At 37.1% G+C, this 144,179-nt stretch overlaps 6 protein-coding genes across 13 annotated transcripts in view; 4 read left to right on the top strand and 2 right to left on the bottom strand.

The window, feature by feature from the left end:
- Positions 1 to 4,529: 4,529 nt before the first annotated feature.
- On the bottom strand, positions 4,530 to 35,352 carry atp6v1h (ATPase H+ transporting V1 subunit H). Of its 2 annotated transcripts, XM_033982329.2 has the most exons (13): positions 35,216 to 35,352; positions 34,677 to 34,776; positions 34,486 to 34,575; positions 34,129 to 34,242; positions 31,690 to 31,794; positions 31,179 to 31,238; positions 29,134 to 29,231; positions 27,679 to 27,871; positions 23,977 to 24,155; positions 22,960 to 23,085; positions 19,060 to 19,161; positions 17,083 to 17,196; positions 4,530 to 4,884 (listed from the first exon to the last, which is right to left on the bottom strand). In XM_033982329.2, the coding sequence occupies exons 1-13, from the start codon at positions 35,317 to 35,319 to the stop codon at positions 4,815 to 4,817; spliced, it is 1,455 nt and encodes a 484-aa protein (XP_033838220.1). In that variant the 5' UTR covers positions 35,320 to 35,352; the 3' UTR covers positions 4,530 to 4,814. The 2 variants fall into 2 exon arrangements, with proteins under 2 accessions (XP_033838220.1, XP_033838221.1); XM_033982330.2 differs by lacking the exon at positions 31,179 to 31,238.
- A 4,416-nt stretch (positions 35,353 to 39,768) lies between these two features.
- On the top strand, positions 39,769 to 52,934 carry rgs20 (regulator of G protein signaling 20). 3 transcript variants are annotated; one of them, XM_033982332.2, is made up of 5 exons: positions 39,769 to 39,957; positions 48,338 to 48,525; positions 49,237 to 49,311; positions 50,455 to 50,689; positions 52,077 to 52,934. In XM_033982332.2, exons 1-5 carry the CDS (start codon positions 39,769 to 39,771, stop codon positions 52,263 to 52,265), a joined length of 876 nt encoding a protein of 291 aa, XP_033838223.1. In that variant the 3' UTR covers positions 52,266 to 52,934. The 3 variants fall into 3 exon arrangements, with proteins under 3 accessions (XP_033838223.1, XP_055084368.1, XP_033838222.1); XM_055228393.1 differs by lacking the exon at positions 39,769 to 39,957 and adding an exon at positions 45,475 to 45,776 and having other exon boundaries at positions 48,275 to 48,525; XM_033982331.2 differs by lacking the exon at positions 39,769 to 39,957 and adding an exon at positions 45,475 to 45,776.
- A 2,755-nt stretch (positions 52,935 to 55,689) lies between these two features.
- Positions 55,690 to 60,942, bottom strand: tcea1 (transcription elongation factor A (SII), 1). The gene is made up of 10 exons (XM_033982158.2): positions 60,724 to 60,942; positions 59,260 to 59,322; positions 59,075 to 59,180; positions 58,883 to 58,982; positions 58,646 to 58,794; positions 58,500 to 58,556; positions 58,143 to 58,297; positions 57,178 to 57,324; positions 56,202 to 56,273; positions 55,690 to 56,080 (listed from the first exon to the last, which is right to left on the bottom strand). The coding sequence occupies exons 1-10, from the start codon at positions 60,796 to 60,798 to the stop codon at positions 56,072 to 56,074; spliced, it is 933 nt and encodes a 310-aa protein (XP_033838049.1). The 5' UTR covers positions 60,799 to 60,942; the 3' UTR covers positions 55,690 to 56,071.
- On the top strand, positions 60,913 to 69,085 carry LOC117384767 (oxygen-regulated protein 1). The gene is made up of 5 exons (XM_033981919.2): positions 60,913 to 61,025; positions 61,141 to 61,216; positions 63,194 to 63,833; positions 64,182 to 64,341; positions 64,517 to 69,085. Exons 3-5 carry the CDS (start codon positions 63,204 to 63,206, stop codon positions 69,067 to 69,069), a joined length of 5,343 nt encoding a protein of 1,780 aa, XP_033837810.1. The 5' UTR covers positions 60,913 to 61,025; positions 61,141 to 61,216; positions 63,194 to 63,203; the 3' UTR covers positions 69,070 to 69,085.
- Positions 69,086 to 74,194: 5,109 nt separating this feature from the next.
- Positions 74,195 to 81,906, top strand: LOC117384967 (vimentin A2-like). The gene is made up of 9 exons (XM_033982157.2): positions 74,195 to 74,829; positions 75,011 to 75,071; positions 78,476 to 78,571; positions 79,277 to 79,438; positions 79,573 to 79,698; positions 80,191 to 80,411; positions 81,250 to 81,293; positions 81,374 to 81,459; positions 81,533 to 81,906. The coding sequence occupies exons 1-9, from the start codon at positions 74,294 to 74,296 to the stop codon at positions 81,572 to 81,574; spliced, it is 1,374 nt and encodes a 457-aa protein (XP_033838048.1). The 5' UTR covers positions 74,195 to 74,293; the 3' UTR covers positions 81,575 to 81,906.
- Positions 81,907 to 82,763: 857 nt separating this feature from the next.
- Positions 82,764 to 144,179, top strand: part of pde1cb (phosphodiesterase 1C, calmodulin-dependent b) — a 150,610-nt gene continuing 89,194 nt past the window's right edge. For 2 of the 5 annotated variants that reach the window (XM_033982953.2, XM_055228413.1), the window contains exon 1: positions 139,988 to 140,510. In XM_033982953.2, coding sequence (XP_033838844.1) covers positions 140,410 to 140,510 — 101 coding nt within the window. In that variant the 5' untranslated portion in view covers positions 139,988 to 140,409. Of the gene's footprint in view, positions 83,082 to 102,899; positions 103,064 to 116,932; positions 116,984 to 118,786; positions 118,953 to 139,987; positions 140,511 to 144,179 lie in introns of those variants that run through there. The other 3 variants (XM_055228414.1, XM_055228411.1, XM_055228412.1) reach the window with 3 other exon arrangements.

Raw genomic sequence — 144,179 nt, forward strand, 5'->3', positions numbered from 1 at the left:
CCCCTTCTTTAAAATGCATTGCACTTCGTCTTCCAAATACATCAATTACTCTAAAATTCACTGACAGACGTTTTTGATGATCAGATTTATCTTGTGCATGTAAACACACACCAGAAATCAGAACTATTGGGTTATCTCATGATCATTGTTATTATTGTTTTTACTGTCCCTGCAAATGTACATTGTTGCAGTCTATCTGTAATAGCACTTATGGACTGTTTGTGGAGACTATAACATAATAATGTATTCTGCTCGTGTCCTGTATTTCCTTATTGAGTGGAAACGTGTCTCATTTTAATGCAACTGTCCCTGGACTTTGTTGCTTCTGTAAAAACTAATGACACTATATATAACATGTGCAGCAGGCAGTGTAAACAAAAAACTGTCCTCAAAGCTTAATGTATAAAGACATAACAACAACATAAGTACAAGGAAATATAAAACTGTGAATTATTCAACAACAGATAAACTAGTGCCAATGACTTGAATTTAAGCATTTATACAGATAGTAAAGGGTCTTGCTTGTATGAAGGGGCTGCATTCTGCCCTATAGAACTGACATACTGGTACATTACTAAATAAATAAATAAATAAATACATACATTTTAAAAATCCCCAAATCTCACCAATAATAATGCATACGTTACTTCTCCTACTTCTTAACTAACAGTCAGTAACTCCCCACGTTCAAACCCGGTGAAGTGTCTTGCCAAAACACAACATCTGCGATTAAACGACGACTTTACAGTTTATGGGTTATCGCTCACATGCTCAAAAACACCGTCTTTGTCGCAATTATTGCATTTCGTCAGGTAAAACAGCTTGATTACAAATGCCTGCTTTTCTTCTGTGATAGGGCTGTTTGAAGTTTTAAATAGTTAATTACTATAGCAACGGGTGTCATTTTTCACAATTCTGAAACTCATGGATTGGGTCCCAAATTAAGTGTAACCAAAACATATGTAGAGTGAGTGACATGGATCTGATTAGTGATACGTCATATATGTATACAAGATTTTGGGTGTTAAATACAGGCTTGCTCAACTTCCATCCATTTTCTTTCGTTTTATCCGGAGCCGGGTCGTGGAGGCAGCAGTTTCAGCAGGGAAGCCCAGGCTTCCCTCTCCACACACACTTCCTCCAGCTCTTCCGGGAGAATCCTGAGGCATTTCCAGGCCAGCTGAGAGACATAGTCCCTCCAGCGTGTCCTGGGTCTTCCCCAGGACCTACTCCCAGTGGGACGTGCCCGGAACACCTCCCTAGGTAGGCATCCATGAGGCATCCGGAATAGATGCCTGAGCCACTTCAACTGGCTCCTCTCGACGTGGAGGAGCAGTGGCTCTACTCCGAGCTCCTCCCGTGTGACCGAGCTCCTCACCCTATCTCTAAGGGTGCGCCCAACCACCCTTCGGAGGAAACCCATTTCAGCTGCTTGTATCCACGATCTTGTCCTTTCGGTCATTACCCAGAGCTCATGACCATAGGTGAGGGTAGGAACATAGATTGACCGGTAAATCGAGAGCTTTGCCTTCCGTCTCAGCTCCTTCTTTACCACAACGGACCGATACAGCGACCACATCACTGCAGACACTGCACCGATCTGCCTGTCAATCTCACGCTCCATCCTTCCCTCACTCGTGAACAAGACCCCGAGATACTTGAACTCCTCCACTTGGGGCAGAGACTCTCCACCCACCCAGAGAGGGCAAGCCACCTTTTTCCGGTCGAGAACCATGGCCTCGGATTTGGAGGTGCTGATTTTCATCCCAGCCACTTCACACTCGGCTGCAAACTGCCCCAGTGCCTAGTGCAGGTCCTGGTTCGATGAAGCCATCAGGACAACATCATCCGCAAACAGCAGAGATGAAATCCTGTGGTTCCCGAACCAGACCCCCTCCGGCCCCTGGCTGCGCCTAGAAATTCTGTCCATAAATATAATGAACAGAACCGGTGACAAAGGGCAGCCCTGGCGGAGTCCAACATGCACTGCGAACAGGTCTGACTTACTGCCGGCAATGAGAACACAGCTCCTGCTCCGGTCATACAGGACCGGAGCAGCCCTTAGCAAAGAGCCCTGGACCCCATACTCCCGGAGCACCCCCCCAAAGGACACCACGAGGGACACGGTCGAATGCCTTCTCCAGATCCACAAAACACTGGTTGGGCATACTCCCATGAACCTTCGAGGACCCGATGGAGAGTATAGAGCTGGTCCAGTGTTCCACAACTGGGACGAAAACCACACTGCTCCTCCTGAATCCGAGGTTCGACTATGCTCAACTTGCTTATTTAAATTTCTTATAGTATGCGTTTTGGTGTGCTTAGATATCTCGGTATCCCTAATTGTGGCTCTTGGGAAATATTTCTGCAAGCTTTGGGTGGACTAAGGGGTGGGACATACAAAATATGATAAAATATTAATAGCACATTTTAAATCTAGGTCATGATTTCAAATTTTACCAGTATTCATGTACAGTATACCACAACTCATTTATATATCTATAGTTTTAAAGGTGCTGTCCCTGAGTTTTACAGATCTAAATGGTTTGCAGTGGCCCAAAGTTATTCCTCACTTACCTTATATATTCTGAGCATCCGCCAAGTTTATAAGCACTTTTCACAGCTTTTAGAGGCCAGAGAAGAATTTTGCCATCAAGGTAATGCTAACAACAACTAGCATTCCGACCACGCTATTGCAAATAAAATGCTTGATAATTATATGCAGACAGCACACAACAGACTTATTTTGACTTCAAGAGCTACTTATATAATATATGTCAAATACATGAAAAAAATGGGTATAGTCCCTTTAAACTGCCTTTAAAATGTTAAAACATCACTGTAATAGGTTGAATAATAAAGGAGGATACTAAAGTTTTGTGTCTTTGTTTTATTTTCCCTGTCGCTGCACTGTACAGACTGCAGCAGGGAGCTCTTCTTAGCTAAACCACTGAATAGTTAATTACAGGGTTAGCATCAATCTACTCCATTCATTCACTGTTTAATCAGCTCATTCACCGTTATATTGCATGTGGACTGATATTTCATGATTATATATACATCGCTGTGACATATTTTGGTCCTAATGATTCTCAAGGTGATGAAAAACAGTTTATACTGACAGGATGGATAATTTATGTAAGCACTTTATTACATACAGCCCTGTGTAAAGAACAAAAGCAATAACATAAGAACAACGTGTCCACTAATGACCATTTATCATACTGAAGAAAGAACAGGGACAATTATGCAAACATGGCAAGGCTCAAGGGTGCAATCAGAGAAAAAGCAAAGCACAAAGGGATTTATTATAGAAATCTGACCTCTGATTTTTAGACCAAGGGTCTCCAACCTGAAGCTCCAGAGCTACCAGAACCTCTCCACCCCTTTCCAAGTAGCTCACCAAGGGATTTATGAACTATACATATAGTGAATAACTCAAATTTGATGAATTATCATTGTAAAAGTATCATTTTGATGTCTAACTTTGTGCACTAATAAATGGATGATGGTTTATGTTTTATAGGCATCTAACTGTCCCCATCTAAGCCCATCTTACATATACTACTAGTTTCTTATGACCACTAAAATACGTAGCTCTCTGGCATTTTTGTTTTTATAAAAGTAGCTCCCTGGAGGAAAACGGTTGATGACCCCTGCTTTAGACTTAAGTGCCCGAGGTAATGAGTGGTGTAAACAAATGCAATGTGAAATCTTTAAATGTTCTACTACCAATCAGTGTAGCTCAGTAAACCTGAAAGCCAAGATAGTAATTCACAATGAAATACAATCCAAAACATATGCTTTGTTTTTTACAATCTGTAAGAAAGATATACTGTACAGTTTTAAATAACCTTCACTTCAAATCCCATGTAACAGGTGTCTCCAAGCGAAGTCTGGTTTCCTGGAATGGACCTGTGCACCCTCTGCTTTGTGTCATGCAATTTAGAGGAAGTGAAAAGCTTTCACTTAAAAAGCTCCTCACATGAAGCAGTGAAAGTGCCAATTCTTCAAAGAGGGGACTGTGCTTGAATGTTAAATATAAAACATCTCAATCGAAAATATTCCAAGGTTTGGCTTTAACTTTCTGTCTCCATGGCATCAAGTAGATGGTGTCAGTCTTCAGAAATGTTACACAGTGATGCTGCACTGATTTTTGCAAGAAACAGTTGTTCATATTATTTAATAAAGTCAACGAACATTTTGGCCCAAAAGATGTGGGAAGAGTAACCAAAACTTTTACTCAAGTATGGGCTTCATTACCTCATATTAAATATTAATCCTGAAGTAAACGTATGGTATTATTATTACTAGGACTACTGTTATTATGCTGTTGCTACTTACTATTTATCATTCTTTAATTATGAATTTTATTACCACTTATTTCTGTAATCTTTGTTATATTGTAATGCGTCCACACCTTGTAGATCAATATAGTTTCTGCAATCATTTACTGATCCTATGTAATAAACTGCAGGAATCATATCTGAAAACATTTGACATTGTAATTAAATGAAACGCTGCAAGGGTCACATGATAACATCTTTATTATTAGTTCACCAGTGTTTTACAGTTAAATATCTCTCAATTTTATACACATCACATACTTAAAGCGCGACTCAAAATCACCACATGTTTTAGCACAGAACACAAAAAATAGTTACATCGTCAAGGGAAGATCACCGTGGACATTGCCGTGGAGAAGGAGAGGAATGACTACACGAGAATGTAAACAAAGAGTTTTGAAATGGTGACAGTACTGTACACAACACACTTCAGTTCACATACATATTGCTTGATGACAAACACGTAATTTACGTCCTAGCAGCCACAGCGGGAGCCTGTTGTTGATCTGTGGACTGCAGCTGACGGCCCAAGTACTCCCTATGAAAAGACGAGAAACAGAGGGTTAGACATGTAAAAAAAAAAAAAACCCAAACAAAAACAATATAGCAGTGTGTTCAACCCTTGAGTGACTGGAACAGCTTTCACAGATTTTGAGAATAGGCTATACATTGGTTCCAATATCAGTATCATGATAAGGGACGATATTTTTGCTACAGGTTTAATTCTTTTTTGAATAGAAAAAGAAATCGAATAGAAGAAAGAAGCTAAACAGCTGACCGATAATAGAAAAACAAATTATATTCGAGAAAATACATTTAAGTAAATCTGGCATATTCATTTTAGTATGTTAAAATATTAGATAAATAATGGTTATATGGAGAAAACTGCTACACAAAAATATGATTTAAAGGTGTATTCTGTAACTTTTCTGTTTGAGGGTTCACCACCTGCTCGTCCTCACGATGCAAGTGTTTTGCTTTAAATGTTACACAGTATGTCACTAAAGTTGTGAATCTCCATGGAGACGAGGAGCGGACACACTAGATCAGGTTCCAGGTCTGATTTATGGAGAGCCAGAGTCGACTCACGGTAAAAATGTTTTAAGAAATGTTATAAAAAGATGTGTACTTGGATAAATAAGTTGAATACCATACTGTGCAACATTTTGGGCAAAGCAATAGCATCTCCATGGAAACAAGTAGCGTACCCGTTTGCAAACTTATATAGTGCATCTTTTAGTTTTTACAATGTATGCAAGGTTTGAACAAGGTTGACTTGTTTTTGACTTTCATAAATGAGCAGTAAAAAAAAGCTGTAAAAAAAGTAAACCTGCAAACCTCAAAAGATTACTCTTTAACCCCACTACATCAAGTCTCTTCATAACCCATCATCTTTTAAAAATATCAGACAACTTCTATTATGACCTAAAAAACAAGATGAAACACCATTTAGGTCAGCGCAGATTTTCTACATCTTTTCTGATTCAGAGTGCTTCTAAAGACCCTCAAAATGGCCACACGTATTAAGAGAAAAACAGTGAAAATGGCGCACTAAAAGAGAACATGTCAAAAACACATTAGGTAACACACTAAAAGCAGGGCTAAAATTGGATGCATTTTTTTTGTCCATGTACAGTTCGCTCCGTAGACTTTCATAGTACGCTTTGGCCTGACTTTGGGGGATGTGAGGCGTTTAAGGTCATGGGAAAAAAAAAATTGGAGGAAGTTGCGCTGTTAAAATTTTAATTATGGCGACCTTTCAAAAACGAGGAGATGAATCGCTGTATCAACCACAGAGAAGGGAGGGACGGTCGATCGCTCATTTTAAACTGTTTAGAGCCGTTTAGTGAGGAATTATAAAGCTGCACAATACAAGCGCGGGGAATATGACGATCTAATTTGAATATCAAAAGCATTCAGTATGATTTTGGACTGCACTGTGTAACTTTACTGGTGAAGGGTCTGCCACGTTCTCGTCTTGGTGGAGATTAATGACTTTGCCTGGAGTGTTCCGCAGTATGGCATTAAACTTATCCATTACTCATCTATCTGTGTGCGACAAGCAGTTGATGCCACTACGCCAGGTTACAAGTAAGTTCTCTGGAGATGCAAGCAGATTCATAGAATGTATGTACACCTGTAATTTAATAAAGGCAAGTTTGATAAGAGCAATATTTATAATGTGGAATGTAACAAGCAAAAACATCTCCATAGATACAAGTAGGTAGCAGATTCTCCACTAGAAAAGTTACATAGTGCACTTTTAAGTAGGCATCAGGTGTCAAAGCTGTGCAAATGTCTGAAACATGCTTATAATTAATGTAAGAGAAGAATAAGCTGAAGATTTGGGATAGCAGCGAACACAAATTCCCTGTTTACAACGTTTGAAAATGGGAAAAATGTGGTAATGCCACTTTTAAATGGACCCTGTGTTTGTAGAAATGCTTAATTAATAATGATTTTTTGTAATTATGTGTCTTACTAAAAAAAGACAAACCAGGAAAGTGATGTACTGGAGTTTCTCATAGCTGAATACCACGCATTACCAAAAGCCAATTAAATCATGTTTTGTCTTTGGAGTCTTTCTGTCTGCTACTCCAAACTGCATGTGTTATCACAGGAAACACATGGGAGTACATGTCATCACGCTTGCACACACACACTACATCAAAACTGGGACTAAACCTAGACTAAACCAAAACTAGAACAGGACCAAACCAAGTCTACATTAGGATTACACTATAGGCTGAAACTAGGAACAAGAGTGAACAAATACGAGCCTGAAGTAAATCATATAAAGGTCCTATATTCCACAAAATTTACTCGTTACCTCATCAAAAACATACTTATCAGTCTGTTTACATCTCTTCAAAATGCTCTGTTCCATCTTGTGAAGTCATGAAGTGGTAGTTTTCCAAGTTAACAGCTGCCTTTTACATTTTAGTTCAACAGAGTTTGGCAATTCCAGAGCTGAAATGATCCAAATGATTCTAGTGAAGGTGTATGGAGTTTAAAAACACAGTGGAGCACTTCCTGTATTAGCACATGACATCACAAGGTGGAACAGAGTGTTTTCTGTTCGAGAGCACAGCCTAAATATGCAGGGTTTGTGTGTTAATGATGAGTTAATGTGTGAATGAAACAAATCACAACTCCAGATATGTTTTTGATGAGGAAACATTATAACATAGATCAGCAAATAGTGTAATATGAGCCCTTTAACATGCAGAAAAATACCATTCGAATGTTATTTCTGTTTTTATTTGACTTAAATTTAACCAGTAAGGAATCGAATGGCCTTTGGGCATTGGTCATAAATATTATTTGGATGGCAGGTACACTGGGAAATCTAGACACATTTCGAAAATCAAACCGTGGCCTTGCTCAAATATATGTCCGGTAAAATGCAATCTAAACTGGCTATTACTTTCACCGTGAGGCTATCTCCACAATATTGAAGTTTAGAGGTGGTTCAAATACGGGACATGCAACCTGGATGTTCCCATTTGCGCAATCAAACTACAATATATGATTTAGTTTGAAACCATTATATATAATTTGCATTTTATGCAATGACATTCTGGACGAGCTGCTGCACAGTGGGGACAGTGGCTCATAATGAACTAATGGGGTGAGAATACAGCACTGGTGATACTATAAATCTCCTAGAAATAAAATTGGTGCTGGGCATGGAATGCAATCGAAATCGCAGTTTGAAAATAAATCTTAAAGGCTGCAACTTTGGAAAGTAGGGTAGCACCACAAACAACAAAATAGCCTATCTAAAATCTGCTAACCCTGTAGTTTAGATCTGTACAAACATGCTCTGAAATGTGATTTTTTATTAGTTTGTCAGTTCATATTTCAATCTTTTGGTCAATTCTTCTGTAGGCATTTAAAATATAAACTTCAAACAAAATCCTATTATAAAAACATAAATTGCAAATCAAGTTGCAATCGTAATGCTTGTCACGAAAAAACAACAAAAAAACAACACAATTTGATATTTTTCCCAGATCGTTCAGTCCCAGTGCTAAGGGGAAAAAAAACAAACAAAACTATCGAGCTCATACCTGCTGTGAAGGAAGATGTTATATTATGCTAAATCAATTTTTACCAATTAGTATGCCTCCATTAGTTGTCAAAAGTATCAAAAATCTGATGCTAATCGATATTAAAACTAGCACTGAAACAAGAAACTCATTTGAATAAGTATTGATCACACAAAAATCACATTCACAGGACAGAAATGAACCTTTCCTGAATCACTTTAGAATAATCTTGAGCTGTATCTGAACAAGTATTATACCACATAAACTAGTTTACGCCTACCTCCTGAGGGATTACACAGATATATAACCACATGGTAATATAAAAGAAAGTACAATTATTTAACATTCTATTGTCTAAATAAAGAATGTTTTTATTCTCATCATGGTATCGGAATCAGTATTGCGTATCGAGTCTTTTCCTTAGTGTCAAAATCGGGTTTGAAATGCTAGCATCACGAAGACACTAGTCTCCATTAAATCTAGATCATAGGTCGATATTTTGGATGGACACGTGATTAATTAACACGTGATAATTAGTGCAATCAATCAATAAGAGCACACTGCTCCAATGTAATTACACTGCTCAGGACACGGGGCTGTGGATGTCTACAGGACGATTCAGTTAGTTGTTGATTACTATACTTTTCCCTATGTAAAGAAGCGCGCATATACATACATATATTAGCTAGCGAGTTTACAGCGATTTCATAGATTTCATAGAATATAAGTTAGTGAAAAAGAAACCGCGTTGGCCTTGACAAAAAAAAAAAAAAACCTCAGTCAATCCATTGTGTGTGATGTACTGAAATTGAGGCATTAATAAACAGAGTGAAGTAAGAGTGATGTGTCATTTCAATAGTTCACAAAAATGAGGAAAAACATCATATTTATATTGTTGACTTGATTCTGTGGCTTCGTGTTATGCAAATGTGCAGTCTAAAATATGGGATGGCGTTTTAGTGTTGCATAAAACTTTGCTTGTGTCTTAAAAATTTTAACTTTCTGTCAAACTAAATGCGCTGGAATACTGAGATTTACACGGTTGGAATCTGTCCATTCAAATGCTACAGTAAAATGTCCCCCTAGATACAAATAGATAGTAGAAAATAATATAGACAATAAACGACAATACTGAAACTGATTAATGCCACTGACAACAACCCACGAGCAGATTTGAACCACAAAAAAACTGCTACATCCACAATATTGTTACAAAAAATCAATAAATAAACAGCAGAATGAAACACTTTAGTTGTTAGTTTGCATCTGTATAACTGAAACGCAATTATACAAATGGACGGACACAGCTCGGAAGCTCCGCAGAGGAAATGTGTTGTACTTATCCAACAGGTGAATGGGTTGAAGGAACAGATGAGCAATTTGTGGATTTTAAGATGTTTTTTTGTTTTTTTTTTTTTGAAGAGGTTTTTAGGTAGAAATACAAAGCTCAAATTAATGACATATTATGAAATGTCAGGCCCAGACATCTGTGCCACATCTTAAAAGTGAGAAAAAGGGAATAGCGTTTTTAACAGAGTGATTTAAAGGCACTCTAGCTGTATTTTACTGTCTGTGTGATGTGAAAAACAGTTTATAATTGCATGCAGACCACACACAGCGGACTTATTTTGGCCTTAAGAGCTGCTCATGCAATATATCTGACTTGGGGAATTTATGAGACAGTAAAAGAAGCACTAGTTTTTTGGACTGTAGTCAAAAACTTTTTATTAGTTGACTATATAGGTTATGTGTTAAAATGATGGAATACAGCAGAAAGGAGGGATTGGGCTGAGTTAGTTTGAGATATGGGAGGGAACTGTGACTTAAATCTGCATATCTACAGACAAATACAGTGTTTAATACACGTCCTGTGATCTTGTGCACTGGTCTTATCATAGAGATTTCTTTAGTGAATGAAAGTCCTACTAGTTTTCTGCACAGTAAACTCAGATGTCCGATATCCAAAACCTTTTTATGTTGAGATTATGTTTCTGTAAAAAGTCTTCATCATATATATTTTTTCTTTTTTTATTTCTCTGGACCACAACAAAACAAACTCTCTTCATGTAATAAAAAAAAAAAAAAAATGCACCAAAGTCAAGCATCTGATAGGACAGTCGCACTGATAACAGCCAGAGTAAACAAATATATACATTATTACTGAATGATCACATGACTGAAACGTGCTGCATGTGGTATTGGGAAAAAACTGGCATCTTAGGGAAAATTTATTTATGGTAATGTATGGAATCAATCTGCCAATGGAAAGAACCAAAAAATATGAATCTCTGACCATTTTAAGCAGACTGGGTATCATTATTTTCGGAGAAAAAACGAATGGATAATATGGATGACAATGGACGCAGTTAAAACTTTACAACCTTGCGAGAGCTGAGTAATAAAATAGTCTTCAAATTATTTAAATTATTGTCTGTTGCCATGGTGATGTTGCCGTGGTGATGTTTTGTGGTTATGATATGACAGAGCAGCTCAGAGTCGCACTGACACCACAAACACGAGGAGCTTAAAAATCGCATATGAAGATCCAAAGTCAGGTCACGCCTCCTGAAGCCAAAATCTCCAGTGGTGTGTGACGGGCTTAAGGGATAAATAAATTATGGAAAATTATAATCTGAATATAACTTATACTTAGTTATTTTGAAGAGAACCTCTACACAGTTTTTTTTTTTTAATCATTGAAAAATATTAATGTTTGAGGCACAAGAGTTAAGAGATTTTTTTTCCCAGTGGCCTTCTGCTGCAATCAAATCAGTGGGGGCGTTGAATACTTGTGATGCAACAACCTTCAAATATAATGGAGGTAAACGAACCAACTCAGAATAAAAGCAGAACTGACACAGGCTGAAAATATGTTATCCTCATTTTCTCTTTCTCTCAAGTTTTATCCTTCAACATCAAAACAAATAACACTTCAGAGAGCCACAGGAGGGGGACAAAAAGAAATGAATAAAATATGAAATACAAAAAAAAAAAAAAAGATAAAGTTTATAGTTAAAAAGGACCGTGCAAGGATTGGTAAAGTTATCATTTAGTCAACACAAATTATTTTTCACAAGGAAGGAAAACAAGTCTTCAGCAAAAGTATGTTCGAAGTGGCTTCTCACTCGTTTGTGTGCTTTGTTTTGGTTACTTTTTGTACCCTTGCTGTTTTTAATTAAAGTAAAGTAAAATACCTTCCAAAACATATTGGCTGCTGCTGCAGCACATGTTCTGATAACTGCATGTTTTGACAGACAATTACTCTGCTCTTAATTTTAAAGTATTTAAAGGAAATTGTTGAGTAATCTGTTAAGTAGTGTTAACAGTGTTAAGTGTAACAGTGTAACAGAACTTTGGAAAAGTCAGTTCTTTACACTACTGGTAAATATTACCATCCTAAATCGACTTGTGAACAGGAAGGATTTTAAAAGGAACTTTTTTGCATCTCTCAAAAATCAATCCATGCACTTGTTCTCATCCCGGTTTCGATATTTTCAGCAGTTACGATGGCTTTTAAGTTAATTTAAACGAATAAGGGACTGTTCAAATATTAGCTAATATAGTCAGCTCTTACAGATCTAAGGAAAACTTCTGAGGTGGAGAAAATAGCAAATATTGTACTGAAGTAACACTGTTACTTTAAACATAATATTAGTATTATAAGTATGATCCAATACACAACTGGTTTCCAATTTTAATGCTTTTGGAAGGGCAAACCATTCAATCATAATAATATATATTTTTTAAATTATATATTAATGAGCAGTGCAAGAAAGACAATGTTCAAAACTTTCAACATTGTCATCTCAACACAGTGGGAAGAGTAATCAAAACGTATACTCGAATAAGAGTGTTACACTGGAAAGTATATGACTCAAGTAGTACAAGTATGGTATCTGAAAACGACTTTACTACAATACAGCTGGAGATTGTGCTGGTCACCTCTCTGAAAAACACATGTATAATGAAGTGCACATGTACAATGGACAAATTGTATTCAGCTTGTGTTAGCTACTTCTTCACAGACTATTTGTAGCTTTAGTGCAGAAGTGGGGACATAGAGATCCATTCCCTTCTTGTAAATGGAAAAGAAAACGTGGTGGAAAAAACATTTAAATGATGAGAAAATTGTGTCATGTAAAAAGTCATTCAAATCAGATGAGCGAGTTTTTGGGAACAGAAAATTGCACATATGTCCTGTCTAATGTTTAGTACTGTATTAGTATCCCTCTAATGAAGTTGTCATATGAACACTACAATCCACTATATCCAATTTAAAACAAAATATCCTATATTTTGGATGAAATAAGAGTAACAGTCAGTAAGGCAAGAGAAAGATGACAAAAAATTTTCAATGTTTTAGATCCCATATTAAGACATGGGTGTGGATGTGGGTGGTGATCATTTCTATTGTACATGGATATTTTTAAATACATTTTTAACCAAATCAAAAAGTTAAAATAGGGAGTCACAGGGATGTATCTTGCCCCTGGTCTTAATGCAGCAGTAGTGTGAGAATGTGCTGGCAGATGGTGTCAGAGCTACTGCTGAGAGTGTGAGCATTGGAGCTATAAACAAGAGGTGTGCTGTGCCAAAATATCAGTGGAGTGGAGCAAATTGAGGGTGTGGTGTGGTGCATTCAGTGAACTCCCAGAATCCTAAAAGTAAATATTGAACTATTAAAAAAGTCCAATGCAAAACATTATGTGCAACATACTCAAGGCATAAAGAGCCTTCTTTTATTTAGAAATGTATTAGAAGCATGAGGCACTTTACCTGTCCTTGAAATGTTCTGTATTTATTATTCTGAGTGAGCACACAACTAGAACTGTAAATTGTCGGCTACTTGGAGTTGTAACACATAGGCCTAAGGTTTTGTAAGACTGGTGTCTACAGCTAGAGAAAATGAAGCGCAACACTGTTATTTCATTTTGTTCGAATTAAATGTGAAAACAAACCAAAGTATATGACATAAATTATTAGTTAGGCTACATCAGAACAGTAACAAAAAATAACTAATTGTTAGATTGAGAGAAAACCAATAACAAAACACGACAGAAATTGAAGTCTCATTTCAAATAATTAAATACAGTGTTATGCCTTTTGTTATTCCAATCATCTTAATAATGACTCTTTCCTCTGCTGTAACACTGTTATAGTTACTGTCAGTGTAATGGCACTTGTTATTTTTTCTGTGATTTGCTGCAGTGGTGACAGATCAAATAATAATCTAATATCTATGTGTTTAGTAAATGCTGTTTGGCCACAGTCTGTTGTGGCCAAACAGCATTTAAAGTAGTTCTGTGTTATTATGGCTGTACAGTTGTGAGTCCGTGTTGGTGCTTGATCTCTGTGAAGGAGAACAGCCTATAACATGGCACATTAGTGCATTTGGTGATTTGCAGGACAAATAAGGTTGAATATAACTACTTTTTATTTCACAAAGCAGTTGGGGTGTATTTTTGAGGATTTTTTTTTTTTTTTTGTAATGCAATGGTTACTTTATTTTGTAATTAGTTTCTTTCATCACCCAGTAATGCAGTTATTAACTCATTTACTTTGGGGCAAAAGTAACGGGTAACTATAATCAATTACTTTTTGCAGGTTCTTGCCCAACACTGATTATGTCTAAACAAAAGTCTATTTCAGGGGCAGTTAATCCTAATGAGCAGGGCATAAAGCCAGTATAGACAGAGGCTTCCGCAGTATAATATATCCCTAAATCAATGTTTACTTGTATATTAAGCCTAATGCAGATTCATCCTTTATATGTACAACATCACTCTGGGTTTGAGTACTGCTCCATCAATGAATAGTCGCAAAGAGGGTTTTACTTTGGGCTGTTGTAACTAGCATACATTTATTTTGAGGACACAGCGAGCGCCTAATTAAGTAAATGTGTGGCAAAGCAGACATAAAGGCAAACAACTCAAGAGCATTAGCCCAGTTTGCAAGCATGGCTGGAATAAGAAGAGAACACGGAAATTCACGCTGAAAAATGGTACAACAACTAATCAGCTATGAAGATGGGCTGTACGAGTTGTCCCTGCCTAAGAACACCAAATAAACCAGAGCTACAAACTTTGTCCTAATGCCCGGGGGACAGAAGATTTAGGAAAACAAGACAAGCATGAAAGCGAAGCCTACTGGACATCATTAGACTGAACTTCAAACACACATTTGAAAATATGAGTTGGTTCTGGGGCAGGGTTTAGGAGATGTAGCTTGTAGATACAGTTATACAGAAGGAATAAGTTAAGATCCTAAGCACATTTTGTCCAATCAGACACATTGTTGGATGAGAACCATGTTTGTCTGTCATGGTTCAACATATATTTGAGAGAATAGATATGTAGCTGGCGTAATAGTTCAAATTAAGACATGATCGTCACTCATGGTTCATGGTGAGGTAAATGAGGTTTTGCACATTTGTTAATGGAATATAAACTGTGCCACTTAACAAAAAAATAAGAGAATCCTCCTGTGTGCACTTAATTTTATCTTGCTCAAATATTTTACCTTTATATACAACATACTCAATATTTTAATTATGGCTCTTTACAAAACCATGATTTCACTGTGGTCTAGCCTTTATAACACCCACCTCTTTGCTTAAGTTCATTCATTCTTATTGTCTAATCAAGTCATTATTTTATTATTTATTAATTATCTTTATTGCTACAGGGGGACCCAATGAGAGCAATTTTCATGGGCGCCCTGTTTAAAATACAATACAAACTGAAAAAACTATCAAAAACAAATAAGTCCATATAAAACATCAACAACAGGTGCAGGTGTGTGTATAAAAGTTGACTGTTGACTTGCATTGTTGACTGTTTACAAGAGCAGCAGAACTAAACACCACTCCAGCTGAGTCAGGATTCATGTGGACAGGTGTTCAAAAGCAATTGTTTTTTTTGTTAAAAAGTCAAAAAGGAACCAGACCAGTTTATTTACAAAGGTAAGTGCTTCTAAAAATGTGTACACTGTCAGTTTATAAAAACAACACTAGAGGCACACTAACAACTTAACCAAACAAAATAAGACCTTGCCTTGTCACATACTGTACATTGAAGACTAGAAAGACTTCATTCATAATGAGCAAGTTTATACATAATTTAAGATTTGTTCAGGTTTTGTCCAACTACTTAATACCCTAAACCTAAACTAATACGAAAAGGTAAAAATATGTCCCATTTATCATGATACTAAAATTTCAAACTCAATTTCGATACTAAGGAATAGACTCAATACTCAATACCAAGTCTGATACCACAAAAAAAAAAGTTTCTTTAGACAACAGAATGTCATCTTCACCAATGAATTGTAGTTCTTTCTTTTATCTTACCATGTGGTGTTATATGCAATCATTCTGTGGTCCAGGTACGTTTCATAGTGGTCCATGGGAGTATACTAGTCTATGTGGTCTATACTTGTTCTGATACAGCCCAAGATTGTTCTAAAGCGATTCAGGAAAGGTTCATTTCTGTCCTGTGAATGTGACTTTTTTAAATATCAACACTTGCTCAAATGAGTACCTAGTTTTGATACTACCTGTGGTTGTGGTATCATTACTATCTGATTTCAGATCTCTTGACAACCCTAGTCCTATTCATGCAATTTTTTTTATACCTGTTCAAATTAGTATCTAGTTTCAACACTCTAGCTTTTAGTATTTTTCAACAACCCAGATTCATATGGTACTCATTGCATGCAAATTGTTTGCTTTGGTTTCCTTATTGTTTATCGCTCGACTTTCCATCCTGGCTTCATTCTGCACTGAGGCTCCATCACAAGTCAAAGCACATGTGGTGGACTACAGCGCTCCTGTTTGTTTGTGGAGGTGTGAGTGTCCAATCAGACAGCATCAAACTCCACCATGTGAGGAAGAAACAAGGCAGAGGACTTGTTGTGAATGTACAAACACTCTGGACCTTTTTCTTGCTAAATGTTTTTTTCCATTGTTTGCTAAAGGAGGATTCCTCACTGTAGGATTGCTATTATTATCAACTATAAAATTCAAATAAATTAGAAAAAATACTAAATTGTCCAGCTCTCACTGTTACCATACCACTGAAGCCACATGTAGCCTGATCCGAGAATTTACACAGCAGTTAACAAGAACAGCCTGGCAGGTCCAGAATGAAAGATTAACAGGGCTTTATTGCCTTTTCAGTCTCCTGTGTTATTATATATATCATGCATACTATATACAGTATTTTACTTGTATGGGGTATTAACTGCTATCACATACCATATTTAGATTTTTATTATTGCCAAAAACAACATGTTTTTATAAGTTTCACTTTTATTTTTGACTACAGCTAACCATAAGGAGGGTTCAAATATGGCCCAGGAGAGATCTCTAAATTATTGAAACATGTATGGATGACATCTAAAACCTCTTTAGGAATGTTTTTGATGATAGAACAAAGTTATAACATGGTAGAAAGAAATATCTATTATCCATACAACCTCCTCTATAAGAATGATTCAGGCTTAGCCAGTACTTAATTAAGGGGTTAGTGTATTAAGTAAATATAAAGCAAAGAACTATATGTTCATTGTGAATTAAGTTTTTGTTTGTACTTAATAACTACAAGTCGATAAGGCTTAAAATATAAATTCCAAATTCTATTCTAATTAGATATACATACATGATTAAGCCCAAGAGTAGTTCTTACCAGTTGTGGACCATAAGCTTCTGCACAGCCAACAGAGCATTGTATCTGACGAGCTGATCCTCATGGTGCATATGATTCATCACCAGCTGTTTGCCTCCCAGCTGCTCAATCACTCTAAAAAACAGGGAAAATTGGAGAAAAGAGCCTTTAGTAAGACAAACAGAGACATTTTTTTATCCACATTTGAGATCAGTGGGTGCTTTGGTTTTAGTCAATGTAATAAGACAGGTCCAAGGTTCAAGGTGCATCAGAATAGGTAAAATACATACTATAAACAGTGTGAAAATGGAAACAGCCTATTAGATTGGTAGAATAGCCTGTAATGCCGACAGGAGCAAGCAGGGCAGCACTGGCTGTATAATGTGATCGATTTGTCCAAACAAGAGCGCAGTGCTTTTCTGTCAATCTCAGAATCCATTTGGAATATCAAATAGGGAAGAGACAACACACAAAGTCTTCCTTTTTCATTCAATATTGCCTTTATAAGTAGGCTCAATTAGTCTTTCTTTCTATGCCTAACCTTTTCCTCTGCACTCTCTTCTCATGCCATATACTAATTATACCATTTATAAATTTCCTCTTTTGGTTCCTTTTAACCCCTTGTTTTGACCTCAGTATTCATATATATATTATCCCTCCTCTATGTGCTAAACATCTCTGTCTGACCATCATGAAAACAGCAGGCCCTCTTCTCAGTTTAACCTAGTTCTACCTTCCTTCCTTTTATTTCATTAATAGTGTTTTAAAGATGCCCTGTGTAACTTTTCTGGTGGGACGTTCCCATGAAGATATTATTGCTTTGCTTAGAACGTTCCACAGTATGGCAATAAACGTACCCATTTTGTATTTTTTTTAAATAGGTGTTTTATTGCACAAAAATACCTTGAAAAACATCCACCATGTATATGATTGGACTTGCCTTTCTATAGATCTGACCTCTAACTTGGCCTGGGGGTGTTACATGCCGGTCTCCATGGAAATAAATAAGTCTAATAACATCTTCATGAAGACAAGCAGGTGGTGGACCCTTCACCAGAAAAGCTTCAAAAGAGCAACTTTAACAATCACTTAATTGTTTATTGGACTTGTGTAAATATATTACGTAGTAAACCAGTGCCACCACTGCAATCCACTGCACTTTTCTTTTTCAGTGTTTATTTTATGGTTATTTATGTTTTGTTTTGTTGGGGTTTTTTTGTATTGTGATTTTAATGTCTTTCTTATTCTGTAAAGCACTTTAAATTACTGCTTACAAATTGTGTTATACAAATAAACTTGCCCTGCCTTTTGTTTTCGCCTCAGTTGTTGTTGGTTATCTTACGACAGTTTTTCCAATGACCCCTTTTGACCACTGTAGTAACTTTTTGATAAACTATAGATTACAACTTTTCTTCTTGAACTGAAAGACTGAAGTTGAACAAGCCCACTGGACAAAACTTACCGTACATATTACTTAGAGGTAATATATAGCAGCATGTAGCAAAAAGAGTAAAATGAGAGGCACATGGGTGTATACAGTTGGTCTTTGGAGAAGTGGTTCTTTTCAAATTTTGAACAGTTTCTGTAGTGTAATATCTCACAAATGCTAAGAAAACGAAATATATCATGAGATACATTTAAATTACTATGCGCCAGACAACAAAAGGTAGCTCCTTTTTACGGACTATTGTTTTGTGAATACCTAATCTGCAAATGCGTACTTTATTTTTATTTAATACTCGTAATAAACTCAACCCATACAGTACTTAGCTACTGAATATCTGTTAGTGTGATGATCAATGTACCATATCCAAACTATTTCTTTGAAAGAATAAAAACTTTCTAACTCAACAGCAACCCTGTGGAGGCACAAGGCTCTCAGAATTCTTACACTAAATGCATAATAAGCACCTGCTACAGTGAGATATAACTCTGCACTCATTACTGCATGACAGCCACACAAAAGCTCAGATTTCTTTAAGAACAAAAGTGTCTCACCGTTTCCCGCGTGGGTAGTGCCGCACATACTCCCCGACGTCGTGCGCTGCCACAGCAATGACCTGAGGGTCATCAGATACCTCCAGCAGCCTGGTCAGGATCCTACAGAGGACAGGAGGTTTTAACTGTAATGTATACCAATAGAAAATCCTTTGGGGTAGACCAGACATTGTAAGCAGAGGTATAGAGTGCAGCCAAAAATGGTACTGAAGTAAGAGTACCTTTACCTTTTACATTGCAAAAATCAAAGGTATACGGTCTAAGCCAGACTTTATCCACGCATTTGTCTCCAGTAGGTTAGACTACTGTAATGGCTGCTCACAGCTGTTAACACAGCTGCAGTGCATCCAGAACACTGCTGTTCGGGTCCTGACTAGAATCAGGAAGTACAAGCACATAAGTCCTGTGCTCAGGTCTCTGCAATGGCTTCCTGTGGCTTAGAGAATAGACTTTAAAGCAGCTCTGCTTGTGGGCAAGTCTCACCATGGCCTAGCACCAAAGTACATCCCCGACATGTTAGTGCTATATGAACCCCCTCACACGCTGAGGATCACAGGGACTGATGTCCTGCTGTTGCCCAGGGTCAGGACTAAACATGGGGAATCAGCGTTTATGCAGCTAAAACCTGGAACAGTCTTCCTGAAGATGTGAGTCAGGACTCTACTTTGACAATGTTTAAATCCAGGGTCACAACAGTTCTATTTATCTGTGCATATGACTGAAAGGTATTTAATTTGCACTTGTGATGGAAATTTAAGTATATTCATGTCGTGAAGAAAATATTCTTACAGTATGTCTTTAAATGCATTTGATCTGTGTCAGTCTGTCAGACCCAGACCAGACATTAACATGTGTGAAGGCTTTGTCTCCATCCCAAAGGAAACCTGTTGTTGTTCTACCTGTCTAAGTGTAAACGTTCGTTATCTCATAGGTGTGAAACAAAAGCCACTCTGTTTTGAAATGTATTTAGCATTGTCATTCTGGTATAAAATACTCAGAGCGCAGATGCTCGGGGGACTTAGACTGGGGAGCAGACTGGGGGGACTAGGATAAGGGCCAGGGGGGGCCAGGAGGCTGACCAGTCTGTGGCCAGGGCAGGCCTGGGCCCTGTCCTGTCTGTATCTGCTGTAACAAAGAATAAACTTTTTTGTATTTCAAAACTCATGGTTTGGATATGACATCCGATTTATAATTTGAAAAAAAAAAAAAAAAACCTGATTAAAAAACACACAAAAAAAGAAAAAAGAAAATATTACATTTACTAAAAATGTCATGTCTTCTTTTTAACAAAACCACCACTAATTCTGATAATAATGTCTTTTTCAATAGTGGTCTAAAAATGGTGACTGTACTGTTATGAAATAAGGCCGCAAATTTCATGACTAAACATGACTAAATGGAAGAAGGTGAACAACTCTCAAAAGTACAGGGCTTTTTGTTCCTGTCCCTTCTCTTGCTTGTTGATGTAGCTTTGTTTATCTTTATGTAATGAATGCAATGAACAGAATTTCACCAGTGATATTCTTTTATTATTGTTATTAAAACACTTTACTATGAGTGTACCTCACATTCGATTCACCTCTGTTCTTTCCTTTGAAAAGAAAATGTTCATGTTGGGCCTAATGGACTGTATCTTGGATTGTGCTAAACATCAAAAGATCGATAGACAGTGATGTAAACTTTGGTCGATCTCAGTGATAAGGCATTATAAATCAACATGCCTACAACCAATCCTGTGACAGTAAAAGGCATCGTGCTGAAGACGACTCACCAGTCTCTTGTTTAAAGCTCTGCACCAGAGTCACAATGTCTTTATGTCTCCTCACGTGTCTGCACGTTTCTCAAGTTTTAACTCTAATCTGAACAATTTAACTGAATGTCCAGGTCTTTTCCTCTGCCTCTGTGTGTGTGGTGCTGTCTGCCCTTGCTCCTCCTCCCTCTCTCTGATGCAGCTCCTCACATTTTCTCCTCTTTCTTTCCCCTTATGCTTCTTATTATAATCCAAGATAAATGACCATTCTCACCATTAATGAGCTGAAATTTAAGTTCTAATTTAGCGCAGAGATCGCACGTGTTTCTGACGATAGCGGTAACATTTATTTGTTATTTTTCATTTATTTTGCAAGATTAAAAACTAAGGCTAATAAAAGGTAGGTGTTAACTGGAGTTGAGATAAAGTCTGAGTCTATAACAGAGGAAGGACACTGATAAGACAATGATGTTTTGGTGAATGTCCTGAGGACCGTGACTAGAATAGCAAAGTCTCTAAACTCAAATGGATGTTTTATATCTTTTGATCTGAGGTGTCTTGTGGAAGAAAATATCTTAACAGACGTCTAAAAGTGCTGCAATCTAGAATACAGGGCTTTGGTGGGGTGATTATTATATCCCCCTAATCATAGGATACATATATTCATCACCTGAAGCACTTTGAATGGAAGGTACAAATTTGTTGGCATTAAAGCCTACTGAAAAGGTGTAAGAGTATGAAGACAAGAGGTTTGGAATTTCTAGCAGCACTAATGTTTTTCCTTCACTCTTTCTTCTGCTGATTTACTATAGGAGAAGACAGGCGACTCCAGGTAGAAGTCTTCAGGAAACCCACACACAGACCAATACCTGCTGTTTGATTCACACACTGCAGCACAAACAAGGGAGTTGTCCGTACTCTACAACACAAGGCTCAAGTGGTTCTTTCAAGCACAGAGGGAAAAGTGAAGGATCTAAGTGAGCTAAAAAACAGGACAACAGGGAATATGAACCTAGAAGGATAGACGTAACTATTCCTTACACAGCTGGTGTATCTGGAAAAACTTCAGAGAATTTCCAGACAGTATGAGATTCTGGTTTATTTCAAACCTAGGACAGAAACTGGTTCACCCAAAGGACAAAACCCCGAGCCATAAACAAAGTAATGTGGTCTACTCCATTCAGTGCAGTGAGGGTTACACTGGAGAAACTAAATAGCCACTCCATAAGAGAATGTACCAACATCAGTGCGAGAGTTCCTCTGGACCCCAGTCCGCCGTACAGCTCCATCTCAAAGCCACTCACCACTCCTTTGAAGATAGTAAGGTAAGGTACGGATCTTAGCCAGAGAAAAGAAATGGTTTGAGAGAGGAGCTAAAGAAGCAATTTTTGTTAGCAAAGAAAATCCTTTCTTGAACTCCATTCTCAGACTCAAAGAAAACGAAGGAAACAAAGAGAACAAGTCAGGATGCCAATAGGTGTGAGAAACACCCATTAAGAGTTGTATGAATATGCTAAGTATGTCTTAGGCACAGTGCACACTCAATGTAGCTCAATAGACCTAGCCTATATACATAAACTGTAAACAAAAGCTGTTTCCAGTTTCAGTATAGTTAGCTTCTCTCTTCAGATAGATATAAGGCAGTGTCCACCAGCAATCTGTCCAGAACTGAAAAGTGAAACATCTTCACTCCTACAACTTTTTGCCCAGTTGACAGATTTTACTTTTGGATTTTACTTCTGCTGATTTACAAAAACTTCAAACATTTGTCAGTTTCATGTGATTATCAGACTACTTGTCTGAAAAGATGGTGAATTGAAGGTCATCAAGTTGCATTAGCAGCATTTAACTATATGAATCTGTATTAAATAATACAGGCCTGTATTAAATAATACTGGCCTATAGAAAGTTGCGATGTCATCTGAAACCCAGCAATATGGTTTTAAGGCTACCATTTATTTTATTGCAACACTTTACCTTTGAACTTTTCCTCTTGGGCTGTTTTAACGATAATAAATAGTGATTCTAGCTGGCTTCATATCAACAGAAAATATCAGAAATGTCCTTGTCCTCCCATTCGCTATTATTATTCCACGAGCTTAAAGTGTTTCACTGGCTTCCTATTAACTTCAAGTTTTTTGATTTCTTACTTGAGGAGCTCATAGTTCTTCTCGTTCAGCCGGACCGCATTTTCACGCCAGAATTTCTCAGACTTGTGCACAGGGCTCCACTCAAGACGGCCAGATTTGAGTTCAGAGCTGTACTCGTCAAAGGAGCTGAAAGAGATAAAAGAGGCAATGGCAAAAGTTCAAATAGTTTGGTCGAAGGACGCAGTTTTAAGAGTCTCTGCTCTCATAATTCTGCACTCCGTGGTAAACGTCTTTTCATAAGAAACGAACTATTAAGATATTCAATTACGCTTTTATTCAAAATTTAAAGTGAATCATCTTCCAACAGTCATTTGATCTATTTATTATATAATCCATTTTGTATGAGGTTAACCATCTCAAACAGTTAAAAACAAATATTTACTTAATTCAGAGTTGTTAAGTGAATTCCTATCAAGGTTAAATACTGAATATGTTGAGGTCTAAACCTCTGAAAGATGATTTTAAAAGAAAATTAAACCAATTCCTAATACGTTATTAGACAAAACATGAAATCTGTTGTGAGGCAAGTAGAATTTAAGACATACCCCTAAAATATCATCATAAATAAGCATGTGCACTGTGTAACCTTTCTGGCACACTGCACGCCACCCGCTTGTCTTATGCTCATGCTAAATCTTTGCCTGGAATGATCCACGGTATGGCATTAAACTTATCTCCATGGAGGCAAGCAGGTGGCAGCCCGTGTTGATCAGGCAAATTTACAAGATCAGATCTGCGAAGAGGTGATCCTACTCCAGTAATGATGCATTTAATTTATATCACAGGTGTTTTATTGCTCAAAAATACATTCAAAATCTTGCAAGTTAATGTTGTGTGTGGAAGATTTTACGCAAAGAAAGATACTCTCCCGAGACAAGCAGGTGGTAGACCCTCACCCAGAACTTACATAGTGCACCTTTAACTACAAAGACATTTGTGTATTATATTGCATGCTAGTTTGTGCTTGCTAAGTTGTAAACCTGTGTGACTGTAATGAGTTTATAAATGCAGTATTACCTGAGGTCCTGAACGCTCTCTCCCAGTCTCTCCAGGAGGAACTTGATGTCTTCAGTGATGTCCTCATCATCGTACTTCTGCTGCTCCAGATTCTCCAGCTGCTTCAGGACTTTACACTGGATCATGGCCAGAGCGTATTCCTGACGGGTCTCACGCTCAGAAGACTTCTCCAGAAGATTCTGAAAAATATTGTACTGATGTTAATAGGAATGTAATAATATGAGTATCTAACACTATGATATAAACACTGGATTTATTAGGACGGAACCAAGATAAGACATGTTATTGGGTTCACAAGAATGAGACAATGCAAGATCATTTAAAATAAAATTGTGAGGTTCAGTTCACAATTTTAGCCTCACACATATTTTAAAATATTTCTTATTTAATACCTTTTATAGATAGACAAAAATTAAGTATCAAGTTGTCTGCCTTAGAATCAAATCGAGTTAGAAATTTTAGCATCCCAAAAACACCATTTCCCACTACTGCTAACAATGCATCATACTTGTGTGTTAATTGTAATGCATTCTATTTTTCCACAGTGACAAATACATGGTGACCGCCTTCAATGACAATCAATAACTCAAAACAGAGAGATGGTGGGTTTGTAAAGTGCTTGCAACTGTAAAGCCCTAGTTGGAAAATATAATACAAAACAACAGATGGGAGAGACAATACAACTGAAAACATCACTTCAAAACAGATTGAATAGGACAAATTACCACCTTGATACAGCTACAGACAGTGCAACAAGCTAAACTGATTCTTAATAAATGGTTAGAAATTGTACTTTTGGCCAACTCAAAATCTAAACAACAAAGAAACCTGCATTTGAGGATGTGTTGAAGGACTTCCAGATGGTACGAATAATTTAAGACACAGTAGTACTCCCAGGTGCAGAGAATCTATTTGCATAATCAACACATTTGAGAGAAAGAAAAACATGCTTAAGAACATCCACATATTGCTTCTACAATAAGTAAGGCCCTCTTGACTCTTGCTTAATACAGCACATCATATGCCATAGTTTTAATTAATTAGATCTATAGTCACTGAACAAAATGTGAAAAAACTAAGCTATTTGATTTGGACTTGAGTGAAGATAATTAGAATAGAACAGCTGCCTAACAAGTGCAATAGAGAATTTTATAAACTTACATAATTTATAAAGAAATAAGCAGCACTGATTCAACTGGTGGGTGGGACTCCAGTGGCTTCAAAGATTTAAGGTTCTGTATTGTTATGCATTATTTGGGCTTTTAAACATTTCAGGAGTTTAATGTACAATAACGGATGGATAGAAAATATCTTCGCTAGCTCTATAGTTATTATGAAAGTTACAAACGAAAAACAAGCAAAGGGTCTTGCCTGGATCTCTCAACACCATGGAACAGGAAGCCCTTTATAACATGCGAGGAGAGAACGCAACACAATGATATGTTGTATGTATGGATGCGGACATTAAATTAAAACAAGGCTGAAAACTCAAAAGGTCAAATTTGCATAATATAGCTCCTTTTAATGTTTAGTTAATTTGATTGTTATATAATTTAAATAATGAGACAAAATGTTATTGGCAACTTAAGTAAATGGAGGATGCCACTAACTTAGTAAAGTTCAAGTTCTTTGTTTGTTTGGTGTTTTTTTGTTTTGTTTTTTTATGCCATTAGCACCACTAACAAAAATATGGATATGACAGTGTAAATGTAACTGTATACAGTGTGTTCCAAATAAATTAAACTATATAAAACAAATACATGTACATACATGTAAAATTGGGTTTAATTTCAGTTAACACATGAATGGATAACAAATTCCATGAGATAAATGCACGAAAATCTAACTCGGAAACAGCTGAACAAATTCTGACCCAAAATGCTCCGCTCAAACTTTCCTTCATGGGGAAAGAGCACCAAGTGAGCCTCATGTTTAAGTCATGCAATCATGCCCATTTACTACACAATTTCCCTCACAACGGTCACAGCAATGACCCAAAAGCTTAATTTAGAAATCATTTTATCAGACAGGAATGACAGGATTAAAGTGTGAGGCAATCTTTTAGACAAGAACTATTACTATTGCTCCAAAAATATTCAGCGTAATTAGGACATAATTGGAAGTGATGTGGTATGTGCAGCCCAAAGCATATTAAAAAGATAATAAAGGTTTTATAATAACAGGGAAGTGCACCATGTGGTTGTTGAAAGTAAAATTAAATTTGTGTGAGAACAACTATGCATTTGAAAAAAATATAAAAACATGGAGTGTAGTCTATAGGGAATAACACGGTCTGTTAGAGATGGGCAATACCACAGATTTTTTTTTTAAATCAGATATACCAAGTTATAGTATGGCAGTTTCGTGTTTGATCAGTAATCATTTATTTAATACATTTACACAACTGTAATATAAATGATTTTACCTTTGCACAATTGATTATTAATATCACTTAAGCCTAGCCTGAACTGATCTAAAAATGTAATCTATGAGAATACAAACTAATATATAAAAATAGTTTTTCAAAAATGCATTTCAATTAAAAACATTAAGAAAATTTATACCAAAAAATGTATTATTGATAAAAACATAATACATTTTTGGTATTAATTGGCATAATTAAGGGCCCTGGGGCTCAACATGTTTTTTAGGTTTAATATTTGCCTCATGTCAAGAGCAGATGTGTAAAAGCTGTTTTAAACACTCAACAATAAAAGAGTGTCACTGTCGCTTTGCTCCCCTCTCTCCTGCCTCTCCCTCGCTCGCAGCTTCAGACTCCATGTGTGTCTTAACCTTAACAGCACACAGCATCAAAGACTGTGGGAGCAGTTTAGTGTCCATAAAGATGTTCTACACAGTCTAAGCTTTTAGCCTTTTTTTTTTCTCTGGACAATCCGCCTCTTATTCATGATTTAGACTCAGAACAGCTAATGCAATACTATGTCTGTAGATTCAATAGCGCAAGACATCACATCAATGCGCGGCATGTTCTCGGAAAAGATCTATTCAATTCTCACAAAAGATGACACATAACACTTAAGTCTGGGTGTGCGGACAAACGCTTTAGGCTGGACTGTGACTGTTCTCTCGAGCATTTGTCCGCAGCCCAGTGTGAGGCTGCTGCTCAGACAGTAGACGCACTCAGTGCGGCGGAGCAGGGGAGGAGCACAGAGAAAGCAGAGGGCTGGGGCTCCACAAAGAACCAAGTGATCTGTCTTTCTAAAATGTAAGTTAATGACAAGTACAGCATAAAAGTAGGCCAGTTGTTATAGTCTAATAATCAATTGCATGTTTTGAATCTTGAAGAGAAGTAGGCTACAACAACAAGCTTATATCCCATGATTATGTATTAGACTGTTAAAAAAATAAAAAAAATTCCCCCTAAAACACTCTAGATTACAGGAAATTACATTTATTTTTACAAAAGCTCTTGTTGGTCTCTCAGCTCATACACCTATGCACAAAGCTTTGCTGCTAAACCTCAGCAGGAACACACCTAAAAGTAATGTCTAAAAACGTTAAATCATTTTAGTTTTCTTTTAAAATCTGTGTATAATTTCATTTTAAGTGATATGGAAAAGTGTTTTTTTTTCTTGAGCATCTGCCCCTTAAAATCTCTGTGGTAGTCTCTGATTTACAATACAAGTTTGTTTCCACCTCAGCTTTCTTTGCAGCATTTTTATGATTTATTTATTATATTACCCTGAATGCAGCCAGAATGATGCGTGTGACCTTCTCTTTGACAGACTCCTGGAGGATGTCGGACAGGGCTGGGACCACGTTGTAGCGCCTCAACTGTTCACAGAGCTGAGGACTGAAGGCCAGCAGCCACACACAGAAAATCATCTGATACTGCAGCTGAAACCCGCATTTGTTACTCAGTACGGCCGTGATACTGAAAGAAAGAGCATACAAATGAAAGGGATCAGAGGAAAATGTAGTTTAAATGTCTTTCACACTTGGACAATAAAACCAATAGAGACGATTAGGTGGAGGTTGAGAATAGACATGTCTGCAAATGGGAAAAGTATAACTAAAAAGTGTAGTTAGTTTACTTTTAGTTTATTTTGAGCTTAGACAAAATGATGTACATTTAAAGATTATCAGTAATAATCCACCGTTTGTCAAATTAAACTAAAAATAAATTAATCAAAAACAAGAAATTAATGAATCTCATTGACTTCTTTTGATTTAAAGTTGATAATTGCACAGCCATTTTGCAGATGGTAATCAATATGCACTGTGGTCAAAACTACTCTAAGTCAGAGCTTCGTTTCTCTGCATCTGCTCCATGGATCAAGTACAAAGTGTTTTTGTTTATTTACCAACAGTTTGGTCAGAAGGATAAGGCTATAGATCACCATCTATTATCTGCTGTTTGGACACCTTTTTAAAAGTTTGTACAATCAAACTCAGAACGGTTGGAGGTTTGAACTAGGGATTTATCTATGCAATGTCTGTCAAGTGTAGAATTGTTATTCTTAATATAGCTGAAGATCGAATGTTAAAAACTTCATGGTGAGGGGGGAGACATCCATAGAGATGCATTGGGCAAAACAGTATCAAAACGTGAATTAAAGAGTCATGAAGAACCCAGTAGTATGAAGGGTCAATTCTGGTAAATACATACACTGTAGAACCAGAATACTTGTGAATGAATGCTAAGTTTAGTATTTAGCATTTAGCATCTTAAAATCCTAAATTGATTTAACATTAGGCTATGATTATATGAAGGGTGATAACGTGTTCCTGTATCTATAGGATAAATGGTTTAAATGCCCTTAAGCTTATTCTTACCAGAAGCTAGAAAGTGTTGACATGTTTTGGGAAGATAATAATAAGAGATAAATAAGTGACAGGAGAAAATGAGATACTAAATCCAAAGGAACCATCTCCAACCTAAATGCTACAACGTAGAATTTAATAAACTTTCTAATGTGTAGAACTTTGAAAAAACGTAATATCCACGGATTTGAAAGTAATAAATTTGCACCATTCCCGTGGCAATTAACTAATCAAAACAAATACAATGGCAAGAAGCTGAGACTCAGGAGTTGGCAAGAAAAGACTAAACAAAAGGAAAACTGCAGACTACAGCATTTAGATTAGCTACAAAGTGTGTTCACGAAAAGTTAGGAATTTGATTATGTTACTCACCAGTTAACGCCATCAGCTTCAACCCAGGCAAACCTGTACTCATTCACCCTTAGCATCAGCTGCAGACAGCCAGCTACACACTGGACATACTGAGAGCTCTGCGGGAAAAGCACACAAATAATCTTTATTCAAACCCGTGTGACCAACCTTCTGTGGGACCCAAACAAGATAGCTGTACAGTAAAAACGATGTTAAAAGGACCTATCCATCCTGTAGTGTTGCACATGCAGTTCATAGATCGATACCAATATACATGCTAGTACACACTAAACATGGGACAATACACAGCAATAGCCATAGCATTTCCCATCACACTGGCAGAAGAGTGAGATCAGACTGGAAGAAGCTGAGAAGAGAAAACAAGTGAACATAGTAGAAAGTAGATTCAAAGGTTCTTGAGAGAAAAGTTTAGAGGCAAAGGTCCAGCAATTAGACAGGTGACAGAGAAGTGAGGTGGTGATGTTACCTGGTGGAAAACACACACAAATGAGCAGTTGTTAAGACCAAGTTTTAGAGATAGGAAGCTGTGCGCACTTTTGTAGAGTTATGAAACAAGTCTGCAGAAAGGGTAATCAAAATGGTAGGATGCTGCTGCTGTGCAAATGCCAGTTCAATTTCATCTAGTTCTGGTCATGTACAGGACAAAGCTGCTTTTGTCATGCATTTTGAGCATTGGGGGGAGGTGGCTTGACGCATGCATAACCAATCATTCCTCATAGATACAACAGTGGCAGCAAACACCATGCTTTAGAAAGATTTAAGTACTGTAGTAGTTCAGTGTAAACTCTTATTCAGAGTCATCTGGAATAATAAAATACAGAGGTGGAAGAGGAACGTAAAACAGCATCATGCTAATATAGATCTAGAAGTATTATGAATGAGAAATTTCTGCTAGGCACAAAATGATAGTTCTGGTAAAACTGGTGCATTATCCAGAAATATTTCAGAGTTTCTAATAAATAGAGGAGTCTACAGTCTCCCCTACTGTCTATAACCAACCTGCGATTCAATTTAGAGAAGGCACACAAATTATCACTGGCCTAACAATATGACACTTTGTGGCTTATTGTATTGTAGTAATGCTGCATTCCATTTATACTCAGAGGTCAGATCTTGGACCTATGCTCCAGAGTTCAAGTCGGAAAAAAAATGACCATTACATTACGGTATATGTACAGTTACAACTTAAAAGTCGAGACAAAAACCAAGAAAGTGCTCATATCTGCCAAAATGCTGCTCAATTTCAGTCAATTAATTAAATCGTACATTTTTACTGCATTTGTTACTTTCAAATCAACGTATGAGAGTGAATCTTTGCTGTTGTTGTCATTAAGTCGGTGTATCATTTGTATAACAGAGACTAACAAATTAGCATTTAAACTGCAGAGGTTCAAAGAAGTGGGTGGACAGGAGGAACCAAATAAAGGGAAAATAACACGTACAAGTCCAATCAACATTTTAATTGTTGGATATCAAAGCTTATCCATACGCTGGGTATAGCCATGTTGGATTTTCTAACTTGGAACCAACTTGGGGTTTTGAAATGTTGCGTGAGAGTATCAAAGTAGGAATTCTGAGATCGCTGGGTGTCCCAATGTAAATTTACAAGTCAGAATATGGAAAATCTGACCTCAGAGGACAACCAGAATGCAGCATAAGTATTTGTGGGTTTCAGGCATAAAGATTTGGCATGGCACCAGTCCTCTGTTATAGGAATAAGCAATTCAAATCAAAATATGAACCTATAATATCTTTTGAATAATTAAATTCAATTTGGTCATGATGTTCTACATTTGGTACTTTAGCTTTGTTTTGGTCCTGCTCTTGTTTTTGTTTTAACAAAGTCTGACTACTAACCATTTTAGTTTTAATTAAACTGTAACCAGGTCTAAAGAGACTAGTACACTTTCCACCTCTGAATAAAACCGCAGTGTGTTACCAATAAAGAAGGGAAGGTCGAGAGAGAAAAATAACCGCTGCTTGTACAAACCATGTTTTATTTGGAAGTGCCTCAAGTGCCAAAACTGCACTCGCTTCATACTCACTTCACTGGGAGAGATAATCCCTGCTCCTGTGCCTGTTTCTGGACCTGTACCATGTAGGTTCTAATGAGAGATAAAAGAAAAATGTGCAAAAGAGATTCACAATTGATTTACTTTCATTTAATACTGGAGTTGCGAAGAAAGATTACCACCACCAATTATTGTTTGTGCTGTGAATCAAAAATTAAATGTAATTTAATTAGGAGTACAAGAAGTAATCATTGATGAAATTATACTTTCAAAAAGGTGCATGAGAGAACTCTGTAGGAAAACACATAAACTTAAAAACTCAAAGACATGTTACCCAAAATATTACAAACCTGGTTTAAAAACATGATTTGGAATAACAATAATGCACAAATTTTCATTTCATCAACCTATTATTGTAAGGGGTCTATGATAAGAAGCCAATTTATTTTTCTTGGGAATAGGTTGGACACAATAGGAAGGAAACCATACCACCAGGAGCACATAAAAAAGGCATATTATTACTGTAATACATATACAAACATACCTGGGAACTGAGTTGGCTTTTGATCCAGTTGAAGTAGTAGTTCAGATCACTTCCCTCCATCAGGTCTCGGCCCCAAGCAGCCAGCTTTGCAATGATCCTGGCAGCCTAACACAAGAGGAGAATCATTTAAATATCAACAGCTCACTGGCCTCTCAAAACGAGCATTAAGACAGTTGCTGTACATCCAGAACACTGCTGCTCGGGTCTTGACTAGAACCAGGAAGTACGAGCACACAAGTCCTGTGCTCAGGTCTCAGCACTGGCTCCTGTGGCTCAGAGAATAGACTTTAAAGCAGCTCTGCTTGTGAACAAGTCTCTCTATGGCCAAGCACCAAAGTACATCTCCAACATGTTAGTGCCATATGAACCCGCTCGCACTCTGGGCAGCAGCAGGGGCTCAGTCCCTGACATCCTCAGAGTCAGGACTAAACATGGGGAATCAGCGTTTCAGTTTTATGCAGCTAAAACTTGGAACAGTTTTCATGTTGTGAGACAGACTTTGATGATGTTTAAATCCAGGCTCAAACGGTTTTTATTCTGCGCTCTTCTCTTTTAATGTTAATTTTATTATGTTTAATATGTTTTGATTTGTTGTATTGTGCATGTATATTGTTGTATTCTGTTTTAATGGTAATTTTATGATGATTATTTGTGATTATTTATGTTTTGATTTGTGTGATTTTAATGTCTTTCTAGTTCTGCAAAGCACTTTGAATTACTTTGTGTACAAATTGCACTATACAAAGACACTTGCCTTGCCACCTATGTAGTTCCGAGTTCGTTTTTACAACCCTATTTTGATTTTGTGCAACTCTTTTGACTGAAACAAAACAAAAGTTGTAATGACTTTCAATTTTAGCTTAGCACATTTTTTTTTTTGCTCCCACACCTGTAAATCACGGTGGTCATCTCTATGTTGTTATAAAGTGCTCTATATATCTTGATAGTCTGAATCTATAAAGCGCTATGCTAATTTCGATGATGACATTTTATAGTACTTTATGGACCTGTAGAAAGGCTTTATTATTAGATCAATTAAATTAATCTGATAATAATTTACTGTCAGATCTTAGATCCAAAATTTGTTTCACAAAAAAAAAACAGCATCTCTGTCACATAGACACAGTACAAGGACATCACACAGGCATTAACACACTTTAACAAACAGTCTTCTGCTCATCATGACATCACTGATTTTATAGATTAAGCTCCTCATTTAGCTTCAGGATGGACTGATGTATGAAGGACTGTTTGAGCCTGGCCCTGTTAAAGCATGGCACACAATACCTATGCCTGGATGTGGATATGTCACAAAACAGTGTTTAGAACATGGCTGGGGTCAGAGATGATGTTCTTGGCCAGTCGCATGGAGTTATTATGGTATGCGGCCATCCATCCAGGATTTGGCCCATAATCTTCAACATATTTTAATCAAATATCTCAGACCAGATTTTGCAGAGACTGGGAGACAGCTGCACCATACAGCAGTATGGTACTGCAGCACACTGAGAATGACAGAGCTGAAGAATGGAAGGGGCACCTGTTGAGTGGTCCCACACGACCTAAGGCTACAAAGGAAATATATTCTCTATCTGATCTTTTTACAGATAAAGGTGATATGTTTCCAAGATAAGGCTGAAATTATTAATTATCATTACACGCAAATACTTATATGACTCTACCTGATTTATGCAGACATCATTAATGGCAATGCGAGCTGCAGGTATGTTTTGGTGCTGAAAACTACGTTACTACTACTGTTTTTTTGGTGTTTATTTCCAGTGTTCACTGCCACAACCACGTCCTTGCCCTGTCAGCAATGTTAGCAGAACGGTAACATCTGAATACTTGAACACAAACTGATTATTTGAAAATGAAAAGCAGTTGACTGTCTATAACGTAAAGACAAGCGCTGCACTAGTACAGCCCTGGGGGGCTTATTTAATTTTAATTTTGATTTTGTTAGTAAAAAAAAATATTGCATTGATTAAAAAAAAAAAAGTTTTAGTCATATTTTGCATGATTTTTTTCTTCATGCTGACGGGGATGGCAATAGTATTTTAGTGGTACAAGTCAACAAGTAGGTCCATCAAGTGAAAGAGCAGCATCAAAGACACTGGGTCAGTAGCAACCCCCTGCTAGATGCCATCTGGTTAATATTCTTAATTGCCTATTGCAGTGCTGTAATGTCACTAGGTGGTTGTCCTTTCATACCCTCATTAGCATACCTGCCTCATTTGTGAGGAATTATTGATTAAATCACCAAGGTGATGTGTGGGATAGTAAGTGAAGAAACTGAGCATGTATATCTATATCTGTTGAATATGGTCAAAGATAAACATTCTTATAACTCAAAAAACACTATACGTTGAATGCCCTGCCTGATTTGTATGGGCATAACTTTCCTGAGAGATGATAGTTTGCTGCAGATTTACTCACCATGTGAACAGTGAAAAGGTCTTGGCGATTCAGCATGGGCAGAAAATACGACCAGGCGGTGTTCTTTGTCTTTTTGGCATAATCAAAGAAAATGTTCACCCTTTGATGGTTCTCCTATAATCCCAGAAATAAAAAGACTGTCATGTCCAAAATTGTAAATATATGTAATTGAAAGGATACTAACAAATTAACAAATAATGAACATGAAGAAGAGAATCAAAGAAAACAAAAAGTAGTAACAAACATACTATTAATTTATATATATATATATATATATATATATATTCCACGATTATATGAAATGTAAATTGGCCAATGAATGACACCAACTATGCAGTCTCATTTCTCAGGACTTACCTGCAGAGTGTCGTCTATCAGTGTCAGGATGTACTGAACAGTCTGCTCCTTTGAGATATGAGCCATCAGATTCAAGAAAGTCTTGGCGCACTGAGTAAGAACAAATTAGAGCAAGGTGAACTGAGAAGAATCTTTTTAAAATAAAATAAGCAAATGCAAGCAAGGGAACTAAATAAACAAAAAGTAAATACCTGATGTCCCTCTTTAGACAATATCATCTGTTTCTCTTCAGAATTGGCAACCTCAAATTTTTTGATAAACTCACAGTCTTCAGCTGAAATCATCTGACTCCTGCAGGACAAAACAAAACATTAGGCAACTCCTCGTGTTGTATAAAATCCAATACTAATAAAAGCAGATACAAAATAGTTACTATAGACAGATAATGGCTACAATTGCCCCAGTTAGCCAAGAATTTACACCCTGAACTATGCATCTTGTTGAGATAAATTTACATTCTGTAACAACACTAAAGCAGTTTCTGTAGCTTTAACCCCAAGACATAAATATAGTAAACGAGTTTGTCAAAGATGGATAAACAAACTGCACCTATGAGCAACTAGGGCAATGGGCATATAACAAGTCAGACTGAAGAGGAAGTCTCAAATACAGCAATGATTCATAGCGACCAAAAGGAGTCATGGTGAACACATGTTAAACAAAAAATACTCAACAGGGAAGACACAAGTACTTCATGAGCTGTGAATACTGTACTGATGGGTGTACTCACTGCAGGTAGGACTGCCAGTTCACCAGGTTAGCCCGGACCTCCGCAGCTTTGGCCGCGATGATGTTGGTGGGGACCGCAGCATCCACAGCCCCGCGGATATCCATTGTGAATGATATTTATGTCACTGCATTGAGAAAACATCACGCTTTAGCTTTTGTTAGCATGGATAGCAACGCCATCTCTTGTCACACAAAATTAACTACGTTAGCTAACTTTATGTTTATACCCGTAGAAAAAGACAAGGCATTTAGGATGACATGTGAAATGTATACAAGACTCGTACAGTAATGTATGTTTGATTCGTTTCAATTGATTACACTGCATATGCTACTCAATCTAATACTTCAGGTATCCTAGCAGCCTGGATAACTATATGCTAACCATGCTAACCATGCTAACTCAGTGTCACGACATTGAGCTCAAGGAATGTGTTCCTGTGCCACCGAATTAAGTTAAACGTACAGCTACAAGATAAAGATATAACGCTAATTGTTACAGAATCATATATAACTAATACGAGCAAATATACAAGAGAATATGTCCCACAGCTTTGAGGCTAGCAGCAAAAGCTTCGATGTTGTAGACTACATTTAAAACATTCAATATACCGGTCAAAGGTAAATCACTATCTTGACATTAATCAGATAATCGCAGCAGTAGCGCTTATAAATGCATACGGTGCAAAAGAATCAGATGTATTAAAGCTGTGAAGTACCTGCTGTGGTTGTGTCCGGTGAACAGCTGACTGCTGCAGTCATGTGACTGTCACATGCTGCACTCAGAGTTCCTGTTACTGCAGCCTGTACTACTCACTGTTTGTAGTGTCCTGTTTTTTGTTTTGTTTTTTAATCGTGCATAGTTGATTATAATACACTTAGCCATCTAACCCATAAAGGCCTATAGTAGACTATATGAAACACAAATTCCTCTGTACACGTAGTGTTTTTTAAGTGGTTAGTTTCATGTACATTATATCAGTCAGCTCTTTAGCCTGTTCAGATATGAGAGAGATTCTCCTTTATTAATTGGAAACAACTATTTTTTGCCAGTGACCATAGACTATGATAAAAGCACTACCCATCACCATATTTATATTACTAATATGAGCACCAACTATCAAGTGTGGAGGTGGCTTTGGGGATTCTGACATTTTAGGTTTTACAAAATACAAACTAAAATACATTTTAGGTTTTACAAAATACATGCATAATGTGATTTGCTTATAGGTCCAACAAATTGCTCTGAGAGCTGTGGGTAAAACTGATGGACCACTACTTATGAAGGTCATAGAATGTTGATGCGTGCCGGAGACATATAAGTACCTCAAACATTCTGTGTGCAGCTAGTGCAGCACTATACATTTTTAAAAAGACATTAGATTCACAATGGTGCTGACTGCACTTTGTGACAAATGGTCACGTAAACTGGCTTAAACCGAGACTTGACTTAATTAAAATTTATGAAAAGGTTTCAGAGGGTTATCTGTACAATGTTTTGAAATCAGGATGATTCAGCTGTCCTGTATTTGTTTTACTTGCTAAACACCAGTTTCAGTTGTCACTCTTTGGACAAACTGGAAGAGAAAAATAAAGCAGAAAACTAATATAGCAAGTAAACAAATACAAGGCAAGTTTCAGGGCTTCTGGATGGAAACCGAAATGTCTTGATTTCAATAAGATTCTCCATATGACTATATTTGAAACCTGTTGTACCACAGTATTCATCCATATTATTCCCAAAAATAGTTTTCAGCTATGTAGTAACTTAAAATGCTGACAAACAGTGCTATTTAACTAAAATCGTATGAGATGTAGACTCATTTTTACATTGAAAGTCCGCTGTCACCTGTATCAGCAGCGTGATGGGTGGTGTGTTGTGGTTTCAGCTTTTTTTCCCTGGTCTTTGATCTTTGGAGGACTGAGTCCCATGTGTGGGAGAGGCTCCTGTGTCCAGGCTGGAGGACAGGACGGGCTGTCTCACATCTTGGACTCACAACCCCAGGGTCATGTGATGAAGGCAGCAGAAAACTACTGAAACAATACAGGAGTACATTTACCTGTGGATTATTCAAACACATAGACAAAATGAACTTGTTAAAATGGCAAAAGGGACTGTGGTACTTTGTTCTGCAAAAACAATGCAGAAAAAACAGACAAACCCAGCATCTCCACCCTGAGCGTGCTTTTGTGACTGTGGCAAGGAAAAACTGCCTTTAAGAAGCAGAAACCTCAGACAGAACCAGGCTCTGGGTGGACGTGTGCCTGCCTAAACCGGTTGGGTTTGAAGATAGGTGAAATAAAAAGCACAAGAGTGTCCCTTGGGCAGACAGACACTAAAAGACTGGTGATGTTGGCCTTTGAACGTAACATTGGTTTGATTACTGACATTTTTATGCAACCTGGCTAGTTGGTTTGGTCCTTCTTTAGTCCTGTTCTAGTCAAGGTTTAGTCCTTGGTTTAGATCCTGTTCTAGTCTGAGTTTAGTCATTGTGTGTGCACCAAGGGAACTGCACTGCACACACAGTGACTTTCATACCTTTACAGGCCCATCTCCTCAACCCTTCAGGCCCGCTGAGTTTTTCCTTGTTCGGAGAATTTTCACTGAGCATTTTGCTTTGAGCATTTATATTGCACTGTTCATCAGCATTTGGAATTTGAAAATTTGATTGTGAGTCCTTAGTCTGGTTTTGCGTCAATTTCTTTACAGTAGCCAAGTCATCCTTTCCACTCTGACCAGGGCCTGTTTCTACTTTGAACATGGACTGCAGTAGCATTTACTGTCTGAGCTTGGGCTATGTGGTGACTACAGCCCTCTTCTGCATAATTCATGCTCTCTTTAATATTGTTTCTTTTTTAACATTTTCATTACATTTGTTCTTAGCTGTTCTCCCTCAGTTACCTATGACATTATAGGCTTCCTGGTGATAAAGCTGTGTTCTGAGGCACCCATAATAGTTACTTTTTTGTTCGGGTTTGTGTTGAGCAAATTCTTCAGGAAGCTTACAAATTCCAATCTCTCAAAATAATCTACATTGTTTTTACATAGTGTGGCTCTCATAATTAGATCTTCTAAATCTCTTACAGTGTCAACTTCATAAAATAGCGTGTCAAATGTTGGATTTTTTTCCAAGTTTTTTTTAGTGTTGTTGTTTTTAAACACCAACTCAACCCATTAAATCTTCCATGGTTGAAAAAAAAAATCAACTCATCATCTGGTTGTCCAACCAGATGATGTCATAGTTACTGCCACCGCCAAAGAGGTTGCAACCCAAATACATGAAGGCAATGCAGCCCTCTAATGCAAAAGCCTCTATTGCTTCAGTAATGTTAAGCTCCAGTAAACTTTCTCGAGCACGGTGTGCAAAAACATGAAGTACTAAACCAAGACGCCATTTTAATTTAAACATTTCTGGTGTGTTTCAAATACACACGATACAAAATTTCTGGAATCAAAAGTGAATTATTCTCAGTTTGTAAAGATGAATCGAAAACTACTACTAACTACTACGTAAGCTGCTGATTCCTTTCAAGCCTGCTCTTATATACCAAGTTGAAGCTCTGTTGTCTCTACAAACAACACTGGTTAAGAGCACTAGTGCTCACGTCAAACAGAACTGTTCAGTTCAGTGGCATCATATTCCATGTGAAATCATGTTCAGCATCAGAAGATCTGAGCAAACAAACCGAGTACCCCCATGGGACGTTAAACCATATGGCCAGAAGCAGAAGAGAAAATGAACAAAGAAGCAGGTGGCAATACCTGTTGCTGGAGAGTTTTGTAAAAATCCTCCAGCTCAAGCTAAAGGTAGTGGTCCTGTTCAAAGCTCAAGATCTAAAGGTGTTTAAACAGTTTGGCCCAGCAGCATCGAAGTGGTGGATAACTGCAGAGGAGATTCCACCCTGGAATAAACACAGTAACCTTAAATTTAAATATTTGCTTGTTCAATCCCCACTCCCATCAGTGCATGTAGTGCTGCTGTTTTGCTCTTGGGCAAGGCACTTGAGCAAGGCCTCATTTCATGTAAATTCTGTGATGGATTGGTAAACAGCGAGGGCTAGATAGGCTGGTAAAATGATCTATAATAAAAACATTTTTAATGAGTCTATCATGCAGCATATGATGCTTGTGTGATGCTTGTGCTTGTAGCGTATGTCCTTGACGGTAATTCCACTTAATCTATGGTTAATATGACATGAGTTCTTTCAGAAACTGATCAAGGAACATTAGGCTTGATACAATCTGCGCTCATGCCTTTGCCTCCCTGCATCTTTCTCCCACACAGACATAAGACTAGTTAATCTGGCCTAAGCCGGTGCAGCAAAGCAGGGAAGAATCAGCATCACATTGTCCTAATCCCCCACTGTCCTTCTGCCTCGTCAAAACACGTCTCACTACGTTTTTATTGATGCGTTTTCTACCACTATGCTTCAAACATCACGCAAACTGCTTGACTCGCTGTCGGAAAAAGTCGCTGGTGTCTTGTTTTCTTCATGATCGTGTGCGTATCCGGTGGTGGCAGCAGCAGTGGCGGCACTGGGCTATGCGGTCGGAGCATGCCATGTATTAGAGCCGTGAGACAGTGGGAAGTCAGGCCCACGTTTACGGTGCGCCGCGTCCGCCACTCCAAGACCCTGATGTGGCAGCGCGTGAGGGGTCTGGCCCGGGCCTGCCAACGCGGCGTGGGCTACACCGTCAACTACAATGATCAAGACAGGGAGGAGCAGGAGATTGTGTGCCTTGAGGTATGCACATTAAAGTAGGCTACACTCTAATTATGAGAATACATGCAGGGAGTTTTGCATTATCTTAACAGTATTCAGATGATATGCACCAGGAATGTGCCAAAATGTGCTTTTATATGTCTTGGCTGAGGTTAAACCAAACTTGAATGGACCAAACGTTACAGAGTGCAGAAATATTGCTTTATATCCTTGTTTGGAAGATTACACTAAACGTTTCTCTTTTAATCAGCTGTTTTTGTTGTCATTTTTAATGATTTTGTCAGAGTTACCAAAACAAACTTGATGATTCTTGTGTGGGTTTCAGAAGGACTGTAGCCATAGTAATTAACAATTTAAAAGTAAATATTTTATCTTTTGAATGGTGAAAAGTCCTCAAAATGTCGCCAATGACAAGAAGTTCAAACCCATAAATAGGAGGTTACACTGGGATGTGGCATTAAATTAAATGGCATTAAATGTAGCCTTTAACTGTGATTTATTTAATAGCTTAAACAAAATAAAATAAATAAAATAAATAAATAAATAAATAAATAAATAAATAAATAAATAAATAAATAATAAATACATAAGTAAATAAATAAATAAAAATAACTTGAAAAGCAAACAAAACAAAAAAATCTCTACAGAGCCATCCTGTAATCATACCATCCTGTGGAACATTAAAAGCAAAGCAACATCACTTTTAACATGATCACGTAGTAGACTCTCTACAAAAAAAAGGTTATACAATGTACCTTTAATAATGGCTAAGATTTTTTTTTTTTTTTTTTTACTGTACTCCTTTGCAGCAGTACATTATTAATTCCTCAGCTCACACATAATGAACATACTAATAGATGTAATATATAGCCACTGCTTTTGTTCCATGGGCCGCTTCAACCTCCACTTAGGAAGAAAAAGTGTCTTGCACACAAACACTTACTGGGTGTTTCTATTAATCCAAGATAATATTAAATCAATTTATATATCAGTGAATAAAATGTAGATTATAGCAGTACTGAGATGACATTCTTGGTCCATAAGTTTGTGGTTTGAATCTCACAAGTCAGTATACACAAGACTAAGACTCTTCAGATGCTGTAGCAATGGCAGCAATATCTCAACACCTCCTGGTCAGTTATGGCTACAGAAGCTGAACACCACGGCTGAACATGAACGAGTAATGGGTTATTTTAAATTTTGAGTGTTCACAATGCAGCATCTATGTAAGACACTGTACTTGTATCATAAAATACATATCGAACAGCAAGAACGACAAACAACAAAAAACAAAAAACAGCCTTACAGTAGTGAATTGATTTTGATCCCATATAGGCAGTAATATGTAGTTGTATTACTATGTGTATAACTACTAACAAGAACAATGTCTATCACATCTAAAGTCTGACTTATGAAATACTTCTAATAATAATCATGATTAATTCAATTCTATTAAATGGCATTGAGAATCAGGGTCTAAATATTTCCAGTTAATTAAAAAACAAGATGATTTGTTTTTTGGCCAACTTTCTATTTCAGGCACTCTCTGAGTGAGGCCTAAGCAGATTAAAGGAGATGGTGTGTCTTTAAATAGTCTGATACACGTTCTTATAAATCTAAACACAGTAGTGCATTACATTATTAACGTATACACAGGGGCAGAGTATATGTTTCACAGCATGTGCAAACTGTCAATTACTGTAATGTAATATGAGATTTCTAAAAATAAACTGGATAGCTCGTGTTATTTTTGTAGACTACTTCTAGGAAAAACCAAAACAGACTGCAGTAAATATAAGATACTACCAGCAGCTAGAGGACTAACAATACAAATTTGAAAGATTGTATTTGTGTGTGGGTGTAGGGGTAAGATTATTAAGGTTATTGGCACAACTAAACATACATAGTTTAAATAAACGTCAAGTAGTATTGAACCAAATATAGTAACTGTGCTGTCCAAAGCAGTTAGAAGATTACGACACAGAGCTACACATTAAACTTAAAGACACACTGTGTAGTTTTCCTGGTGAAGGGTCCACTGGATATTGTTTTTTTTTTTGTTTTTTTTAATAGAATGTTTCACAGTATGGCATTAAACCTATCTATGCATGCATTCTTACTGTGAGGGGTTGCTTCTCTACAAATCTGACCTGTAACTTGACCTGGTGGCGTCACCTGCTTGTTTCCATGGATAATGCCATACTGTGTAACATTCAAGGCATAGGAGACAAGCAAGTAATATCTAGAAGCATGAATAAGCGAATAGGCGAGCTTATTTGGGCTGAGCCAGTCCAGATCACAGCAGACACTGACAGTAACAGGCCCCGGTGGTGAATGATGTCTTATTTTATTATAGCTGTAATGAATTGCAGTAGCACTTCTCTGCTGGCTTTATTTATATTAATTGCTGGTTGTTGGCAGTAGTGAAAGGCACAAGTGAATGGTACTGTTTACTTTGTTACATGCTTTCTTGCTTCTATTTTACTTGTAAGATAGAGAGAGATAAGAGCATACTTTTTAAACTTTAACATGAGCCTTTAGATTTAAAAAAAACAAGACTCTGAATTGGACTCTGATTTGGCTTGTGCACAAATGTGACCTAAAAAGCCCACACATTTGTTTTGTTTTTTTTAGTTGACGCTGACACAATATTTCACCTTAACCCTGTTTGGAAGGTTATTGTTAATCAGCCTTTTTGTTACATTATAAAAAAAATCTTTTATAATCAAAATATATTCCCCACTTCTACTGCTCCGTGCACTTGGGTGTATATGGGACAAATCTGTTTTGTGAAATACTGATGGGCAGACCAAATATATTAACTACAGCAACAAAGGTTAAGCAAAGGACACAGTTATAACTATCCTTTACGATTGTGTCATAAAGATTATCCATAGGTTTCAGAAAGATTCAAAATGAGGACCGTTGCCATAGCAATTAACAACTGAATGGCGAAGGGTCCTCAAAATGTCACCTATAACAGTAAGCTGAAACCTCATGAGTAGAGGATTTAATTTAATCATATAGTTAATGTATAATCAAGTTGTATGTTACATGTAATATAGTCTACAGTAAACCAAACAGTGTTGAAGGACCTTTGATCATGAACAACTTCAAAGTCAAGTGTCTATGTCCAATCCTGCTGTAGATTGTACTGTAATTCCCCTATACTTAAAGCAGTGACTTCAATCCTCTTAATCACATATTGGAAAGATTTGACCTTGAGTCCAGATGTAATGTTTAGCCTTGTCCATTTGGATTAATAGGAAGACAATCTGCCTCCTGTTCAGCAGTGTACAATGTCTTTGCATGTATTAATCGCAGCATTGAAGCTATTTTTAAGGGACGCTCTTGCATAACGGGTGCATCGAAGAGGAAGGTGTAAATGAAGTGTGGTGAATTAAGTCACATGAATATGTATGAGTGTATGTATATGTATATGGGGACATCTGAACATTTACAGAGCACGAAAGGGGACGTTCAGTGGTTGATATGAAACAAGAGAGCACCAGAGCATTGTCCAGAAATGAGGCAGCAGTAGTTTGATCTCTGCTACTGTCTTTTTGTCCTTGGGTAATTAAAACACTTCATCCACCTCGATAGCACTGAATATAATTGTGTAGGTCTGGCAGTAACTGGTTTGTGTTTGCATTGGTCTGCCCCATGATAACGACGTTGACTCAGTGTGTTAAAATTTGAGGTTATTCATTTAAAAAGTGCTCATATTGATCATATTTAAAACCACGTTACTGGGGGTTTTTTTTCTTGCCAGGAACCATGAACAAATCCATTAATCTTACAAAAGAAAAGATGATTTGTATCAGATTTAGCTACTACTACTTTCCATCTGCAATCTCTGGGCAGGTGAACACACATTAAAAATACAATTTCATTAAAATCACGTTATAAGACTAACATAGCTCATCATTAACATTAGCAGTATAATGTCACCACTTCCAATACAGTCCAAAGAGATACGGAACATACACAAAATCGAAATCACATTCTCATTACAGAACATGTAGAGGACAAAATTGGACCTTTCACAAATAGTTTTAGATGGAATAGTCTTGATCTATATCAGAACTAGTTTAAAGTAATGAGATAATATTACTGTTCTTTATATTTTGTTGAAAATGACATCCTGTTATGTAAAAAATATATATAATTGTGGCATTAAAATCAGTAATCAGTCTTTTCCTTTTAGTATTGTAACCACGCTGCCACATTGCTATTGCACATACAGTGTAACTTCAAGACATACGCTTAAAGATTTTTGTTTGTATTAAGGACAATAAAATAAAACATGAAACAATACATTATATATATATATATATATATATATATATATATATATATATATATATATATATATATATATATATATATATATTATATATATATAGTATATTATATATATATATATATATATATATATATATTATATATATATATATATATATATATATATATATATATATATATATATATATTATATTATATTATATATATATATATATAAACATAGCATAAAAAAAACAAATTAAATAAATGCATTAAAGTTTGTTATGATAGGATTTGAACATGTCTGTGGTCATTATTCTGTCCCTTTATACGGTCGTGGGGGGCCTGGTGTCCAAATGAATAAATTGATGAATGAATGACTCATAGTTGATGCAGATATTTGAGGGGCACTTCGGCACATATTTGGCTGCTGAGAGTGCAGTGCCATCTGGTGCTTGCATTAAACAGCACCAAGTTTTTCAGCACCAAGTTATTTAGTTATTTGTTTGACTTTGATTCTGATTTTTACACTTTTTTGAGTTTACAATAACATTTGAATAAAATTGTGGTAAGATAATTTACAAGATATCACATATGAAGCTGCATATGTCATTCGGTTTTCATTTGTTTTGCAATACATTAATTTTATTTTGGTCAATTTTTCTTTTTAAATGTTTTTTAAAAGATTTATAATAATAAGAATTGTATTACTTAATGCATTTTCTATACCAACTCAGAAAGGCTCATTTGCCAAGTGTCTTATTTTTACTTTAATACACATTTTATTTTTATTCTACTTTTAAAGAAATGAATGCAATAATTCTGTACCATCAGAGGAAACTCCTGCGAAATGATGCTATTACCCCTCTGACCTTGAGGTGGCAGTGTTGCCCTCTACATCGATACTGTCAAGCCTGTTTAGTGTGAATTTCAAAGCACACGCCAGTCATCTGTGAAGGACTGGGAAGGAGACAGAGGGGGTTGAGATAAATATAGCTAAAAAAAAACGACACAAAACCATCTCCTAGCTTTAAATACACGCGCGGTCATTTGGAAAGAGTAAATCATTGAAGGAGCGTTTCAGCACCATGGAGAGCGACCCATCCACATTGCAAATAGTGTGACCACCTGTGCCCATTTATTTAATTCATGCCACAGAATTGTTTACAAGTGATTGATAGTTTTTTTAAAAAGAAAGAAAGAAAAAGAAGTCTCTCCCTCCATGACCCATCTACATCATCTCCAAATTATCTTAAAGTAATGATATTATGATGCGTGTAGAATCTAAAGTAAAGTTAAATATAGTTTCAAAGTCCATTTATTTCAGTGAAGCCATCAGTCCAGTCAGGGTAAAGGACACGACGCGCGCTGTGAACCCTGCTTTACCGTAGGGCGCTATTACGCGTTCACATTGGGCTACTACGAGCTGGACGGTACACGCATGCGCAGTGACTTGAAGCAGCCGGTCGGGGGAGAAGAGAAAAAACCCTTATGTGCCATCGGATGTAATCAAGGCAAAGAATTACCTCTTCTCGCTGTGCATACATGGTGAAATTGTAAGTACTTCAAAAGCAAAAACGTTGTAGTGTTGCGCGTAAAATTCGCGATTGCGGGGTTTCCAAGTCGTTTCCTTACGTTATTTGGAGGTGGCATGTCACTGTGCTTGCTGTTCTGTGTTCTATTGGCTTTTAGCAGATCTAGGCACGGTATTTTTCGGTGTCGATCCTGGGCGATGGGTGCTTTGTAATGCCACTTCCCATTGATGTGATGCGTAAATTGTTATGCCGTGCGTTTCCGTTTTTTGATTGTCACCCAAACCACGTAGTGTCAGCGTCGTTTGAATCCACTGCTGAGATTTTCGGATGTTGAATTTGGTGTTAGCATAATTACTCCCTCTGAATGGATACGACCACCCTCCACCCCCCACCCCCATCGCATCGTCTATAGCTGTTGAGTCACACAGCCATTGGAAATAGCCTACACCTACCACGCGTAAAAATGGTATTCGGTGGGAAAGGAAACCAAATCCTGCAGCCTAGTCGGTGTAGATCCATTTTAGAGCATAGACCAAATATTGTATTGACTGAAAAGCTGTGATAGAGCGATGCTGTGGTGAGATTTTCCGAGCTGCTCCTCTGATACCCCCCTCCTCCTCCCCCTCTCTCTCATTATGGACAAAATCTTCTGACATCTCTCAAACCCTCGTTGTCAGGTATAGTAACCAGAAGAGGCGTTCACGGACAAGCTTTTAATGGGGTGACACGTTGGTTGAAATCATTTTCTGTGTAGCTGCTATTCACACAGGCCCCCCCTTTGCCCTATAGTTGAAACCGTCTATGTTATTTCTACTATATTCATTGATTAATAACTTGCCAATATCAAGACAATGATTACTACAGATTACTACAGATTAGTGTCTGCAGTTGCAGTGTTGTTCTACATGCAAAACCCCTTACTGAAAATCCTTTAATGCATTGCTGGTGCAGTGAGCTACTTCGAAATTTTGATGGCAGTACTGACCCAATAGGTACAACCAAACAAATATATTTATACCTTAAAATACTGATATGTTGAGGTGTTTCATCTTTGCTGGTGCACTAAATGTTTCTATAAATATAGCTATAGCATGTTCTTGAGAGCCACAATTAGTGAAGGAGTACTTAAATGTGATTAAAAAGGGCTGTAAATAATATCGCTGCTATTTTAATGTATGTGACATTGATCAAGGCTGTGTATAATAGTATTTACCTGTTACTATTAGGTTACTCTGGGTAATGTATGTTCACAAATGCCATTAGATTGGTTTGATCTAAGGATGTATAGACACACACTTACTAACTATTTACTTAGATCACAACAGAACACACACGAATAAGGTTTCAAGTATTATTTAGTTACTGTGATAATGGCAGAGTGGTTAGTTTTTGCACTGTTTGGTGTTTGTTACTGTAGCCTTCCTCCAACTATCCAAATAGAGACAAACGTTGGATAAAAAATGTGTTCAGAGTTGAAACGTATTAATTGTTTTTCTTGCACAGCCATGGATGTTGCAGCAAACTGGAGCTCCCGTTTGGTCAATTGACTAAGGTCCATTACAAAACAGTGTATCTACAGTACTGTATATAGTAGGAAAATTATAATATAGTAAAATTCTTACAGCATACCATTGCAGAGTGGCACTGACAGTTTCTCGAGAGCATCTAAAGCACTTTGCCATGCAACATATACATTGGTTTCGCCCATGGGATTGGTCATTAGCATACATTTTTCATCTGTAAAGTAGCGTTGTTAAAGTATATACACCATTTAGCTTTTTGCTCTGGGTTGTTCTGACAGGACACCAGGTGCTCTCTATTGCTATTTTTAGTTTACTCCTTACCTCGCTAGTTTATATAAATGCTTTGATATGTTTGTGAACTATATATTTGCATCTTGAGAATCTACTTTATGGGCTAACGTAGATTACCACACTGTATTTTCACTTTTCAAAGTCATTTAAGTGACATTTAGTGAGTGAATGTTTACCTGGGACAGTGAGGCAATATTCAAACCACAAACCTTCAGATTAGTGGGTAAAGGGAGAACACTAGCCGAGGTAGTGTCATACTATATTGGTCCTGTACCTATACCAATAAATACAGATTTTGCCTCAGAAATGTGCTTTAATGTATAGCATAAATATGAGTTGACTGTACAAAACATTTGAGCTGTAAAGGATTGAATAATGAATATATGTATGACTCATTACCAACAAGCTATTTTTACGATGCATTATGTCTTTTTTATGTAATATTTATTAGTGTACATTTTACACTTAAATACCATTGGGTATCAGTGTCAGTACGTGCTCTTTAAGAAGATTTTTTTTGCAATATTTTCTGCAGCAATATGTCACACTTTAACATTTATTATTGTGACACGCACACTCTCCCCTATACAGCTTCCTTTAACATTTTGAGGACTGTTTTCCCATTCAAAAGCTATAATATTTTGTTAAATCCTCAATCGCTAAGGCAACAGTCCTAATTTCTCATCATTCTGGACCCACTGCTAGTTGCATTTGCTGTGTGTTTGGTAATACCACCCTGACGTGTCCCTTGGGTGCTCCTGTCTGCAGCCCATGGGATCAGAGCGGATGGAGATGCGAAAGAGGCAGATGTCGGTGCAGCATGAGGCCGCACCGGCAGGACAGGCCCAGACACAGGGACCCAGCCCACGAGCAGGACAGGCCCAGATCCAGGGACCCAGCCCACGAGCCTCCAACGCCTGCTGCTTCTGCTGGTGCTGCTGCTGTAGTTGCTCCTGGTGAGGCCCGCTAAGACTAAGTGGTTTTCAGTGTCTAGAGTGTGATGGTGCCACATTTCCCTGTTGATTACTTTGAACTTTAGTGTGAAATATCCAAAAGGTAAACGCACAAATGTTGAACCTGTTAATTTCTATTACTGACTAGTCTCAAGAACAATATTAATTTGAGCTGCTCATCTGAAACCCACCAATAATACTCTGTTTCCGTTAGCTTGTTTAGCTTAAAGTGCTCAAGTGGGGCTAAGCAATGCTGTGTGAAATACCTAACTGCAATTTGTCTGAAACGTAACATCAGATACATATGGTGTCTCTCTTTTGGTTGTCATGCAAAGCCACTTATACATAGAATTCCCCTCTTTTTCATTTATGCGACAAGACTACAGATTGAGGTGGTTACATTGTCATAATTGGAAAGTTTTGGTGGAAATTTGCCTTAAAGTATCAAAAAACATACATAGCCACATTAGCAAAAACTATATAATAATAATAATAATAATAATAATAATAATAATAATAATAATTGCTTTGTACTTTGCAGGCTCAACAATGCACTGGTGGTAGTCTATAGTCTTGTAGCCATATCTGCAACCACCAATTATTCACACTCACATTCATTCGTACGCAAGGAGAGCGAAGTGTTTTGCCTTAGGACACAACAACAGTGTGCATTAAAACAGCGGTGCGTAAATGTTTTTTCTTTCTGTCCTCTAGGAATGAAGACAGAGATGATAGGAACCGGAAAGTCTCTTATGACGTCAAAGAGGGGACCGCAGACTGTGAAGAGTGGTCAGTATTTCAAGTTGTTTAGGTGGACAGTAATTTACATGCACAAGTTTACTTCATGGCGAAATTGCAGGAGATTAAGGAAAGTTTTTTTTAAACTCTGAATTTAAAAAGTTGATATCGAACAGAGCAGCAGATAATAACGTGAAGTAATGAAGTATAGAGAAGAAATATTATCCAAAATAGTAACAGTTGTGTAAATTAAGTTCGTAGTAGCAGTGGAGCAAGTACTCAGTTTTGTTATTTAAGAAAAAGTACAGATACTGGGGTAAAAAAATGCTCAAGTAAAAGTATCACATGAAAAAATCTACTTAAAATGTTAAAGTTCCTGTTTAAAAATGTACTTAAAGAGTAGAAAATAAAAGTATTTCCCACAAATCATGAGATCTATAATAAAGCTTGAAATGCAGTGATTTTAATACAGATTTGTGCTGAATTAGCTTCAACAGAAATAAATGAATTGATTGTTTTTTTTGCTGGTTTTATTTGGAAATCTTTGCCCAAATTATGAAATAAAAATAAACCCCATGGTCTTTTCAGCAGGTCTCAAACAGTATTAAAAATGCTCTTACTTTTCAGTCCTGTTAAAAAATGTTGTGAAGTAAAAAGTGAAAACTTACTTAAGTAAAGTACAGATACCTAAAACATTTTTCTACTTTTACTTCATTACGTTCCACCACTGCATAGTAGTAACACCTGTATTTGACAGAGCTAATTGTGGTAAAAGTGTATAGTTTGTTCAGATTTCTTGATTATGTTGAACCAGTCGTATCTAATGAGTTTTAGCTTTAGACAAGTTCAGTGTTTTCACCTAAAACAGTGAATACATTTAATTGTGCGGAAAGTAGAATAACCAGATAACCCAATAATTCAATCTGATTATTGCTGTGTGCTCCATGAAAGAAATCTGATCATTAAAAGTAACTGGTGATATGTGACTGTGAATCAATGGATTTTTAGAGCAACAGTTACATTTGGAAGAAGTACAATGGATTATAAAATAACCTTTTCAAACTGCAACATTTTATCTTTAATTTACCATTTTTTTTGCATAGGTTTACTTCTCAAAACCAGCTCTGGTGTGAACAATCAGATGTGCATGTAAACGTAGCTACTGTAGTTTAATGCCTCCTCTCCCCTCCGCAGCCCTAAGCCCACACTGGAGGAGGTGCGCTCGTGGGGCCAGTCCTTTGATAAGCTGATGTGCTGTCCAGCCGGCAGAAACTCCTTCAGACAGTTTCTGCGCACTGAATTCAGCGAGGAGAATATGCTGTTCTGGTTAGCCTGTGAAGAGTTCTGCCAAGAGACCAATAAAAGTGTGATTGAGGAGAAGGCGAGGGTCATTTATGAAGACTACATCTCCATCTTGTCTCCGAAAGAGGTTAGAGCGCTCTTAATGACACTCTGCTACTTCATTTGTATTAAATAATGCAGCTTTATACAGCGATGATAAATACACCAGTGTATTCATTCCCTCTTTGTTGCATAATGTATATGGGTCTGGTAGGCTCCTAAATGTCTCTCCCTGCTCTTCAGCCCTTTTACACACTTTGAACTGCCCTGTCTGTCTAATAAAACCTATCGTCCAAAAGATCTAATAATCTAATTAAGAAGTATTTAAAGATTTTCTTCTGTCGGAGGGCATGCCACCTGCTTGTCTCTATAAAGATATTATTGCTTTGACTGGAATCTTCCACAGCATGGCATTAATCTTATCTATCTCCATGGAGACAAGCATTTGGCACCGACAAGTTCACTCACATTACAAGTGAGATCTGTGGAAAGGAGATGTCTGTTTTTTCATTGTATTTATACTGAGCAATAAAAGCACGTGTAAATGAATAAATGCATGATACCCTCCACCAGAAAAGTTGCTTAGTGAACCTTTAAGAAAATTGACCAAAATTTAGTTCCTTTAGTTTTAACATATTTTAATGAAAGTGGAAGGCTACAGCTTTGACCTATTATGCAAAATCAACTTTTTAGAGGTTCTAGTCATGTTATAATCGTTTCCCCTTCTCATTTACCCTCACAGAGTTGTTTTTGGTGTGATTCATACATGTTTGAGCAATCTTTAATCGCTTATTTTCAGGACGCCATATTGCCGATCATTCCTCATTTTTCACCGCCACTGGCCTATGCAAACTGCTCTGTACTTACTAAATCGATGATATGCATAGGATTCAGCAGCATCGCGTAATCATTTTGGTAAAAATGACAAGAAAATCCGCTACAACTACACAACTTTTTGCTGTGATGATGTTTACAGTGCCATCAGCTCCCATTGGGAACCGCAGTTATCTAACATGGAAGTCTGCGGATTTGTTTCTTTTATTAAGTCGTTTTAGATGAATGTTGCGATTTAAAATGTGCAAATTATACCGCAATAATCCACAAGCGTCAAAGATTATAACTATAAAGCAGACACAAGCGCAGTAGATCTTCTTTAACACATGCAGTATAATAATAACATAATAACAATACCTCAGACTTACAGAGTGTATTTGTGGACACTCAAAGATGTACTAATTACAAGGAAAAATAAAAATATGTATAGAAAATAAATGTCCTAATTTGTCATTTTTGATCATTTGTATGTTTATCCCAGCCCCAAATTACATTCAGTTAACACTCAGTTGCATTATTTTGTCCTCTCGCTGAAAAATGTTAATATTTAACTGTGTAAGACCTTTGATCAGGATAGCATCAGTATTGCTACATCTCCACTTTTCATCAGACTAATGAGCTTGTCCTTTGCTTCCCGGCAGGTGAGTTTGGACTCCCGGGTGCGCGAGGCCATAAACAGGGGCATGCAGGAGCCCACCTCTCACACATTCGACGACGCGCAGCTCCAGATCTACACCTTAATGCAAAGAGACTCTTACCCCCGCTACATGAACTCCCCAGCTTATAAAAACCTGCTCAACACCCTATCAGAGCAGTGCCCCGAATCCTAGACCAGCCATCTCTCCATCTCTCCTTCTCCAATATCTTCTCCCCCGTACAATACTTCTTTTAACAAACATTTTATTTCAATGTTCAGTGTAGGATTACAAGATTACAGGGCCCTTTGCGTATGGCCCCTTTTTAAAACCAGGGATTTCTGCGCTATTGTGATCTACACCTGACCCAAGTCTCTCAGGTCTTGGATAAAAAAATCTACTTTCCCGAGGGCTCGACATCACAAGTACTGCTACAAGATCAACATAGCAAATCACTCCAAAGGATACATTATTTTGAGTTTTTCTTTCTCTTTATTTGTGATAGAAACAATCTATTTTATTTGATGTTTTTTATGGTCCGTTATGGTTTTTGTATGCTTGTCTGGGGTATAAATGATTCCTACTGTAGACTATATATATATATATTTATGAGTTTGTACATAGCAAAAATGAATATGTGAGTATTTTAAATGTGGAAATGCCTGAGTTCTATTAGTATATACTATTTAATGCGTATGAAAATCAAAGCTCAAGTCAAAAAGGCTACACGTTAGCTCTACTTTTGCAGGCAGCTTTGTGGGGTACTGTACGTTTCTACCTTTTGGTTCAACAGCCTCACACTTTTGGTTCTATTAACTTGGCAACTCCAGTTCACTGTCATTGTAAAGCACTGTGCAAAAGACTTACATGAAGTGTTTAATTGAATAATAATCCAATATCTGATGGAAATTCTATAGTGATTGAACCTATATGTTTATTATTTATCATTGTAGAAAGTTTTTTAAAAAAATGTGTAGCTTTATGATGTTTTTTTTTCCCTTTATTTTGGTCAAATGTGGCGCCTTTATTGTTCATGACTTCTTTTATACTCAAGACTTTTGCACAGTACAAAATGCGCATAAGCCATTTAAAAGGGATTTTATCACGTAAGTATTGAAAAATGTAAACACTTTTTTGTCAAATGATTCAAATTTCCTCAGAGTTTTATTATAAGTAAATAATGTATGAATATTTATTGCATCGTGTTAAAACGGTAGATTTCTGTTCTACCTTAAGTGTATAAGTATTATATAACTTACAAGCTGGTGACTCTGTGGAATACTAAATGGTAGGTGTTGACTATGAGTTGATTCTAGGTATTACAACAGATGCCCTTCCCATTCATTTATTCGAAATTGGGAGGAGAATAAAGTATTTTTGGAGTACTGATTTCAGACCACACAAACATATGTATTAAACTAATTTGTAGTTAAACTTGCTTGTACCAGACCAGATTAGCAACAACACCAAAGCTACCACATAAACCTGTGTCTTCTGTTTTATTATTGTTGTTGTTGTTGTTGTTTTCATTCACTAAAATTGGAGTTGCCAAGTGTTCAATAATTATTATATGTATTTATTATTATTATTATATTTATATTTTGGTTGATATTTTATGTTGTTGCCTCAACAACTCGTCACTCAAAGACAAGATCCTCAAATACATGGGGAAGTGCCTTTACATTCAATTTTGTGACATCTTTCTCACAGGCAACAGTTGGATTTATTTTTGCCATATTAATACAGATGTAAAAATGCATAAGTCTGAATCAGTAAAAAAAAAGAAAAGAAGTTTAATGAGGTACAATTAAATTATTTCAGTTTTGGATTAAATTGTATAAAATAAAAATTTAAAAAAATATACAAAATCAGAATAAGGGAGCCTAGGCCAGTATTGTGTTATCTGGCATCATAACTTTCATAGATATGGCAGTGATGTAAGATTGGAACAGCTGATATAGCAATTAACGGAACAAAATCTGCTTTAGATGGTCAAACGTCCTCAAAATGGCATCCATAATACGAATCTGCAATCATGATTAAGTTTTAACTGCAGCTGTGACCACTGACTTACCTAATTTTGTCTTGGTTTAGACATAACTTACTGGTCTGGACTCACTGTAGTTCTATATAACAAAAAAACAACAACAACAAAAAACAAACAAACTGCAGATCATGTTTAAAATCAGGATAGAAACATTTTGAACATCTGACCTGAACACAATTTTAATATGTACTATTGTAATTTCTGGCACTTGAGAACCTTATTTGATGTTTTGTACTGATTCCTGATGCGTTGTTACATCTCTATATTTCCTGTGTGGTTATTTGAGTGAGAAGCCAGTAGTTTAAATGGGAAACCGTGTCTAACATTGGCCAAATTACTGCATGTATTCTGTCTTTGCTCCTTATTTGGGTATTAAATCCATACTGGGAGAACAGTGCTGAGGACAAAGACCACTGCATAGGGCTCGTTGATCTGAAAGGGTTGCCAACCAGCGTGTGTGGACTTGTCTTATAAAACTTTTTCCTATCTTATGTGCAATTTGGGAGACACCGCGCAGATCAACCTCAAATCTAAGCCAATGGTTTGGAGTGTTGCCTATATATGTTGTTTAAAGTATTATTTTTCTGTTTACTTATTTAAAAAACAAATGTGTTCTTTTGCTCTGAGTTTACTGGACATTTTTAAAAGACAAATAATGTGAATGTTTACAGTATACGTTTTAGTTTTTTTTTTCTGCTACTCTCCAAGAAATAACAACATGTGGGCATTTTGATTAAGATAAAATAAAGCACAATAATTTTAACAAACTCTTGAGTGGTTCAGTCTGTAGTATTCATGCGATGATATGTTTTGAATGTTCCACAGTATGGCATTAATCAAGTGTTGCTTAAAAGTACCTTAAAAACTTACATTCTTACTGTGAGCAGTTATGTCTACACAGATCTGATCTATAACTTGTTCTAATGATGACCTCTGCTTGTCACTGTGGAGATAGATGCATTTTATGCCAATCTGTAGGACCTTCCAAGGAAAGCATTAACATCTCCATGGAGACAAGCAGGTAGTAAAAAAAAGTTACACTCCCCCTTTCAGTGCACCTTTTTTTTTTAGCAAGTTATGAAATGTATTCAACACTTAATGGATCTAACTATACACAAAGTAACAAGTACAATCACAGTATGCTTCTTATCAATAACAAAAAACAAGTTTTAGGTCTGTCAAAATGGTGCAACATTTAAAAGTTACTCATACGATTGGTTGAAATTAAATAAAAGCTTTCATCACATTGTACATTGCACAATGATGAATTTATACTTTTGCAGCTTTCTTTAACTCCAACAGTGAATGTTATACACATTAAGTAAATGTGTTAGACCTGATTAACATAGAGCGCTTGCACCTGGCAATTAAAAAAAACTCTGATAACCAGGGCAACAATTGTGTGTTGAGCTTCAGCCAATCAAACTGTCCCGCCCTCATATGCATACATCTGCATTCACTTTGATGTGTTAAATATCCCACCAACACTCGAACGCACCTATACCTCCCCTCGCTCATTTTATCTTCTCTTCAATTCATCTGTGTTAAGATTCCCAAGACCAGGAGACACTGTTTAATCAAATGGATTACACTTTATTGGGAAATTAAATAAACAACTGTAATGTTGTGTGGGGGTAAGCAAAACATTATCAATGTGTTAAAACTACTTATAAAAATGCATAAAAGAGACAAATCGCATATATATGACAGTGAAGAACAACTATAACAATAGTAAAATATGTCAAGGTTTGGAGGGGCATTGACACTCAGCTTATTTCTATCAACAGCGAAGTAGTAATAACAATTCAAGCAGTAACTGCAGTGGCGTCTTTAAACGTTTGTGTGTGTGTACCATGTACCACAGAAAAAAGATCCAATAACGGAGCTTTAGACAAAATCTGGTCCGGGACTTTTGCTACTTGTCGAAGGAGTGCCATAAAAGGAGTTTGAGAATTCAGCAGAACTAAAAAGAACAAGAGAAAGAAAATCGAGATTAACAAAACAGAAATCTTTGCCAAAACTTTTATTTCAACAAAATACTGATCTTTATACTAAATGTAGTGATAAGCCAGAACTAAACATACCTTCCATCTATTTCCACACTGATTGCAGAAAACAAATGTGGTCATAGGTTCATCAGCACTGCGGGTTTGAACCTGGAAAGTGACACCAAAATCATTAATGGATGCACATGTACTATGTAATATAGCACAACTTGCATAACTAAAGAATAGGGATAATAAATATGTTTCCCAAAACAAGCCATAACAACAAGAGAACAGTGCAATAGTGATGCGCGGGTCGTTTTTTTTTTTTTTTTTTTCAATCGACAAGTTTCACATCTTTGCAGTTCTCTGAGCCGCCCCAGTCAGCTCACAACCAGGCATCTATTTTATCAACCTGCCCTGTGTCAAAGCAATGTAGACCAACCATCATTTAAAATAAACTGCATCTTTGCATCTTTCCCTTTGCATCCTCCCTCTCTTGCTCCTGTATGTACAACACAGTGAAGCACAGCATAGGGACAGGAGATAAGCAGACGTGGAGGAAAGCAGACTCACGTAAATAAACTCACACAGAGAGATCATGGGCAGAGCCAAAAGTGTGAACTGCTTTACAATTTCATGCAGTATTCATTCACCCCATAATCGGGTGGGGTGAAATACTATTGAAGCCACAACTGCCCTGAGGTAGACTAATGGAATCTAATGCTTCTTGAATTTCTTATTAGTTAAAGAGTTGACATTTCAGTCTTCCATCAAATGTTCATGGTCTTGGTTGTGCACATTGAACAAAATCTTGGCTTTTAAAAGTAAATCAAAAATCTTACGGCAATTGCATAAAATTCAATTAGACACGTTTCCAAATTCAAATCATCAAGTAACTGTTTTTGGATTGCTGTGTTTTTGAAGGCACAATGAATACACAAGCCACTTTAGCTCAGATATATCACACTGTGCAATGATACATAACAAACTGAAGTCATTATCACATCTCCTGAATAACTTTTGTATTTAAAACGCTTCATAAACGCAACTGATTTGACAACAATAGTTTTACCTGTGTGTAGGTGCAGCTCTTGCCCTTGCATTTGCCACAAGTGAAAAGATCAGTCACGGTGCCTCCTGTGGTGGCCATCTGGTGGTCCCTCACAGCCTCTTTGGTCAGATTCTCCCTCATCTTCTTCAGCTCATCACTCGCCATTTCCTTTACATACAAGACATTTGCTTCAATCAATAATAACGCATTGGAGTTTTAGAGAGCCTTTCAAAACACCCAAAGAGCTTTAGAATTAGTTTACACCTTGACAATTCTACATGTAAATAAGATACACTGCATATTATGGCTACTTGATTATGGAAAAAACAAAAAAACAAACAAAAAAACAAGTAACAATATCTAAATAAATATATACTTGTGGTGATTATTTGTGTAGTATTAATTGTAGTCATGATTATTAGAAATTAGTATTTGGGTTATTAAAATTATAATTTATTTGAAATAATTGGGGGCTTTATATTTAACTGTAGATGAGTGATCAGCGTAGAAATGGCTCTACTTTGTGTTCTGAATGATAATAGTGTTTGTTCTGCCAATCTAATAATTACTTTATAGACCATAGTTGTAACAGTTAAAAACTGGTCATTGCACAGCACGGTAATCTATTTTGACGAACAGATCAGAAATACTAGTTGGTTAAGCTACATACTGGAAACGCCGTAAGTGACTCACAGTTTTGAAATTTTGTTTACACAAGCTAAACTCACCATGTTTACTTATGGAAAACTAAAACTAAAACTGAAAAAGACACTGCAGGCAATGGCAAAGAATGAAAATACAATATGCTGACTCATCATTAATGTAAAAATGGTAAATAAAGCTACTGTCATTTGTGTTTTTCAAGTCTGACTTCTCTGCCAGGTAATAGCAATTAAACCATTACAAACCTTAACTTGATTACTTGCAATAAATTATGTGTATTCTTAGTATTTCAATTATGCACATGCACAGGTAAAATAGAATACCTCAGAGGTCATCTTAGCCATCCTCTCTGGTGTTATACTGCCACATAGTACAGTCCTCCTCAAATTGGGGTTCTTTATATCCTTCAGATTCGAAATGCGGCTTCGAACTCGATTCTTGTATTTCATGTCTGTGTTCTTGAACTCTTGGTAAATACGTAATGGCAGGTCAAGGAATTCAGCATAAGACAGTAGGTAGGCTGCATAACTATAAACAGTAAATAATAGGAATAAAAAAATAAAATAAGAAAAGATTTGCCAGAATGTAATTTATCCAGGCTTATGGCTCACTCCAAAATAAAAGCTTGTTTTAAGACAACTAAGGTAATTGTCAGTAGGCAGTCGTAAGTACAAGGATATATTCTTCAATTTGAGCTCCAAGTTCTTCACAATCAGCGCCAATAGCAATGTAATCATCTTTTAACAAAAAAAAATTACAGTTAAAAATCGCAAATTGATGAATAATAACAGATGATGCTAATGTTGTTTTTTCCTGTTGTGATTACCTCCAGTTTGCAGAGCAGCAGCAAGCATTTCTCTGCATTTGAGCCGAATGGAGTCCGAGGTGCTGGGGGCTCGAGGAAAGGTGTTGATTAATGTGTTTGGTGCGACTTCCGCGGGCTCACTCTTGCTGCTGGAGTTACTGCTGGAGCTGCTGTTAGGACAGACAAGGACAACATAACACATGATACATAATACATGAAGAACTGGGTCAGACTGACACAAAAAATTCAGTTTTTTACCTTTCTTCTTTAACTTCTGGGCTGCCCTGTGACGGAGAGGCTGAGGCAGACGACTCTTTTCTCTTCTCTTCAGAAGCTTTTTCAGCTCCTGGTTCAGCATCTGCAAAGCACAAAACAAATGTAGTTTTACTTAGGACTAGGATAATGGACATAATTATTATGCATAATTATTTAAGAGAAATATATATTTACCCAAAAGCTTCTTCCATGACTTGATCAAAGATTTTGCAAGTGCAGTCACTTCATCATCAGTGCTCTGCTTCCGAATGGCATTGACAGACATCCCAATTCTGGTTGACTGAAGGAAAACAGTTGCAATTCACATTTAACATGCATCACGTCATTGGTGTTCTATGAGAACAAGGACAAATGAATACCTGAAGCAGCTCCAAAGTCATGGGAACAGAACGTAGCTCTTTCAGAAGGTCCAAGGCTCCGGCCTAAAGAAGAAGAAAAAATGTACAAGCACTGTATGAGTCACTAATTACTAATTATAAACTTAATTTTCTTGCAGCATTCTTTTAGTGAACAGATGCAAGTTGAAAAATAACAACAATAAACAATCTGTGAAAAATGATGATATGGAAAACATAGAGAACATACAATACATTAAATGTAAGATTTTAATTTTAAATTCCATAAACATGACCTAACTGTGTCCCTGATATGAGACAAACAAGATCAAATCTAACAACTGATCTTACTGATAACAACTGTAATGCTAATTTATTCTTAGTTACAAAAAACATTGGACATGATGGCCAAATTGTTTATGTTATAATTTGGTGTTTTGGTTCTCAAGACAATTATCCAATCTGAAAGATTCACATTAATTTGTCATTGGGTTGGTTACAACTTAAAAGGACTCTCTCTGATCTGAATCCTCACTACCTAAACCCCAGCACCTACAGTCAAAAATGTATCAGTGTCTCTGCTGCAGCAGTAAATAAGCTAAATTAGAATAAGAAACACTGTATGTCTCCTCTATATGTTTAAGGCACTGGCAAGCCAGCTTCAATTGCAACTGTAATGGCTTTTTTAATCGTGCAGGATACCGTTCCTTTAGACTGAAAAAGTTACGACAGACAGAATATTGATTTATTTTACAGTACATGATAACAGCTTATTAGCAAGAGCTCATGAACGGCAATCACTATCGTACCATTTCAGACATATAGTAACAGGAGCCAAATGGGATCTCGCCAATGGAAGCCTCCCCTGAGAAGGGTTGTATAAAGTTAAGCCACTTAATTGTAGATATCTAACGAGATCAAACGTTTTATATAGATCGGAGTATAAACCAATGTCCAGTTGAGCAGTGTCCATCAGTGGTGGAGCGTGTGTAGCTGTGGGCGGTATTATTGTGAGTACAGTTGGGGCAAGCAGCTAACAGCAAACAAGGCTAATTTCATTCATAACATGGCATATTGGATCACATTGTGCAAAAACAATCCTTTGCTATGTGCTTTCCATGTCTGTGAAATGTTTTAGGTGCATACATCCATTTATTGGGCTTTTAGATAACCTGGTTTATAATGATGTTGTTACGAAATAACAGAGGTTAGCATTGTGGCTAACGGAGCAGCTACTGATGCAGTAACATAAACACAAGAGAAGTTAGCTTGTTGCGCTCAATAAATACCAACAGCAGTCTTTAGTTGTGAGTGAGTTTGGTAGTGTAATGACAGAAATCCCGCTTTCAGAACGGTAACCTCAATGGTGTTATAGTTGAAGCTATAATCACCGTTCACAGTAGCCCAGCACATCATTAGCGGCACATCGCCCCAGTTTGATCGGCTAAAGGCAGGCAGGTAAGCATTCATTCTTTTCAGTCGTCTTACCCCGTTTTTCTTCTGCGCCATTTTATCGATTTTCTTCGCAATTCTTATGATCTCCTCCTCCTCTTTTTTACCCATGTCTGCGAGTGTCCCGTGAGCCGAAAGAAGGACGAAAATGAAAGAAAACTGGCGACAAAAGACCACGCCACAACAGCGGAATCGGCGGCGGCTGCTCGGCGGACCGCACACAGTGGACCCTTGGCTGTGTGTAGCAGACAAAGCGAGCCGATGTCCGAGCGAGGAGCTGGAGCTGATCAGGATGGCTAGCCGAAACAGAGCTATGGATCGCTCTAGAAAGCAAGCAGGTAACAGCGGCAACAATGAGAGCACATGAACTAAACTACGTACTAACTAAATGCCCAAATTCAATAACAGGTCGCAAATCATTGTTTCATTTTGTGGTATCATTTTTTTCTCCAGAAAGTTAAACAAAATCTCTTCAAGTCGTCAGATGGCGCCAAAATCCTAGCTTGTTGACTACCTAATACTTTCTCAGGTGAGTACATGAGCACACGAAATGTAAATTAGGCAAAAATAATTAGAAAACGTTGACTTTGATAGCCCAGCTGAATATATCTTGATCAAACTCTATGGCCTGCCTACCAGTTATATTTCTTACTCTACCAAACCGTTACATCCCACTTATTTTACAATTAATAAGACCATAAACCATATTGCTGGGTTTCTAATGGTGTTATGGACCTATAAGGCAAAGATTCCCAAACTTTTCAGGGCAGGGACATCTAAAATAACCATGCAACTGAGCCTACACTCTCCACTGTGAAATGAAAAAAAAAAATGTCTGTAATTAATTCAAAACACTGCAAAACAGTAAAAAAATGAGATTATGCAAATAGGCACTGGAGCAGCTAAAATAATGTGTGAATTTTGTGTAGTATCATGAATCAATAAGGACATATGCTATAAAGATGATGCTGATCTTTTTAGATGTTTCTTTTGGATGCACTCAGCTGTTAAGAAAAATAAAATGAGTACAGATAAAATCATCACTTTCTAGAATTTGAAAACAACATATTTGTCTCTCTCCCTATTCACAAGGAAATCTGTATGAAATGTCTGACATCACAAAACCTACAACGAGGGCCTATTGATACAGCTAGATGTTTATGTTATCTGTGTTTCACTAAAGTGGCGCGGAAGCTGCTCACTTGGGGACCGAGGGAGGTCTAAGACAGGTTTACTCAGGGGTCAAAGGTAATTGGCACACTCTGCAGCAATGGCACAGATCTCATCTTTCTAAGCTATTATGTGCAGTAAAGCAATTTATGCCAGAAAACAAAACAAAAGCAAAACGCTATTGTAAAACCAGAATGTTTAGAAGTTGATCATAATTACAGTATCATTCAGTGTTAGATTTACAGTGTCCACTGAGAGGTAAAGGTCCATCCTGAGGACCTCTTTTCCTTACGCTTTGCAGTGCACACAACCTTAATCCCTACTAGGTCAGGACGCTGCAAATCAGATTATATAGCTCGGCTGCCGGCCAATTTACAAATAGTCCATACCACCTACAGTTGAATAGTTTTAATAAGACAGTGAATTAAGACTATAATTATTATTAATAAAGGGAATGCTGCAGTATCAGGCGATTATCTTGAATTTATTTTTCCTTTTCATTATACATAATCAGAGTCTCTGGCCCTGTAAGTAGTTTCACTGAATACAACTGCTATTGTCAGATAAATTAAAAAAGAAAAATGAATATATTTATAGTGATAAAGTAGTGACAAAGTTGTAAAAATACATTTAATCTCTGCACTTTAATAGCAGTGCACACTTCTGTCAGTGCCTCATTTTGTCCCCTTTTCACATGCTGATGAGAAAAGATTAGGCAGATTGTCTGTGATGGTGCAAGTCCTAAAATAGCTCCTGACGGCTCCTTTGAGAAGCTTTAGCCAGTGCTCAGAGGAAAACGGGACTCGACTTTCACTCACTTTGGAATTTACTTTGTGGAGGAAATGTGACTTTTAAGGTAATCATGTTTTCAAAGTACAAATCTAACATTATAGTTACTTTTAATTTAGATTTTCTGTCCTAGGATTTGTGTAATTAGTTAATCTGTGTCAGGCCAGTCAAGCTTTAACTTGCTAGCATTTGTTGTGGTCACCACCAGGTTATATTGAAGTAAAACAAACTTTTTGTTATTAACATTAATTACTTATATATTTACTTAAATGTGTATTATACTCTATTGTAACTCGTTCATACTGAAACTAATAGCAGTGCTAATTTCTTAAGATATTAGGCCAGTTACATTCAGTAAATTGGACTACAGCACGTTTTATTTTTTACAGTACTGCATGATTGGCACTGGTTTGACAAAAATGTTTGAATTGATATAGTTCACAGCCGGATGTAACAGTCAGTATTAAGGAGAATGGATAGTTTCATTTTTTTTAATTACTGAATTGAAATACTTATATTAACTACTGTACTATTGTACTATTTTCAGTTAACTCATCATGAGCAGTCACACCCAGGAGCCACTGGCCCATGGGGGCTCCTTTGGCAGTGGGTACACACTGCCATCCCGCCAGTTACCTGCCTCTGACCCTGTGATATCCAAAAGAGTGTGTTTCTACAAAAGTGGGGATTACACATTCAATGGACATCGTATGGTCATCAGTGCTCGTACTTTTAAAACCTTTGACGCTCTTCTGGATGCTCTATCTAAAAAAGTGCCTTTGGCTTTTGGAGTGAGGACAATAACCACCCCGCGTGGAATACACTTTGTAAAAGGCTTGGATGACTTGCATGATGGAGGTTTGTACGTTTGTTCAGACCAAAAACGTGTCAAACCTATAAACCTGAAGGAACTGAACCGACGACAAGTCCCTTGGAATACTACCAGGCCAGTCAGTGCAAGACGGAGGCGCCAGGGAGTAATTATACAGACTATGAGAAAAGTCACAGAGAGAGTGGCTATCAGGACACCAAAGAGACTTGAGGTTATTAAGAATAAAGATCCCAGTGTTAGACGGACAATCATCTTACAGAAAAGAACTGCACCAACGTTTGATGCTTTGTTGGATTATCTTTCTCAAATTCTGCACTTCCCTGTGCTAAAACTATACTCCACAGATGGAAGAAGGGTGAGTCTTCTTGAAAAGAAAATCCTTTTACATAAACTGTATTGATAGGTTCTGTATGAAAAAAATAAGTAGTGTAAAAAAGTCTACTATTATATAAATAATTGAAGTGTAGGTATAGCATTGATCAGTTTAGGCAAGACTATTACAGCCATAGGGCATTATGAACATATAGCAGAAATATTTTTAATGTTTTCTTTTTAATGTTTCTCTACTATGTTTGCACTGAAACACTGAACTTTTAATTTTATATGTACTACATGTGCTATAGAATAGTATTACATTTTTATACCAATTATTTTCAAATTATTGTCATTGTAAAATAAGTATTTTTGTATATTTTGATTTCAGATTGATGGACTCGCTGCTCTCATCTTGTGCTCTGGAGTCATTGTGGCAGCAGGCAATGAAGCATTCAGGCTGGCAAACTATAGATTTCAGAGAAATAGCCAAACGGCACAGGCCATCTTTAGGGAGACAAGTGAAACATCTATCCCGCAACATCAAGACTGTAAGTGTCAAATATTATAAATTATGTGTCAAATCAGACTATATGCCCATATTTATCACCCTGTTGTTAGTATTCTGTTACATACTAAAGATATAGAGATAATTTATTTATATATTTTTGATGGGCTGTAATCATTTTACTTGTTGTTTGCTTCTTTTTCTCTTTCAAAACACAGACAACAATAAATCCCCTGTGTATGGAAAAGGTTCAAGAAAATTCTCTCAATCTTCAGAACGTTACATTGTGAACCAAATAAAAAAATCCAGATATGGAATCTTGGATAGCCACTGCGTTCCCAATGGACCAGTGAACCCAGAGACAGCTATAGAATCGTGTGTAAACTCTACAGTTGAGAATCAGTGCCACACATCCATTATACCTCAGGATGAAGACATTGAGAAGTCTTTTCGTGTAAATCAAGATGGGAGCATGACAGTTGAGATGAAAGTTCGTTTGAAAATAAAGCAAGAGGAGATGCTTCATTGGACTACAACACTTAGCCGATCCAGCATTAGCAAACAACCTGCCTACCCCATGATTTCTGAATCAGCTAACACTTCACCTGACTGCAATAATACAATGGACAAAAAACATAATGTCTGTGAAGGAGAGACAAAAGAGGCAAATCTTCCCTCTGAAACAAAAAGCAGCGTTGGATTTATTGAAGAGAAATTATCTAATACCCCTGAAGTTATTGAAAGAAAATCCACTTTTAGACGTGCTCCAACACCAGGTCCTCGACAAAATAAAAAAAAAGATGAGGAAATTATACCAAGCTCAGAAGTGCAAGAATTCGACCAATATACTTATATGAAAAGAACATCTGATAATGATACAACAGAGGAGTACCATGTGGTCCGTCATAACTGTAGTTGCAGTAATCAGCCTGCCCCAAAACCAAGAAAAAATACTTTAAACAATGGAGTAGCTGAGGTTCTCCAAGTTGAACATAACGGATTTGGAGTTAAAGAGACTGTTATGCATATTTATGAAAGCCAAGGCTGCTACAACGCTTGTTTTGTGAATGAGCAATATAGTGGGGACGGTGTGCCTTTGGATGGTTCCTCCCCTGTGGTAAGGCCAGCCAATGATGGGAGACAATCTTCAAGCAATGATTGTGATATTGATTCTTGCTGGCAGCCACCTGTTGTTGACCCAGTGCAGCATCAAAACGAAGAGATTTTGTCTTTATCCTCTGAGCCACTGTCCACCTCTTGTAAGATTACAAATAAGGTTTCCTCTATGACAGACAATTTAGCCCAAATCATGCCCCTACAAGACAACGTAACAACAGAAAAAAAAGGAGAGAGGAAAAGGATTGCTAAACATACAGAGAAGCCAAAATCTGTAGGTAGTTTTGATAAAAAGCCAGAAAACATTGTAGGCCCTTCGAAAAATAGTAAAAAGACATTGTCTGATAAATTAAGCAACAAACCTAGTGTTGGTAAAAAGAGTTCAACGGATAGTGTTAAAAATGGTCAAAAAAGTAAATTAAGCGAAAAAATGCAAGCGAAGAAATTAATTGGCGACAAGTCATCTATTAAAGAAAAAGTTACTACAGAAATCAAAACAAGAAGTCCAACTAAAGTAGCCCCATACAATGGCTATAATGTAAATGTTCCAGACACAAAGACTGCTACAAATAAAATGAAAAAGAGCATATCAGATATTTTGAAGCCTAAAAAGTCTCTACCAACAAGCCAAAAGACACTTAGCTCAAAATCTAAGTCGGTAAATAAAAATCTTCATTCCTCCAAGAAGTCTGTAGAAGCCAATCAGAGTAGTGTGCTCTTACCCTCTGCCAATCCTTCACCGTCAGAAATTCATCACTATGTAGAAAACTGGTTGGAAAAAGTTAGTCCGGAAGCAGTGCCATACTTGGATGAAGACCTGAAATCTGAAAGCAAAGTTGAATTTCAATTAGGTGATGATTCTGAAGGCGAAGATAAAAATCAAAGTCATTTTTACATAGAAAATAGTACTACTACTACTGAGGATATTAAGAAATCAGATTCTAGTCTTTCAGTGCCTGTTTGCCAAGGAGGGTCAATGCAAAGTGCTGTTTCAATGCCAACGGTTAGCGAAGTTTCTCAAAATGTAAAGATAAAATTGCATAAATCTGACATGGCCATAAATTGTGTTAGCGATATTACTTCAAGCCCTAAAGACAAACTTGAACCAGTCATCCGTCAAATTTGCACATCTGTTCAATCCATTAATAGAACTGCTCATTCTAACCCCTTACCCAATATCGCAAAATCCACCAGTCTTCCGGACTTCCCGTCACAAGTGGCATCAGTATTTGGCTCCTCATGCAAAACGTTTCTGTCATTTTTATCAATAATGACTTTGCGAGACAGTCTAACAGGCTTTGCGCCCAGTCATGGCAGTAATCCAAGAATCTCCTCAGAGGCTATGCTAATGATGGAGTCCTTGCAAAAAATATCCACCATTGACAATGAGAAAAAACAGAGAGCAAGTTTGTCCGATTTGCAAAACAAGGCCTCTTCTCAGTTGAAAGAGCAATGGCAGCATTATCAGATGAAGAGGGGGAGGTCTGAAAGTGAACTATTATCCTTTAAAATATCAGAATCTGACATGGATGTTGCCTGTAAAAACATGAATGAACTCGGTGATGAGCAATTGGGCATTAATGAAATTATGGACGAGCTTAACATGCCAGCAGACATAAGAGCGGATATTTCCACAGCGATCCAACAAGCTATTAGTGTTTGCCAGAGTTCTATGACAGAAATCCAACAAAATCAGTTTGCATTGAGGGAAGAACCAATTTTAAACTTATCAAATGTGAGAGACGAGTCAAACCAAGAAACAGAATTTGAGGAAATCTTTCAAAGAGAAACTATTGGAAAGGAGGAAAAAAGTGCTCGAGATGAGGAAGAGGTGGCAAGCCAAGAGGATGGAGATGCAGAAAACTTGTATGGTTCACTTGACAAGGCTATATCATTAAAAGGTCAAAGTTCAGAAGAAGTAAATAAGGAAGTAGAGAAAGAGAGTGTCCGTGCAAAACAAGTGGATTTGCTTGATGATGTTTTGAAAAATGAAATTACAGTTGAAGATTGTGAAAATAGAGGGGAGACAGGAGGAGATAGGGATAGAGTGGATAGCACAGGAGAGGATGAACAAACTGAAGTGATTAGTGAGAAAAATGACTTGGAATTGGAAGAGGAAGGAGAAGATAAAGATCAATTTGAAAACATTGACAGTAATGTTATTCATGGTGGAGAAGTGGTTTGTGAGGAAGTCGGAGAGGAACGCAACCGAGGATCAGATCAAGACAATTATTCACCAGAGGAAGCACCAAAATCTGAAGATGACATGATAAACAATACATGTGATTATCTAGGTGATAAAAATGAAAGTGAGACAGTTGCTATAATTGGTGAGATGGATGAGAAGTGTGAACAGGTAAGCGCAGGGAGTGTCCCTGAAGATGCCACTTCAAACAATGTCTTAGAAGAAGTTTTATATTTGGGTTGTGAGAGCAGCAGCTGCGATGAAGTAAAATGTGAAAGCTTGCACGATTCAAGTGTTAAATCGACAATCAAATACTCGTCTGAGGGTGGATGTGTTGAAAATAAATGTAGTGGGAGTCATAGTGTTAGTGAACTTGAAACTGAGCCTGGGGAGAATTGTAGTTTCACTAATCTAGTTGAAATATCACAAGAATTATTAGATTTAGTGAACTCTGCATTACAGTCTTCCTCGCTTATTTTTACATATGATTCCCAGGGCACTGTCAAAGTTGCACCAAACGTAAATCCTCCTGGAAAATCTGAAAGAGACAGTTCGTATGGTTTTAAATGTCTTCCTAGTCCAAATACATCAGAGATAACTGATTATAGGTCAGAATCTTTTGAAAGTGGTGGCTATAAAACACAGGACTCCTTGGATATTGTTACAGAAGGTGAAGATTTCGATGAACCTTTTCCGGTGTACAAGCATTCAGCGAATAAGGAAAAAATTATTTCAAATGAGCAAGGAAGTTTGAAGAGAGGGGACTCCAAATTGTCACATGGGACTACTAAAAGCAAGGGCAGCCTTTCTTCCAATGACTCAGGAACCAAAATCTCAAGGGAGGACTTGTCTGAGGTGAGCACCGCTAGCTCATTAAAAGCAGACATTGTTCAAACCCCTTCGTCTGTTGCTGGAAAACACTCACCTGATGGAGTCCTAATTGACCACGGTAGATGGCTACTCAAGGAGAATCATCTCATTAGAAAGTCCCCTCCAGAGTCTTCAGGCATGTACGGACATTTAGACAACACTTCAATTGATACGAGTGTAGCAGAGGATTCCCCAACTCATTACCAAGCTAACCCTCTCACAGCCTTATCATCATCTGAGCTAGAAGAAATGGCCAAGCCTGCAACTCCAAAGTGCACATATTACAATATGCCACATGGGAGCGATTCTGATCCCTTTTTAGATGATGCAAGTATTAAAAGTGGTAAAAATGTGGTTAGAGATGTCAAAGTTGAGCCCCAAGTTAATACAACAAAAACCTGGGCAAACAAGAATGGTAGTCTTTCCTCCTTTGCCTCAGTGGAGTTTAAAATGTCAGATAGAAAAGTGCATCCTGAGGGGGAGTCCTCAGCTGTAGTGCAGGCAAGAAGGACATCTAGTGGAGAATGGAGTGTAGTGCAAGCCCATGACTCAGGGGAGACACTGCAGTGGAGATGTAACCAGTACTGTCCAATATTGTGATATGTGTTGTGGGTAATGTGCCATTATTGAGTTTAACAATTCTATAAAACATCAAATCCATCAGATCCTTTTAGTCATATTAATTAATTATGTAAGATGATTTCTGTTTAAAATGTTAGGTATATCAATAAAATTTTCAGCCATGGATTTATTCTTATTCTTATTCTTTGATTATCTACAGATGTGATTATATATATGTACTGTAAATTGACTTTTGCACAAATGTTTGAATATATTTCATTCTTTATTTTGTGATAATAAAAAATACTGGTGCTGGGTGTAATTTCCTTAATGCAGGCTTCATTCATTTCCTATAATTGCATTGAAGGGTTTACCACAAGCTTAAATTAATCTAGCAAAAGGCTACAAATCCTCATTTTGTACTCATTTGTAAATCACATGGACCAATATAACAGTTTAGTATTCTGAAAAATAATCAAACCATTTATGATTACTGCCTTGAAGCAGAACTATTCACTGTGGTTACACTTGACTTTTCCAAGGTTATTAGGCTTTATGACGCATTTTAACCAGCCTTGAGCCTAATATTCTTCAGTATGTGGATGCCTTCTATCATTGTACAAATTTTTTTAACTTTTATTATGATTTTCTACTGTTTTTAAGTTTTTGTATCTTGGTTTTGCAGACGAGGGTGAAGAAGACAAGTGTCATCTGCCAGTGTCATTTGAGCCCTACTGTGTGCCTGATACAAGTCGACATATGCAAGTGACAGTTGATTTAACTAACACTGACAGACGGGGTTCAAATGCGTTCATAACCAGCGGACAATATCCTTGAAATAAGCAAAAGAAAAATTCAATTATGTCAACTGGACAAAAGTTTTAGAGTGAAACTGTTTCACCACACATTGTGAACTGTGCCTGAGTCATATTTTGCATAATTGTTCAGGCCCCTAATGGGTGCTCTCACACCTATTAGCATACTGGCTATCACTATTGTTTTTCTTGTTTTGATTTAGGTCTGAGGATGGAGTTATAAATAGGAGGTAAACTCCATCTTCAGACCTAAATCAAAACAAGGAAATTAATAGTGATAGCCAATATGCTTAGTGTAGTTCAATCGACCTATCTAACAAAAATAAATGGTTACAAATAGGTGTGTTAGTTTCAGTGTAGTTAGGTCGTCCCTTCAGATAGATATAAGGCAGTGTCCACCAGCAATCTGACCAGACCTTAAGAAGCCACTTGGATGAACAACAAAATGTCTTCGCTCTAAAACTTTTGTCCAGCTGACAGAATTGAATTTTTCTTTTGCTATGCATTATACCTGGATGACTGAGGGATTGCACAGACATCCTTGAAATAAGCCCAACCATAAGTCCTACTAAATTCTACTGAATCTACAGATTTAGGGCAAAAACAGTAGATACAAATGTATTTTTTTTTGTCTATAGAGGGAAGTTGTAACTGGTGTGTAAGGGGTCTCTCTCCCCTGTCCCTGACCCACCATTGAATGAAACAAAGAATTAGAAAGACAAAAAGAGAATGGCCAAATGTTTTTTGGAGTCTGGATACTTTCCAGGGGGGCTGTCAGTTGTCATGGTGATCTAGAGAAAAAAAAGGCACGGATTAATTCCTCTGTTGGTCCAAAGGTACTCGGGGCAAGTTTAGCTCTCCAAATTCAGAGAACATTCTTGCCTGGCCCATTTGAAAAGTTTTGAACAAAACATCACAACTTCACAAAAGTCTTTTTTTTTAGACAAAAAGTACACACTATATTTTCAATTGGCAAATAAAGTTTATTTGTAGAGCACAATTTGTCAAGTCAATAAAAACAAAAATATTTATATAAGAGAAGAGTGCAAAGTAATTTGCTTTTTTGAAGTCCAAAAATAATTAGATTTGAGTAGAGGCCTGTCTCGCATTTTATAAGAATGACTGTAAAATAATTAAATATATATTTCAATAAATATAGAAGTAACCTTATTTTATAGAATGCCAAATGAAAAACCAAAGAGAAAGGTTTGATGCCGCAAGAAATAATTTTTTATTGCCTATCTGTAAAGCATTACACACCAAGCCTTTACAGAACCCCCATAGGCCTGTTACATTGATTTACGATTTTCCTGTCACCATTTGGATTTACTTTAGTCCATTCTTTATGTGCTCACTGGGGTGCAAAACTCATTCTAGTGCAGCAGCCCCCCTCCTTTAAATCTGTCCTCAACCTCAAAGCAACCCTAGTATTCGTTTTAGATAGACAGCGTACAGTATTAGTAGATATTCTTCATGATTTCTGGATTTAGCTTTTTCTACTTATGGTTCATCCACCATTCTTTTTCAGCAGCCTTGTTTCATTAAATCTGTGGTCTATGTTTTTGTTGAAAGATATCGCCATGGCTACAAGCACAGTTTGGTGATTCACAATCATGGGAGATCAAAACAGAGCTTGTCTTTTTGCTCTGTAGCCTTGCAGGTTTAAAACAGTGGCAGAAAATAAAAAGCTTGAGTTTATCTTTTGCTCCGTCCCATATTAGGTGGCTTGACTGTGACTAATGGCTCTTTGATACTTCTGCTTGTGTCTTGTCTTGGGTCGTGTAATGAGATCCCCTGTAGTGCTGTTGCTTTAGCAAAAGTCTAACCTTTGGAATTTAAAAAAAAAACCAAAACACACATTTAGTACTGGAAATGTCAGCATAGTGTAGCTATAGATATGTTCCCTTTATGCATTCTTATTGTGTTTTTGTTTTACAAAAATAATTTGCCCACATTGTGCAACTTGCATATTGATATTATAGATTAGTCTCCTGCTACTCTTTTTAAATTGTTTGGTGGAGAGATCGTCTGGACGATATTGATACATAAATATACGTTTAATATACAATATAGAAATGTCTTTATAGATCTATATTAGTACTTTCCAATATTTTAATGTTTTGTTTTTTTCCAAAAGAGACTAGGATTAAGCTCTGGCTCATTCATGATGTGAGTGACTAATGGCTAATGTTTTGAGTTAGTTTTAAAATACAGCATTCGTATCAATTAGATAAGTAAACCTTTACCATCAAAGAACATACTAAAAAATATCTGTATCACTATATAATAACTACACCTTAATTTGCCTTAATAAAGTATGAACAAAGACTTAATTCATAACGAACAAGCGGTCAATTAAGAATGATCTAGACTTCTTAAGTAATTATTAATATCAGGCCAAATATTTTCAAGAATTTCAACATCACAAAAAATGTCCAGTTCTGTTTCCCAGCATCACAAGGAGAATGGAAACTATTTGGCCCAAAAGACAAACACGCGTCCCCCCAACAATAATTAGGGCCTACTGTCTGCATTCTGTTGCCTCAGTTAGTTTGACAAATCAGCAATATACAATCCCCGCACTGTGTTGGACAATCCCGTTTGGCCCTGTCTCTGTCTATGGTGAACATTGGCAGAGCTGGCCTCATAATGGGCCTGAGAGCAGGAATTTTGACTGCCCCTCCTCTGCCTCCAAGAGTGAATGTTGATCATGTGAATGGAAGGTTTTGGCAATGGGGTTTCACTGTTTACCAATGCACTGGCCTCAGCTTGTGTGGGCTGCAGCTTGCACAATGTTGTCATAACCTTACTCTAGCAACCAATTTATCATTTATACTTTACAACTGGATAATTAACTGTGAAGTCTGTAATTTATGGTTTATCCTACAGTAATTAAACTTCCAATAACCTTTTCTAAATCTCAGGTTATGTAATAGAGCAGGACAAAGGAGCGCAGTGGCCTTTGCGAAATTAAAGAGCCAATTCAATTCTTCTTTTATTGCTTTAGCGGTCATTGGGAACGAGAGTAACTCAGCTTCAGAAACGATGAAGTATGAGGGACAGAGTGAGACCATAAACCAGGGCTAATATTTCAGATGTTTCATTCATATTCTTTAAAAAATGAATTAACAATTTATGTCTAACAAAAATCACATATTATGACTCTATTACACAACATGTTTCCAGTAGGCCCAGTGTTTTGAGTGGAATAGACTGTCACTGTCTGAGCTACAGTCACCCAGTATCACCCAGTCAGCATTACAGCAGCTCCCGCCGCTCAGCATCTGACCAAGCATCACTTCACAGGGATTTTAAGTCTGGCTTGTGCATGTTTGAAAAATGTATTCCAACAACGATGGAGCCAGTCAACATGACCAATCCTCAAAGACTTTAATAATATAATAGATTATATATGGTCATATTATTCAGCTTTGCAGTCACATAGCAAATAATGCAATTTCCTTCTGTTTTATCACATCATATGACAAAAAGCTTTAGGACTATAAATGTTTTAATACTCTGATAAAGCAAATGCGTTTTTATGATGAAAAACAGCTATCAAAAATCTGGACATAATGCATAATGTTACTGGTATAGACACAGACAGGCCTGTTCATATTGAGGTCAAAACACACAACAGAACATTTTGACACTCAAAGAAGCCCTTAAATAACTTCTGCTAAGTGTTCCCCTGACATTCACATGCTGCACTTTCAGAAAACCCAACACAATTACTGTGATGTGATTTTAACAGTGCGCAAATGGTGTTTACACTTACACATAGTTCAAATGTTAACAACTGAAAAGAACTCTTTCCCAATAAAATGGTAAAGGGTATAATTGAGTACGGCTTCTATGGTGAATACTGAATTAAAAGGTGCTTCTTACACATCAGTAGGTCAGTTCCTCAATTTAAGTAAGGGAAAACATGTAAATCTCAAATGCATATTAAAATTGGTGCATGTTTTGTGCCAAATGAATTGACTTCAGAAATGAAAACCTCTAAGTCTAATCATTTTTCACTACTGAACTGGCCAAATCTGATTGTAAATAGTTTAAATTTGTTATCCATACTTACCAATACTTACTGTTACTACTTTTATTACCTCAACCACTATCTCACAGTTATCGTTTATCCAACTATCTACACTCCCAAAGTTGATCAAAGTTGATTTTTAAATGCGTAAATGTATCTTCTCTGCTGCAAAGTCATCCACACATCCACACTGTTTTCCCAAGGACCGTACACCCCGCGCGTCATTGGATTCCCGAGGTGCCACTCACATCCCTCTGGCGCTATTTGCATGAGGGGCCAGAGTATAAATGAGTAAGACAGGAGGAAACGCCCTCCCAGGCGCACTCCGCGGATGCTGTTGGGACCAGAGCGCGAGGCAGGACGCATAGCTCCACATTGACGCATAGAAAAGTATCCAGACTACCATTACAACATGTCCTACAGAGGTACCACAGCTGCGCCGCGCTCTTCGTACAGAAAGATGTTCGGAGGGGACAGAGCCGCGACCAGGACCACCTATACAAGCCGCCAGTACTCCAGTCCTATCCGCTCTTCACGCACCACATTCGGTCTCTCCTCCGCGCCGACCGTCTACACCTCCAAGACACTACGCCTCCGGAGCAGCGCGCCAATGCCACGGCTAACCTCCGAAAACTTGGACTTTTCCCTGTCCGATGCCCTAAACTCCGAGTTCATAACCACCCGCACTAATGAGAAAGCGCAGATGCAGTCACTGAACGACCGCTTCGCCAACTACATCGATAAAGTGCGCTTCTTGGAACAGCAGAATAAGATTTTACTGGCCGAGTTGGAGCAGTTAAGAGGAAAGGGGACGTCCCGGGTGGGAGATTTGTACGAAGATGAGATGAGGGAGCTGAGACGTCAGGTGGACCAACTCACAAACGAGAAGGCCCGCGTGGAGGTGCACAGGGATAACCTCGCGGACGACATCGAAAGACTCAGAGAGAAGTAGGGGGCGTGGCACTGTGTTATCGCTTTTTCTATTGTGTTAGGATACTATTGTGTTGCATAATAAGATGAGTATAGCTATTATTATAAGAAGATTACCAATCCGTAATCAGATTTAACGCGCACGTGGGTATAGTTGATAAGGGTTTAATATCAGCTCATGTTTTTGCTGTCTTTGCAGGTTGCAGGATGAAATTGCGCAGCGAGAGGAGGCTGATGCCAATATGCAGAGCTTCAGACAGGTATAATGCACCTCATCAAATAAAACTTGAAACAAATGCAATCTATGTACATAAATAACACTATAACTGTACTATTAAGCAATCCTAAATTACTTTAGGAAAACATTGGTCCTAGTTAATAACACAAAAAGATGTCTGCGCAATCCTTCAGTTGTCTATTTAGGATCCGTAGCAAAAGAAAGTTGAATTCAGTCAATTGAACAAACACATTACGAGTGAGTACTACAAAATAACCTAATTTAACACAAGTTTATATTTATGAAATATTCCTGGCAATATTTTCAGTCTCAAGTGCTTCAAAGTTGAGCTACAGTGGAGTAGTATCAGTCTTTTAATTTGAACTCACCACATGCTGTGCCTCAACGAAAGCTAATCTAATTGCTGCTCTCGAGCTGTAGAGACAGGAATGCAGTTTTAGATGACACAACCACAACAAAACTTTGCATGGTTCAAAATGGCGTTGGAGCAGAACTGATCTGCCCTGGCTGCAGTACAAAGGGCCAAGATTCAGTTATGAGTTAAATCAGGCTTGTAGTGAGACCAGATCTGTTCAAGTCTGACTGGTCACACAGAATGAGTTGGATCCTGGTGTGGACCAAATGTGCTTATCAGAGCGAGAACACAAGCCACCATGTGATTCACTGTCTGCGCCTCTGAAAGGGACATTGGCACGGAAATCTCTTCTGTTATGGTGCTGTCAGGGATTGTTCTATCACCAGACTTTATGGACAATTAAAATTATTATGAGTCATATTTGGCACTTCAATGGGATGCCCTGGCTGAAGAGACGCAATCGGTATTTTCTGCCAGAGTAGAAAGGAAAAGTGTGATTTTTCTCAAGTTATTTAAAGGTGTACTGTGTAACTTTAGGGGTTTTAGGTTTAGTATCTATAGAGATGTTATTGTTTTCCCTACAATGGTCCTCAGTATGGCAAGAATCCCTCTGTATAGAAACAAGCTGGAGCATTCATTAGCAGTAAACAGCTATAAATAAATACATGCATTATAGATACAGTAACATTAATGCCATACTACCATAAGGTATTGTCCCAGTAGGGAAAATTGTTCTCTGCATTTGACCCATCCCTCAATGCCATTGGGGCAACGTGTCAGGAGCAGTCGGCGCCGCAGTGCCCCACCTGGGGACTCAACTCTGTGATCTTATAACTAGGCTTGGTCAGGACTACTTAAGCATGTTTTTGATTGATGGGGAAAACCTGAGTGCCTCGAGGTAACCCACACAGACACAGCAAGAACATACAAACTCCACACAGAAAGGTTCGGGTGACCTGAGAATTGAAATCGGAATCTTCTTGCTGTGAAGCATGAGTGCTAGGGCCAGGCCTGGGTCTACAGGGGTGCGAAAGGGTGCATTGCATCCTTATTTAAAAATGTTTGCGCCCCTATTTTAGGAGTGTAAAATAAAGACACCTAATCTAACAGTATTGTCTTTTCATCCCTCTGAAACTTGGATGCACCCTCAGTCAGTTTTGTCTGCACTCGGGCCTGGCTATGGCTCCACTCAGCACCGATAAAAATATCCCCTTAAGGACATACTCTATATATTTCAAATGAATTGCATCTGTTTCAGTGTGAATGGCAGGAAGGAAGCCCCTGCTGCCCACCCGGTGGCAAAGCACAACAATGTAGAGCAGGGGTCACCAACCTTTTTTAACCTGAGAGCTACTTTATGGGCACTGAGTCGTACGAAGGGCTACCAGTTTGAGATGCTCTTCTGAAATAACACATTTGCTCAGTTTGCCTTTAGTTATACATTATTAATAATGATAAATGATAATCATCTATGTGAACACACTGATCACGTTAATAATTTCTCAAAATAATTGTCAACAATGAGCAAGGAGGGTAACAGATATCAGTATTCAGCACTTTAACTTTACTAATCTTAGTAATTGTTAAATTTCCAGATGACACTTGCATCACTACATCTCATAGGAAAAGTGTCCCATTTTCACTATCAATTGACAAACCTTTTTAACAAAACATAAATAATACACATTGCACCATGTTTCATAAAGTTATCAATTATGTAATGTTAAAGAAAAATAAGCTTACATATTTTTAAATAAATCTCGGTTGTGTTGTGTGACTTTTTCTCCGGTGTCGTAAAAAAAGCCTGTTGTTTACCCAAAGCTGCGTTTAGCTCTGGGCTTGTTCTGCCCATAGTGTGCGCCCCCGTGGGGAGTGTGCGTCCCCGTGGGGAGTTAGTGTGGAGTTTTGTGAGAGGTAGTGACGTGTCCCTCCACATTGTGCCGCTTTGCCGTCACCACAGTCGCTCCGCAGGTGAGATACACGCAGATTTCTTTTACAGTCTTAAATCGTTGTGAAAGTGATCTCTTTATTTTCTACCATGTTTTGGAGTAAGAAACTGCATTCAGTGCATCCTCACAGCGCTCACGAGCGGAGCGCTGGTTTTGTCACGCGCACAATACTGACCTTTGAAGTGAGTAGGTCAAAGTTCACCTTAACTTATCTAAACTTCACGTATAATGAACATATGTTTAAGATATTGTCATTTTTAAATCTATATAAATGCAAGGGTGATTAAAATAAAAAGCAACAGAATAAAGTTAAATTTTAGATGCCGCTCATTAGTGAGTTGTGCTATTTTTAGAACCGGTCTGCGGGCGACTCATGTGGGGCTTGGGGGCGACATGGCGCCCGTGGGCACAGTGTTGGTGACCCCTGATGTAGAGCCTCCAGTTTGTACTGACTCATTTAAGCAGACAGTCACAGTCCCTGCTCTAGGCTTTGGGAAACCCTGCTCAATAGTTCACTTTGTCAGTGGCATTAGCGCACTGTAAAGCTGCTTCATTCACTGCTTTGTGCACAGCCTGTCAACAACACAGTCACAAGGACATTACAAATGTTCAGATATTAATAAAGTAGGGTTATGATTTTAGTCACATGCCTAAAACCATACAATTGTATTTCATTTATATATATAGGGCCATTCAAAAGATGAATCAGTTCAGTGGTACTATTTAAATAGCTTTAATTGCTTGCTACAACAAGACCTAAAAGGGCAGAATTTGCTCATGTCTTAATGGCCACTCTAATGAGTTAAGTGTGCACTATGTACCTTTTCTGGTGTGGGCTCTGCCAGCTGCTTATCTCCATGGAGATGTTATTTTTTGCCTATCATTTTCAATAGTATAGCATTTTCTGAACTTATTTAACTTATTTATCTATTCACTTCAGGTCTCTCAACATAAACCTTTATTTAGACATGTACCATGTACCACTTTTCACATTTTAGCTTTAGTTAATTACTGTGTGCATCTGATCTTGACTTTATTACTACCCGTACAGCACGCAAACAATAGTAAGAGAACATTATTTATGATATGACTTCTTATGGCTCCTTATTAAACTGTGTTCAGGATGTGGATAACGCTGCTCTGGCCCGACTGGACCTGGAGCGGAAAGTGGAGTCACTTCAAGATGAAATCAACTTCCTCAAAAAACTCCACGATGAGGTGAGCTGGCCAACACGTGCTATTGTAAAAATATGGCTTGGGACTACCACTGTAAAAAAAAGATTATGTTTACATTAATTAATCTTTTCCTTTCATAGTGCCAGGATATTACTACTTTTATGCTGTCTTGAAGTTGCTGGAAAAAAAATATATATGACCAATGTTTCACTGGACGCAATAACTACTGAGTAGATAAATTGGTTGTAGTATTAGAAGTAGTCAAAGTAGTGGTAGCAGTCTTTTTCTACATGATGTTATGAACAGACCAGTTATATCAAACTAAATTTAGATTTAAACCTATATATATATATGGGTTGTAAAAAGTATAGAAAATCGGATACTAATTAATATGAAAATTAGTATTGAAACTAGACTCATTTGAACAAGTATCGGTACTAAAGAAAATCACTAATAAAAGACAAAATTTGACTTTTCCTGAACAGTAGAATAGTCCTGAGCTTTATCATATTTAGGGTTGAAAATTACATTCTAGTTTTTTAATTTTTTTTATTGTATCAAGCCTATTCTTTTGTACCAAAATCAAGTCTGAAATTTTAGTAGTGTGATATGCAACATGATAAGTAAGTAAAAAACTATACAATCACATAGGTTCACTTTAAATGGTGCCCAAATAATAACAATAATTAAAAAAAAAATACCAGACAGTCAATGTTTATCATGGTGTGTTCTCAATGTTGCTTTCAGGAGATGCTGGAGTTGCAGAATCAGATGCAGCAGCAGCATGTGCAGGTGGATATGGAGATGGCCAAACCAGACCTGACAGCAGCTCTTAGGGACGTGAGGCTGCAGTACGAGACTCTGGCCTCCAAAAATATCCAGGAGTCAGAGGAGTGGTACAAGTCCAAGGTAAGGAACTGTCTGCTCGAAGGTTTGTTTCAATGTGTAACATTGTTAATTACATAAACCTGATTTTATAACGTATGATTTGATACCAGGGTTAAATTTCACATTATTAATTAAACCCTTTCTTGTTCTTGAAGTTTGCTGACTTGACTGAAGCTGCAGCTCGAAATAACGAGGCTCTCAGAGTGGCCAAACAGGAGGCTAATGATTACAGACGCCAGGTACAAGCCCTAACCTGCGAAGTGGACGCTCTCAAAGGAACCGTGAGTATTCAAATGTATTACACAGTTTAATAAAACTAAATAATAGCTATTTATTTCAAGCCATTGTGTTTCTGCTTGATTATGAAAACACAAACAGATTAAATAGAAATAGAAGTAGTTACTGTTGTCCCTATTAATACTTGGTAAACTAAAAATGCAAATTACTTACCAAATCTCACTATGTCACTATAAATTTCAAACTTGATTTTGATACCACAATAAATTCTCTAAATTCTCTGCATAAAATATAAGTAGCTTCTTTAATATTAGAATACGATCTAAGTCTTTTTTTGATTTATGATTTATTAAGGCTAATTATAGTGTAGTTATTCTAAAACATTTTATACCTTCTCAATATAGAATCCAAATCCTGTCTATACCCTACCAATGTTGTAGTAATTTCCATCATTGGTTATATGTTCATGTAGTGATTATTACATATGTAGTTTGGGTATGAGTCCCTGTTTTTGTCCCTCCTTTCTGTAACACCAGAACGAGTCCTTGGAGCGTCAGATGAGAGAGGTGGAGGAGACCTTCTCCATAGAGAGCAGCGGTTACCAGGAGACCATCGTGCGGCTGGAGGAGGATATCCACAATATGAAGGACGAGATGGCACGTCACCTCCGCGAGTACCAGGACCTTCTCAACGTCAAGATGGCTCTGGACATCGAGATCGCCACCTACAGGAAGCTGCTGGAAGGAGAAGAGAGCAGGTGAGAAGGGGGTGCAGAGACAGTTTCAGTAAAAATGCATTTTATTTGTAACACACTATACATTTGAACACCAGCCTCAAAGTTAAAAAGAGGTAAGGTTTATGAGAAAAAATACGTTGATTTAGTTTGATAAGCTATTAACTGTAAATGTGAAACTAGTGGAGGAAGAAGCAACCTGCACTCTGCACTGTGTATAGCCACTGTTAAAACCACTTATTGCACAGAAGTTTAAAAGCCTTACAGCTTCACTCTGATGGCTTGGTGTTGTGCAAGTTTTTATGTCTGTTGCAAATGTTTATAGTATAATTTATCTTAGTGTTGATTTTGATTGCATGTTCCTATTCTCCTGCTTTTATCAAACTTCGCATTGCAACGTTGTAATTTCCCCATTGTGGGACAAATTAAAGTTTATCTTATCTTAACCTGGTGAAAAGGGCATATAGTGGTTAAAAAAAACTGAGAAGTAGCAAAACAGCTGCAAAAGCTAGATAAGAAGACATATTAGGAAATGGAATCAGCAATTCTATCCATTATCTATCCATCTACTTTTTTTAAATTACAATTACTTATTTACATATCTATTAAAATCTGTTATAAATTTGCAAGTTCTGGCTTTATTATATGCGTGTGTTTCGTAGTCTGATCAGTCGCTATCATCAATAATGTTAAATACGTCGCATTTTCTTGTATATCTGGCAGCATTTTTATTACTATTTATGAGACTCTACAAACCCCCATTTGTACAACACCCATTGTACTTATTTCCATTGATATTATCGCTACATAAATAATTTGTCATTTAGAAAGTCTGTTCTAAAAATTGTCCTCCTTTCTGCAGAATTTCTACTCCTCTGCCAAATTTTTCATCCCTAAATTTGAGAGGTAAGATAATCATACTTTTGTTGACAATAAATGCAGTTAATGGATTGATTGATAATCTCTATTATTTTTTAAAACTCCAGAAGCTATGACCGACTCCAAGCCTCATGTTGAAACCTCTACCACCAAGAAGGTTCTTATCAAGACTATTGAGACCAGAGATGGACAGGTACAACTTTATTTATATATTTTATTCACAGATCCCATTTTAGACTTTAACTAATGTTTTCCCCTTTTTGCAGGTGATCAATGAATCTACCCAGAACCATGACGATTTTGAGTAATTTTCTTTCCTCAAACAACCACAAGGCAATAAAAAAAAAAGATTTCACAAGCCAGCACACGCTACAGCAGCTTATCAAAGTGCCTTTCTTTGTAATGATCCACTGAGCTAGATTACTGTTCTCTCCTCTCCTCTGCACAAAAGTATTGAAAATCGTCATGTTTTTAGAAATACTGGCAACAGAACGGCTTACGGTAGAAAAGGTCTGCAAAAAATCTTTCTTTGTGATATTTTGAGTTGGTTTTTGAACAGCAAGGAAAAATAGGACTTGTGAATGCAGAATGATGTCAGATTGCATGTTTGCAAAAATAAAAACATGAATGTAACTTCCAACTGAGGACAGTGGTGACTTTTTTTTTTTAATGTTACTGAAGGAACATTTTTAGCTATCTTTACTTCCACTGATAAAATGCACAAATACATAAGATATTTAAGTAAAAGCTGAAGTTAAATCTGTCAACTGGACAAACCGTTGTAGGAGTGAGGACGTTTCGCTGCTCATCCATTCTTCAGCATACAGTACACAAGTAGTTAAAACCAAGTTAATTAAATAATTCTCTGTAATCTGTAAAATGACAAAAGGTTGACACAGAAGAAAATCTGTCCAAATGTCAAATACAGTATTACATTTCAATATTAACAATGCACCCATGACATTAAGCTGCATTACAGATAGCTTTGTATGTGCAGCTTTGTGAATAATTATGTGTGACTGCCCTCTATTGGTGATTGATCAGCATTGATTAATAGCGTAAAGCTTTTTTTTTTTTTTTTCCAATTGACATGTGCACTTAAAATATGGCAATGTTCTCCCCTTAATAAACTATTCTAAATAATATTCCTAGAGCTCGTTTTTAAGACATTGCACGTTTTTCCATGCCCTTAAACGTGTCTATATGATGTCATGGCTGTGTGTAAGGCTCATTTACATAAGGGGGTAATTACAATGGTTTGTTTTCAGACTCTGCCCCCAGGGACGGTGCCGAGCAACTTTCTCCATCTGACGTGTACGCGCCAGGAAACGGCGAAGGAGATGCCAATATCACCGCTCAGAATATTAATTATAGCCTGTCATTATTTTTATTGGCCACGTATAAGTAGCATCAGTCCAAATGAAGTTTAAACCCGCGAGTTTGCAGCTGTTTTGTCGCTCTTTTCTTTGCTTTTTCGACTGGAGCGTGGATATGGCTGCAACTTCCCATATGTTTTGAGTGCAATGGCAGGTTAGTTTGTGTTTTTTTTATTTGACTTTATTCAGGTAATGGGATCGGTGACTTCTGCTTTCACGAGGACTAGGAATGCTTTAGTGAAAGTGGGCTCACAGCCGGAGAACCATGATCCAGAGAGGAGCCACTCCGCGCCGGAGTCTGACCGACCCAAGAAGCGGGGCGCGCGGTTCCACGTCTCCATCCAGACCGGGCGTCAGAGCTCGCGCACGTCCCTGTCTGAGGTGCTGAGCCGGCAGGACTCAGGAGCCAAAAAAAGGACTTCCGATGGACAACAGAAACGTGAGTATGACAAAGAAAGTGCATACGGTAAAGCTGATGTTATCGAATTCATAGATCAGGGAGTTCAGATCACTTTTTACCAGCTTTCACACTTTTGTTGTTAACTTTGCAATGCTAACCACGAGGTTGTTTAGCTGCTACATTAGCCTGTGCTAGCAAAGCAGGCTGTTAACTGTTTTTATTTACTCCCGATCACTATCAAAAACACATAAAAAGTCATTGTTTGCAGTTTACTTTAGCCAAATCACAATTAGACTATAAAATCCCTCCTGAATCCTTCCTATTGTTATTGATTATACTTGTAAAATCTCTTCATATTGTATTAATTCGTAAGAAAACGCACATCAAATGCTCAAAGAAGAAAAACAAAATGCACTTATGATGGATGGATGGATCCTTTAAGTGCTCCTTACCACAGGACACTCTTTCATTTGCATATCCAAGAGTTTTCATTAGAAATTACTATGTTTTTTCTCTTCAAGTATCATGCATATGCCAATGAGAACATGCTGTTATGTTTGTCATGATAACACATTCTGTAGTGCAATATTGCTCAGGGAAATATAGACAGTATAGGTAATATTTAAACAACATGTCAACATATGTCACTGGTACAATCAATGTAAAGGTTCAGTGGTTATTGTGCATATTTAATGAGTTATCAAAGTTATTTATTCAACACTCTACCCCTCAAATCTCGTTGTAGTACAGAAAGATCAGTAAAAATTACTCACTAGTACAAAGAACAAGTACGATAAATATCAACCCCCATAAATGTGTGTTCCATCTCTCGTTTATTGAACTGTGAGTCAATACAATAATTACTGTGACCGGCCTAAATACTGTATGATCTACTGCTTTTAGTCAGGCTGCTGAACAACACCGAACTAGGCTATAACTATGCGTAACGTTGTTCAATATTATGGGATATTTGTAGCTATAGGCCTACTTTAAGCATAACTGAAGAAACTGAACAGGAAACTGAACCAGGAAAATTAATTCTCTCCTTAGTGTTTCCCATTAATAGAGCAGTCATCCATCATAGTCAAATGTTTGCCCCCATCACCTTAAAGAAACTGAGGAATAAATTGGTATTAAAAATTACATATAAAATTACATATTTACCCCCTAAAAATGTGCTTGATTCAATAAAGAATTCCTTGCGCCACCAAAGTCTCATATAAACCTGTGGGAAAAACTGCTCCTATTTTGTAGTTTTCTGTTTGGCTACCCTGAATAGCCACTATCTCACTAGTAATTGTGCACCCATGGAGACAAGTAAAAACATAATTTACTGAACATCTGAAATACCACATAAAAAAGGCTAAAACAGGCTGATGGACGCTAATAGCTGCCTGTTCTGGCCCACTGCTCATTCATTTCATGTTGCAGAGATGAGAGCGAGTGGTCACTTCAGAGGATCCCTGTGAATATGGTGCTGAATGAGCCCTGAGCTGTTTGAAGAGCGGCGGTGGGCAGCATATCTGTACTACCAAAGCATCTTTTTGATTTTGTAGCTCTCCTCAAAATTGAACTTATCATGATAACAGCCTTACTGAAAATACAATGGGAGTCTCTATATAAACAAGTGAATACATTTAAAGGTGCACTATGTAGCATTTTTATTGGAGGGTTTGCCACCTGCTTGTTTCCACGGAGATGTTTTTTCTTTGAAATTCTACATTATGGCATTAAACTCATCTATACAGGCTCGTTTACAGGTGTTTTTATAGCTTTATTTGTCTTGCAATTTTGCCTTGATCCAAAGAGTGATTGGGCTCTCTATGACTTTTTCAGTTGAATTAGCTCTTATTTCTGTGGAAATATATCTATGATTTTTTTTTTTCTTGCAGTTACATTTATTTTATAAGGGTGAAGTCACTTGTTAGATAATTATCATTTTAACCTTTTTAATCTGATATAGTTTTCATCTGATCTACTTTATGGCATTCTGCCATAATATAAAAAAGTGTATTTCTAAAAATTAAACTAATAAAAAGAAAAAAAAGAAAAAGAAAACTTAATGGCACAATGAGTTAACTTATTTTGTACTGATGCAGATTTTACATTTTTAAATAATACACAAATAAAAATTGAAAATTTGCTTTAAAATAATGACACAAACAGTTATAGTTACACTCCATTGTATTTGCCCTGAAAAACAGAGATAATAATGGAAATGGACCACTTTCCCTCTGGTTATGTGTTTGTCTGATGCCTGTGCACTCTCTGCTGCCACTTCTGTCCCAGTAGAGAAGTGCTCTGTCTCTGGGGGTTCCCAAAATACAGATTGTTCCATGGCGTTTCCATGACCCTGGTTCTCCCGGAGTCTCCTCTCTGGCTCTGAGCGCTCTGTGTGCTCATTTGTTCCCCTCACAGGAACAGACCTAACCTCCAGCCTTCGGTGTCAGACAACCCCAGCGGTGCTTACTATAAAGACTCAAGGTTGTGACATCATCTCGAAGATCTTCAATTTAAAAACATTAAATGGGAAATACTAAAATGTGACTAAATTACCTGTTAACCTTCAGATGAGTTTGGTCTCTCAAACTTGTATTTTTATTGATTGTATGTTTGAATAATCTTGTATTGTCTGGCATTCAAGGCTTGAGTGCGTGCAAAATTCCTGTTTTCACCACATCACTGTACTTTAGTGTTGCCACTTGCCAACATACTAAAATTAAAAAATCAAGTTTGATGCTAAGACTCGATGCAATTTTCCACATTAAATTATATTACTTTCTTTTATATGGTTTTATAGTTTTGCAATCCCTTAGTAGTCCAGGTAGGTTTCATATCAAATTTTTGATACTGTAAATAGTTAGCCAGTTTTCAACAATAAAACCACAGTTAGAGCATCTTGCAACACACTGCCTTTTGTTCTTTTTATTATATACAATCAATGTATTTTTGTCACTCCAAGGTCTGGCTTGTTCCTTAATTCCTTCTTATCTTTTGAAGTTGATCGTAAAGTGAAAAAAGTCTCCCTTAAAATCCTTCAGGTGTAAATATAAGTGGAGGTCTTCGGTAATAACGGTCCCAATGAAGAGCTGTAATTAGCTGCTGTTGATTGCATTACGGTCGGAGGAGCTGCGTGGTATTTGAGAGCTTCCCACAGAGTACATGAAGTCTCTCCCCGTGCGTGTGTCTATCAGGGTGAGTGAGTTTGAATGGAGCAGTGCTGTGCTTAGAGTGGAGTCACACAGTGTAATAGCAGGGATTAGGAATACACATTAAAAAAAAAGAGTAATCCTAGTCAATATTACTCCTGTTGTCAGATACTTTTTTCCAGGTAAAATAGGTCAATGTAAGGATTCAAGTGCAATTATATTGATCAGGCATTACATTGATTACCTGTCTAATATAAAGACTAAATACTATTCTGCATTGATTGAGAGAGCCAGTGCCTTGGTGGAGGTCAGTGTGGCTTTTGTGCTGTCCTAATCCTCTTAATCTTATGAACACAGGTGCAAGGTGTATATGAGGGCCAGAATGTCTCAACAAATGTCAGAATATTTACTATATACAAATTTGAGCAAGTAAATGTAGGCCTGTCAAGGCTATATCGACTTATCATTTAATACATGAAAGCTGAAACAATATTTTTGGGCTCAGTACTTATCATGTGTACATTTTCTTTGCGATAATGGGAAGATCTTTGTTATTTTTGTTGTAATGTGATAAGATTTGAGCTGTAGAGGGTTGAATAAGTAACTTTTATGGCTAATTATTGCTTCATTCTGCTATTTATTTGCTGCAGCTCATAAATTTTAATGTTACTGTCTATTTTAAAATTGGTGTACTGGAATCCTATTGCTTTGCATCAGTGCGTCATAAAGTACTTTCAATATTATCGTTTATTGTGATAATTTTTTGTAGCAATATATTGTGCTTCAAAATTTGTTATCATGACAGGCCTATATAAATGCCAGAAAATGAATATGACACAATGATTTTCTTGGATCCCAACATCATAAGGTGTTTTCCGTTTAAGAGAAGAATTCAACCTAAATATGCAGGCTGTGTGTGTGTTTGTGTGTTAAACGTGTGTGAATGAAACAAAACACAACTTCAGGTATGTTTGTGGTGAGGAAACGGCATTATAACATAGATCAGAAAATAGCTTAATATGGGCATTTTAAAGTCATCTGTTTCTTCTGAAAATTCACACTTCACTGCAGTTGGTTAAGTCAATTTGACACTTATTCAGAGTATTGCCGAGGCTGATAAATAGGAGGAGCAGGTGGGAAAATTTGGGTTTGAGCATAAAACTGCATTCAAGAGAAAATTATGTTTGTTAATGTTGTCTGTTATGACTGTTTTACTGATTGACTTTCTGTTGGTTAAATTAACGACTGTGTTCAGCCCCGTGAGGTGACTGCTGTTGTGATTTTGGGCTATACAAAAATAAATTGAATTGGATATCAGTGAATCACACTATATGGCAATATTATCAAAATAGCAGATCGTAACACCATATCGCTCAGCCCTAATTCAAAAGAACACTTTAACAGGCAAATTGGCATATCTCTTTCCATTTATCTGTGCCTCAGATGCAGTGTCCAGATGGCAACGCTCTTAGTGACTCCCTAAGGTGCTGGACCTGCCCCCCAACCAACCCACAGAGAGGCGGGCTTAGGGTCAAACACATGATTGAGTGCAGCCCTGACCGTTTGCCCCCACCTCTCTCCTGACCACTCACCTTTGTGAACTGCAGAACCACAGACCTTTACTTTGTTACTACCGTGTTTAAACTTTAAAAAGTGGAATGGAGGTGTATTGCCAACAACATGAAAACAAGAGTGAAGGATAGTCTTGTCATGGTACTAAAATTTCAAACTCGATTTCTATTCTAAGGAATTCACTCTTTACTCGATACTAATTATAACACCACAATTTAGTAATAGAATGCAATTTTCATATACAAAATAATAGTACTTTCTTTATCTTTGCATGAGGTCTTCTGTTCGGGAAAGCTCAAATATTGCGTTTTTTTTGCAGTATCGATACTTGCTCAAATGAGTATCTAGTTTCGATATTAGTTTAGGTATCCATTAGTATATGATTCTCAGTGCTTTTGACAACCCTTGCCAAGGATAGGGCTGCGTGAATTTAGGAAAAAAACAAAATTTTTCTGACAAATACAGTGATTACTTTTGCGAGTGCTCATTTCAAACATCCAATTGCATTCACATCTGACAAAAGTAATACAAACTGCTACACTAATTCAAGAATTCCATGCATTTCAGAACTTTTTTTCAATAATAGGATATTTTGTTAAGAGACGTCTGTTCTATTGCCTTAGTAACTGCCGTCTTTGTGATTTGATAATTGCAATTGGGTTGTTATGTTATGTGGGTTGTAGCTCTAATGGAGTATAAAGTTTATAAACCTTATTTGAGTGTACCAGATTAGTGCAAAATGTTAATAAGATCAGCCCCAGTCTGCAAATATTGTCTCAATGTCTCTAAATTGAAAACAACAAAACAAAGCAAAAACAAATCAGCCATTTCTAGAGGGTTTCTGCATTATAGTTAAAATACAGATGTTGGTGTCAGAATATCAACAAGAATGATTTTGACAGGCCGCTATGCTACAAATAGCCTCCACCCGTCTTGCTCCCAATATGGTCATAGTTTTGATATTGACACGTTTGAACACAGGCTAGCCAAAGGTTTTCCTGACCAGGGGTAAAACCAATCATGTATTTGTTTCACTAATGCCCCCTGGTGGTTGTAGTCAGAATTTTTTGATTATACTGAGTGACAATCACAGCTCAAAGTGTGGTGGTTTGAACCCCTCTTGGACAAAGTGTTATTGCTGTGTTATTTAGCAAGACAGTACTTTGCCCATGTTTAGATAGTATTAATGAGTGATGGGAGGGGAGCAGATTTATTCATTTTGTTCTCTGTTACAGATACAGATGTTATTTGGTCCATATTTGACAGCATCACTTCCATCAGCCTACCCCAACGCAGAAGTAGATTACATCACAGTGTGTGGTGTGAATTATTATTATTATTATATCTAGTAAGATTTCTCTTACAGTCTCACACTCCATCCTTCCCTCACTCCTGAACAAAACCATGAGATACTTGAACTCCTACACTTGAGGCAGAGGCAGCCACCTTGGGTTCCACCGGAGGAAGTGTCTGGGAATCTCTGCTTAGACTGCCACCTGTGACCTAGCCCCAGATAAGATGAAGAAAATGGATGGACTGATTTGTCTTATTCATATTCTGGGATTATAAAAGCTAAGACTAAGTAGTTGTGACTGTTAAGCAAATAGCATCCCTAACACATAACCTCTCCACACTACATGATGGCTCTTTCTTGTCCGATACGTTCACAGAGCTGATCCTTTTTGTTAGCGGAATCGAGTTAGAAAAACACGACTGGCTCATATGATGCGGGGCAGAGCTAAGATGTAATTTTTGTGGAACTTATTGGAGCGATTTGTCTGTCTGACTTACAGCAGTCTCAGTGCCTCCTCCTAATGGGCCTCCATTTACCGCTCTCCTTCTACTGCAGATAACAAAATATCTTTGTCAGAGTTTGCTGGAGTCTGGCTGTGTAAAATGAGGAACTTTTTCGTCTCTTTTCCATCGTGTGTCTTTTTCAACATGGAGCTGCACTGTCAACATCATTAACTGGAGACGCAGCGCTGAAAATATGAAGGTCCAATAGCTTCTCAAACTGGCTTTTCAATTTCAGCTCAATGTGGTTGTACAAACATGTAAACTGGTTAGAACAGATTTTCACGAACATTTTAGGACCTCTTATCGAGCAAAAGAATGTCCAATACCATAAGGAAAATGCTTCATACTTGCCACAGTGAAAACAACACTAATAATGACTGTATATGACCTCTACGACAATGCATCTTGTTCAACTCCTGTCTCTCATCATCTCCATACTTTCCTGATTTTATAAACAACAAACAAAAACAAAATCTGTGCTCAGATTCTATCCTTTGTCCAAGGCTAAATTAAACCTTCTCTGAATAGTTTTCATATTTTCATAATGATTTATAAACTAACTATATGACCACATGGTGATATTGAAGAAAAAAGCACTTGTGGCAGTATAAACATGACCTTTTCAGTGTCTATGATCTTACGAGCGTCTTAAATCAATAAGTAAAAGTGAAACTAAAGATTGTGGTGCACAGAGTGCTCCATTGGCATAAGATGTGGCTGCACACTTTTCTGGACAGACAGATGACCGACCTGCACTCAGCACTAGGGCTCGGGAAGTAGACCTGTCACGAAAATTACTATATCGACTAATTGTTCAATATATGAACGATGGAACAATATAATTTTTGTCTCTGTGTTTGTCGTGTGCATGTTTTTGTTTTTTTTGTTTTTTTGTTTTTTTTGCACTACTGTGGTTATTTTTTGGCTATATTTTAAGATCTAAGCTGCAAATGGTTGAATTAATGACTTCTATGACTCATTACACATGCAAATTAAGCACTAAATTGTTTCATTCTGCTGTTTATTTATTGCAGCTCATGATTTTTTTTTAACAATATTGAAGATTTAGCACAGTTTTTGTGGTTTAAATCTCCTCTTGAGTTTTTGTGTCAGTGGCATGAATTAGTTTCAGTATTATCGTTTATTGCCTATATTTACTTCAGTAATATATTAAATTTCAATGTTTGTTATCGTGACAGGTCTACCGGGAAGCATCACCTCTCTTGGGAAAAGGGGACGTGACTGTGTACAAATAACCTAGTGTGCCGCACTTTACTGGGCTGAAGTGCGTCTGGATGTGTTTGTAAAGGGCTTAAGATTGACATTCATATTGATGCCATACTTGCTTAGAAAGTATTATCTAACATCTGGGTCCAATCCTAAAATATATAAACAAAAACTCACTGTCTTCAGAGCTGTGGTGTTTTGGAGTGACTTCCAGATGACATCTTCTGTTTTGTCATCTAATCTCCCTTTTGTGTTTGTTAGACAGCCCCACATCGGCCTTAAAGCCTCTCTAATGAGTATTTAACAGGGGAGCGGGCGCGGCCCCTGGTAACTTTGTGCCCTATTGTTACCGTGGATGCTGTCAGAGTGTGTGCGGAGAGGGGACTCTAATGAGCTTGTTTTTCTGTTTGATTGCGTCGTGTTGTCTTCAATAGCTGTGTGCTACTGGGACTGATTACTCAAGCGAAGCTATAAAAGAAATAACAGAATTACAGCAAGCAGTGACACATGATGGACTGGAGTTTACACATGGTGGTAAAGGAGTGATATTAAAGCTTATCATCCTCATAAGATGACATTAACATTAAGATAACTAAACATAAGGTCATATTAATGTTTGTCTGTCATTGTTTGCAGCAATCTAATATTTGGGATGCCACATTCATGCTAATTTGCTGATTTTAAGGCTTTTTAAAAGAAAGTATAATTTTAACATGATGCACCATATGCCAGTCCTCCAGATCGTGCACATCAGCCCTGACCATGAACCTGCTCGAGACTGGAGATGGGTCCCTTACCTTTGTCACATTTTAACCATTTTATCCGACTTTAGATGCCACATCCACTGTGTGTCCACAAGTGTCCGTTTATTTGCATTTATTCCAATATATAAAACCTCATGGATCTTAAAGGTACAGTACATACTTTGGTACATTCTCCATGGAGATACATTTCATACCATACTAAGATTATAGCCAAAGGAGCAACATTTCCATGGAAACAAGTAGGAGGAGGTTCAGGTTTGTGGAGATGCAAGCCTGCTCACAGTAAGGGTAAATTTTTTTCCAAGTTTTTCAGTGCAATAAAAACAACCAAAATTAAATAAATAAGCATTCTTCTTTCCTAGTCTAATTTTAAGTTTGAAGAACCCTATGATATTAAACTGCTAGTTGTGTATATATAGGTTGGTGGTTGCCAGGTGACAGTGACGTCGCTGTAGCGATGACCCTTGAAAGGAAATGGATGGTACGGATTGGGGAGACGTACTGGGAAACACATTTAGCCCTTCCCTGATCACAGTGGCTGTAGTACTCCACTCTAGTGCAGGCTTTTGAAATCTCTCCTGCTATTACCCCCACAGAGACGGGATTAGATCATGTCAGTGTCTACCCCCATGTAATTAGCCTGGCTCTGTTACTCCCTGTTGCTGGAAAATCTGCATGTATTTATAGATTTAAAGAGGCACTATAGTGTGGAGGGTCCGCTACCTACTTGTCTCCATGGTAATGTTATACCTTTGCTTGGAATGTGTCATATTGTGGCTATTTGGCTTATTTCATAATGGGTGTTTTTAATGCTTGATAATTTACTGTATGCGGGGTTACCACTCAACAAATCTGACATATAACTTCCTTGGTGGTGCTTGTCTTCAAGGAGAAATGTTTAATGCCATACTGTGGAACATTCCAAACAATGTAGCTTTTCTCGGGAGAGAAGCTGGTGTTGTACCCTCCCCCCTAAAACTTACATAATGCACCTTTAATATAAGATAATAAACACACTGTCAAAATGTATTTTTTTTACCTTAAAAAAAATCTAACATTAATCCAACTCAAAACATCTAATATATTAAGTCACATTATTTTTAGTTAATCTTACAACATCTTTAGTTCAAATGGGATTGTACCATACTCAAAATACACACTTAATTAATGCTATATTTAGATAGCAAAAGATAACGTAATACATTTATTTAAAGTCAACATCTTTTGTGTGAGTGCTGTTTTTGCTCCGATAAGAGCTTGTTAGTATGCAGCCAATCCAAGCATGAAATGTTGAAGTCAATTTGTCAATTCATCCATTAGTCACACATACACTGTAACTATTGGGACTCAAAGTACAAAATTGCGCAGTTTTGTGATTACACAGTTTTCTAGTGGTTGAGAAGTAGAGCCCTGAGCAATGGTGGTCTCTACACTCAAAATAGACTTTTGGAGGAGAGCGGGGTGACTCTGACAGTTCTCATTCTTCACATGTCATAATCAGTTTTTTTTTTATTTGTTATTAAACGTGCACTTAGGTTAATTGAACTTGTCTATCTTCATGGTGGCAACCTGATTCACAGTATGAGTGCATGTCTTTCAAGGTATTTTTAAGCAATGGAAACACAGTAGCTGAATAAATATCATGGACAAGCAGTCCCCGCCCCACCTAAAAAATACACAGTGCCCCTTTAAAATATCTTACCTCTAACACCAAGAAATAGCTGCAATATTTAACTTATTTGTAATTTATTTAATCATAATCTAGTATTATAAACATATTTGGGTCATACTTGTTATATAATTCACATTTGTAAAAGCACAACTCTACCATCAAAAACTGTATAAATCAATTTGTTGTTTTTTTACTCAACATTATTATCAGAAAAATTACTTTTAACCAATTTATTTTACCAGGCACTCAATCTTAACCAATTAGCTCAATGTTAATGCACCTCTTTTGTAATGGTACTGTCAAGTTCATAAAGTGGTGATAATGGTTTCTTTTCTGCTGACTTTTCTAATCGGTCACAGGGGAACATGCAGGGCCTTCCTCTCACCCTGGTCTAATACTCTCAGCTGTCATTTTCTCCTGATCCCAGCCACACTGTCCCAAATGAGCAGCTCTGTTCAACTCTGACATAATGCACTTATCCTTTAGGTAATACCTTTTAAACCTATCTAGTCATCGGACTTTTCACTTCAAGTCGGCATGGCAACCATAATTTGTACACAAAGCTCTTTGCAGAGCATTTATTGTTTATTAGTCCTTATTTAACCAGGAGTCCCCCTGAGATTAGGAATCTCCTCCTGGCCCCAAAGGGGAGAAGCTTATTACACATAGAGTCTCCATGACACAGGGAGAACATGTAAACTCCTCACAGAAAGGCCCCATGCTGCTTTGGAGTTGAATCTAGGACCTTCTTGCGTTTGTGGTAGTGCTAACTACTGCACCTATGTGCCACCCAATTACAGACAAAAAAAAACCCAAGCTGTTTTTACTCATGTTTCTAAAAAAGTCCAATTTCTTACTATGAGTGGCCTGGTGATGTGTCCTGTTTGTCTCCATGGATATACAGTTTAATGATATACCATGGAACATTCCAGGAAAAGCAGTAACATCTCAAGAGACCAGTAGGTTGTGGACTTTTAACTTTACAATTTGACAATTGAATGAACTGGAATTGTCTTTATTTGCACTTATACCTATTCATTAGATCATATAGTACTCCTAAATGTACTAACCTCATATTTCTACGTGTAGTTTTTTAAAGTGAAGTCAAAGCCAAAAGCTGAAGCACAGTGCTGCTAAGTGTGTTATGTAATGTCCTCTCCTGCTCCAAACACAATCGAGAGCTTTCAGTGACCCGCGGCAACTTTGGCCCTTCACACAGATATCTGTATTATGCTAAAACTTTAAGTGCTATAAAAAAATAAAATAAAAAAAAACACCTTCTTGGCAGATGCTAATTCATCTTAAAATGTTAGTGTCTGTGTGTGCTGTGTGTGTGTGTCCTTTAGCATCATTCTTATTTCCTCCAAAGTGTCTAAAAATGGTGTGTACATGTATTTATTTGTATAGTTTTTCTGTAAGTATAATTATTTGGAACACATTTTTGTTACTTCTACTTAAAAGTGTACTATATAACTTTTCTGGTGGAATGTTTGCCTCCTTTTGCTGGAATTGTCCAGTGCAGTATGTCATTAAGCAAGCCTATCATTTGTTCATTGTGTGTTTATAATGCCAAAAATTAAAAATGCATCTCACGTTGAGTGGGGTCACTTTTCCAAAGATCTGGATGTAACTTGGCCCGGCGCTTACTTGTACACTGAGATAGAAATGTTTAATGCAGTACTGTGGAACATTCCAGACAAAACATGGAGACATGAAGGTGGAATATCCTTCACCAGAAAAGTTATATGGTGCAGCTTTAAGTAACAATCGGTCGTTAAACCCTTTGCATAAGGCTGTCACGATAACACATTTTGAAGTATGATATATTGCTGAAGAAGTTAATATTAAAGCCAAACCATAAAGCAAAATTATCCCCCAAAAGTATTCTTAATGAACAATATTGTTAAAACACAAACTACAACAAAAATAAATGATAGAATACAAAACTTGCATAGTTATTTGTGTCTATTATGAGTCAAACAACTTCAGAATTCAACACTGTACAGCTCAAATCTCATAGTACAAAAGATACCCAAAAGTGTCCTACTACTGCAAGGAAAATGTACCCACAGTAAATATTGACCCCCAAAAAGTATTGTTTCATCTTTTATGTATTGAGCGATAAGTCAATACTGTATGTATCATGACAGGGCTACATTTGCAATCTGCGAGGCTGCGAGTCAAAGTACTCTCCTCGTTGCATAAAAGCCACTTTTAAACAGACAGGCTTTCACTGCTTGGTAAAATTAGGCTGTGCACAAAATTGCTACATGTGTTTGCAATGGCTGACTGGGGGAATATCAGGGAGACAGTAGTATAACTGTACTTTATAAACAAGTGCAATGGAGCGTAATTATCTAACAAGTGTGTAATATCTCCAATGGAAAGACAGCAGCGTAAATGAGCCCACTCGTAATTAGACAGGAAGTATGATTGAGCGAGAAATGTTTTAACTCTTTAATTACTGGCTGTGATATTGCACGAGCATGACGGAGAAGGCAGCGTTTTTACATTGGGGGTACATTGTACATTGATATGATTGATTATGTTTGGTGGTGATGACTTGTCTAATCATTGGAACATGCTGAGGTGCCATTGATGAAGTACAAGTAGAAAGAACAAGTAATTTGCGTGATTGATCAGTGTCATTTCTACAATTTTGTGGTGAAATTAGCTTGTCATAAATTGTGTCTTCACGGCTACTGTATTTTGTTTTATAGCTGTGGCAAGGCAAGGCAGGGTAAGTGTATTTGTATAGCACAATTCATACACAAAGTAATCCAAAGTGCTTTACAGAATAAAAAAGACATTAAAATCACAATACAACAATCATAACATAAATACTGCTCACAAAATTAACATTAAAAGAGAAGAGTGCAGAATAAAAACCTTTCAGTCATATGCATAGCTAAACAGAACTATTTTCAGCCTGGATTTAAACATTGTCAAAGTAGATTTCTGTCTCACAACTTCATGAAGACTGTTCCAGGTTTTAGCTGCATAAATTGAAACGCTGATTCTCCACGTTAAGTCCTGACTCTGGGCACCAGTAGGAGGTCGGTCCCTGAAGTCCTCAGTGCGAGATGGTTCATACAGCACTAACATGTCGGAGATGTGATGATTATTGATACAAACTCATATATTTTTGGGATGCTATTTCAGTTCATTTGAAAGTATACCTATTGGTGCACAGTGCAGAAATCTCATCTTCTTGGTGGAAACTGAAACATTTTTGTAATTACATAAATACTATGCAAACGGGATAGTATGGTAATATGAACTGTCATTACTCTAACCCAGAATAAATGGATAAATAGACTGTATGGATAAAATAGACTAAAATTGACTAAATCCATGTGTAACTTGCTAGACTATTTCCATCCTATTACCATATTGTGCAACCCTGTAACTTGTATCAGCGAAAGTTAGCCAGAGTGAGTTTGAGAGTTGTTTTTTTTTTTTTTATCTGCTAAAACTTGTTATATACTTTGCAGAATGTATCTTGCCTGAAAGGGCCCATATTACACTGTTTTCTGATCTATTTTGTAATGCTGTTTCCCCAAAACAAACATACCTGGAGTTTCAGTCACACAAATCCTGCATGTTTAGTATTTGACAGAAGTTCTTATCTCAATCAGAAAACAGTTTGTGTTGTGATGTCATGTCATAATACATAAGAGTGCTCCACTGTGTTATTAAACTCCACGCACCTTTACTAGAATCATTTGGATATTTCAACCCTGGAATTGCCAATCTCTACTGGACTAAAGGTAAAAGGATCTGTTAACTTAAAAACTATTACTTAATTACATTACAGAACATTTTGAGCTTTGGAGATGTAAGCAGACAAAATAAAAACTCCAAGTATGTTTTTGAGGAGGTAACAACATTTTAACATGGTTTAAAGCTCACAATAGTCCATTTTGTGTAATGTAGGACCTTTAAGGACCCAAGTTGCTGGACTCGCCACCTCCAGATTGTTTGAAGATAGACAAAAAGAAGATGCACAAAATAGCTTGTAGTTAAATGAAGTGTAACTGAACGATCACAGTTTGTCTTGGCCATTTTCTTGTTAAAGGAATACTGGGTGGACCGGTAACTGCGCCATGCTAAAAGGAACGTTGTGAGAGCAGGTCGCACTGTCATTGCAATATTTAACATGGAACAGAAGAACTCCGGTATCCTTGGTTACAGTCGCTGGCTGGTAAAGTCATGTTTTGTATAAGAGAAGATAAGACTGACAGTAAGATATCTGAACTATAGGGATTGTGTTACATTGCAGAGGTGAAATAGGTTTAGGTTTAACCACATATCGTTCAGTAATTGTCATTGGAGTTAATTAGTTGTGTTCTTGTCCTTGAATCTGATTATGTCTCAAGCTCAGATGGAGGGCAGCTGGCAATATTTTCTATGTGAGAGATATGCTGTTTTTTATTATTGTTATTTCTATTTTAATTTTAAAGCTTAATTTCCTGTTACCACTATACAGTCACGCTTCTATAAGGGGACTGGGTGATATGACCAAACAATCACAATTTCTTTCTTTCAATTTTCGAATTTATTTCATTCCCTGTTATTAAAAAACACACACAAATGCATTCAATATTAATCCTTTTAATTGTTCCTGTTGGTCTGTGATAAATATATTATTGTCACTTTTTGACACCACATTTAAAAAAATCACCTTTTTTGCTGACAGAGAAAACTGAACTGGGGTTGTCAAAAATATCAAAAAATCAGATACTAATCGATACTAAAACTAGTATCTTCAGCTGTATCAGAACAAGTATAAGACTAATATATATACGCCCATGGAAATGAAGGTGAATTTGGAGCCAAGTTCCATCCGTGAGTGTCGTGGCGACCAAAGAGCCAATCTGGAGCAATGCTGTTGAAGATAACACCCCCTCAGCCTAGCAACACTGTCAATCAAACCTGTTGCTAACGCTAATGGGAGCAACCTCAGGGAAAGGCAGCTGATTTGTCTCTTATTAACATACGGACACAATAGCGAAATAAAAATACCAGGATGATGTAGAGCGGGTTAATACAAACATTTCAAGACCAAAATGACGAGCCTGAGAGCAGCAGTCACAGAGAGAGGGGCGACAGTTTTCTAATGTAAAGTGAATTGGAGCCAGAGTCGATGAAACAGGAGGTGCGCCCATGATCACTTCCTATTTGGAATGTGGCGGCTAGCAGGTTAGCTATGTTCATTTATATATACCACCCATGTGGTGAGATTAGAATTTAAACACGGTTTCCCTCAAAAATAGAATGGCAACAAGAATACGCATTTGCACCTAAATAATATCTTGATTTAATGTGTTTAAAAATCATGTACTGTCATTGTCATCAGGGAAGATGGATAATCTTGCACACAGCTGGAAAAAGACACATTTAGTTGATCTATTTGAAGTCTGTGGGAGATTAAGCAACATAAGCATAAAACCCAGAGCATAAAACCCACAAAAACCCGCACAAACAAGCAATATAATTAAGTCAACCAGGGTTTAATCTGCGGAAACCCCAGATTTAAAACCAGATTAGCCATGAGTAAATGTATTGAATCAAAAACTATGAACCACCTACAGTAGATTAACAAACTTATTCTTATTGTGTTATTTATAGAGGAAATCAGTCCAGTTTTGATCAGTTGAAGTTTGGTTGTGGGCGAACACACAAGAAGAAATCAATCACAACCAGGAGAGTCAGCAATGTAGCAGAGTCAGAATTTTGTACTTTCCTCGTAAATTATGCAGGTACACATTTGTTCACACGTTTGTTGTTTCTAGGATGTCACCTGTGCTTGTTAGTTTTGCCTCCAAATTACATTCAAATGATGCAATTCCAGACAACTTTCTCTATAGAATAAAGTAATATGACAGTTATATGGCTAACTAGGCACAGAAATTACGAAATACACAAATCTCGCTGTGAATTAAAAGCCATTTAAAGGCCCTGAACCCCATTTTCTCATGTATTTGAACAAAAATTGCATCACATATATATCGTAGGAGCAGCTCTTGACTTCAAAATATGTCTGCTGTGTGCTTTCTCCTTCTAATTAAGACTTTTATTGTCTGTTAATCAGGAAGTGCGTGTTAGCATTAGAGATAGACAGATACATCACTTGCACCTTTTAGCGTATCAGTTATCAGCTTTAAATCTCCTGCACAGGCCAATATTTTGTTTTGGCCCATCTGCTGTCTAAAAAATACACATAAAGCTTTATTTGAACAGCAACAACTGCAGGAAACGTGACTAAGGTTTGTGGTAAAAAAAAAATAAAATAAAAATAAGGGCTCTAGGTGAGTTTGTAATAAATTTAAATTATACTAAAACTTAATTTAGGGAAAAAAAAACACAAATTAGCCCAAAACTTATCGGCCATCATCTGCTCTAAATTCTAAACAATCGGTATGAGCCTCAGCCATGAAAATAAAAAAGATGTTAGTTGTTAGTTGTTTTTACTGTGATGGCAATACTGAAAATCACTTATAAGGTCATCTCGGTGAATAATTAGGATGTTCAGAATGCTTAAGGTAAGTGGGGAATAACTTCGGATCGCGGCAAATAATTTTGCAATGAACTAGCTGTTTTTTACGTTTTTCAGATTGTAAAAATCAGGTACAGCGCCTTTATCTCATGATCTTTGTGCGCTCTTCTCCGCCAATACATAGATTTTTTTTAAGATGTAAAAAGAACCTGCAGTCTCGTTCTCAGAAAGTAATCAGATGGGAATTTGAAACATGAAAAAATCTCTCTGGTAAATGTCATATGGTGCTAATAAGGAGAGCTTTTCTTTTGTTGATCGGGCACATGTGTGTTAGTGTGAGGGTGTGCGAAAGCTAACGTGTGTTTATTGGCTTTAAGAGGATGTATTGATAAGAATGAATATAACACCCTTTGTAAGCACTGTAATGGGGGAAGCTGTGCGCCTGCTCCAATCAATGTAGCCTTCTGAACACTTTGAACATTGTACGCAGGCTCTGTACAATAGTAATCCAGTGGGTGTATGGTTTGGTTTGGTATGGTTTGATTATTTCCATTACAAGATGTACACCTTTTCAAATCCATCCTAAAAATCATACAGCTACAGTTTGAAATATGCCAGACTAGAGTCAAGCTCAACAGGGTCTTCTTTCCCCGCTGATTCTGCCAAGCTCGTTCCCTTGGCTGTGGTTTCGCGGTGGTAGATAGGGACAGTGGGACTCTCGTTCATCCATTCATATCACTAATTAGATGACGAGGCATTTGGCTACCCTAATCGAGTAATAGTTACCCCCACCGTTTACCCGTGCTTCATTGAATTGCCATGACCTGTGAGACAAATAAGTATGCATTTGTCTCACAGGTCATGGCAATTTTACCTAATTTAATCTCATTGGTTCTGTGTTGCACAATGTCGTAATTTGTCAAAAAATCTATATCGCAAAGTACCACTCATGCTTCATTATTGCAGTATTGATCAGCTTACACTTCAGTTCATCAGTTGTTACATGGAGCTGCTATAGAAATTAATCGATATGTATTTATTTGGCATCGTATCTTGTCTGAATTATCCTTTAGGTTTGGTTACACTTAAAGGTACACTAAGCAACTTTTCGGGTCTCCATGTCTCCATGACGATGTAATAAATACCTTGACAAATGAAATCCTTCTGTAAGCTGGCCTGCATACGTTTAAAGTCATACTGTGGAAATGCCAGACAAAGCAATAACATCTCTGCGTAAACAAGCTAGTGTAATTTCCACCAGACAAGTTACATAATGCACCTTTAAGGATTACTGTTTTGTCACATCCTGTTTGCCATATATATATATATCATCTCCAAAATATTTACTCTTAATGAATTTTTCTATCTTTAATTGCATAAATCATGAATGATACTTAAAGTCCATGTGTCAACTGTTAGTTTAAAATATTGTTGAAAATGATCTTAAAGGACCTGTACCCAATTTTCCCCCATATATATGAGCAAACTTAGTCTTGCCCCAGGACAGATATTTTGATTTCAAGAGCTGCTTTTACAATACAAGTCAGGTGTGCTGTCTATCGAACAGTAAAATGATTTCTAATTAATCAGGAAGTGCACATTAGCATGCTAGTTGCTGCTCCACACTGGTCTCTGAAAGTTGTGAAACCTGCTTGTAAACAAATTCCACTGACTAATTAGATGCTTGGAATGCATAAGGTAAGTGAGGAATAATTAAATGAACAAGTCTTATTTTTTTAAGTTCACTTTCTTGTAATGACTACACACAATGAGTTACACAGTTCCTTGAAAAGCAAAAGAAGAAAACACAAACCACTTTGTGTCAAAAATACCTCTGCTTTAATAATGCAGAACAAGCTGTTTCTTCTGAGCAGACCTCACTGCTGCTCTGCACTTTGTCCGTTTCCTGTGGAAGTAACTTGAGCAAATGAAAAGCATTGGCATTGATTTAATGACTAGTTTGAGCTCAATACAGCCAATCATCTGTGTCCCTCTATCTGCAACCTTCTACTATTTCCTTGCTTAGACAATGACTGTGAATAGACCAGAGACAGCTCAATAAATATGTTAGACCAGTGGTTTCGCCAGCGTTTCACACCAACTGCATCTCAGAAAATGTTGTATTTAAAAGCACGCCTTTGTAGAGCTAAAATGAAGGGAATTTAATAAAGGAAAACAACACAGTACAACAATGCAACTAGTACTGTACCAGGATTACACTCAGTCCTACCAAGATTGAACCAGAACTAAGGTGTGTTTGGCTGTAAATTGTCTCCATTTTGGACCTGGCGTGGACTAGGTTTGGTCCTGTTCTAGTTCTTGTTTAGTCCGGGTCTAGTCCAGGTTTAGTTTCAGGTTCCAGTTTTGATATATAGTGTACTAGTGTGAAGTTTGTCCAGGTTTACTTAAAACCAGGACTACATCAAATATGAACCAGACTAAACCAGGATTTAAACAGAACTACTCCAGAATTACATGAGGATTAAACTATAGATCGTTAAGACTAAAATAGTTCTAAATCAGGTCTAAACAGGTCTAAAGCAGACAATATAGGACTTAACCAGGACTAAATGACATCTAAACCAAGACTAAACCAGGAGTAGATGAGCATTTACGCCCCAATGAGTCTATATTAAGTCTTCAAATGGACTGAACCAGATTTAAACAAAACGAGGAATAAAACTGTGCTTAAATAAAAACATTTATCTCCAACAGAAATAAATTAACTTGAAAATTGAACTAAATCTAAACTGCTCTTGAGCGCCCTCTCTGGTCTGCGCACCACATTTTGAAAACCGCTGTATTAGACTCGCACTCGTAGCCTATAAATCGCTTTAGGAGGAGTGGCATTTATTTAAAAGACCTATGAAGATCTGTAGCGCCACAGCCACCCACCACACACCTACTGTACCTCAGGGAGAGAGAGAGAGAAAAAGAGAGAGAGAAAGCAAGAACGCACGAGGAGCGAGAGAGGGAGGAGAGGGAGGGAGGGAGGAGAGGAGAAGAGCCGCGTACAGACAAGCCAGAAGAAAAACAAATCAAGTGCCATAAGCCGTTTGAAATGAGCTAGTTGAGGTGCATAAGGAAAAGCTATGTTGAACAAAAGACCAAAGGGAGGAGAGTGAGAGAGAGGGACGATCTCCAGAGAGTTGCGCCACGAGTCCGCTGGCTTCTTTCGAGTTGCGAGAGTTGACTGGATCCAAAACAAAAGAGGGGGAAGAAGAAGAGGGTTTGAAAAAGGAGAAGTACGGAGGGACCTTAAGCCATGGAGGCGAGAAAGCATCGTTTTAGGAAAGGGAGGAGTGCCACCTTCAGTATAGACGGGTTCAACATCACTATAGGTAAGAGTCAGTGGAGTTTTTGCATGTGAGGAGGCACAGAGTGTAAACGTATACATCTTAAACCATGTCACATTCTCTGCCTCTGCGCGCTTGGGGTTGAAGTTGATTCTTAACAATTCAATGCAAGTCCTCCATGGAAACAGGAGAGAGGCAAAGCAAAAGAAGAATATACGGTAGCAGTATTCGGTTGTACTTGGAATGCTTCAGGCGTTACTAACTACTTAAATAAGGGCTTAGAGTTGTAAGTTAGGGTAGTTACTGAGCCTGAATTACCTTTAATAAACGATTTGTTCATTATGAGTCAAGTCGTTTTTCATGCTTCATAGGGCTAATTATAAAGTGTTACCCAGAATTCCTACACAAACTAATTCAAAGTACTTTATAGAACACGAAGAGTTTGCTAGATTGATAATACAATGTTAACAGGGAAGCAAGTCAACAAATGCGCTAAGAAGCAAGACTACATTTATAAGAGGACGTTTGCTTCTCATTCAGAGCTGATGTTGTGACGTCACTAGGATTTGCTCCATTGTCTTGACAACCAAAGTGTTGATGAACTTATGTGGCACTTTTTGAATGTGTGTGTATCTGTGTGTGTGTGTAATTTAGTGTTTTGTGTAGCGGTTGTGAGAAAAAAGTCATGAAGGAAGGAGGAGGGGGGAGAGAGGGAGGGGAGTGTGAGAAGTAGGTTAGAAAATAGAAACGTTTTGAATGAGGCAGCGGAGGAATCAGAGGAAGTCTGTGAAGTTGAAGTGGAGTGCTTTACTCAATGGCTTTTAAAGAACCGCCTTTAAACTTGTGAAAATGCCAAACTTAGATTAAACTTATTCAGATTTAGGTTGTCTTTAGCTTACATTGTTAGAACTTAAAAGCAACATAGCTGTGTGTTGAGTACCAGCATCAAAACTAGATACTCATTTGTCACGATAACACATCACATTTTGAATATATTGTGGAAGTAAATATAGATGAAAACGACCCAAGCCAAGAACAAATTTATACCAGAAAACTATTCTAAAATAGTTTTGTTGTAATAATAGCATAACATTTTAGTACTTAGTTTGCATTTGTAATGAGCCTTAGATGTTATTAATTCAATCTTAAATCTTATTATGTAGTCAAAAAAAAAAAAAACAGTAGTCATATAGTAAAATATCCCAAAAATTTCCCAGTAGTACAGCGAAAAAGTACCCACGATAAATATTGAACTCCAAAAATATTGTTCCAGTTTTCATATATTGAACGATAAGTTGATATAGTAATTTTCGTGACAGGTCTGCTTATTTGAGGAGTTATCAGTACTGAGAGAAAAATACAAAGAAAAAAGTCTAACCTTTCCTGAATAGTTTTAGAGTGGCCTTTTTAGAGTAAGACCACATGCTAAACAAAATAGTGTGTTTTTATTATCACTCAGGTACTGAAATTAATCTAGTTTCAAGCATTTTCTTTAAGATCAAGATTTGGTTTGACATTTTAGTAGCATGAGTTGTGTCTAATATATGGACATCGACTGGAGATTCATCTGGTTGTGTAATGTTTTAAGATACTTTACCACAGATGTTCTTAATAAGACGTGTACAGGTAAATTACACACTTTACATTGGCAGTATGGCTGATTTGTTGCCAGATACTCTGTTTATGCTTGAGCTAACTGCTGCATAAATACTGTAGATACACAATACACAGTTAACACCATTTCTAGAAAAACAGCACTTATGAAATTGGCGTGCATCCAAGTTAATCTTAGGCGAGGGTAAAGTGCAATTGACCTGTTGCCATGGCACTTAGTGAGTTCACAGCATGTGTAGTGGCCCAGGTGACACCAAACAGCTGCTCTTCGTCACCACAGCCAAAACTGACCCATCAGATGACATCACAGCATTATATCGCCCTATAATGTATAATGTAGATCTTGCAACATCTTGATAACGATATTGATATTTTAACAATGCATCATAAAAAAAATGCCTGTAAATGTTGTGGTTGAGGTTCAAGCATAAGACAAAACAGAGGCAGAAATATCAGTTATATCACTAGATGTTCATTCATTTGAATCAGCACTTTTTGTTTTGAACATAGATGATGCAATCGATGTTCAAATTTAGCATATTTGTAACAGCATTTGCAATATTATACAGTTTTTCATATGGGTTAATTATTATTATTCATATTTAGTTGTAAAGCAGGAAGTTCACCTGTCACACACTAAATGATCCAGTTCAACATTTGTATATTTGGATATTGTTTACAAAAATAGCATGTATGAGTAATAGTTATAGTAATCCCTCTCTGTAGAATCTGAAATAAAGCAAGAAGAGCTGAAATATCCATCTTAGTCTTTCAGTTAGACATCAACTTAAAATTCTATGTTTTATGCATTTTCTAAAAAAAAAAAAAAATCTGTTCTCAACTTGTTTACTTGCGGGACTCAACTTTTCCCATTCATTAAATTGTGACCTACTTTCAACACATTAAACTTATATCCTTCACTAAACTATAACTTGTCAACACTTCAAAATATATTAGGGTGCATTTCTTTCATTTCTAAACGCAAAACAAAAATTCACACAACACATATCTGATGTTACTTTCAGAGCATTTTAACCACTTCCTCCACAACTACGTACATCTTTAGAACGACCCACTTTTATGCCTGGCCAATAAGTTGAGGTTGAATATCACAAATATCACATGAAGATGGGGCTGACTTGAAAAACACAGCTGCATGTATCAACTAAATTTCACAGTGAATTGTAGTTTTACTTATTACTACGGAGATAATATGTTTGTGTAATCCCTCAGTCGTCCAGGTATGATTCATAGTAAAAGAAAAGTATCAAATCTGTCAACTGGACAAAAGGGGGTAAGATCCACTGCCTCACAGGTTGGCGGCGCAATTCCAGCTCCCACAGATTAATAATATTGTCGTTGTGTCCTTGGGCAAGATACTTAACCCACTTTGCCCCCAGTGTCTGCGTACACTGGTGCATAAATGTGTGTGTGAATGGGTCAGGGGTTCCTTGATGTAAAGTATTTGAGTGGCTTGAAGGTGGAAAAGTGCTATGCAACCATTTACCATTTACCAAAGTTAGACATTTTTGTTAGCATTTTCAAATTAGAGAAGATAGATTGTGAACTGCTAAACTTGCTTTGTTTGTAGCAGCGTAAACTACACGGTACGCAGGGTTTTTTTTTTACATAATAAGACCCCATGGAGAGAGTTTGTTGCTATCAGCCTTTTATCTTTGTAAGTTAAACGTCTAACTTTTCCGCGAGAGGTTCCATCTCCTACTTGTTTCTGCGGAAAAAGTTTCAAAAGATGTTATTGCTTTGCCTGAAATGTCCCATAATATAGCACTTAACTTTTCCATCTCCATAGAAACAAACAGGCGACGCCACCAGGTCAAGTTACAGGTCAGATCTGTGGAGGCAGCTCACAGTAAGAATATAGAGAAGACAGATACAGTAATAACTTCCCCAAGGAGACAAGGAGCTGACCAACAACGGGAAAAGTTACACAGTGAACTTTTAATAAACCTAGCTGTAACCTTTGACTTTGTGTGTCTTAAATAGATAGATAGCGCCAATAGAAAGAGAAAGGTTCAATGCCATATTTTGGGACATTACAGACAAAGCGGTAACATCTTCATGGAGACAAGCAAGTGGCGGATCCTCCATGAGAAAAGTTACATAGGTCAGCTTTAACGTTGGTAACCCTGGCACTTATACAAATTGTTCATGTTGTCTTTATACTAACTTGATACCAAACTTACTTGTGTCAAAAAGTGAGCTATTTCTAAACCAGTGGGTTGCTGTGTGGTTGTGTGGGCGATCTCTGCACTCAGCACTTGTTGAAGCCGATATTTTCATGAGGAGGCAACTTTTTTTTATTTAAATGTTATGAATTCCTTCGGGAGATTGAGAGCAGAAACTAAGCAACGCAAACTGGAAATACACGACGGTAAAGATTTACTTTTGACTGAATAAGGTTGAGTTGAAATATATTATCTATCTGGTCGTGCAAATCGTGCTGCAAAAGCTGGAGACTAAATGATCTCTTTGTGCAGCTGGCCTTGTACACCAAGCACATGCTCTGCTATTGAAACACCACAGCCTTCAACGCTTTCTGTTAGACAACCTGATGCTTTCTTTACTTGTGTATTTGCAAAGAAATATTTCAGAACTTTTAAAATGTTATGTCATTTTATTTAAAAACTGAACTAAATCATAATAAGATTTAATTGAAAGCTGAAACAAATGGTCCTGCAACACTGACGATGACCTTGATCTGGAAGACCCAAGTTCATTTATTGAAGCAGGCGTTATGCTGATTGAAGGTTTATATGTGAGCTCGTAGTAGCCTATTCATGTAAGAAATTGAAACATAAATTATTAAAATGTGCTTTACTTATGCACTATGTAATGTTCATTGCAGATGTTATTGCGTTCCATAGATGTTCCACAAAAGGGCATTAATTGTGTCTTTAACGGCAACATTTATTCCATCCATGTGTTTTTATGGCTCAAAAATACCTTGAAAAACATGCACTCTTACTGCGTCAAATTCACTTCTTCACAGATCTGTATGGAGGAGCAGAAATTACATCATTGGAAATAAATAAATAAAAGAATAAATGTTGGAATGTATTAATTTAAATGGTGTGAATAAATAAATGCACGCACAAGCTAAACTATACTTGTTTTTGTTTTGTTTTTTACATTTCTGTATGTTTATTAATTTCTTCATTTATTTATTTGTTTTATTTATATTTTTTGTATTTGTTTACACATTTATGTATTCTACATTTAGAAATTTGTACTTTTATTTATTTACCCATTTTAAATTGTGTTTACATTTTTATTTACTAATTTACTTATTTCCATGTTTATTTATTTGTTACATTTATTTATTTATAATTTTATTCTTTTCCACTTCTTTATCACTTAAATGCTAATAAGTGGCAGGGGCTGACTGATTGACAGCAGGTTGGGCTTTACTTCCTCTTGTTTATGTGCAGCTGCTTCTATTTGGAACACTACTACTTCAACGACTGCTATTACTTCAACCACTATATTACTACTACTACTACTACTACAAATACTAATACTTAATGCTTCTACTACTCCATATATCTGAACTGTAACTTGCTGTAGTGATGCTCTTCTCCAAGGAGATAGATTATGTAACATTTCTGGCAAAACAACAAGTCCTCTAATTGTCAGCTATTGAAAAACCATAGTAGCCCTTTGTTGTGTTCATTGTAAATTCAACATATGATTTTTGCTGAACATATTTTTTCAGAATAGCCTTAGAAAATAATGTCATCATTCAACCCCATAGACATGATTGTTGTCCATTGAAAGGACTTAAAGCCATAACATTAATATGCAATAAGCCTGTGGAGCCAATCTCTAATATTTCTTTCAAATAACAGTAAATCTCTCATACACTTACATAGGCCCCTGCCCATCTGAAACTATGACATAATCAAATTCTGCAACGTGAATGGAAGCTTACTGTCAGGGACTAAAATCATTTAATAATTTTCAATTTTCCAGTGACCTGCTGATGTCTCCATTCTCTGCAACACTATTCTTCTATTGTCCACAGTCTTATCAGTGCAACCTGTATTGATTTGAGCGAGTGAGGAGCTTCAAAACAGGAAGACCTTAAATATACAATTCAGAAACCTTAAAAGCTTCCTTAATCCATTTTACAACCCTACCTAGACAGCAGACTTTGGATTTTCCGCTCTCGTTGCCATATCATTTTAATATCATCATCATCAGCAACACGTGGCTTGAAATGCGGTCGCCATGGAAACCCCCAAGTGTCACAATCAATGGGTTGATGCTGCGCCCAGGTTTTGCTCCAATCGCCTCCTCCCAGGCGTGACTCCAGCGCTCTTTCTGCTCATTGACCTAGCTGGACTCCTTGTATTCAGTGGGTTTATTAGGCGCTCACTGTAGACTACAGACAAACAGCTTTGGCTCTGCTTCCCACACGCACAGATGCCTGGTCACGTCAAGGTCCCTGGCTGCAGGGTTAGGCTTGTTGTGTTGTAGTCAGTCAGTGGGTACATTTACATGGTTTATATACATATCAGAACAAGGGATTCTGGAAAGTATTGCAATTAGATTTGAGATATGTTTAAAAAGTAGGATTCTGTTCAGAGTGTACATTGTAAACAACTCCAGAAGCATTAACATTTGAGAGAAGACTGAAATATGAACTGATATTAAAACAAATACAAGAATTGCATGCATATCAAAACTACAGGTACTATATCATTTTTCCATAAAGACAGGACATTGTGTTATCTAAATAATGGTTGTATTCATTTGTGATTTGATAATGCGGCAGTTCTAATTGCAATTTTGATTTGATTGTGATATATTATGCAGCCCTAATCAGATATCCCCATAGTTAGATCAAAATGTTGGTGTGTGTTTACATTCACAAAAGAAATCTCATCATCAAAAACACCTGGTGACACGTGTCTGTTAATCAATGTATTCTTAGACTAACTGTTGTATTTGGAACACAAAATACAAAGAAATGCATTTAAAATTCAATCTTTAACTTTTTTTCCTTTTAATTACAATCATTTTACTTGTCAAAACCTGCACAGGTGGGAACAATCAGAAAGAAATCAGATAACTCATATATAATCTGTTTATTGATAAATGCAGAAATCAGATAATCCGATTTGTATGTTCATGTAAACATAGGCATAGTTCTGAATAAGGATGTCAAGATTAATCGGTAAATTGATAATAATGTGACTATTCATCAGGTCAGGTAAGAACTAGAAAAGAAAAAAAAACATCATGACCATTTTTGAAGCAAACATTAGTAATTAGTCATTTCAGTGTCATCCGCTCTGTGTCGTGACACCGCTAATCCTGCATAGGGCACACCATGCACCGTCAGTTTTGTTTATTTTTGCCAAAGATACAGTTCCTTTGTTATTTAGCCGTTTGCTGTGCACTTTTGTGTCGTGCCTTATATATTGTTAAATAGCATATTGTTTCAACTGTAATAATGCTAATACCATGTTTTACTACAAAGCTTAAGGCTGGTGCTTCAGTGTTTGCCAAACTACTGCACTGAAGTTGAAAAAGAACGACTGCTGAAGTCCCCCTCCTTGTCCACAGTGTTGGATCACCATAAACTTTCCCCAAGTTACTCTAAACAGCACGTCTCTGATCATGTTATTAGTTGGCCAACATTGTTTTTAGCTTGAACCTCACACATTACTCTAGCCCAGCGATGTTTCGTAGCTTTGATTTTGGGCAAACAACAACCAGCATGATGGATTATTTTTGCTTTGTTCATCACATGTGTTCAGTCTGGTCTGGTGCAGGTATGTGGCCCAGTCCAACAGGCTGCGGTCACGTAGGTTTTTAATATTTACTTCATGAGTTTATGCGACTAAATCCACCTTCGAAAATGCGCTTTAACTGTTATGAGCTTAAATCAAAATCCACCTGAAGGGAGCCAACAAACTTTCATGCACATTAAGAGTTCTAAATGTGATCTTAAGCGTTTCCACCTCTTGTTATTTTTTCCATTCTTCAAAATGTGCATTAAAAATAAGGTAATGGAAATGCAACTAGTAATTCTGAATGACAAAACTGTGCAAATTTGATGTCAACATCTCGGTCACAATATCGTCTGTAACTGGGTAGATTCACATGCACACCAATAACCCATTCATTATCTGATTTCTGGAGTTATCACATTTCTGAAATGTCATGTAAACTGTTACATCTGCTGTGAGTAATCTGATTTCTTTCTGATTGTGCACATCTGGGCAGGACTTAACAAGGCTAAAAATACAGCAAAATGATGTGTCAAAGACAAAAGCTAAAAGATTCAAAATCATTCAAGAGCATCAGATTTTCGGAGTGCGTGTAAAAGTAACTGTCAACACACCTCCACTCAGAGAAATGCCTGGTTTGCCGTGTGTTAGAGATCTCATTGTTTTAAATGGGGCTTAAGCAAATTGAGGAAGAGCTTTATTTAAAACTGAACCAACCAAAAGCATCTTGTGCTGTTCTAACCAACAAATGCTGCACACATTTAGTCATTTGGTGTTTCTGCTTTTGTGACGACCATCATTGTTTCTCTGACATCTCTTTTCTAATAAAAAATAAGAGAGTTGACAACTTCTTTTGTTTGATCAAGATTATTTCCTTCTTCCCAACATAATTTCCAACTTCTGCTCAGTCTTGTATTGGTATTATTGAGTTACAAATCTATTTTAGATTCAAAAATACAATGCTGAGTGAATGGGAAGTCTTCTCCAGACTAGTTTGTGCCATGGTAGGTACAGGTAAAGGTGTATGTGCTTTATCACTCCCTGGCGTCTCATTGGATGCATAGGCTAGTATCTGACCAGTTACACCAAAATACAATAAACCCTTGACATTTGTCTGGCTATATAGTTGAAATGGACTGCCACAAATGCTCATGCTTCATGCTCTAGAAACAAACAGATCAACTCTTTATTATTAGGGCTGGATACTGCGGTGTTGGGGGAAAAAATTAAGCAGTAGTGTTACCAAAAATATATATATGCTAAAATTTTACAGTTCTGGATAAAATGCATTATTCGGATAACAGTTTTGTATTGTTTAAAGAGTGTATGGCAGGTTAAATTACTCATTTCCCTGAAACGTAGTTAACATAATTATATTTAAGATCCTTGCAGAATTTCTAATAGTAAAAACCTTTAAGATATAAAATCAACAAAAAATGTATTGAATCAAAAAGTCTGGTTTGCTGAATCAATTGTGCACAGTTGTCAAAGGGCTGTTGTCCCTGCATGCAATGAACATAAAGTGTATTTATACCATGAAAGCAATAGTACAAGAAAACCAGTTTAGTGTAGTCCAAGTGGCTCGATGCCGCCGGACGCATCTTCCCGTAGGCTCCAAGGGCTGACAAACAAGAGATACACCTGTGCATAACAACAGATGGGATTATGAAGGTTGGGTGTGACGCCAGCAGACGTCTCCACAAAGAAACATTTTAAGTAAAGAGATCCATAATAATACAAGTAAAGATTTAGAGTAAAGAACATGGCCTTCTTTAAGTATTTCTATCATTTATTTTCAATCTTTATGAGGGCAAAAAACAGTTTTAAATTATAACTTTTTTTTTTTTTTAAACTGATGTAAACTATGATAATTATTTGCCACAGGTACTATACCACCAAACCAAGTAATAATTAGTACTAGAACAAAAATAGAAAGGTATAGTCTAAGAAATAGTCCTTCATTAAACTACTTCACTTCTTTTCCAGGTAGACTAAGTGTGAATGTACCAACAGCTCAGCCTTCATTAGCTGTTATTTACACATAACACGTTTGCAATTTGTGCTTCTCCCAAAAGGCTGCTGCAAACTCGCTAATTTGTAGCATTTTTGTGCTAGCATCAAATTGTGTAAATAGTGTGTGAAAAGTGCAATGTTCTGAGGTTTTTACTTGATTTAAGGTAAACAAATGTAATTATGTGGTACACTATTTATGGATGTGTTGTCATTACCTTTTTAGAGCAATATTTGAATTTAAAGGCGCTTTTGAAATCTCTCTCTGGTGGAGGGTCTGTCAAGTGATCGTCTCTATGGAGATGGTATTGTTTTGCCTGAAATGTCCCACAGTATGGCATTAAACTTATCTATACTCCATTGGTTGTACGTCTGGGTTGTGGTACTTTAACACAGTTTGTTTTATGTGTTTTACTTACTACAGAATTACAGTAGATAAAATGCAAGGGAGTTTTTACAGATATTTTCACAGTCATGGATTTTTCACATGGGATTAGAAACACACACAATATTCTTAATTACTACAATTTACCCAAAGTCTCTAGAGATAAAACTAATCCCGTGTGAATAGGGTTTATGAATGTTTTTTTGTTTTTTTTTCAAGGTATCTTTGTGCCATAACCACCTGTAATTGGCTGTTGTGCACAGAGCCTATTGAATGAAGTGAAGTGAAGTGCAAAATATACAGATTTAATGCCATACTGTGGAACATTCCATGCAAAGTAATCACCATCACCATGTCCATGGAGACAAACAGATCCCTAATAGTTACATGCACTTTTATGCAAAGGGGGTTGGTAATACAATGCTACAATAACAGTAGTGTAGTAGTAGTGTTTTTATTTATTTCACATTTGAATCCAATTTTAGGTTCAGTTAGGTCAAAAGCCACAGAAAGTGATTCAGTACCCTCTCTTTCCCTCTGATCTGATGCAAAATACAGCTTTATTTTCATGATGACATTTAACACCCGTCTCCATAGCGACGCAATGTTTACCATCCACCACGAGCCAAATTCACTCCTCTACCTGACATTTCTTCAGCCACAGCTTTGAATTAGCACATTTTATAACCTGTTTTGTTGTTATTTCCAGCTCTACAAAAAAAATCACCTGCTATGTGCCAAGCTACTCGTCCTCCAACACTGGAAAAAAGAACAAATCATATCAGTACTGTCCTCCTCATATTGGATAGTGCGCTACAGGCATCTGGAACAGACAAAAGACCATTTTGATGAACATAAGTGATATATGAATATTGCACTTTATTTTTATAGGGTCAGTGGACACTCATAGAGGCTTTACAATGCATTCAGTGGAGGAGTTAAACTTTTATGTGAAGTGCGGCCAGGGGGTGTTAAAGTATTATGAAGGGAGTATTTCAAAATGAACATGCTGTCATTTATTTTTTTTTAAGCCATATAATCACACATGCAATCACAAGTTAATTCTTTGCACTGTTGTAAAAATTGTACTTTATAGTGACAATGGCAGGTACTTTTGAGTATTTTTGTTGTAATACGATAAGATTTGAGCTGTAGAGGTTTGAATAAATACCTTTTATGGCTAAATATTGCTTAATTTTGTTATTAATATGTTGCAGCTCAGGCCTTTTAACGATACTGTGGATTTAAAAATGGTTTTACTGGGATTATCTTGAAACTACAACTAGTCCTGTCATCTCAGCTGCCCTGGGGTAGACTGACGTTGGTGTGGCTGCTAGTCTGTTCCTTTCCAACCACTGCCAATAACTCACTATACAACATGAAATATTTAGCCAAAACAACTGCATAAATAGCATTCCAATTGTTAACACATTCACTTTAAAGAAAGCTAACTGTTAGAGTAGCCACAAATTATATCAGACTAGCAAAGAAGTGGTTGCCATCATCACCTATACACATTTTAAGCTCTCTTACCCACAGCCTCAATATTATTGGCACCTCTGTCAAAGATCAGAATCACAACTTTCCTCATGCACTTGAGAAGTAAACTTGAGAAGTAAGCTAAAAGGTCATAATTATTTCTTTGCTGGCTTTCATTACAAAAGCAAACATATGTGTGAAGAACTGCTAATTAAGAGTATTCTTCACACCTGCCTAAGCTTTTTGTTCTTTGATTTTACCACAAAGAGATACCTTTAACAGCAACCTTGTACAACCCATAATATGCAAATAGTGAATGAACGAGAACTGAATAGTGACAAAACACGCTCCAGCCCAGTGAAGGTCGAAGTCTTATCTGCTGCTCTGCTCCATTCAAACACTGTCCCAGTCCCAAATGGAAAAATCCAATTTCAACTCACACACTCAGACAGGACCTCAGGCCAAAAGCTGCATTATAATAAGTAAAGAGGGTCATGGCCTGGAAACGATTATTTTTATATTAAACCATTGTGATGCTTTATTGACATGAAATTACATTGAACATCTGCTAAAGAGTAGATTGTATCGGAGGGATTACCGCATTTTCAAGAAATGTTCAAAAGTGCTTATTTGAAACTTGTACTAACATTTAAAGGGCATGTTTTAGAGAGGAAGGAAACTGTATGAGCTGAAAGTCAAAGAATATAGTTTATGTCTCTTTCCATAATTTAAACATTTCATCTCTCATATCCCTTGCTCCCTTGTGGAATTTATTTATTATTTATTTATTTTTGACCCTTTTGTCATTCTGTAATATCTTTATTTTTATATTTTATTTTTATTATTATTTTATTTATTTTATTTTATTTTATTATTATTCATATATATATATATATATATATATATATATATATATATATATATATATATATATATATATATATATATATATATATATATATATATATATATATATATATATATATATATGAATAATAATATATATATATATATGAATAATATATATATATATATATATATATTATTATTATTCATATATATATATATATATATATATATATATATTATTATTATTCATATATATATATATATATATATATATATATTATTCATATATATATATATATATATATATATATATTATTCATATATATATATATATATATATATATATATATATATATATATATATATATATATATATATATTATTCATATATATATATATATATATATATATTATTCATATATATATATATATATATATATATATATATATATATATATATATATATATATATATATATATATATATATATATATATTATTATTCATATATATATATATTATTATTCATATATATATATATTATTATTCATATATATATATATTATTATTCATATATATATATATTATTATTCATATATATATATATTATTATTCATATATATATATATTAGGAATGGTAAAACTTTTTTTTTTTTTTTTTTTTAAGTCAGGAAGGCTTTGAATGTGTCTGAGAACCTTTTTTGTTCTGGGTAATGTTTAAGCTGCACTGCGTAACTTCTAGTGCGGTGTTCTTTAATGGCATACTGTGGAACATTCTTTAAAACGCTCCACAGATCTAAGTGATCTGTGGAGTGTTTTTAGTTTAATGGCATACTGTGGAACATTCTTTAAAACACTCCACAGATCTAAGTGATCTGTGGAGTGTTTTTAGTTTAATGGCATACTGTGGAACATTCTCAGCAAAGCAACAACAAGTTCATGGAGATAAGTATATAACATACACCTCACCCAGTAAAGTGAACTGTAATGCTGTAATACAAGGTGGTGTGTGCACATAAGACCTTTAATATTATGATCATTAGCAATAAAATACGGTACTGTAATTGTGAAAATTTTAATAATAACTCGTGTAGTATTGATCATTCCAGGAAATTCTATATATTTTCAATGTATAGCCTCCACTCACACTATGGTAACTGAACACCTGTAGTTATAATATAGTTCTAGTGTGTTAATTTATCTATACTGCTTTTTAAAGAGCATAGGTGAGAGGTCATTCGTGACAGCAATATCTGCTGACAACTAATTAGACAGTACAGTTAACGAGCTTTCAGTACAAATGGCTGGTTCATTAGATTATATAGAAGAAGAATACAGGTGGATCGTCTTCGTCATTTTGAGCACATTTGACAAACCGTGGTGAGTAGTTGGCAGCAATTAGCCTCCGTGATAGTGTGTGTTTTGTGGTAGAGAGCTCCTCATTGTTACCGACTGTCTATTCAAAGGGTCTCCAACATTTTTTTTTTTAAATAATGTGAAAACGTGTCCAATTATACACAGAGAAACCAGGATTAAATGGAAAGTGACTAATTAAACCATGCCTCTTGTGAATCTACTATCTAATCAGTTTCCTACGTTTCCTCACAAACTGCCACTTAACTGATATAAAACTATGATACATTTTTACCTCAGGTCTCACCAAAACCAAGTTGTAATTAGAAAAATATATGAATCTGTCAAATGCGCTTTAAGAACTAAAATCTGTCTCATGCTTTTCATATCAAATGATGGTGACCTGGACTTTAAAATGTGAATTATAAATGTGTTTGATAACCTTATTTTGGTGTTTCTATTTCTTTAGTGGCAAGTGAAGATGCAGACAGCTCCAGCAGACCAACAGCCAGTTTTTCACGTGAGTAAAACCTACACTTTACAACACTATTTTTATACAGCGCTTTTCCTCCTTCGAGACACTCAAAGCGCTTTACATCAAGGAACCACTCATCCATTCACACAAACAACTGAGCTACGGTCTTCCCAGTAAATGTTTTGTAAATATAATGTAATGTGATCTTGCAAAAAAATGTATAAGGATAAGGTATATGGATCAGTGCTTGTAGTGCTTTTTTAATCTATCAATCTATAGGTAAGGTGCAATATGGCTGTATGGCTTTAGACTTGGACTTACAGGTATCAGACCATGCACCTATTACCCACATTATGATAATTACTTGGGGCTCAGTACTTAAGTACTTTTTCTTTGCCTTAGTGGGACATTTTTGGTTATTTTTCTGTACTACGATGAGATTTAAAGTAGAGGCTAGAGGTTTGAATTATGAATTTGTACAACTCAGTATAGATACAAGCTAACCACTTTATTTATTCTTATTCTTATTCTCTTTCTTTCTTTCTTTCTCTCTTTCTTTCTTTCTTTCTTTCTTTCTCTCTCTTTCTTTCTCTCTTTCTTTCTTTCTTTCGTTCTTTCTCTCTCTTTCTCTCTCTTTCTCTCTTTCTTTCTCTCTCTCTTTCTCTTTCTTTCTCTCTTTCTCTCTTTCTTTCTCTCTTTCTTTCTCTCTTTCTCTATCTCTTTCTTTCTCTCTTTCTCTCTTTCTTTCTCTCTTTCTCTCTTTCTTTCTCTTTCTTTCTCTCTTTCTTTCTTTCTTTCTTTCTTTCTCTCTTTCTCTCTCATATTTTTTAACTACATTTAGAATACTTTTTAGGGGGATAATTCTGCTTTATAATTTGGATTTAATATGACCGTTTATTGTCTATATTTACTTCAGCAATATGTTGCACTTGAAAATTTTATATAACAACAGGCCTAAATCCATTAAGAAGTTGCCGCTTTATATAAAAAATAACACGTTTTTCAATCTAAATGCTAAAACATGTTAGCATATATTAGATTTGATTGAACTGTAGCATATATTAGATACAGGCACTGCAGAAATAACATTGCAATTATTATGTTGCATAATGAGCCAACACAAGCATACAAAGTAAATATTTTGTAAGTCCACAAGAGGGCAGCATTGTAAAACCTCTCACTCCTCTATCGCTTCTCCACCATCTAAAAAGCATTATAACAACAGACCCTGTACCCAGCTTTTATTTGCTTTTACCGCCTGTGTTTGAAGTGCAGGTTTTCAATCATTACTTGGTTCGGTGGGATAGCACATGTGGTAAATATTTATCATAGTTTTATAGTTAAGTTGCAGTTTGTGGGGAAAAAGGGAGGGGAAATATAAAATGCAGAAAGTAATTCCTGTACCTATGTCAGCAACATCAAAAATTCCATCCAAAATGCAGGGATGATTTATGCCCAAGTAAGGCATTTTTCTAGCAGTTTAAACCTCTATTTAACAAATTAAAGGTGGTGTCATCTGCTTTTATAAGTTTAATCATGACTATTATTCAATTTAGGCCTGTTTTGACCCTTTGACCCCTGGTTGCTAGGTAACAAAAGTAGAATTAACTCTACATATGTCACATTTGATGCTCATGTCCAACCAGTAAAGTGATACACTTCACTAAAATGCTAAAATCAGGGAAAACTAGGTCAAACCTTTAAAATCACAATCAGGTTAACTATGTTTTAGTGAAATGTGTTGTCTGATTGTCATATATGCACTTTAAACCTACTATTTGTTCAATCTAACAACCAACTATACTAGATTTTAATTCACAAACTACTGCTCTCTCACGTGTGTGCTAGGCTCCAAGTCCCAGAGTGCGCTGTGGAATGCCATCACGGCGGGAATGGGCATCAAAGGCAAAGAGCAAAAACCTCTCCTGAATGATCCACGCAGCCCCGAGGAAATCCTGGCAGATGAGCTCCCGGGGACCGATGAGCCAGACGCCACAGAAAAAACAGCCATCAGGTTTGACCATGGCACAGTGGGATACAAGTCTATAATGAGTTCAATATAAGTACAATAGAAGCTGGTGTGTGAGCTACAATGTTTTGGAAGTTGTTGGGTAAAGGATATCCCAGCAGCTTTGTGCCTGAGATGGGGTACAAGTTGATAAACACATAAACCCATAAACACATATTGAGATGTTGTTGGTCCTGTTTTAGTCCTGGTTTAACCCCTTTCTAGTCCAGGATTAGTTCTGCACTTTGGATATACCTTTTCTACAGTTTAGAGCCATCATTTCACTAACTGATTCATTGTAAAAATCTTCAACTTCCCTTTAACAGCTTGAATTTCATTTTCAGCACAACTCAGTAGAACTCAGTTAAAGGGTTTGGGGGAGACCTAGGACCTGGGACGCTTTGAGAATCTCCAGAGAGCAGAAAGTGTGTTTAGGGAGAGATGTCTGCAGATCTTGAATGAAACAGTGTTAAAGTGAATCATTTAATGAGTGTTAATATTTTATTACATGATCTGGCCAAGTTGGTATTAGTATCATTGAGAATTTTTCTGTTGTATGCTTTTAGACTCCTTGAAGCTGTTTGTGTCATAAATTACACATTTTTGGTAGCCTGTCTGTGATATCTGTGAAGTTTGTCCTCCTTGTATTTATTGTAAAACCCAACAAGTTAGGACTACTCAAAAAATATAATGAAACTGATTACATCCAAATTTTTGAGTAGAAAAATGCTGTTTTTGAGTTAACAAGCTGTCTATCTTTAAGTAGTACATACCCCCAAGATTTCAGTAGTTTGTAATGTTAACAAATATAATAAATGCATTTTTATTAATACATAAAAACAAACAAATTGAACCATATGCATTTTTGAATGACATTTTTATTGACATATCCATCAGTCGAAGCAGAAACTTTATTCACCGTGTTGGCCTCCAGGACCACAGCAGTTCAAGAAAAAACAAGTCTCATTGAAGGCTCACAGCCAGATCTTTCTGTATGAGTTAACTTTAGATTATTCACCAAAACAAAAGCATAAACCTATGAAATTATTCAGTTAATATAAAAATAACATCAGCAGTGTTGAACATGGTAAGTGCTCAGTGCATATTAAGCAGTCCTTACAGATAACAGACCCACTCCATTACATAATACACTATAATGGAGTATCATTGGTACTAGCTCTTCTAGTTGTTGCTCAAAACAAACCTTTCATTGTTCGTAAATAATATCCCATCATGAGGTTATGACAGTAATATGAAGGGGTATCTCTTTAGCATTTGCAGGGCTGAATTGGTGTGACATTTAGCTGACTGGGTACAACAGTAGTCCTCTCTTCTTTGTGCTAATTGCTATGTATGGCTACTGACCTCCTGGGACGCAGCCATGATTGATTCCACCTTGATAACAAGGACTTCAAACCACCATTAACATAATTTGTTGTCACTTTTAGAATATTGAACGTCTTTTAACGGCTGATTCCAATTAACCTTGATGTCTCTGGAGACCAATACAAATGCCACAGGTGCAGAGGAGTACGCATTCGTCACAAGATACTTAAAGCGCTCTGTGTAAGAAAGCTACAAACCAGGAAAGGAGGGAAGATGGAGAGACTGAAGGAGTACATGTTATATAGTCTTTTTCAAATGGTTGTGGTCTGAGTGTTCTTGTTTTCACAGTATTGATTATGTCTCAATATTGCACAGTTTTTTATTACAAATGTAAAATATAAGAGAATTGCATTCATAAGGCTCAAAATATCTTGTTTAGTCATTGTTAAGACCTGATGTAGTCCTGGATTAGCCCTGGTTTCTTTTGCTTTGTCAAAGTATAAACGTGTTTTTATATACTTTGTAGCAGTGAGCTTTTTTTTTTACTCCAAGTGTTAATTACAGTTGTTTAATTGTACTGTAGCTGGTTTTGTCCTATTGCAGACTAGGTTTAGTCCACTTTGTTTTGTCCTGGTTTATGATTTAATCTTAGCAAGCTGAGTATTGTGGTTAATTAAAAGCACACACACATATTGCTGATAATATCATTAGCACATTAACTACAATTTCTATATTGCTTGCTTTTGTCATTTTGTAAAGCTCTGGTGTTTTCCAACCTCTTGGAATATGCAATTTATTACCATGATACTACAATTTCAAACTAGATTTTGTTACTAAAGACAGACACACTACTCAAAACCGATTCTGATACCATAATGATAATAAATAGAGTTCGAATTTGAACATTAAATAGTAGTCATTTCTTTTATATTACTATGTAGCCTTATATTTGTGGAATCCCTCAGTCAGTTCCAAATAGTAAGTGATCAAGGGCGCGCTTCCGTCTCAATCAATTCCAATTTACTTTAGATTAGAAAACTTTCACCCTTCTTTCCGTAAGTGCTGCTGTTAGACTCAAGATATGAACATTAATAAGAGACAAATCAGCTGCGTTCTTTCACTGAGGTTGCTCCTGCTAGCGTTAGCAACAGGTTTGATTTACAGCATTGTTAAGTGCCTGCTCCCATCTAAACCAGCAGTACAGGAAGGGGTATTACCTTCAACAACTTCGCTCTAGATTGGCTCTTTGGTTGCTATGATACTTGTGGTCAGAATTCCTAATATGGAACTCGACTTCATTATACAGTCTATGCTATGTAGTCTTATAATTGTTCAGATACAGCTCAATCTCTTTCTAAAGCTAATCAGGAAAGGTTCATTCTGACCTGTGAATGTGACTTTTTTAGTATCGCTATCCGCTCAGCGAGCGCCTGGTGGTCGGGCCTTTCCCCATGGGGCCTGGCCAGGCCCAGCCCGAAGGAACGACGTGGGGCCGTCCTCCCGTGGACCCACCACCTGGGGGAGGAGCCATGAGGGGCGGGTGCAGAGAGATCCGGGTGACAGTCGAAGGCGGGGACCTCGATGACCGGATCTCCGGACATGGAGACTAGCTCTTGGGCTTGCTCATTGCCCCACAGCTCAGCCGCCACGTGTTGGAGTTCACCCCGGTGAACGAGAGGGTTGCATCCCTGCGCCTTCGGGTCCCTCCCTGGGAGGGGTACTAGACAGTGCGCCAACTGGGGACTCCGTTGTTCTCCTGGGGGACTTCAATGCCCATGTGGGTAATGACAGTGACACTTGGAGGGGATTGGGAGGAATGGCCGCCCGATCTGAACCCGAGTGGTGTTTTGTTATTGGACTTCTGTGCTAGTCACAGTTTGTCCATAACAAACAAATGTTCGAGCACAAGGGTGTCCATCGGTGCACGTGGCACCAGGACACTCTAGGTCGGAGGTTGATGATCGACTTTGTTGTCGTGTCATCTGACCTCCGACCGCGTGTCTTGGACACTCGGGGGAAGAGAGGGGCTGAGCTGTCAACTGATCACCACCTGGTGGTGAGTTGGATCAGCTGGCGGAGGAGGAAGCCGGACAGACCTGGCAGGCCCAAGCGCATCGTGAGGGTCTGCTGGGAACGTCTGGTGGAGCCCTCTGTCAGAGGGGTCTTCAACTCACACCTCCGGGAGAGCTTCTCCCTGATCCCGGGGGAGGCTGGGGACATGGACTCCGAGTGGGCCATGTTCTCCACCTCTATTGTCGATGCGGCTGCTCGTAGCTGTGGTCGTAAGGTCTGTGGTGCTTGTCGCGGCGGCAATCCCCGAACCCGGTGGTGGACACCGGAAGTAAGGGATGCCGTCAAGCTGAAGAAGGAGTCCTATCGAGCCTTGTTGGCTCGTGGGACTCCTGAGGCAGCTGATGAATACCGTCGGGCCAAGCGTGCCGCGGCTCGGGCAGTCGCAGAGGCAAAAACTTGGGGTTGGGAGGAGTTCGGGGAGGCCATGGAGGAGGACTATGGGACGGCCTCTGGAGGGACTATGTCTCTCGGCTGGCCTGGGAACGCCTTGGGGTCCCACCGGAGGAGCTGGAGGACGTGTCCGGAGTGAGGGAAGTCTGGAAGTCCCTGCTTAGACTGCTGCCCACGCGACCCGGCCCCAGATAAGCGGAAGAAAATGGATGGATGCATGGATGGCTATACGCTCAAATGAATATCTAGTTTTAATAATAGTTTAATATTGATTAGTATCTTATTTTTGACAAGCCTTCCAGGGGGTACTAGACACTGATGAAGGAAGAATTGTATAGTATTGAAAAGTATTGAATAGTACAGATTTATACAAACGAGTCACCGTTACACCAGATAGGAATACTCAGTGATACAAAACATAGGGGGTATTAAAAGGTTGATATCCACTGGTTTACAGCCTCTGATAGTCTGTATTTACGCCCCCTCCTCCTGTTACAGTTGGGAGTCTGTTCCAGTCTCCTCAGGTCATATTTCCCGAGGAGCGGATGGTGACAGAGAGAAAGTGATTTTCCACCTGACCGACCATGGCCTGTTGTTTTATTTAAAGGCACTGGCCACCTTTACAGAACACAGCTGCACAACACTGATCAAAAACACATTTAGTTTAACCTGGAAGTTTTGATACATGGATTTAAAAACATCTGGGAGGGTTAACAGTTTGGAAAGTACGGGAGCTTTCATTGTATTTGAAAGTGACTGGAAGAACTGTGAGCTAGTGAGTGGCTAAATGACAGTGAGCCAGATGCATAATTTGGTTTATATGCCAGATGCTTATCATGTACCAAATATCCCGTGGGTGGAGTAGGTGGAGAGGTCTCTGATGACTAGCGTTGTCACCATACTAAAATTTCTTGAAATTTTGACTAGAAATAGACTTCATATTCAATACCGATTCCAATACCAGAATGAGACACACACACTTCTGTATTTAGATCATAGAATGTGATTTTCAAGTTTAAATCATAGTAATTTATTTTATATTGCCATGTGGTGTTAAATTTATGTAATACTTCAGGCGTCAAGGTATGTTCCATCATGGTCCATTGGCGTATACTTGTCTATGTGGTCTTACTCTTATACTTATTCTGATACAGCTCAAGATCATTCTAAAGCTATTCAGAAAAGATTTCTGTCCTGTGAATGCAATATTTTTTTGTATCGATACCTGCTCAAATGAATATCTAGTTTTGATACTACTTTTAGTATCCATTAGTATCAATCCTAGTGATTATGAATGTTTATCTTCTTTTAATCACTTTTATAGCTTTTGTACAGTTCGCATAACATACGTTTAATCTTGTATCACTCTGGGATTTTGCTAAATGTAAAACTACGACAAAACATAATATAACATTTGATTCATCTGTATAATTTGCATATTTGGTTCTTTAGTCCAGTGTTTTCAAGTTACAAGTTATAGCCAATGGACTTGTTGCTATTGGCAAACCTAGGACCGCCTACTCGTGTGTGTTCTGGCAGATAATTGGGTGTGTGTGTTGTCCATATGCACACATGGAAGCTTCATGCTGCAGAGGCCAAACACTGGTAAATATTTGGCTGTAGCTGCACTGTTTGCATTAAGAGTTTTGACCCGCGATGTTGAGTGAGAGTAGTGATGTAACAGAGCCAGTTGAGAGCACATTTTAATGCATTGATTCTAGACATGTACAAGATTTCTTTCAAGCTTTCTTTAGTGACTTTGCTTCCAGCTGAAGTCATTGTACATTACATTTTGAGCCATCTTAAAAGTGGCATTATTAATTTGATAAATTCTACACAACTGGTTCTATTAGCGCATACTGTATGTTCTCTTCTGTACAGCAACAAGCAAAGGGTTGTTAGTGATATACAAAGGACCAATGCAGTATTTTCTCATAGCGTGGACCTGCTTTGGGTGTCATCTGCAGTCTTTCTTATATAGATCAAATTATGTTATGTAACAAATCTCTCTGTAGTCTTCTCCTGAATGGTATCTCAGGTCCGTGACAGCTGATAGGCCCCCTTGTCTTTATTTACTGTCCAATTGGTGCACTTTTGAAAAAATATAGTATTTTTTATTATTATAACAGAATAATTATCAACACTCCTAAAATATTTTAATACTGTAAAATGAATAATACTTTCTTTGTGGCTTTGAAACAGTTTGAATATTTCTTCCTTCTGTGTTGAAACACCTCATATCCATCTGACTCAAAGCATGACTCACCCAGTGTTGAGTCCATTTCCCTGGGAAGTCCCAAGACCAGAGACTAGGGACTTCCTTTGGACCAGTCCTGCAGTGGTTAATAGAGAACAGACCCACTGGGAGTGACGGCCATCTGCAGCTGCATGTCAAATGGTGAGATTATTGTATGAGCGATTAAATGAGCGTGAACTCGCCATAATCCATAACATGATGTAAGCACTGTGTCACCTCCTCCGTTCAGCCGACTTAATTAGATTTTACTGGAGGACGATGGGGCCGTGTGATTGGTCACTCGGATGGGTCTGAGGTAAATGACAGTAGTTATTGGCTGTCATAAACTGGGGTTGATTGAAGGTTAAAGTATACCAAGGTCTACTGTAAAATAAGAGCAGTTTTGTGGGGTGCTGGGAAATATGAAATATTAGTAAGAGAAGCAGCCACTGTGAAATTAATAGTTTTCTCCTTGGTCCACTCCCGAAGAGTAAAAAATTGAACATATTTTGTCACTATCTTGGCAACGTCAAAGAAAACCAAGAAGCCAAGAAGTGATCAAACTTTATTTTGTACAACCTTACTTTTACGACTACTACTACTACTTCTACTACTATTACCACTGCACTGTTATCACATGTACTCTGTTACATTGTACTAAATCAAATCACTTGCTTGGTCCCATAGACTGTATAAGGAAGTGGATTAACCGAGTGTGACGTCACCCCCAGCGTCCAGTCAAACGAAGCTCATCAAGGCTAGGACTTACTGGGACGATTTTGGAGCCAAGTTTCATTTTTGTAATTATGACTGCGAGTATCATAGTAACCAAATAGGCAGTCCGGAGCGTGGCCGTTGAATGTAAAGCCCCATCCCGTCTGTACAGCTGATTTAGCACGGATCGGGCGATTAGCAATGCTGTCAGTCAAGCCTGTTGCTAATACTAGTGGAAGTAACCTCAGGGAAAGAAGGCGCCTGATTTGACTGTTATTACTGATCGTATCTTGAATTACGGACACAATAGCAAACATTTTAAGACCAAAATTATGAGGTTCACTGCAGCAGTTACAGAGAGGGGTGACAATTTTTCAGTGTTAAGAGAATTTTAGCTAGAGACGATGGAGCTGGAGAGTGCCCATCCTCATTTCTTATTTGGAACGCCGTGGCTAGCAGGTTAGTTATGTCCATTTATATATACAGTCTACACTTGGTCCACATTAAAAACAAATCACATGTCTTTTATTAGATGCAGACAGCACACAAAAAGCGTTTTATTGTACGATAATCAGGATGTGTGTGGTTAGCATGATGGTAAAAATTTGCTCTGGTCTCTGAAAGTTGTGATTATATACTCATCATGGTGAATAATTAGGATGCTTGGAATGCCTAAGGTAAGTGAGAAATCAAATTAACTAGTTCTGTTTCATGTTTTTAAGACAGTCAAGTCTTAAAAACGGCACCTTATAAAAAGTCCTTTCCTGATCCCTAATGGTTGGAGTTGGTATCTTTGGCTTCTAATGATTTACATAGATATAAAAAAGACCACTGTGATTTTAGCTTTTATGATAAAATAATTGCCTCCATCAAACACCAATTCCCTGAAGCTCTTTTAAACGTTATCTTTGGTACTACAAGGAGAGCCGACAACTTTAATGCCATTAGAGTATTACAAAGCGCTGACTCATTTGCTCTGTAGGTGTCACACTGCCGCCATTTTTCCTCATTAGACTGTGTTACATTTTAGAGCCCAGTCTAATGAATGTACAAGCTGCTCAAGCTGATCTGGTTGGCAGTCTCACCAACAAAAAGGATTAAAACACTAATAGAAGCATGCAGGCCAGGAAAATGTTAGCAGTGCATCGTCAGTGGACGCCAAATAAAGACTTAAAAGTAGCAAGGAAAGGGGCCTTTAATATTCGTTATATAAGATTTTAAAAATTTGGCCTATTATACATCTGCTCAATTAAATGGGTTAATCTAATGTTAAGTCTGCATCTGCATGTAATTAAACTGAAATGAACTGAAATTTAAATCACTTTATTAGTCCACAGGGGTATTTAAAGTCACTATAGACTCTATAAATTGTAAATATACAGTCTATCTACTCTTTGTGGCAGTCCAAAGCCTGGATAAATGAATCTGTAATTAGTCATAGAAGGTATTAATTTAACCTTCTACGGATCAAATCTTGTCTTATGGCCAAAAAATAACCCACAATTTCCTAATAGAGCAAAGAAAATGTACACACCATGAATATTGACCCCAAAAAATAGTGTTTCAGCTTTCAAATATTGAACGAAAAGTTAATATAGTACTTATGGAGGCAGGCCTATTCAGAAGGGCATTAAGTGTACAACTAAAGATAAGATGCAAACAAGGATTTAAAAAAAAAAAATGTATTTTTTGTGTGTGACTAAAGTAGAATTACAACTGTCTTACAATGTCAGATTTCAGACGGGCACCCCTGGAGTTGCTCTAGTTAGTCTATGTCTCTCTTTTAAATCTATAAACAAATAGTCAATACATGATGAATTACATTGAAAGTGAGTGGATTCTTGTGACAGCTCTGTCTTTAAAGGGCACAGTGGTCAAAGTTATGTAACTGCAGAGCAGAGGTTATCTGAGTGCTCCGTGAGGTAGTCCTTGGACAGTGGCTGTGATGTTGTGCATGAATCATAATATGCTGAAGTAATTGGTTGTTTGGTATTTTTCAAACTATTCAAAACGAAATCCACAAATATTGATCATTTACTATATTTTCTTTCTAAACCCCATCCAAAATATACAAAATAGACAGAACAATCCCAAGTAATTCAAGAGTATTGTGAGTAAATTTTTAGTTATTTAAAATGTCATGTGTTTCTAAATATTTGTGTCCTTTCTTTCCCTTGATTATTCTATTGCTATTCTTTGGCAGGGCTGTTGGAACACTGTAATTTCCCTAATATGAGACAAATGTTTTCTTATTTTATCACTCCTTTCATCGCTAAAATGGATATATGGACAGTATTTTAACTTTTTACTTTTAACAAAAAAATAACTACTAGGTCTATAAACTGTTGTATTATTATTTATTCTTATTTATTATTTATTATTATTAATTTGAAACCCAGTCTTTTATTGGGGTACATAGTCTTACCCAGTGGTACACTCTATCTGTCATCACTTTTATAAAAGGTAGTGGTATGTTCGATATGAATTGTGGTTGTCCTCATTGACCAAGGCCAGATTCTTTCCTTTCACAGTTGGAAGAGCTGAATAACATTTCATGGAAGTCTACCGCCACGCCTGCCTCATAGTTAAAAAATCGGAGCCATGTGACTTTAACCTTGGGCGTGGTGCTATTACTCATTTGAGATGAAATGACTTATATATCAAATGTGTTGAAAATAACAATTATGGTTTCAGTGGAATGTAGTCTAGGTTTGTCAAAAGTATCAAAAACTAGATACTAATCAATACTAAAATTAGAATCGACTTTAGATACTCAAATGAGTATGTCAGTCTAGTCTAGGTATCGCTACTAAAAAAGTCACATTCACAGGATAAAAATGTACTTTTCCTGAAAAGCTTTAGAAGCTTGAGCTGCATCAGAACAACTATATAGACTAGTGTGTGCCCATGGACCACTATAGCACCTACCTGGATGATTGAGGTTTTACATACACCATTCTAGTGTTGTTCATGGTCATGACTGGCTGCTCTTTGTGGCTGACCGGCTGGCAATTTGTAAACTTTCTAAAAATTTCTTTGTTACAATTTTAACTTAATATTTGAGGATTTTGAACAACTAAGAAGGGCATCTTGTGCAGTTCAAATGACAGAAGTTAAGAACTATTGGATTATTTGACCATGCTTGGAGATAAGAATGCTAGCCATCTAGATGTGAAATGCTACAGACTTAGAATAATGAAACAGTCTTTCTACACCAAATATGGCAGAAGATGTTCTAGTTGAAATAACTAAAACAACAGAGCGTAGAGAAAGGCCTAGAAGTGACTTTCCTGTTGTGTGTCCGGTCTTCATCTGGACAGTGCTGTGATGCAGGACACAGAGGATGGGCACTTTTGTCTTGGGAGCTGTTACTCTCCTCAAACTGTAATGACACTGCACTGAGACTTTTGTTTGAGCTTTCTATTATTATTGTATTTTACTGTTCAGTGTGCTAAAATTGCCTCTCGAGGACAAATAAAGTGAGTTAGATTTATTGATAGATTGTAGTATAAAAGAAAGTGTTTTGTTTTTTGTTTTTTTTATCATTGTGGTATTGGAATCCATATTGTGTATGGAGTCTATTCCTTAGTATCAAAATCGAGATGACATTTTGTGTCACAACAACATAATTGCGATCAAACAAAGAAACAAATATAAGACACCGGAAGGGGGCAAGGAACAGAACACTCCAGGTAGAGATGGACAATATTGACAAAATAATTACTTTAAATGTTATTTCTACGAAGATACATTTTTATCATTAATTTGTGGTGACACTGCTGTTATTTTTTTTTTTTTTCTCAGCATGAATACTTTTTCAATACTAAGAGTTTTACAATACCAGTTTAAATGGTACTCAGGCCTAATCCCAATAACCCAAAACATGCACAGTAAAATCTTTCAGCTAACAGGGAGAATAAAGTGTACCTTAAAAAGTGAATATGGCAGGTTTTCATGTTTTCCTAATTATTGCTTCATTTGTTGGGGTAGTTCATTATGTATGTCTATGGCAGAATGTTCAGCAGTTACCGTGGTGACAGAATACAGACATTTGCAAACACAGGCAAAACTGAAAACTCGAGAAAAATACAAAATGGATATACACAACATATTTTCTGGAGCCTGTGGCCAATTGGAGCATTCACGGCCCAGTTTAGGTGTTAGATGTTCAACAAAAAAGGTGGGAGTGACTAACTGAAAAACTGTTGGCTAATGCTAGCTAGCTTGTGTAATGTTATTTCAGGGAGTCTTATTTAACAGTAGAAAATCAGCTTACCTCTTGTAGTTCCAACTAAGTCAGTTCTTTTTGGTCAGATTGTGTTAAACCAAAGCTCAGATTAAAGACTAACTTGAGTAACAGCTTCAGACTGAGCAGTGCATACAGTTAGCTTTACACCCCAAGGGAATGTTTATGACATCAGTTGCAAAGTGTCAATATATGTCATATCTTCTGCCCATGTCCAAACAGAAATTAAAATCTTTGCCCCCCCCCCCCCCCCCCCCCCAAAAAAAAAAAAAAAAATCACAAATTTGAAAACATTTTTGGTGAAATAGTGAAGAACTTTGAGCCCTATTCCTCTCCTGACCACTGTCCATGTCTATGTCGCTCACACCGTGGTGGCCAGTGCTCTGATTTATCCCTTTGTTAATTGGTATCTGAGTGCAGCTGTGAGCCCTGCATTAGATGAAGTCTCCTGTCGGCTCAGAGTCTGACCCTCTCCTCTACAGCAGCCTCTGGTTCACATGTCCCCATCTCCGGTCACCGCGGCGACTAATGAGGCTCCTACAGGCACTGTGGTGACAAATGACAGACAAATTTATCAAAGTGACTGAGACCTGACCCCACACTTATGAAGTTAAAGAGCTGTATCAATCCTCCTGCACTGTCTACCGTGGAATTTAGTGACAGAAAATGTATTAAGTCAAAATACAAGCACAAAACTAAACAACTTTTCATTGCAATTTACTAACTTAAAGGTACACAATGTAACTTTTCTAGCGGCGGTATGCCTCACTGGAGTTACAATTGTTTTGCCTGTAATGTTACAAAGTATGGTCAATTCAGTGTGTTTTATTGCTCAAAAATACCTTTAAAAACATGCATCATTACTATAAGCGGGCTCATCTCAAAACAGATCTGACCTGTAATGTTGGCAGTGGGGTCACTTGCTTTATTTAATATTTCATTCATCTTTATTTATACAGAGAGACCCCAATGAGAGTACTAGACTCTCCTTTTCATGGGGGCTCTGTTCAAATACAGAAAAATACAAACAAAAACAAAACAAATAAGTACATAAGTCAATTTATACATTAAAACATTAAAAACAGATGCAGGTGTGAGTATAAATGTTTATCACTAGATTATTAAATTGCATTTGTGGCACCAAAGTATCTAGTTTTGCATGACCTTGAAAGATATTCCATTTTTGGGAAGCTTATCACCATAGCGATAGTTAAGTGTAAGTTAAATGATCCGTCACCTGCTTGTGTCCATAGAGATGTCATTACTTTACTAAGGTTCCATACTGCGGAACATCCAGGGCAAAAGACTCGAGTACCGTATTTTCTGCACTACAAGGCGCACCTAAAAGCCTTTAATTTTCTCAAAAACCCAAACTTTTTTTTAAAAATTCTATTAATAAAGTTTAACTGACTGACTTATCTGACTGTTTTGTTGACATTCCCTTTAGCGCAGCTCCATCTCGTGGATGCGTAACACAACCCCAGCTACTAGAGTAGTTTCTATACTATGCGCCTTATAATGCGGTGCGCCCTATATATGAAATTTGTTTTAAAATAGGCCATTCATTGAAGGTGCGCCTTATTTTCCGATGCGCCTTATAGTGCGGAAAATACAGTAAACATACAGTATATTACAAAGAGGCCTGCACCAACATAGGTATTAACTTAAGCTGTAGCTGTGCAGTGTCCTCATACGAATGTTTATTGGTGTCCTCCCTTTCTCCTCCTACCCTCTGTCACTAACAGGATTTAAATACCTCCCCCTGTCATCTGTGCTCTCAGGCCTTTACATCTGTTATTGACCATTTAATGCGCTAATAGCATCAGAGCAGGTTCAGCTGAGGGAGCATATTCTACAGTACACTGGCTTTTGTTCAGGCAGCAGAAATCAGGACCTGCAGTTTTACAATGAACAAGTTTCCCTTTGGCTGTAATGACTAGCACAATCTCAATGTCATGTATTTGTTTTGCTACAGCACATATAGCACAATAACTACTTTGAGCTAATTATAATGATATTAGCACACACAAATGTTGAACCTGATCTTAAATCACTTTTTCAATGCAATTATTTTATGTTGCAAGCAAATATTTGATTAAAACATATACGTTAAATGAATGCATGGTATTAATGGTAGACATATACAGGATATACTTTGAGTTAGCGTTAAACATTGCTCCTCAATTTCAAATGTCAAAAGTCCATTGTGGAGTTGCAGACACTATTAAAAGTATCACCCCCTGTGAATCTAATAATAGCTCTAAGCTGCTGTAAGCCTTGTTTGGGTTGTACAGTGCGGATTTACACTATCAACCGCTAATACAACATCGCCTTTTGGACACTCAGTTAAGTCATCTTAGCTCTTTAAAATGTTTGGTTTGGTGAGTGACGGGCTCTCAGTATTTGTAAGGGTATGTCTGTTTAGCTTAGATTCAACTGCACAAAGCATTGACTGCCATTAGTTGGTAGTAATTCCTTTTTGCAGACCACAACATACAACACTCTGTCAGGTGCAGGCAACAACACAGAAAGTACATTTCTTCAATATTTTACGAAGAGAAGAGTCTGGTCCCTGGTGAATCTCGTGATTGACAGGTGGATTAGCTAATCATAGACTCCATCCATAGTGTAATGATCTGATAGTTTGTTTTTACCTCAGAGTTTTACGCATTTTGTTGTTCTTGTAACTGTGTAAGTGTTGTTGTTAATGGCAACTGCTTCTGTATGTGACACTTTGCTGAGAAGTGGATGTGAAGGTTCTACTCGTTAGTTACTGATCTGTTTTTAGAGACTGGCTCTTGTCACTTGAGACTGCTGTTGTTTTGCTCTTGTTTTGGCGCTGGTTACGGCCTATAGTAGCCCTTGTGTTCAGAAAATAAACAACCAGAAGAAATTGGTGTGTTTCCTCACACCAGAACGCTACAATATCAGAACAAATATGGCTGCTCACGAGGAAAAAAGAAAGGAAGAAAATGTTACAGGGGTCTGGAAAACATTGCCGATTTCTCAAGAATCAATGAGCAAACACTAAAATCTGAGGTGAGAGAAATATAATTTTATCCAAAATGATGGGTGACCAATGAGCTCCTTCTGTCACATGCGCCAATGAAAGAAAACAAATCTAATGGCAAGATCATGTTTGGCTCTGGTTTAAGACGCGGCGGAGGGCATGGGGACCTGACTGATGTCCCTCTGTATAAATAATGCAGAGATATCATTCACATACCAGACAACAATAACACTGGAGCAAACCAGGAATTATTCAGTTCTATACTTTATCATTATACTGGTTTTGACACCCTTTTACCCATAAAATCTGCCCACCACCGAGTAAGTTTTCCTTCTCCTTTTTGCACTTCATTACAACAAAATACAAAATAGGCCTTTGCTTTTCGTTTTTCCCATTTAGAGAGGTAGAAAATCTTGAAGTTTTTTTTATAATGAATGTTCTTTGTACTGTGATCATTACACGGGGACGACGGCTGCTATTTTGATGCATAGATATCGACTTGGCCTAGTAAATTTAAATGAGATTTTGAATTTTTCATGTTCCTCAAAATGACTGGGGTTGTTAATGTTGGAGATTTCGTTCTGGGGGCTTTGAGGGAGCCCATAGCCTATGCAGATGTGAATGTCTGAGTAGGGCTGTAAGTCACTGTCACTGCATACAAATAATTTATTTTCATGAAGCCTGAGTAATTAGTTTTTAAAATGATTATGAATGTATTTTGATTATCGCATATGGAGACGCGCAATCCGTTTTAGCTGCGCTGTTGCCACATCAGTCTTGAAATTGAATAAAATGCTGTTATATGTGCGTGTACTTTAGTGTATGACAATCTTTCATCTAGACATGTGGCATTGTTGTCTGGCCTGCCCTTGAGGTGCACCTTTTAATTACATTTAAAATAGATTTGCATTTCCTTTGGATTTTAACAATACAAGTGTGTTTGAGAATGACATTTAATCAGCCAAATACATAACATAGGGAGTCTTAAATCAACCTCCTATTGTCTTCATCACAAAGACCAGTGACGCTGTTTGTTCAGATTAACTGAAAAGCAACATAAACTTTGTTAATTGTATTTTTGTGTCACCAGATCTCTCAAGACAAAAAATATATATATTGTGAGATTTGTTTTCCATGTGTTTACATTTGGTTTGGATGAAAAATGGGTTAAGTCTTGACAAGGCACTTGCTGGGGACCCAGAATACGCACTTCTTCAATATTTTAGGAAGGTGAGTCATGAGTAAGACGGTGACTCTCTATGTTTTCAGATAGGCATAACAAACGTGGAGTTCTGCAGATTTAATGAACGAAGCACTAAACTTAATCTGAGGCGAGAGAAATGTCATTTTGTTTCGAAATGATAAGCAAGTTACACCTCAAAAACCTTCCTTACTTCACAATTATGACAAATGAGCCTTACCAGTTTGATAATGTGTTGAACTCGAATTATGAATGCTAAACTTATTAATTGTCAGTCAGGTCAGTCACTTGCCTCTGAGGGAAATAGATTATAAATGAGATTAGCTACCAGCTACTAACAATCTAATGCCCTGAAAATGTGTGATATTTCAATGTGGTGAAAAATAACTACACCACCCCTAAACTTTCCAAATGGTTACCAATGACCAGTTTAGATATGTTTTAGAAAACTTTCCACAGTGTTAAATAATTCGCCATCCAGCGGTCCACTGCATTTTGTGCTTGTACTTTGCCCTAAGGCGTTTCATTCATCAGTTTGCAATGTAATTAAAGACTGTTTGGGCATAACAACCTCAGGCTTTTTCCTTCAACAAGCCTGTATTTAGGTCTTTGCACTTCTTATTACCTGAGCTCAAGTGTGATATAATCTCTAAAGTGCGTTGTAATGACAGTTCTATCACTAATAAAAATACCTTGAAAAACACACACATTCCAACTGTGAGCGGTGTCACCTCTCCACAGATCTGACCTGTAACTTCCCTGATTCGTGAGGTCAACTTCTTGTCCATGGAGATACATAAATTAAATGCCATACTAGAACAGAGCATAGAAATTCCAGGCATAGCAATAACATCTCAGCAGTGTACTCCCCTCCAGAAAAGTTACACACTACAGCACCTTAATCGAGAAACTTACAGGTCAGATCTGTGGAGAGGTGACTCCGCTCACAGTTGGAATGTATGTTTTTTCAAGGTATTTGTATTCGCAACAAAAAGAGATATAATATAAAAATTGCAGGATACTTAAGTTCAATGCCATTTTGTGGAACATTTCTGGCAAAACAAACATCTCCATGGTGACAAGGAGGTAGCGGACCGGAAAAAGTTTACACCTACTGATTGCTTGGTGTTGACAGTTATTAGCCATTGGAATAGGATATTGACGTTAGCTCAGCATCTATTGTGCTCTTCACTATCAAGGTTTGAATAACCTATTGACTCCGACCTATAATTATGTGCTGTTTTAGACACATTTAGTCAGGAATTGTGTGAGATTGTGAAACTGTCCTGCCAAATGACTTGACTTACCAAAGACAATCTGTTTTTCTTGTTAAGTGCTGACAGGTCCAATAGCAGTTTGAGCGTACAGTGTAATTTCCCTGCTGCCTGTGTAGGGGAGTGATCAATGTATAATAGCGCTGCTGCTTTGTAGATGGACAAGATTGGACGAGTTGGATGAATACATCTTTAAAGACATTCAATTTTGCCCTACAGATGTTTTTAGAACGAAAAAAAGGTGGCAAGCTTTAGCAACCCCTCCACTCACAAACAACATATAGTTATATTTATGTAAAAAACAAGTTCTATTTGTACAACACTAACTGTGGAACTGCTTCATCAGAAATTATACCTCACTTGGGCTACTTGCATTATTTATAAAACAGGACCTCTGTGTGGTGTTTGCATGTTCTTCTTGTGTCCCCTAAATGCTCTAATGTCCCCTGCATGATCCTAGCTTAGATCTGGTGATGCAGCGCAGTTATTACTTGGTTATGGGAAAAATTATAATCACGGTTATATGAAATCATTGTTATTCTAAATGATTACGTCTACATCCTGATATTTTAATGTTTTATGTCACTTATTTTAAGAGTTAGATTAGAGAATTGGCTTTACTTTGGATTTTAAATAAATGTATTGTTACCTACTGCTCATGATTGGCCTAGCAGCATTAAAGAATGGGTTAAGGCAAATTTCCCCACAAGGACATGAATAAAGTTTGAATAATAGGTCAAAAATTAGATTGATACTCTATAAAAATCTTACAGAGAAATGTTGTAAACCCCTATTTGCAACGTACAGCACATACGGCAAATGTTACCCAAAGTAACATTTGCCGTACGTGCTGGGACACATAGCCATGAATGTCTTTTTTGTAAATCCTTTCGCTGGATCTGATCAGTTGTAGAAGAAGTACTCAATTCTGTTACTTAAGTAAAAGTACAGATAACATAAAAATACTCAAGTAAAAGTATCACATGAAAAAATCTACATAAGTAAAAGTATTAAGGTACCCGTTTAAAAATGTACTTAAAGAGTAAAAAGTAAGATTCTGCGGTCTTATAAGGCTTCAAATGTAATGATTTTAATAAATAACAGAAACAATTGAATATATAATTTTTTTTAGCTGTTTTTATTTGTATATTTTTGCTCAAATTATGAATGTGTTAAAAATAGTCAGCTTTTTCAGCAGGTCTCAAACGCTAATAAAAATACTATTACTTATCAGTTCTGTTCAAAAATGTAGTTGAGTAGAAAGTACAGATACCTTCTCTCAATGTAGTGAAGTAAAAGTAAAAAGTATCCACTTCAACAAAGTACATTCCTCCACTGGATTCTTTAAAAACTTCTTGATTGACGCCTGATAACATCCTCCAGAAATAGTCCTGGTTCAAACTTGTTTATAAATATTTCTTCTTCTCAAAATAAAAAGAAAAGTTTTGTGTGATGAGACCTCCTTGTTTTCGTATTGTTTGACAACCGGTTCAACCCAGTGGCACTGCCTCTCCCCTCGAGTACAGATGTGTGAAAATGTAGAGTTGCTTTTGTGATTTGGCCTTATGTTGACCTGTCGTTTCCACCTTCTGAGCTTTGAATCTCATTGGGACCGGCATACCTCCTGTTCCACTATGAAATGAATTGAAACTAAAGTCAGCAAGATAAACAGACAGCAGATAAGTACGTGCTTTGAAGAAAACATCCGACTTTGTGCTACTCTCCTGTTCTCTTTTCTTACCAAAGGCCTATTGGAGAAGATGAAAGCCTGTGGTGATGTTTTGAGGTGGCATCCCCGCTGTAGCCTGCATCAGGTAATTGAAAGAAGCTCGATTGTGGTACAGGGCCGCAGAGAAGGCACAGGGTCTGCTCTGAGTCACCCTTATGGGATTTGAACTTGTACCAAAGTGATAATTGAGGGGCGAGTTGGCAAAGAAAGTTGAAAGGATGGCACAAAGTTAGGTGTAAAAAGTTTTTATCTTTTGAACATACCTCGTCTGTGTGGATTATGTTGTAGGTAATGGCCACAGAAATAGCTAAACGTGAATTTTATGACAAAGTGCTATGTGCTGTTACTGTAGGAATCCGGAGTTTAATTCCTGAACTGTGTGGGTGGGACTCCTTCTGTGTTATGTGTGATTTTCCATTTTGTTCCATTATAATCTGTTCCATTAACCGCCTGTTTACTGTAATCACTTCTGACTGACTAAAAGAAACTACTGAAAAAGTGCAACACAGACTGAATCTTACAATAATTAAGGCTGCACTATGTTACTTTTTCTGGTGGAGGGTTTGCCACCTGTTTGTCTACATGGAAATGCTTTTGTTTTGCTTAGAATGCTTCACACTACGGATTAAACATCACCCTGGAGACAAGCAGGTGAAGTTACAGGTTAAATCTCTGGAGAGGCAAGCTTGCTTTAAGTAGGAATCCATGTTTTTCATGACATTTTTAAAAGGGAGGTATTTTACTTCTCCCTTTGCTCCTGCACTAAGTCACTTGCCCTTCCCTCTAATGAAACTATTGCGCGTCGCACCAGATTAGTGAAGTTGTTGTTTACATGTTTGTATCATGGTTTTGGATATTTATGGAGAATTGCCATATGGGAGTGTGGATGATGTAGGTTTGTGGGCTAAGCATTGGACAGAATCTTAATTGTTCGGAGGAGGGAGGGTTCGAATAGGGCCCAGGAGAGATCGCTAAATTACTGTAACATGCATGGATTGCATTTAAAACCTCTTCGGGCATGTTTTTCATGAGGGAACATTATAACATGAATAGTACACATGTTTAATGCACTCCTAAATAAGTAAATAACTGACCTTAACCTTGTATGTTTTCTAACCCTCCGGCTAGGTAGTCATCATCATGTCCTTAGCCCAAGATCTACTACAGAGGCCCACTGCTCCTGACAGGTTTCCCCAGCAACACTGAAGTATGGGTCAATGACAAGCAACGACAAGATTTCCCTACGGCCACAACAATTTCTATACCTTACCCTAGCATAACCTTGATATAGTTGACCTTTTAGAACAGCGTCCTTGGAAAAACATAATGCAGTTTTACTCCATGCTTGATGCAGTATGATATTGTGTGTGGTTTGAAATCAACTAGATTTAACATTGACCCAAGTGCAATATTATTCATGATATTCATAGTGTAACATAATTTCCAATCATATTTGCAGGAGACTATAGAGACATACAGTACATAGCTGGAGGTCATGTGGAATTACATGATATTGGTAATTGTCTCATTCACTGCTACATTTACTCTGTGCATGAGCAGCAGGAAGAGCAGCGGAAACTGGGGAGTCATGGGTAACATTATATGCTATACTGTATTTCATTGGATGATGATGCAGTGAAAGCCACTTAGTAATGTCTGTTTGCAGTGGATTCATGTTTGTGATATAAATGACATGTACTGAAATGTTTTAAAGTAACAACCAGGGCAGATAACATAAGATTACTCCACTTTCTGCTCATTTTTATTAATTTCTGTATGTTTAATTTTATGTTGATATCTTCTGATCTTCTGATATTTATCTTCTATATTTTATGAATGAAATAAAATAAATAATTCATAGAGCAGATTCATAGCATAGTATACAAATAGCCTATTTGAACTTAAGAAATCTGTGTTTATTCTGGTAATGAGTACCTTTTAAGTATAAGGTCAAAACAGCACATTACAGCAACATTAGACCCCTGCATGTTATCGATTATCCATTACAAACCAACAATAAAAAGGTTACTGTGTCGCTAAAATACGTTTTGGGGTGAGAGAGTGTCAACTGGGTTTGTGGGTTTTTCAAGTGGTCAAAGGGTTTGTGTAAGCTAAGAATAGAGCAGTGCAATTATTGATGATTTTAACTGAGATTGGGTCATTTCTAATCATCAATGATATACTTGGGTCTTTTTAGTGGAGACACAGTCAATCCTGTCAGTATGGAAAGTCTTTTTTAAAATTAGTTTTTAATAAGAAAAATATCTAAAATGGTAATTGATCAATATGAGATTGTTTTTTTTTTTTTTATCACCCAGCACAGATACCAGTTGCAGTTAAAAATCAGGTTTGAAAATCAGGCTCTACAGCTTAAATACACAAACTAATGTAATAGTTTTAACAAAGTGTTGTGAACTTTATGGTGTGTTTTTGTTACTACAGAAGAGATGTCCTACTCATCTGTTTAATTATCACAGTTTATACACAAAATGAGATCTTCATTAGTGAGCATTTCCTCATTAGTGAATTGGTCACATGTAACTGTACTGGGACTGTAGACAATGTCATTTGGATGTGTGGATGTGTGTAAATTTGAACTGCATATATTTACATATCTTTTAGCTTTGACTGTGCTATAACACACTGCATACTACATAGAAAAGACAGTATCCTTTCCCTCATAGTAACTTATCACCCTTGAAGCATCTCTCCTCTCTCCCTCCTTCCACTGTTGCTGCCCGTGCTCTTTGCTGTAACACTATTCGTCATTATGAAGCTCCTCCCCCGGCCCCTGGCTCCGCCTCCTCTCCTCCCCCTCCACTCCATCTGTGTGTGTATCTGAGAGGAGAGAGGGCTCAGAAGGCGAAACGTTAATCCCAGATTGCGCTACTGCTACTGCTGCTGCTGCCCTGTCGTCTGCATCATTGTTGCTGGGTGGGCATGGCACAGCTCCGGACCCTCTACTCCACACAGAGAAAGAGAGGGGCAATAAACCAATGAACTTTCAGCTACAAACAAGAAGAGAGAAGAAAGATAGAACTACTGCTTCACTACCAGCAGCACTATTCGCCACTTCTACTGTTTAGAAGTTTTGAAAAATCGTGAATGAAGACCAAAGAAGTCCGATCTTGGGTAGCTCGGCGTCCCAACCTTTCCATTGGCCCGCTGCTTAAGACGGATTAAAGTTTTTTTTATCCCTGTGTGTTTTTTCTTCTTTTTTATCTTGGCACATCTGGAGATCGGTTGTGCATCTCCTAATCGGACATGGAGTCTCCCACCAAAGAGATAGAAGAGTTTGAAAGCACCGCTTTGAAGTACCTGCAGCCAGAACAGATCGAGAAAATTTGGCTTCGACTCAGAGGATTGTAAGTATTTTGAATTGTTATGATAGCTTCAGCATGTTTGTGTGCAATATAAAAATACAATGTGTCAATAGCAACTCTCTATTACATGTAATTTACCACTGAGTTCAACAAAACACACAAGTAAGGTATTATTGTCCAATTGGGCAAGCTATAATAGAGCCAAAGTGTAACTTATCTATATGCTTATCTTTATCTATACATGCACTTAACTGTCTGAACCTTGACCAAGCTGATAAAATATGCAGCGATTCTACTAGTTAAAATTCAATGTGCATTTTCACTATCAAGTTAATTTAGCCCTACTTCATACAATACAATACAATGATGATAATATTTACATTATATATACTTAATTTTCTTATATCAGACATGGCAATTCTTACTCTAATATGTAGGTAAACTGTCCATAGTTGACAAAATATGCATTAATTTTAGCGTTTAAGTTTTACATATCATTTTGTATTTAGTCTTATATTTTTTTGTCTTTGTTCACATTCACGTTTCTTTTCCCCAAGTCATTTTGATTGCTTTTACTTGATTTTCATTGTTGCTTTTGTGAGTGGGCGCGTGGGTGCGTAGAATGATTGACAAAGGTAAGGCATACAAATATTCCCAAACTGTTTGCATTTGTACAAGGTCAACAATGCAGGTCAATGGATGCACATATTCAGAGGTTTGCGATGCGTACAGTTTACCCAAATATCATAATCTGTCACCGACCAAATGTCATCAATTTCTGAGCAGCTTTAAATAAGGATACTTTAACAACTCAACTTGGCTTCACACTCCCGCAAGCCAATCAACACCTCTGCGACCTCTCACCCAGGGAATGCTGCCCACCACTTGTAGCCGCGGTTAAAATGGGAATTATCCAGTGCTCATTTTCAGCTCACGTCATTTCAGCTCAGTGGGGAGACAAGAGATGCTGTCAAATCAAAGATGAAAGAACAAAAAAAAGTTAGTGTTACTGGCAGCACAGGTTGAATGAAATGTGTTTTTGTGTGTTTTCTGGAGTGGCAGCACTGAAAAAAAAAAAAATTGTATATCTAGATTATTGACTCACTAGAATTCAGTATATTATATATTAATTTCTGGCTATTCATATGATCTGTACTGGCTTTTTTTTTTTCTTCTAGTTCAGGAAAATGTATGTATGGTTTTGTAAAATCAGATTTTTGTTTAAAAAAAGATGACAGATATTGCCAGTGCATTGTAAAAGGCACTTTTCAAGATAAGATTAAGGAAGTAATTTTATTCATAAGGAAGTAATTTTATTCAGTTAGACATAATGAGATGAGAACCATGTAGGACAATTGGCACTGACTGTCCCAGGCAGGTTTTTCTCTGTCATGCTGCAAAACATTAGTGTGAGACAAGGCACTAAGTGGGTGGGGCTAAGAGTTCATTCTGAAGCATGATCTTCACTCATGCTTCAAAATCTATGCGGGCACTTGAAGATTTATTAACATTTATTATTGTTTTCAATACATTAGTCTACCTATATCAGCAACTTGCTTGCCAATTTGCTTCAAAATATACAGATATCCCTTTGTTTATTTGTAAAAAGTAATATGTGTTTGAAAAATGTAATAAAACTATTAACCCAAACCACATTTCAGATAGAGCTGCTAAACTGGGCAGTACCCGGAGTGCCTATGACAGGTTGAACTGCAAAAAAAAAGTAAAAATTGCCCAGTTTGCCCATTTTTTTTAGGTTTAAAATTGTACTTCCTGGTTGGAAATCATAACATCACGCTAGGGAACTGTTACCTAGCAACCATATTGTACACTCGGCCAAAAACTCCTCTAATGGACACAGAAATGATTATTTAACAAATAAAAGTATATATGTATTAATCTTTAAATTATTATTTAAGTCGCTGAAAATTGTGCATAACTTTTGGATGGATGTCAACCATATGGAGCTCTCTACAGTAGAATTTGCTGCTTCGTAATTAAGAAAAAAAATGAGAATGATAAAAACCTCATACGCACTTTAAGGGGAGAGTGAGGGGAGAGGAGGGGTGGGGTCTGGAGATATAAGGAACAGTGTGATTGGTCTAACTGGTATCCACACTTCAAACTCTGCTCCTGCAGCCAGGTGTTTGAAATGGACTTTTCAGAGCAGAGAGACATGTGATGTCACATTCTTCTTGAAATTGTAATGACCACTGGAGGCAGGGCGCACTCATTTTAGACCATAAATCTGCAAATTTGCCTTAGGATCAGAAGACAATGTGATTCCAGCACCATGTACACAGTTAACAGCAAAAAAGTATAAGGCTAGTAAATGTTTTGCGATGGCTGCGTTTCAGACGACATCACAACATTCTATAGGTCAATCATATTTAATACAGATGGGGCAGCTAAAATTAATGTTGTTAAAATGCAGATTTCTGTTGTAATACAAACAGTTAGTGAGTCTAGGGACTAATAGAAACCATCAGGCTGAACATTTGTTTTATGTTTTAGATATTTCATCACGCAATACAATGCAATCAATAAGGCTGGCACTTGGCCCCATTTGGTACTATGACATCATCACAAAAACTGAAAAAGCACTAATTCTGTATAAAACATGCTGACTTCTCCAAACATGTTCCAAATGCATGTGATTCTTGTATTAGTTGTGTCAGTTCACATTTCAGTCATCTCTTAAATGTTACTGCTCCTAGGCATATACTTAAAACGAACTTTGTCACTATTAAAACAGAAATTGCACATCTACTCACAGTTACAATTCTGGGCTGAAAAGAAAACACAATCTGCCCTAGGAACAGTTGGCAATGCGCTCAGTATTTAGTATCTATTTACACTTTAAGTAATTTTAGGTTAAATGTGATGTTTTTGCAGTGTTCTCTTCCTGCTTTGTATTGTATTGTTTTTTATTTGTTATTTTGGGTTTGTTTCTGTTTGCGCCTGTGCTCCACCATCAAAAATGTCACAGTCAGTTTCCTCGGATGAGTTGATTGTGTCCGTTCCATTTTGTGGGCTTCACAAAGTGGCCATCGTCGCCATCAGCGGCTCCTGTCTTTGGGGATAAGAGCGGCGGCTGCTGTGTGGATGAGTCACTGGGACAGACCAGGCTGCGATTTACTACAGTCTGTATGGAAGTGCAGATAGGGTAGTTCAAGTGATTGGTGTTGGAGATCGTATAGTCTTTTTTTAGTATTCTCTTCTCAGTCACTATTAAAGAAAAGTTCACATCTTTAACTTTTAGCCTCAAATGCAAATTCTTCTGGATTTGCAGTGTAACTTTTACCCAGGTTAACCTAATAGTATTTCTTCTTCCTTGTTAACCTAAGGGCCTGAACAATCTGTAAGAAATGTCTGTCCACAGTTGGCCGAGTGTTTGTCCTCTGATCTGAAGGTTGGCGGTTTGACTCCCAGTCACAAAACATCATAAAGATCATTGGTTGAGTGGTCAGATCCAGTGACCCACAGGTCGGTGGTGTGATTCCAGCTCCCACGGATGAATGCTGTCATTGCATGTCATTGTGTCATTGGGCAAGACACCTAACCCGCCTATTCATGCACCACTGTTTGCGTGAAGTTGTGCATGAATGTTTGTGTGAATGGGTGAGTGGTTCCTTGATGTAAGAGTGTCTTGAAATTAGAAAAGTGCTATGTAAAAATGTGCTATTTACCACTTGTAAATATCCAGAGAAA

This window comes from Periophthalmus magnuspinnatus, chromosome 17 (genome assembly GCF_009829125.3).
Source record: "Periophthalmus magnuspinnatus isolate fPerMag1 chromosome 17, fPerMag1.2.pri, whole genome shotgun sequence".
Lineage (NCBI taxonomy): Eukaryota > Metazoa > Chordata > Actinopteri > Gobiiformes > Gobiidae > Periophthalmus > Periophthalmus magnuspinnatus.

Coding starts and splice junctions, on each gene's coding strand:
- rgs20 (XM_033982332.2), top strand. CDS start 39,769: ATGCCATGTATTAGAGCCGTGAGACAGTGGGAAGTCAGGCCCACGTTT. Junction 39,958..48,337: donor AGGAGATTGTGTGCCTTGAG/GTATGCACATTA, acceptor TCCTGTCTGCAG/CCCATGGGATCAGAGCGGAT. Junction 50,690..52,076: donor CCATCTTGTCTCCGAAAGAG/GTTAGAGCGCTC, acceptor GCTTCCCGGCAG/GTGAGTTTGGACTCCCGGGT.
- LOC117384767 (XM_033981919.2), top strand. CDS start 63,204: ATGAGCAGTCACACCCAGGAGCCACTGGCCCATGGGGGCTCCTTTGGC. Junction 63,834..64,181: donor ACTCCACAGATGGAAGAAGG/GTGAGTCTTCTT, acceptor TTTTGATTTCAG/ATTGATGGACTCGCTGCTCT. Junction 64,342..64,516: donor TATCCCGCAACATCAAGACT/GTAAGTGTCAAA, acceptor TTCAAAACACAG/ACAACAATAAATCCCCTGTG.
- LOC117384967 (XM_033982157.2), top strand. CDS start 74,294: ATGTCCTACAGAGGTACCACAGCTGCGCCGCGCTCTTCGTACAGAAAG. Junction 79,699..80,190: donor TGGACGCTCTCAAAGGAACC/GTGAGTATTCAA, acceptor CTGTAACACCAG/AACGAGTCCTTGGAGCGTCA. Junction 81,460..81,532: donor TTGAGACCAGAGATGGACAG/GTACAACTTTAT, acceptor CCCTTTTTGCAG/GTGATCAATGAATCTACCCA.
- atp6v1h (XM_033982329.2), bottom strand. CDS start 35,319: ATGGATATCCGCGGGGCTGTGGATGCTGCGGTCCCCACCAACATCATC. Junction 34,576..34,676: donor TGTCTAAAGAGGGACATCAG/GTATTTACTTTT, acceptor GTTCTTACTCAG/TGCGCCAAGACTTTCTTGAA. Junction 29,232..31,178: donor GGATTATCTCTCCCAGTGAA/GTGAGTATGAAG, acceptor CTTTTCCCGCAG/AGCTCTCAGTATGTCCAGTG.
- tcea1 (XM_033982158.2), bottom strand. CDS start 60,798: ATGGGTAAAAAAGAGGAGGAGGAGATCATAAGAATTGCGAAGAAAATC. Junction 59,323..60,723: donor TGGCGCAGAAGAAAAACGGG/GTAAGACGACTG, acceptor CTTCTTCTTTAG/GCCGGAGCCTTGGACCTTCT. Junction 58,557..58,645: donor TGCTGCTCTGCAAACTGGAG/GTAATCACAACA, acceptor TTTTGTTAAAAG/ATGATTACATTGCTATTGGC.